Below are 144,179 nucleotides of genomic sequence, written 5' to 3' on the forward strand. Positions count from 1 at the left end.
GCGGACAGGTTGAGCAGCCTTTTCCTGATGTCCCACACCAGGCTCTTGCGTACCCGATCAGCCATGATGACCTCTTTTCCACAGCCCCTCGAGCCACTCTCGCAGTCACCAGCTCTCTGGACCCCTCTTCTCACTGACGTCCCCTTGGCTTTTGGATCACCGCATCAGCGTCCCCACGCCGTTGGTCCTCAGGATCAGGTTTTATGGATCGACTTCTCTGGGAATCAGGAGTCAATCCCGGACGAGCCCCCACAAATCTGTTACAGGCCCCGTGCGGAAGGCCAAGTATACAGATAAGACAGTTCTGCAAAAGAACAGGAAAAAGTGATGAGACAGGAGCCACCGTGTCACGTCGCACCAAATCCTCAGCAGATGTGTTTTTCAATGTTTTTTACATTGTTTTCTAATAAAGCATTAAAGTATATTTATTTTTTTTCTCTTTCTTATTCTTTTTATACAAGTGTCAGTTTTCATTTCCCCCCCCATATTATTCAAAAGAAACACAAATCTCACATTTACTCTTTTTTTCCACAAAACCATACATTTTAGCTTTCCACAAGACTCTTGTACATCTACTCACATGAGTCAAAAGGATATTTTATGCATATAACATAATTATAAATGACTGAACATTTAAGGACTAAGACCCTGATAAACATATATACCATACATATTTAACATTAATTTCTCTTGCAGCCTTGGCAGGAATTAACACAGTAATACATCAGCTGGATGTCATTATGTCTGAAACATTTGACTGAGAAAATGTATCTGATCATTATATGTTTACATAACTTAATAAACAAACACAACTTTAAAGTAAACTCAAAATAAACACTATAACATTGTAACTGGAGTCAGGTCGGATCGAATTGAACGCATTTCACAAATCACCTCGTGTTACAGCGTTCACGAAATGGCGGACAGTTTGCATATATTCAACATATTCACAACCCCGAATGTCATTACTCAAAATATCTGCGGCATGAACATATACATTTGCATTACAGATCTCGCGTGCATATTATCAAGTTGTTGTACCAATAATACCTGCAAAAGAACAGGAAAAAGTGATGAGACAGGAGCCACCGTGTCACGTCGCACCAAATCCTCAGCAGATGTGAGGGCGCAGGCGCACACAGCTCCTATGTGAGAGTCCTCCTTTCACTTTTCATAATAAAAGTCCCGTTTTTCTCACAACGACAGACTATATTCTTACACTAATCCTGTAATGATTTACTTTCAAGTCCCACATTTCTTACGATTCACATAAGTAACAATAAAACTTTTCTTAATTTATAACAACTTTACACAATATGTGCACATACTTTGGGGTGTCACATTTTCTTGTAAACTCTAATCGGTAAATGTTTCAGACTTTGCATACTATGGTTAACCAGAATCATATGTGTGGCATATTTGGTCTCTATGACCTGGTACTTTGAAGATCGAAATAATAATAATAATAATACATTTTATTTAAAGACGCCTTTCATGGCACTCAAGGACACCTTACAAAATACATAAAAAAGACATTAAACAATCAATCCAGTACAGCAACAAACATTAAATCACATACAAATGTGATTAAAATGTGATTTAATGTTAATGTTGAAATGACTGTGTACAAGATATATCGATAACAACAACAAATTAGTATTACAAGAATATTTAGTTTCTTCATCGGCTACCACCCCCCAGCGTGCACACACAATGAGCACCCTTAGAACAAGAGCAATAAATAAACCAAACTCAGAATTTGTTTCCACCGAACCGAACCCTAGGCTTGCACTACGCGCGCTACGTCGAAGTCACCGATCAGAATGACATCAAAGTACCGCGTGAACGAATAGAGAGCAGACGGCTCCATGCTTTTGAATTGCTCTCGCGGTACTTTGATGTCATAAACTGATCTGTCTGTGCAGCGCCGGTTCAAGTCGAACAAGCCTGTAGCATAGAGCAGGAAGTGAAGTTAGTTGTTGTTCTTAGAGGTTGCTCGCATGCTCATCGCACGTCGGAGAAACTGCCGTCCAGTGCCGGAGCAAGAGCGCCTATCAGCTGCAGCAACCGATATAAGTTTGTGTTCATGAATGTTGGTGAGTGCGCTGTGAACTGTAACTTACATCTGTGTCCTAAGATCTTCAGTAAAACTTGTGAAAGCATCTCCTTGTCGTGGCTCATTCCACTCGCGTTTCCATGTGTTGGCTACAGAGCAAGAACACGACAACTGGTGTCAGAAGCGGGACTGTGTTTGAAACAACGTGGATTAACCCAGAAGAATATCGGATATCGATTAAAAAAAGTGGATGCTGCAGTGGCATGCTAATGTGTTAGCGCTTCACTTGAGGCCGGAGGCGCGAGTGGGCTGACGTCATCGCGCCCGATGAGAACCGTGTTGACTCAACTACACTGAATTGCCAGAGACATTAAGAAAATCAAATGCTCCTGGAGGTCGTCTGTAAGGATGATTGACTGAAATAAAAAAGTACGACAAAACTATATGGATAAAAAGCCCTCCACCATTCTTCAATATCAGGCAGTTCACTGGTAGCCGGAGGCGCGAGTTTGCTGTCGTCCTCGCGCTCGCACCCGATGAGAACCGTGTTGACTCAACTACACTGAACTGTCAGAGACATGAAGAAAACCAAATGCTCCTGGAAGATTTTTTGTGAGAATAATTGACTGTAAAAAAAAGAAGAAGAAAAGAAGATATAGATTAAAAAAAAAAAGCTATCAAAAAAAAAGAAAGAAAAGAAAAGATTGTAAAAAAAAAGCTATCAAAAAAAAAAAAAAAGATAAAAAAAAGCTATCTAAAAAGAAAAGATAAAAAAAAAGCTATATATATATATAAAAAAAAAAAAAAGCTATCAAACAAAAAAAAAGCTATCTAAAAAGAAAAGAAAAGCTATATATAAAAAAAAAAAATAAAGCTATAAAAAAATAAAGAGAAGTATTAAAACATGTCCCAGGAAGATTTATACCAAGGAGCGATGGCAGCAGCAGCCCCTGATCCCGACCAACCTCCAGAATGGTTGAAGGCAATGCTTGAAAATCAGAGCAAGAATAATGAGCAACTGCGAACGATGATGACTCCAATATTGCACCATATTGCAAGTAGTACCCAAGCCCAGCACACATCCATGTCCACTGCACCTAGGTGGGACACCCGTGAGAGCTTGCAGCCCACTGTCAGAGATAAGCGAATGCCTTACATTGATTCACAGTTTCCCTTGGATAATCCAGAGAGGTCACGCAACATTACAAGCGGACCGTTTGCTGCTGAGCTGGACGTCATACAACAGAGAGCACGTACTTCAGGCCCCACCAGAGCTACCCCATCCATAGAGACAGGTGTTAGGCAACGAAATAGTGAGCGTGGCTCTCAGCTACTGCCACCTACCTACGCTTTTGAACAAAGACACAACATTCCTCATCATCAAGGCCAACCCGTTTCTCATGAGAGTCCCAGAGCAAAGCTCGCTATTTTTGATGGTACTGGGGACTGGGAATCGTTTCTAGTACCATTTGAACGGCAGGCCAGAAAGTTTGGATGGAGTGGAGCCCACAGGGTGGACTATTTACATGAATGCCTGAGGGGGGCAGCAATTAAGTACGTCTGTTCACTTCCTGAGCATATTCGAGAGGACTACACTCTTCTGAAAGAGCAGCTAACTCAACGTTTTGGTCAACGAGACCCCCCAACCACAATTAGGAGGAAGCTTGGAGAACTCTACCAGTTCAAAGAGTCGGCAGCAGAGTTTGCTGAAGAGGTACAACGCTTAGTCACCTTAGCCTACCCTGGTGTGGACCTCGATCTGCAAGACCAACTTGCCACAGATTTCTTCCTCAAAGGGCTTCGTAACCAAAAGGTGGCTTATGAAGTAATGAACAGAGATCCCCATTCATTAGTGGAGGCTCAAAGATTTGTAGAGGCCCACGAGCACAATTATCGAGCCACTGTGGGGCGTGATGTTGATTCAAAGAGCAGAGCCAGGCGGATTTCATGGGCAGATGATGATGTGTCCATTGAAACTCCAGCAGCCTCACGTAGGGTGCATAGTCCAAGCTACGTCACTGCAGACCAGCTAACCCTTCTCTCGCAGAAAACTGCAGCCCTAACAGAGACAGTGGAGAGGATTAGTAAGAACTATGTGACTGCTGACCAGTTTCACCTCCTGATGAAAAAGATGGAGCAGCTGCAATCAAAACTAGACAACCCTGTGGCTAAGGAGCCAAGAAAGCTGGAGGAAGCAAATCAGGAAAATAGGCGAGGGCGGTCTCCAACACAACGTGGTGCAGCACAAACCAGATCCTACTCCCCAAGTCCCAGCCGTGTTGGAACAGGTGTGTGTTATCACTGTGGGGAAGAAGGACATTTTCGCAGAGAGTGCATGAGGCTGTCAACCCTGCCACCCAACTCTGGTCAAAGTAGTAAGGATCAAAACCGCAGTACTGCTCCAAGAGACTCGGTAAGCTGGAGAAGTCAGTCCCCCACACCCCAGGTGGGACGCGCTACAAGTAGAGGCCCAAGCTTGCTCATTGATGCAACTGTGAACAGCATTCCAGTGAAAGCCGTTGTAGACACAGGAGCTGAAGCAACAGTTATCTCAGAAACCCTATATCAGCAGTTTCCCTCAAATAAGCAGATGGCTTTAACACAGACATGCCTCCATAATGCAGAATCAGGGAAAGACATGAGCGCCAAAGGTGGACTAAAAGTTAAATTCCAAATTGGTACCTGGAGTGCAGAATGGGACGTTTTTGTGGCTCCGATACGTGACTCTGTTCTTCTGGGCCTCGATCTTCTGCAAGCTGCAAATGTAACAATCCACACGAATGGCAGAGTATTAGTCGAGGAGGAGCTGGTTCCGGCTAGGATCGTTGGCGGTGATGGAACAGACTATCACGTTGCACGAGTGGTCCTGGAGACAGACACAATGTTACCTCCAGAAAGTGAATGTCTTGTCTGGGGAGAAGTTGATAATCCAAAACCTGGTGTCTGTGCTGTTTTGGAACCCTACCCGATCACAGAAACTGTGGCTTCTGGAAGTGTTGTCACAACCATGGAGCAACGGGTGATTGTCAGGCTCTGCAATCTTTCCAGCCACAAGACTACCTTACTGAAAGGAGCCTGCCTTGGTCTCTTAGTTGAAACTTATTCAGATGAGAGCTTATCAAATTATACGCTTCAAGAAGAGGACTGTAGTCTTCAAGAGCAGAGTGATGACACCGTTCATTCAGAACTGAGAAGACTGACAACTGCCACTGACTTGCCCGAGCACCTCCAAGCCCTTTATGCTGCTTCAAGCGGGACATTAAGTGAGGAACAGCAACAACGACTTGTTAAGCTCCTGCATTCGTACAGGTTTCTTTTTGCCATTTCAGATGATGACCTTGGATTCTTAACAGCTGTCACACACAAGATAAACACTGGAGCGGCTAGGCCAGTACGCCAGCCTGTAAGACGGACTCCCCTTGGGTTTCAAGGGGAAGAGGAGAAGCACCTCAAAGCTATGCTGGAAGCAGGAGTCGTTAGACCTTCCTCCTCAGAGTGGGCATCACCTGTGGTGTTAGTCCGTAAAAAGGATGGTGGTGTCCGTTGGTGTGTCGATTATCGGCGCCTAAACAGCCTGACAATTAAGGATGCTTATCCTCTCCCCAAGATTGAGGAATGTCTTGATGTTCTTGGTGGCGCTTGTGTTTTCTCTACCCTAGACCTCCAATCTGGGTACTGGCAAATTGTAGTAGATGAAATGGACAGAGCAAAGACGGCCTTCATCACTCGCTATGGCCTTTATGAATACAATCGTATGCCCTTCGGACTGTGCAATGCTCCAAGCACTTTCCAAAGGGCAATGGAGCTTGTTCTTCGAGGACTTCAGTGGGAAACCCTTCTAATTTACTTGGATGACATCATAATCCTGGGTAAAGAGGTAGACGAGAGCCTTGATCATCTTGAAGTGGTATTCCAACGCCTTGACAGTTACGGGTTGAAGCTGAAGTCATCAAAGTGTCATCTACTCAAAGATGAAGTCCTTTTTCTGGGCCATGTGGTCAGTGGTGAGGGTATACGCCCCAATCCAGCTTTGATTAAGGATGTGGAAGCTTGGAAAACCCCCACAAGTGTGCACGAGCTGAAGGCCTTCCTTGGACTGTGTAACTACTACAGGAAGTTTGTTCAGGCATTCTCTGAGTTGACCAGCCCTCTAAATGAACTCCTTCGAAAAGAAGTAAAATTCCTGTGGACTGAGGAGCACCAAAATGCCTTCACACAGCTCAAGGAAAAGTTAACTTCTGTACCAATACTTGGGTATCCTTCGGCGGAAGGGAAATATATCCTGGACACAGATGCATCAAATCACAGCATTGGAGCAGTGTTATCACAACTCCAGTGGGGAGAGGAGAGAGTTATCACCTACGCCAGTAACCACCTTACCCCAGCCCACAGGAGATACTGTGTAACGAGACGAGAGTTGCTGGCTATTGTCTGCTACACCAGCCAATTTCGACACTACCTGCTTGGCAAGAAGTTCCTTCTGCGCACTGATCACAACAGCCTGACCTGGTTGTTCCGTTTCAAACACCCTGAAGGACAGCTTGCACGATGGCTGGAAGAGCTGAGCCAGTATGATTTTGTCATTGAGCACAGGGCTGGAAAACACCATTCAAATGCTGATGCAATGTCAAGACGTGAGGGCGAGATCCACAACATGTGTAACTGTTATCAGGCAGGGAAGGATGTTTCAGATTTGCCATGTGGAGGTTGCCAACATTGCCAAAGACTCCATGACCGTTGGGAGAGGTTTGAAGAAGACGTTGATGACGTGGTGCCACTAGCAGTAAGGCGCATTGAGTGTGAAACAGAGGAACACAATGACATTTGCACAGGTGAAGAGAACAGGCCAGCTTCAGAGTTGCTTGGAGCCCCACGTGTTAATTGGTTAGAAACCATTACCAAACAACAGCTGGCTCAAGAACAAAAGGCTGATCCTGATCTTTCAATCTTGCATGAGTGGAAAGAGAGTGAAACCCTTCCCACAAAAGAGCAGGTAGCATTGAAAAGTCCAGCGGTAAGGAAATACTGGCTGTGTTGGCCGCAAGTCCAATCACATCAAGGTGTTCTCTTCTATTGTTGGGAAAGGCCTGGAGGACTCAGCCCTTCTTTGCTGCTACTAGTACCAGCTTCAATGCAAGCAGAAGTGTTGCAAGCCTGCCATAACCCACCCCAGTCTGGTCATTTGGGGGAAGGCAAGACGTTAGAGCGACTCCGTCAGAGTTTTCACTGGTATGGCATGGGTGGAGATGTACATTTGTACATACAACGGTGCCAACACTGTAACGCTTGCAAAGCTGCAGGACCTACTAAGAGAGCCAAACTTCAAAATTACCAAGCAGGGGCCCCAATGGATCGGATCCATCTCGATATACTGGGTCCATTTCCTGTGTCTAGTTCTGGAAACAAGTATGTCCTCATCATCATTGATCAATTCACTCGATGGGTGGAAGCCTTTCCGGTTGCAGACCAAGGGGCAGAAACTACATCTAGGACACTAGTTTACGAGTTCATTTCCCGGTTTGGTGCACCACTTGAATTGCACACAGACCAGGGTCGCAATTTTGAAAGTTCACTATTCAAGAATGTTTGTAGTCTCTTGCAGATCACAAAAACAAGGACGACCCCTTACCACCCTGCCTCAAATGGGCAAGTTGAGCGGTTCAACCGTACACTCCTGCAGATGATCCGCTGCTATGTGAACCAGGATCAGAAAAACTGGGATGTGCACCTTCCCCTCCTTACATCAGCGTATCGTAGCTCCCAGCATGCAGTTACCGGATTCACACCCAATAGGCTGATGCTCGGAAGGGAAGTCTACCAACCTCAAGATCTGTGGTCTGGCATAGCAGAGCAGAGGTCAGAAAGTTTGGGAGTTCCAGACTTCCTGTACAACTTAGAGAAAGGCTTAAGAGAAGCACATGACACTGCCAGAGAGCACCTTCGAACAGCTCAACAACGTCAAAAGAAGACGTATGATCTCAGGGCTCAAGAGAGGATGTATAGTGTGGGAGATCTGGTGTATATTAGGGACAGCACCAAAAAGAAGGGACAGAGTCCAAAACTCCAAGCACCGTGGAAAGGGCCCATGGTGATATCTGCCTGTCGTGGCCCTGTACTTTATGAGGTTCAGGGATTACGACACAAGAAAATCATGCATCATGATCGTCTCAAACCTTATGACTGTGAGGTGATTCCAGCATGGGTTAAGCGCCAAAGGAGCCAGATTCTGCAAAAGAGCAATGGTACCCCGGATGATCCTATCATTCAAGAACCTCAGCTTGAACCTGAACAGCTCGCAACCCAGGACAGTAGTGAAACAGATTCAGCATCTTCTGACCTGGAGCCCAAGGAAAACCTGGACAAAGGAAGAAAACGTCAGCCAACAGCTCGCCGACGAAGAAAAAAAGAAAGAAAACTTGGGTTTATGTTAGACCTAGGACAAGAAGAAACAATCAAGAGGACAAACCAAGGAAGAGAAATTCGTAAGCCTGCCAGATACAATGATTAAGAGAAAAGAGAATGACTGTTCCAGACTTCAGTTAAGTGCAAGTACTTATGGACTTTTATTTCAGAGCTAACGCCTTTGAAGACTTTTCCAGACTAAAGGTACTTACTGGTCATAATTACATGTACAATGTTTTAGTTATTGATTTGGTTCCTGTTTTTGGGCTATTGTACTGAAGGGACTCAGTACTGCTAGAGGGGGGATAGTGTTGTAACCTGGCCCTTTAAGTCCCTTAACTGCCTGCTGTGTTCTTGTAGCTTATTGGTTGTTCAGCTACGCACTCCTTAGCATAGAGCAGGAAGTGAAGTTAGTTGTTGTTCTTAGAGGTTGCTCGCATGCTCATCGCACGTCGGAGAAACTGCCGTCCAGTGCCGGAGCAAGAGCGCCTATCAGCTGCAGCAACCGATATAAGTTTGTGTTCATGAATGTTGGTGAGTGCGCTGTGAACTGTAACTTACATCTGTGTCCTAAGATCTTCAGTAAAACTTGTGAAAGCATCTCCTTGTCGTGGCTCATTCCACCCGCGTTTCCATGTGTTGGCTACAGAGCAAGAACACGACAATATTATATCGGTGCTGTCAACCTTCAGTAGGTCAGAGTCATGGAAATAATACAAAGCAAAGTTTGGAAACGACATGATTTCTGTTTAAATATCCATATAGCTGAAATACAGTATCCGTTGCCCGCCCAACTTGTACTTTCAAATGGCAGTGTGTGATTGGACAATTACCTGCAAGGTTGTTTTGAAAAGCTTGGCTCTGATTGGTCGAAATAAATGCACTGCGAAATATATACTATATGTATATGTTTTTTTTATTATTGAAGTATTAGGTTAAATTGTTATTTCCAACACCGGAACGTTGACAAATATATAAAAATTAATTTCAATACATGTATAATTCCCTTCATGTTAGGACTTGAATTTCAAGCTTTGACAAAAAAAAAATGTATATATAATACAATTAGTTTAATAATTCTTTTGATAGCTGTAATGTATTTATGAATGTGTTTTATAAAATATATTAAAATGTTAAAACGTGTTTTTCACAATATTTTTGAAAGTAGGCTGAAGCACATGCTATTACATAAATATTAAAAATATATTGCAGTAGGCCTATACATGGTTATAAACAAGGTATGTATAACCAACTAAATTATAAATAGTTTTGCTATACACACAAAGTAAACATAAAATATACTTTAGAGTAACACAAGTATGTTTTCTGTTAATACGGTACACTAAAACTTCACTAAAAGTATTCTTGTTTTTAAAAGTATTAATATTTATTACCAGTGTACTTCTAGTACATTTTTTAGAAATTTATTTAAAGTTGTAATTAGCATATTTATTAAAAGTGTAATTAAACATATATTTATTACCAATGTACTACTAGTATACTTTTTATAAATATTTTAAAAGTATGGCTGTGTTTAGCATATTTCTTAAAAGTATAATTAAGCATATATTATTTCCAATGTACTTCAAGTATATTTTTTAGGAATATACTAAAATGCAATTCAATATATTTTCAATTCACTTTAAGTATGTTGGAAATACAAATGTATTACAAACTTACTATTTGAATTTCAAATATATTTTTAATACATTTAATTCTAATAGTCTTTTTCACCTGGGTGGACACTGATATGGTTGTGGAGTTATTTCCCAGAGATTATTGCCAGAGATGGTTTTAAAGCTTCATAAGGTAAGGTATCAGAAGAGCTTAGCTGTCTGCCCCCTTTTGTGTGGCATTAGAGACATCTAGTGGTGTAAAGTTGTATTGCATTTGAGTTCTCATATTCTGTTTTTTCCTGTTTGCTTCTGACTCCAATAGCGTCTGGCTGCAGACAAGTGACGTCACTTGCACTCTCGGACTTGCACGCTCAGACACGAGCGCTTCCTCTGCAAGTGACGTCACTTGCACTCTCAGACACGAGCGCTTCCTCTGCGAGTGACGTCACTTGCACTCTCGGACTTGCACGCTCAGACACGAGCACTTCCTCTGCAAGTGACGTCACTTGCACTCTCAGACACGAGCGCTTCCGCTGCAAGTGACGTCACTTGCAATCGACGCCTGCTCTCTACGGAACGCGTGACCGCGTCAACACGCAGTGTTTGTCCGCGGCAATTTTTTACGTGTTTCTTTTGAACGCGTAGACACGCTCATTTTGGTCGTGTTAAGGTGTCATTTGTCATTTTGTTGACAGTTTTTTTTCAAATTGCTAAAACATTACAAGTGGAATTTGAGGCTCACTCAGTGAAACCATTCACTCATGCTACCCAATCTTTAGACCAAGCCTGCAAAAATACAAGGACATTATATGCTTTGCACTCAGTTTGCATTTGAAAAACAAACTATTTGCAAAACTCTAAACACATTTCTCTACATTACACACATCATTCAAAACTAACAGCTCTTGTGTTTCATTTGGGAAACACTGGCATTTAAATGCCACATTAATTTACTGATGACCTACAGCCAATAATCATGTGGGAAAACACTTGTACATAAATTGATCACTTAGAAATCAAAACTCAGTTATGAGAAAGAAAGAAATTATTTTTACTATTATTATATATTTAATTATTTTTTAATTATTTTCAAGACATTTTGGACAATTTCATGCTCCCAACTTTGTGGGAACAGTTTGTAGATGAAAAACATCAAGATGATGAGGGGCTAAGTTTTTATTTATTTTATTTATTGTAAATGTCAATTTACAGTAGGCCTACACAGTTAATGTGCAAAACAGACAAATACAAGGTACAAATAGACAATATATAAAAACACATTAGCACATTATTCACTTTGCTCTAGTGTAGTTCGACAGTTTACCTTTAATTTCATGACATCGACTGCATGTTCAAGAAACATTTGCATGTCATTCATTACAGTAAAGATGAAGCAAAAGGGTTCCAGAGCATCGATTCTGTCCTGTGGAAACTCAGCCTTCTCTAATCTCTCAATGGCTTCCGCAACGTCTTGTTCCTCCATACACACTACTTTGGGCAAATGAACAGATCCATGCAGTGCACTAGATTGATCCAAACACCACTTGCTGGCTATCTTCAAATCTGGCATCAATCGACTCTGTGAAATAACACGAAGAACAAGGGATTGCAAGTGACGCCACAGCCGGTAGCGGAGAGCAGGTGTCGACTGCAAGTGACGTCACTTGCAGCGGAAGCGCTCGTGTCTGAGCGTGCAAGTCTGAGCGTGCAAGTCTGAGAGTGCAAGTCTGCAGCCAGACCCTTCTCTCTGACTCTGGTCTACTGAGAGGTCATGCAGCAGTTACTCTTTTCTCTTTGCCTTTGGTAGTTTTTGAAGGTCTAGGTGTGTAAGTATTTCTGTAGAAAGTATATCTACTTTGCTATATTCTTTGTGTATTGTCCGTTTTAGCATAATATGTATGTTGTATTAATAGATGCTAATCGTGATTAGCATTTCTCCATAGGCAAGGCAAGGCAAGTTTATTTATATAGCACATTTCATACACAATGGCAATTCAAAGTGCTTTACATACAGAAATTAAAATAATCAAAACAAATAAGAATAATTAAAACAGTTTAGAATAAAAAATAAAATAAAGTAATACTGGTCCACCCCTATCTGAGATGGAAGAGATTGAGCCGGTTTACGGTGCCACTGGACCTCTTGCCCAGGGACGTACTCTGCTGGGGTTGTAAGGGGTATACAGTCAAAGACCCAGAACCAGATATGAAGAATGAAGACCCGGAGTCAGAATTATAAAAAATTAAAGAAAAGTTTTACTGAAGATAGTTTGCATTTTCATCAGCAGAAGTCAGCTTCAAGACTCAAACAGGAGTTCGTAGGCCGCCCCACTTACAGTTACAAAGATCACAGCAGTTATACCATTTCCAAGGTCTAAGCTACGTCATTGCTTACAGGTTGAATGATTCTCATTGGCTAAGAAACATTAAGAGCCTAAACAATTTAACACATGTGAGGAGATAGGGGTGCCTATCGCCATTAGTCAAGATAGTTGTCGTCCACTCATTAGATTTAGGTCTGTGGTGGCCTCGCAGGTTTGAGAAGGGCGCCGGGGTGTCTGGTCCGACCGTCCAGAACCTACATAGAATGTCATACGCACACACACACAAATAACAGACACTAGCAAATAACAGCTCCCATCAAGGCTGAAGAGAGTCTGAGCTCCTTATTATCAGTTAAGTATACCAAAACATAATGCTAAAACCTTCACTCGTTTGGGAGAAAAACAGATAACTGGCATTTACTCCCAAGGAAGGAAATATACTGGAAAGAATACATTTTAATACAACAATTAAAGTTCGATATAGTAACGCTCAATATAGCTTGACCATATGGCCAACGAAGGATCATATGTGTCCACGCTGCCTTTAGGACCCTCTATAAACCTTTCTACTGATCCCAGAGAAAGAGAAAGAGACAAACGGCCTTGTGGGTTACGTGGCCTTCGTGTCCTGCGTGTACTACGTGCAATCTCAAAGTAAGATTGGAATGCACCTAAAAGAAACTGGTTACTTGCATCCATGCATTTAAGAAAATATAATTTCACAAGCACAAGAATATAAAAATTATTATGTGATAATGAATATATTTGATTATTGATTTTTATAAAGGAAGTATATAACCATTCAAAATGATATATGATTATATATGTATTTGAAGAGGCAAGGGATTTTGACCAACCCTTCAGTCCCCCGTTTTAGACCAATGTGGGGTCCAATACCGCCACGTCTGGTCTAACCAGTGAGGTCACTACGGAAGGGAGGAGTGGTGACGCATGCTCCCCTGACGGGTCACACTTGTCTCTTCACCTCGTCATGGACATGCTGGATACTAAAAATTCCAGTCCCCATTAAGAGGCTCTCCCACCTTCCACTCACAACAGGACATCAATGTCATTCTTCCTCAGTTTATCAGTCAGGTTAAAATTTTATAAAACACATAACTGATTACGAAACAAGTACATATTTATTCTCTGGAAGCCAGGCTAAATAAGCAAGCACTATTGCTGTATTCCTAGCATGGGCTAGATCCACAATCACTACTCAGATCCTAAATAAAGACATTGTCTATAATCATGAATACCAGAATGCACTAGTTTTTTTTATTTTATAAAATTATGATTTCCAAATCCTTTTATTATAAACAAAGTTGGATGGTTAATCCATTATTTTCACTACCCCTTTTATAGACCCTTTAGGTTTAAAACACAATGGTTGTCTAACTAAAAATAAACAACAAACAATAAAATATTAATAATTAAGACCCATAATAATCTATGTAAGCACTTTAAGTCTTTACTGAAATCATCCTTCAGTTTACAGTCACATAGCATGTACCATTTTAATTGTATAACTTCTTATACCCTTTTTTGTTTGTTTCAAAAATAGAAATAAAATAAAACAAATTCACATCATCATTTCAGTCATTATTTTACCACTAAAATATAGGATCGTTCCCCATTCTGCTTAATAAAGCTTTTGTTCATTCCTTATCCTTATATCACTTGAATCCCTGTCAATCATACAATGTCTAACCCTAACCTTTTTCATACCATTTAAACTTAATTTGACTTCCATAAATCCTATCAGAAATTGTATTTTCATAACATACATTTTCTTCTACTATATTTCTTCCATCTTGCCCTACATGCCAGTTCCTTCTGCATCCGAGTCTCTCACCACTGTCAGCCTAGTGACACTTAAAGTTCCCTCGTTAGGGGAATCATGGTATTTTATTAATTCTTCAATACTCTTGTTTTCTTATTATTAACTTCAACTTTATTTTTCATTATAACTACTTCTCACAGTATTTGTCTCAGTTCCACTTATCTTTACAGTTTTACAGAAACCAAAATATTATGTTACTCAGACCCCAGCCCACAGCCATATAGCTGCTTTCTCTTTTTACCTTTATTAAATTGTAGTCTTCTTAGACATCTAATGTCATACATACATTTAATGGATTGAGAAATAAAACCTTTTCTTTTTAGAAGTTATATTCACTCCTCCTTTATTCGCCCTCCGGCCTTTCAATAAAAATGAGGGAGCTCACTCTGGATAATTTGGATAGTGACTTAGCCAATGTGTCACTTTGTCTCTCTGCCGTCAAGTCTATATATATATATATTTTTTTTTTCCCTACGTTTAACCTTATGTTCCCACCTAGTTGTCTATTTAAATTTAGACCCTCAGTTGAATTTAGACAAGAGTTTTACCCCAGAATGGACGGCAATCTTCTTTACAATTCCAATTTATATAAAATACTAATCCAGAGAGTAATTCAGTTCAATATCATAAATGACAAAAGCCTTCATAATTACCAATAGCAGACAGAGCTGGAAAACCACTCCAATTAAAGGTCGTCCCATGTTCTGCATTGTCTTTTCATCAGATTGACTTAGAATTATCAACTTTTTTAAAGTTGGTCATTTCACTTAACCCATCTGTAATGATAAAACACTAATTCCAGAGGTTAATGACACAATATCCTCAAAATCAGGAAAAATAATAGTACCCCAAACTAATACATACAAGACATAAAGTGCTGTCACCATCATACGCACTCATACTAGACACACATATGTTAACTGTTCATTTTCAATGTTCATTTTTCTTTATATTATTGCTAAAAGATTTAAATTTTAAATAAGATTTTAAACTTCCCATTTTCCTGTAGCTTCTACCTAATTTTACATGGTCTCTTAACCAGTTTCAAAGCATGCCTGTTCATTATTCATTAGAATTTAACGAGGTCAGCTGGGTTGTTTTGTTTCATTATCATTATTTTGCTTCAGCTTGCTCTAGCAGGCCGATGACAGAAAGACAGACACAGTTACCATCCCTTCCTCCGCTCAAGCAGTCTCTCTCACTATAAATAAATTTCTAAGACTGTAACTTATATAAAATGTAATATTAAATTCGTTACACTAATCTTTGACCATTCACCTTTGTTATCCAGACTTTTCTTAAATCAAAAGCTGTCTTCATCTTTAGCCACCACCATGTCTAACGACCTTCAAGAGTTAAAACTATGTCATAGACCTATTAGTTCAAAATCAACACATAAAAAGTTTTGCTACTGTCTCCACAACAACTAATGGGAATCACTCAATGGCCTCAGCTGGCTCCTGCTCGCCCACTCCTGTTAGCCCTTTATCTATAATCTCCATCAGGGTGTTTTCCCCTGGCATATATGCAGACGCTTGTCACAATAAAAAAAACAAGCCATACAACTAATGCGGTTTCTTCTGGCGAGTGGTAAATAGAGGAGCTTTGCTTTATTGGGGAGACATCCCGTGACTCGTCACCGCTTCATCTCCCCTTAACGGCATAAGGACGCTGCTGGCCTCACAGCTCCTGCTCAACCCTCATACCTGTCTCACATAACACACCTCCATTCAGGAGATGCCCAATGACTTTACGTGATCCACTCTGGCTTAGGTTGCCCCCTGTCTGGCCAATAGAAGGTCTTACCCGTCATAGAGATGGTCACTCGTGCCCACTGGTGACCGCTCTTTCCCATCACAGGCTGTTTGCTTCAACAGAACTCAGCTGTTTTCTAGAGCTTAGGAAAGGCACGTTCAAGAGTCACCAGAGCCATTCCGACTGCCTAATAGTGTTCACACAGGGAGACAGGTCAATAACAACAGTATTTAATCACTTAAATCCATTAACCATCTTAAAGCAGAAACCTAGCTGCTTAGATTATACTCAGTGAATTTAGATCACAACCGTACATTCAGTGTACTTCATCTGTAGCCGGAGCCATCGGTCCTGAATGGTGGAGACTAAATGAGACACAGAAGTTACTGGTCCTAAAATAAGCTAATCAAAATGTCATCTCTATCTGTATTATTATTTTAAATACTCCTTTAAAGTCATTCATTTATTTTTAAAACATCTCTGTGTCTATGATCCTTCAACTGAAACACTGTGCTTTACATATTATCACAGATACCAGCTTTTAGCTGACTCATTGAATGAGAGAGACTCTGAGACTCTATTGGATGGTACACCGCTCTCTCATATACTTCTAACATCAAACTTTTATCTAACATCTTTTAACTCTATCCCAGCTTAAGGCATCTTTGCCAGATATTACATACGGTTTCAAATAAACATATTATTTATATCTGTCTTTTGCCCACCTCAGGGAATTTAGACATTACAAATTTCCACTCAGATTGAGTCTCTGTCGCACTGGCAGTTTCAGGCACAGCACACATCAGATTTTAGATAAGCGAACTGTTTCATTACAGCCAATAACAAACTTATCTTTTGAAAGCAAAACATCAGCTCTGTTCTTTTCATGGTCAACACTAGCAGGCCTTTTTTGTTTAATCAAATGCCTCTCTATACATTTTACATTTAGCAACTGTTAATCCTATAACACTGCTTCTGCTTGTTTTATCTTAAAGAAAGAATAATAATCATTCTAGTTCTTAGTAACGTTTCAAATTTCATCTCAATTTTAGTTGTCAGGTTCTTAATTACCATGGTTTCAACACCTGACTTCAATGTTTTCTCTAGGAGTTTATCAATCTGCTATTAGGATCCACAAAATCATCCTTTTAGTTACTTTCATATATTTTGCAACTCAAATTTCTTTTTAGTCATTATCTGTAATTTTACATCAACCGGTACTTATCCATTCACGTTACAACAACCGGTGCTTTAGATCTTTCCTTTAAAAGGAATTCCTTAAGTCTTCAATCTTATGACCTTATTTTTATCTCCTGTTCTTTCTCAGACGACAACTTTAATATCGTCATTTAAACACTGATCTACTTTCAAACCCCCATTATTATCAGAAATGTGTCACGTGTTAAATGGTCCTGCTGACCACCATTAAAACACTCTCTGTCATCTGGTGAATTTGTTTCAGCCTCAACTACAGCATCACACCCTTGAAGCAGTGTGTGTCCCATTCAGGAATGCAAACAGAGCTACTGATAAGCAGTTTTCTGTATTCTTTTTACAGTCCACCAATGGTGGATTCACTCACAATAGCCAAATCATAATCTTCATCATTATTATTGGCAGAACATCCATTTTCATAAGCTGCATCGAAATGCTCAAAATATTCTAAGTTGTTTAAATTTCCAATCAGAATCAAAATCCTGACTACTATTTACTTAATAATTTCTGCAAATTTCTTTGAAGTGAGGGCTTTAGAGCACAGCTGCTTACAGCGTTTGCTTTCCTGTCTCACTATTTGTTTCAGGACTCTTCAGGTTACTGATTAAGTTATTACATTTTTCTGCCATATCTTAATCATGGTTCATTCTCACCTGAAGTTATTGCAGAAATGGAGGCGGCGATCTTTGAACAACACAGCTTGGCTTCTGCGTGATGAAACTGCAAAGTATACTCCAAAATCACAGTTACATATACTGATCCATGCCAATTTGGGTCACAACTTTTGTAATTTTTTCTCTCGGAATTGTTCCTGATGCATCCCTGGCAAACAACCCTATTATTGTTAGTATCCCTAACTGCCTGATTCACTTCACTAAGTTTGGGGATCCCCTATCTGAAATGGAAGAGATTGAGCAGGTTTACGGTGCCACTGGACCTCTAGCCCAGGGACGTGCTCTGCTGGGGTGGTGCTACACCAGTAATGCCCAGCGGGGCCCCCACAGAGCACGCTTCGCTTGCGCTGTCTGCTGCCGTTACCCTTAACGACGCTCTCAGCGACTTCTTTTACTGTCAGCAGTATAATTAACTTACTCCTTCACTCGCCTCATCGGAGTGAAGCTTCACTCGCCTCATCGGAGTGAAGCTCTCCCGCTCTCCTTCAAAATCTCCTCCAGTCAGACAGCCCTAACAATTAACAAAAGCTTACTACCTTGTTTGTTAATTTGCCAGGGGTGTCACCAAGAATAATTGCCAGCGCATCCTCCACCATAACTGTAAGGGGTATACAGTCAAAGACCCAGAACCAGATATGAAGAATGAAGACCCGGAGTCAGAATTATAAAAAAATAAAGAAAAGTTTTACTGAAGATAGTTTGCATTTTCATCAGCAGAAGTCAGCTTCAAGACTCACACAGGAGTTCGTAGGCCGCCCCACTTACAGTTACAAAGATCACAGCAGTTATACCATTTCCAAGGTCTAAGCTACGTCATTGCTTACAGGTTGAATGATTCTCATTGGCTAAGAAACATTAAGAGCCTAAACAATTTAACACATGTGAGGAGATAGGGGTGCCTATCGCCATTAGTCAAGATAGTTGTCGTCCACTCATTAGATTTAAGTCTGTGGTGGCCTCGCAGGTTAGAGAAGGGCGCCGGGGTGTCTGGTCCGAACGTCCAGAACCTACATAGAATGTCATACGCACACACACACAAATAACAGACACTAGCAAATAACAGCTCCCATCAAGGCTGAAGAGAGTCTGAGCTCCTTATTATCAGTCAAGTATACCAAAACATAATGCTAAAACCTTCACTCGTTTGGGAGAAAAACAGATCACTGGCATTTACTCCCAAGGAAGGAAATATACTGGAAAGAATACATTTTAATACAACAATTAAAGTTCGATATAGTAACGCTCAATATAGCTTGACCATATGGCCAACGAAGGATTATATGTGTCCACGCTGCCTTTAGGACCCTCTAACCTTTCTACTGATCCCAGAGAAAGAGACAAACGGCCTTGTGGGTTACGTGGCCTTCGTGTCCTGCGTGTACTACGTGCAATCTCAAAGTAAGATTGGAATGCACCTAAAAGAAACTGGTTACTTGTATCCATGCATTTAAGAAAATATAATTTCACAAGCACAAAGAATATAAAAATTATTATGTGATAATGAATATATTTGATTATTGATTTTTATAAAGGAAGTATATAACCATTCAAAATGATATATGATTATATATGTATTTGAAGAGGCAAGGGATTTTGACCAACCCTTCAGGGTGGTGCTACACCAGTAATGCCCAGCGGGGCCCCCACAGAGCACGCTTCGCGTCTGCTGCCGTTACGCTCTCAGCAACTTCTTATACTCTCAGCAGTATAACTAACTTACTCCTTCACTCGCCTCATCGGAGTAAAGACTCTCCCGCTCTCCTTCAAAATCTCTTCCAGAGATTATAGTTTTTTTTATTAAAAATAAATTAAAAATTAAAAAACAAACAAAGACAAAACCAGTACAGTAAAAACAGTTGGACGAACAGTGGCACAGTGCTCATTCAGTAAATGCATAGCTAAACAGATGTGTTTTGAGTCTGGATTTGAATGTGACTACTGTAGGAGCACATCTGATCTCCTCTGGAAGCTGGTTCCAGCTGCGGCTGGCATAATAGCTGAAAGCAGACTCTCCATGCTTAGAGTGAACCCTTGGTATTTCTAGCTGATGTGATCCTAATGATCTGAGTGATCTGTTAGGTTTATATTCAGTGAGCATATCTGCAATATATTGAGGTCCTAACCCATTGAATGATTTATATACCTGTAATAATACTTTAAAATCAATCCTAAATGTAACTGGGAGCTAGTGTAAAGATCTGAGGACTGGTGTGATATGTTCATATTTTCTGGTCCTGCTCAGAATCCTGGCAGCAGCGTTCTGTATGAGCTGCAACTGTCTTATGGTCTTTTTAGGAAGGCCAGGCCAGTGAGGAGTCCATTACAATAATCCACCCTGTTGGTGATAAAAGCATGAACAAGTTTCTCTAATATCCCTTTTTCACCAAGGCAGAGCTGGTGCTGGTTCGGAGCCAGAGCCTAGTTTCAATTCGGTTCTTTGTTTTTCCACACGCAAAGCACCAGCTCCGAACCAGGAAAAGTGGTTCTTAAGTAGCACCAAATCATTGCTGGTCTAGAACAGAGCCAAATAAGAACCGCTTGCGTCAGGGGCTGGGGGGCGGGGTTACCGTGACCAACAAGACGAATAGAAACTTGTGACCGCCATTTTTAAATCGCAGCTGGTCGAGCTAATAGCAGCTTGATTATAATATCCATCTATGTAAGTTACGGCGAGCTGCACAAACGCGTTGGATTCCGATGTATTTTTGCAAACCCATGAGCATCCATAGTAACGCAACGTCCGTTATTGTTGATGGCTTGTTCGAGATGCATCGGAGCGGCGCGGACCGATCGGAGCTGCGGGAGTGTTTGGAGATCTTATGACTCCTTGTGCTTTTGGATCGCTTTCGCAGTGCTTTGATGTCATGCGGCGATCGATCTGCGAGAAGCCGATGCATCTCGAACAAGCCTGGCGTGTTTGTGTTTGGCGCTACCGCACTAGCGTTGCTGGGCAACATGAGACGTCTGCAGTGACGTAAGATCTGGCTCTGTTGTGGCTCTCTAGCCGGTGGAAAGGCAAACCGGTTCTTAGTAAGCTTGTCAGTCGATCCAACTCCGAACCAGCTCTGGCTCTGGCTCTGAACCAGCACCCGGTTCTTGGAAACAAAGCATCTAATTCTTGCAATATTTTTCAGATGATAGTATGCTGATTTAGTTATTGCTTTGACATGACTACTGAAACTAAGGTCTGACTCTAGAGACACACCAAGATTCTTGACTTGATTTTTAGTTGTTAGACCCCTAGCGTCAAGGTATGCATTCACCTTGGAACTTCATCTTTGTTTCCAAACGCAATGACTTCAGTTTTGTCTTTGTTTAACTGAAGAAAGTTTTGGCACATCCAACTGTTTACTTCATCAATGCATTGGCACAGGGAGTCAATGGGGCTGTAGTCGTTAGGCGATAGGGCTAAGTAGAGCTGTGTGTCGTCTGCATAGCTGTGGTAAGCAATTTGGTTCTTTCTCATTATTTGGCTCATTGGGAGCATATACAGGTTGAACAGGAGTGGTGCAAGAATTGAGCCTTGAGGGACTCCGCATGTCATGGATGTCCACTCAGACTTATGGTCTCCTATACTCACATAATAACCTCTCCCTTCTATGACCTGAACCATTTTAGGACTATCCCAGAAAGCCCCACCCAGTTTTCCAGCTTGTCAACAAGTATGTCGTGATCGACAGTGTCAAAAGCAGCACTGAGGTCGAGTAGTACCAGCACTGTTAATTTCCCTGTATCAGTATTTAAAGCTGCAGTAGGGAGTTTTGAGAAAACGTTGACTTAGCCTGAAAATTTGAACAAGCACAACTTACAGGTCCCACCCCCTTGCTCTCTGCTGCGCTACAGCCCTCCCTCCAGAGCTCGTCCTCCACAGCGGAGCCTGTCGTGAATGCACAGGCTAGTAAACAGGGCCACCCATAACGGCGGATAAAAAGTTATATGGCACATTCACTAATAGGGACTAAACGTCAACAATATGCTTTACATTGACTATGGCCTGCCCATACTTTGACTACAAACTTGGTCCTCAAATCATTATGTATTTTGCAATAGCCTACATGTAACTTTATAACGTTGCACTCTTTCTATAAGTTATAAATAGCTAGTAAGATAACGTTAATATAACTGTAACTAACGTTACAGTATGTAAGTAATTATTCTAGCGATATATGATGCTAGATAAGGTGTGCTAGTACATTATTTCAGCAACATGACAAGCCAGTGAATTAGCAGGTTTCAATTGTTGCTTAGCAGAGTGCGTGACATTTTATCTACATGTTATGCGGCTAGAGTTTTGACACCGAGTCAATGGGATCTGTGTAATTCTTTCTTTTTCGCTTGTTTATCGTCATCAGTCTTTTTCCTTTTACCTCTTTGTTTTATGAGCAGGTGTCACTCGAGAATTGGCAGTTTAGGTTGTTTCTCCGTCATAAGCACAGCTGCAGCACGCCGGCAATCTTGAGTTTGGAAGACGGCTCGCGCTCCGGCGCTCGCGCTGTGCAAGAGAGGGGTGTGATCAGCGCGTACACGAGCGTGATTGACAGTGCTAAGACAATCCTCCTGGCTCTGATTGGTTGTTTCTGACCGGGAGCGTTCTTGCAAATGGCAATAGGACCACTGGGAGGAGCCAGAGGAGCTTGATTTTTACACAGATTATCTGTCTCATATTCTACTGTCAGGACATATAATGACAGTTTTAACAAATACATGTTTTCAAAAGTTACCTACAGGAGCTTTGAGCGAATATCGTTTATTATCTTTATGAGCGCTGTCTCTGTGCTGTGATGCGATCGGAAACCAGATTGAAAATTGTCAAAGAATCCATTCGAGCTTAAGAATTTGTTCAGCTGATTGAAGACAACTTTTTCAATGATCTTGCCTATGAAAGGAAGATTTGAGATCGGTCTAAAGTTGCTTAAGATGGTCTTATCCAGATTGCTCTTTTTCAGGAGGGGCTTGACAACTGCAGTTTTCAGGGAGTTTGGAAAACTCCCAGAGAGAAGTGAGGCATTTACCACTTCTAGGAGATCTGCTTCTAAGCTGTTTAACACACTTTTGAAAAAAGATGTGGGAAGTGCGTCAAGGGCGCAGGTTGATGTTTTAAGGTGCTGTACGGTTTCTTCCAAAATTGTACCTTCAATTTCTTTGAAAAACAGACATAGTAACTACTTTCTCAGGTTGTGGTCTGATCTGTCTGACCCCAGAGCAACTCAAGGATGTGCTGATCACCTTTCTGATATTATTGATTTTCTCAGAGAAGAAAGAAGCAAACTCACTGCACTTGCTGTCTGAGAGCATTTTACTGGGAATCTGGCTTGGGGGGGGTTTGTCAGTCTCTCTACAGTAGCAAAAAGAGTGCGTGTGTTTGTTTAAGTTTCTGTTTATAATATTCGAGAAGAAAGTCTGTCTAGCTTTACCTAGTTCAATTTTAAAAGCATGGATGCTGTCTTTGTGATGTTATGATGGACTACAAGTTTTGTCTTCCGCCACATGCGCTCTGCTCTTCTGCATTGTCTTTTCATATTTTGCACAGCTGTTGAGTTTCTCCAAGGTGCTTTTTGTCTACCACTATTCTTCCTGACTTTCACAGGAGCAATATCATCAATTAATAATAATAATAATAATAATACATTTTATTTATATTGCGCTTTTCTTGTACCCAAAGCGCTACAAGTACAGTACAAAAGTAAATACATTAAAAAATTAAGATACATTAACATACACCAATTAAGACACAAACACCTTCTTAAAAAAGAAGGGGTTTTAACAGTTTCTTAAAAACTCGTTAATGTTGTAGCATTCCTAACCGTCAAAGGAAGTGCATTCCACAACCTGGGGGCTGCCACAGAGAAAGCTCTTTCACCCATCGTTTTCAGTCTGCAAGAAGGCTGTTTAAGTAGAAAAGAGTGGGCGGAGCGGAGAGATCGAGAGGGCATATATGGCGTGATTAAATCACATATATATGATGGTGCAGTTCCATGTACAGCTTTATATGTTAAAATAAGAGTTTTAAAATCAATACGGGCATGTACCGGAAGCCAATGCAGGTTCCTAAGCACACCAGAGATATGCTGACGAAAAGGAGTATGTGTAAGAACACATGCAGCTGAGTTTTGTATGTGTTGCAGTCGCTTAATGGACTTTGCAGGTAGGCCAAGATAAAGGGCATTACAATAATCAAGCCTAGAGGTCACAAGTGCATGGACAAGCCTCTCAGCATCAGGTAATGAAAGAAAAGGCCTAATCCTGGCAATATTCCTTAAATGGAAGAATGCAGATTTTGAAATGCTCTTGATATGTGCTTCAAGTGTTAAGTGAGAATCAAAAATTACACCAAGGTTGCGAACTTGAGGTGATGGAGACAGTACATTATTTTCAATGTCTAAATTAATTTTTTTACCATTACAGGTAGCTGCAGGGGTACCAACTAAAAGAACCCCTGACTTAGTACCATTTAATTTAAGAGAATTGTGGTACATCCATAATTTAATTTCGTGCAGACAGTCAGAAAGGGTTGCTGATGTACCTGTGATATTAGTTTTTGTGCTAATATAAATCTGAGTATCATCAGCATAGAAGTGGAACCCCAAACCATGCCTTCTAATAATCTGCCCTAAAGGAAGCATGTAAATATTAAAAAGTATTGGGCCAAGGACAGACCCCTGAGGGACACCATGACATACCTGTCCAACGTTAGATTTATTATTTTCTAACGTGACGAACTGGGTACGATCAGTGAGGTAAGATTTAAACCACTCCAACACTGTACCGGAAATACCAAGCCAAGTCTCGAGTCTCTCAGTCAATATAGAGTGACACAGCGTATCAAATGCTGCACTCAAATCTAACAGCACCAAGATAGTAAGGGCACCAGAGTCAGCAGAGATGAGGAGATCATTCATAACTCGGACCAAGGCAGTCTCAGTACTATGTCCTGATTGAAAACCAGATTGAAAAGGTTCTAAAAGCTCATTCATGGACAAGTGAGAATGTAGTTGTGACATAACAACACGTTCCAAAACCTTCGCCAAAAAAGGAAGATTAGATATTGGCCTGTAATTAGACATATCAGACACATCACACCCAGGCTTTTTAAGAACGGGTGTGATGGAAGCAACCTTAAGGGCTTGGGGAACAAGTCCAGTAGTAAGTGTTCAGAATGAGAGGACTGATAGATGACAGACACTCCTTGAGAACATGAGTTGGAATAGGATCCAGAGTACAGGTAGTGGAACTCATCGTCATAATTAATTTGGAAATGTAATCAATGGTGACCGTTTGAAAACTAGAAAACCGGGTAAGCGGACAATTTACAGGCTGAATCTCAGGAGGTGCACACAAAGAGACAGAAGTAATAGACTGATAAATATTCTCAATTTTATCAGTAAAGAATATTAGAAACTTATTGCACTGCTGCACAGTAGAACAAATAAGTGAATTGGTAGGTTTAAGGAGTTTGTTGATTACTTTAAACATCTTGTTTGGTTTTGTAGTACCGTCGTTAATGATTTGAGAGTAATATTCGGTTCTTGCTATTTTGAGGGCATCGCTATACCGAACCAAATGCTCATCATACATAAGTTTATGAACAGTGAGCCCTGATTTTTTATATTGTCGTTCCAACTGCCTGTTCTTTGCTTTAAGACCTCTGAGCTCAATAGTAAACCAGGGTGAAGATTTCCTTCCTTGGCTCCAGCACAACCAGAGTTGATGATAAAATTAAATTATAGTGATCAACAGTATTACCTGCAGGACTCTCATTGATCATACATGAAAACTGATTAAGATCAATATTTTTAAGATTTCTAAAACTAATAACCCTCTTTTGTAGCTTTTGAAGAGGAACAGATAAGTTAAAGCTCAAGAGCTTATGATCACTGATGCACAAATCTTTGCCTTCAAGCTGATTAATATCAGCACCAGCTGTACACACTAAATCAAGTGTATGACCTTTTCTATGAGTAGAAAAGTTTACATGTTGTATCAGGTTAAAACAATCCAGAATCTCCATCAAATTAGTAGTATGATTACAACTAGGATTATCAACATGAATGTTAATTTCTCCAATAAGAATCATAGATGGACAGAGGGGATTTACAAATGCAAGTAGCTCTGTGAGTTCATCAAAGAACAGAGGGTTAGGTTTCGGTGGCCGATAGATAAACAAGATCAAAACAGGAGAAACACCACTAACTTTAAAAACAATACTCTCAAATGATAAGACAGGAGGAACAGCAATTTCAGTAACAGCGGTACTGTACACAACAGCAAGGCCACCCCCTTTACCAGTCGCTCTGGGTTTGTCAAGATATCTAAATCCCGGTGGAGTACACAAATTGAGATTTAAAAAGTCATTCTGTTGATGCCAAGTTTCTGAAATACAGAAGACATCAAGTTTTTTGTCAAGGATGATATCATAAAGTAAATCAGTCTTTTTGTTTAATGAGCGAACATTAAGGTGCGCGAACCTGATGAAATCAGGGCGTACTTTGTCAGAGTATATAGTAGACACTTGTGGATAGCATAATTTCGCAGGGCAAACACCACGAGAGATGTTTTGATTAATGTCAAAACATGTGGGACGGGAACATAAGACCTTAATATCAGTCTCTGTGATGTTAAAATTCCGCTGCGATCCCCTATGGACATATTTAGGCCGACGTAGAAGGTGAAGTGATTGTAAAGTTTCACGGACACGTATGTTGAGCAACAACTGGTGTTTCTGTGAAAGCAGTTCAGGCAGAGAGTACCTTATCATAACGTGGTCCAGGTGTTCGAGGATCCGCTCTCCACAGAGCCCAGTCAATGTTAAAATACAAATGACAGCAAGTAGTAAACGAATCCACATAGTAATGTCCAATTGAGATCAAAATGTTGTGATGAGCCGAAGATCAGACACTGCTACACAGGACACGGTTTGATCCAATCCAAAATGTCCAGGGTAGAATCCAAAGCGTTGTAATAAAACAAAACTTCTGATGCACATACAGAATCACGGAGAGCACAAAGGAGTGAAAAATCCAGGCACACCGATAGGTTACACAGACGTAGGGTAGAACAGGCACAGCAAGTGTTTTGTCCGATCCCAGTCAGGAATGTAGAAGCACGACCAAGAAACAAGGAATCCAATATATAATAATAATAAAAAAAAAATTTTTTAATAAAATAATAAAATAAAAAATACACGTAAAAACAATTAAAAGTACCAAGTGAAGAAGCGGCAACCAAACATGCCAGCGTTCTCTCCACTGGAAGTGATGTGACAATGATAATATCAATATATGACAATGTGACAATATAATATCAATTACACTTTTAACTTTTGAGTTAAAAGAATCAAGGAGAAAATCAACAGAGTCAGCAGATATGCTTGGTTTTAGAGATATGGCCTTCATAAATAGCACACTAGTGTTCTCATTTAAGCATCTCTTCTTGACAGACACAGATCTAACTTCAATGGCAGGAGAGATGAATATATCAAAGAAAATACAGAAAATACAGATATGATCAGACAGTGCTACATCCTTAATAACAATCGATGATATGTTTAAACCCTTACTGATAAGTAAATCTATAATGTGTGTCCACGATTGTGTGTGGGACCATGTACATGCTGAGTCAGATCAAAAGATTTTAAAACAGTTTTGATTTCTTTTGCCATATTGGTTTCTGCATTATCTATGTGAATGTTAAAATCTCCAGCAATGGCAAAACAGTCAAACTCTGAGGAAATTGTTGATAGCAGTTCTGTAAAGTCCTCAGCAAAGGCTGGAGAGTATTTTGGAGGCCTGTAAATAATGATAAGTAAAATACGTGGAGTAAGTAAGTAAAGTACTACACAATACCCAGATATTCAAAAGATGGGTAATTCCCAAATGATATTTGCTTACATTCATAGACAACTTTAAAAAGACCAGCTAAGCCCCCGCCTCTTTTACCCTCTCTGCAGACACTCATAAAAGTAAAGTTAGGAGGGGATGTTTCATTGAGGACTGTTGCACTGCAGCTGTCTTCTAACCAAGTTTCATTTAGAAACATAAAGTCCAGGTTGTATGTTGTTATTAAATCGTTGACTAGAAGTGATTTATTTTTAAGTGAGCGGATGTTTAAAAGTGCTAACTTAACAGTCTTACTTTTTGTCCCCACAGCAATCTTAGTTTGGCGCGTGATAGGCACCAGATTAGATGGATTTGCAGTACGGCTTTTGAAGGCCTTAGATTTTCTATCATGTAATTGAACAGCAATAGAGAAATATTAAGGCACACTGGGTTCCCGCTTGTTTTGTAAACATTAAAGAAAGTTACTGTTATCATAGCGGGGACCCGACACATATCACTGAGGGCTGGTATCAGTTGTTTTTGGTTCACCTCGAGCAGATGGAGGGTGTGAGCCCTGGCGCTGTGGCAGAGGCCGAAGAGCTCTCACAGGAGGAGGGGGAGGAGGAGGGACTGGGCCCGCAGGCTTTGGTGGTTGTGGGGCCTGCCGTTTTTTGGTTGACATCTGGGGACTTGCAGCAAAAGAGTGGGATAGTTTGGTTCCAGCATACACCAGTTTTTCCATTTTCTCTGAGAAGCACAGAAGTGGAGATGCTGGAGAGAGGGATAACATGTCTGGGGAGAGGGGCTGTTGCTCTGGTGTTATCGGAGGCTGTAATATGCTGTCCTGGTTTCCCTCGCTGTTTTCCAGAAAGTTGTCCTTGGGAGCTGAATCTTGGAGCAGTTCTAATATGTCCCGGTCTGTCTGTAGTGAGCTCTGTGGGCGGGGCTCTGCTGAGATTGTGTCCGTGAGCAGAAGTTGTTGTGGCTGCATGGTGTTCCTTGTCCTTGTTTGATTTGTCAACCACATGTCCATTCAGGTGCTGAAGTGAAGTCCTGTGGTCATTCATCCTGTGTCCAGGTGTGTGTGTGTGCTATTCAGGTTGAGTAGATTGTCGCACACTGCGGAAGGATGATTGAGGGAGAAGTCGATATTGTCCTTTAGCACTCTTGAACCAAGTTTGTTTGGGTGGAGCCCATCCTGTTGAAACAGTTGCCTCTGACTCCAGAAAAGATTGAAGTTGTCAATGAAGTTCATTCCTTTTATATTGCAGGTTTTTTGCAGCCATGTGTTGAGCCCGAGCAACCGTGAAAACCTGTTTGTTTATTTGTTATAAAAATATAAAAGCGATAGAGCGATTAAAAAATATAAAAATATAAAAGAGATAGAGCGATAGAGCAAAGCGCGGAGCAGTTAGCAAGAGCGTCCGAACAGTAGCTGAACAGGAAGTAGAACATGGACATCCATGTTTATGTTAGCTTAAATGCTCGTCTGCAAGTCTCATTATAATGGCTAATTTTTCTTATGGGATAGCTATATATGTTAGACTTGAGTTGCATATTCATGTATATGCATATATGGGCAGTTTGTAATGCCATATTATTATGTTTTCAGTTTTTTTACAGTTTAACAAAATTGGAAAGATCCTTACTAAAGGCCTCTCTCTACTCCGGTTTCCTGGGTCTTTATTTAATGGGTCTTATGTTAGCTATCTGCTACGCTAACCTGTCAAAGCAGGAGCAGAATATTAGCAATAAATAAATTACATGGCAATGGTTCATGTATTTAGGAATATTCTATATCTACTCTTCTGTTGGAAGTAAGTGTTGCTGTAATCATTCAGGTGTTCTGGAATTTTTGGTTTCACGGTAAATGTGTAACCTTAAGCCTTGTGATATTTTTTTGTAAATTTATATTTTGTTTGTAAAAATGTTTTAATATTATTTTTTGCAGTGACATTAAACAAAGGATAACAAAAGGCCGTTTTAAAGCAGTTATTACGCCCCAAGTCCAGGGGAAATCGGATAAACCTTTAAGAGGCGTAATAAATAAAGTTGGGTTGTGGTATGGAATCCCAGCAACGAATCAGTCCGGTCGATAATCAAACAAATTACACAAAATGGAGTAGAAAAAGATAATACATTTATTAAGAAATAACAAGTGAAATAAAGAGCATCTCTTCAGGGTGTCCCAAAAGCCAAAACAACAAACAAAACTAAGTAAAAAGAAAAGAGGGGAGAATAAGTAACCTAAACCAATAAGAAAAGAAAATACATTTAGCTTACCTAACTCCCTACCAAATAAACAGAGATCAAACTAGTTTCAAAATAAACAAGGCAGGACACCCCTACGCTCCAGACTTTAAAGGGATGTGTTAATACGGAGGTTCAGATGTTACCCCCTGCACTTAAACAAAGTTACATCACTAAATTTGATCATGGGCCAGAGGAGGGATTCCTGAGCTCTCAACCCGAGTACGACCGAACTAACAATGAGCTCCTCGACAAGTGCCAGCCGCGTCCTTATAAAGCCCACGCCCCGACTGGACAACCAATGGCGTTCCATCATTGGTCAACCTATTAGAAATCAGACAAACAAAACAAAAAGAGAGAAAGGAACACAGAGCAATAAAAGAAAACAATAATCTACATAAACACAGGTCGTAACACAGTGCAATGAACAAATGAAAAGCACAACGAAATGAACGAGTTGAAGTTTGCTGTGGTTTCTATAGGCCTACACGAAGTGAATGCCAGCAATCAAGTCATTAAAGAATGCACAAAACTGAAATTATTATGTACTTGTGTTTGTGCTAGAAAAATATATATAAGACATTTCATTTGTAGGAAAATATTCTACAAGTGAGCAACTCTCATTGGATGAATTCACATACTGATTTGCGGATGAACAAAATTTCTCCGTGACTTGATGCGGGTGTGTAAATGCGTCTTGCACCATATTCACTGCAGCAACTGTAGCAAAAATGTGAGCGTACAAGTGTCTTAATTTGTGATTTGTAGAATAGGATTTGTCCACCTGCAATGAAGAATTTTGAGAAGGTGTAACTGTTGTGTTGTGTTTGTAGAAGAGAAAAAAAGTCTATAAGTTTACAACTCTTAAAAGATTTCTATCTTTGACTTCAAATTTACTGATACACATGTGTGGCTATTCTCTACAACTACAAATTTCACTGTCACCGGCGTTCAGTTGTTTTGCACCAAAAATACCTTCATATTCCGATCAGTTCCTATCAATTGTTGTATGTGGGGCCTTAATTAGTGGGACACCGAAGGAAAATATATCGCTTCTCCAAGCGTTCGCACTCAGACGCATGCTGTATGCGGACGGCAGAGGAATGAGAGAGTAGGCCTTCTGATGTCTATATACTAATCTTGCCTCACTACTCTGTTAAAGGTGAATAAATTCCACGTGTCCATCATCCCATTCATTGTGTGGTCGTGTTTCCATGGTGTCCGGAGGTTACCATTTAAAGGGATAGTTCGGCCAAAAATGATATTTAAACGATGCATTACTCACCCTCAAGCCGTTCGAGATGCATATGTCAATCTTGTTTCAGACGAACACATTTTCAGTTATTTTAGAAAATGTCTTAGACCCTTCAGTGGATATAATGTGAAGCAATGGGGTCCACCTCCTTCAAGTCCCAAAATGTGCATATATCCTTCACAGAAGTAATCCATCCGGCTCCAGGGGGATAAACGAAGGCCTTATGAGGGTAATCCGTGCGGTTTTGTCGTAAAAATATACATATTTAAAACTTTATAAATAAAAATATCTGACTTCCGGCAACGATCGACGCGCGTCCACGGGTGATGGAAGTCGGCGTACGAGGTAGGACGTAGCGTCGTGACGTAGAACGAACGCGCCCGCGCAGCCAGAGAGCTATGCAGAGAGCAGAGCAAAACATCACCCGTGAACGCGCGTCGATCGTTGCCGGAAGTCAGATATTTTCATTTATAAAGTTTTAAATATGTATATTTTTACGACAAAACCGCACGGATTACCCTCATAAGGCCTTCGTTTATCCCCCTGGAGCCGGATGGATTACTTCTGTGAAGGATATATGCACATTTTGGGACTTGAAGGAGGTGGACCCCATTGCTTCACATTATATCCACTGAAGGGTCTAAGACATTTTCTAAAATAACTGAAAATGTGTTCGTCTGAAACAAGATTGACATATGCATCTCGAACGGCTTGAGGGTGAGTAATGCATGGTTTAAATATCATTTTTGGCCGAACTATCCCTTTAAAGTCTGCTACATGTGCAATGCATGTAGACTGAGTACAGTTGAGACACTTTTTGCGTTTAGATTTTTCACACAAAAATAGATACTGAAAAGAAGTGAATTTCCACATGACATCCCACAAGACATTTCAGTAGCTTGTAGAATAAGATATTATCAATCAGTATTACTCATAAGTAGTTTATATTTTCCACAATTGGCTCATAAAAATAAGGTGCTTTTTGTCTCAAGGTACAGTTGAGACAGTACATGGTACAGTTGAGACACCAATTTTTAATAATATAAAGGCAATTAACCGTTCATTGCAAATAAAATAAATAAAGACAAATAAAGATATATATCATTTTTGTACCCCTCTCTCTCTCTCTCTCTCTCTCTCTCTCTCTCTCAAATAGAGTGAGTGTGGAGGTGTACAAACCAACATTGACAAAACGATCAGGTGACTTACAACGGAGAATATGATATGGGGCTGTGGCTGTTAACGCCTTTTTTTAAACACTGAATAATCCAAACACTGATGATTGATATGGATCTATAGACACAAAATATTGAATGGAAGTTGCTCAATTTTTTTTATGTTTGGACAGACAAAGCTCGTAATTAATAAAACAAGGAAGAATAGAATAGAAAATAGATGTGGTCAAGAGATTACATCTTTATTTAAAGAAGGATCCTTCGTAGCCTTGCCTACCCCAGAATTCATTGCGCACCAGAGACGAAATTGTCAGATAACACTTTTAAATGAATTGGGACACAGCTGTTTCATGTCACGGGCCATTTCTCAATGGCTGGATCCCAAATGGCACACTTCATGTGAACTCGAGGTCTCGTGGCCTTAAATTCCGCGTTCTCGCCAAGTGTACGAGTCCGTAGGCATAGGGTGTCCCATTCGCTATTTCAGCGCTCAGAAGTGTGCTTGCGAGCACTGCCTTTGTGCCCTCGATGCGGACTTCGGCGAAGCCCACACTTTCGCACCCTCCACATGAGTTACCTACCCAGGAATCATTGCGGACCCCCAATCAGATAAATGAGGGGTGGAGTTTCGTGGCTGTTTGACTTTCGGTGGAATGATGTCACCAAGCCTGTCCCAAAATACACTCTCGCGTGGACTCAAGGCCAGTGCCCCTTAGGTCTGCACTTCCTGACGTCACCAAGTGTGAACTCGAAAGAGGTCCACAAGGCCGGAGTGTGCCATTTGGGATCCAGCCAATATGCGTTCTTGTCTGTACGTGTGTTCTTGTGGACTTGTGAAACGTCATCAGTCACTGCCCAACATGGGCGTAGCAACCGGGGGGGACGGGGGGGACACGTCGCCCCCACTTTTAGAAACAGGTGATTCTGTCCCCCGCATTTTTTTTTACTCAGCGCCAATATTTCCGCCCGTGTTCTCTGATTTGTTACTTAGACTTGAGTGAGCTAACATTCAGCCAATCACAGCGCGAAGCATCTATTGGGCGCGTCTGCCATGAGCTTCAAATCTTTTGTTGCTCTTGCGAATTTTCGTGTTTGTTTAGTCGCTTTGCTGTTTGGCCGTCTAATGCACCCCAGAAAAAAAAGCAGAGGACTACATCATTTTTTTCAAACACACACTGTTACAGTATGTCACGATGACATGAATCACACGTAAAGTTTCCTTGTTATGATTTAACCTACTGTAACGCTGTAAGACGTGTAAGACAACAGAACCCGTATGGACCTCGTCACGTCGCGCCGGATTGTGCCGAGTGTGTGTTAAATGCTCTCCTACTTGTTGCTTTGGATAAAAGCGTCTGTTAAATGAGACATAACAGATTATTTCAAACAGGCACACCGTCATAAGACGTTGATATTTGGTTAAATTTTGGTTGCGACGTTGGGTGACCAAAATTCAATGTAAATTCAACATGTCAATGTTAAATTGATGTCCAATACCGAGTATATTGATTTAGGTTTTATTGATATATTTTTATAAAATGTCTGTTGTATAAAATTACTGTAGGCTAGATGTAATCTGTTCTGTACTCATTGAACACTTTTTTTTGGTCCAACTGTTAAGAAGTAAGATAAAAGTTATTGTTCAAGTGTAGTTTAACTGAAATATTGTAAATATCATAAAATATATTTATTTCATAAAAATAAAGTAGGCCTATATATGTCCACAGTTGTCTGAAAGTCCCAAGTCCTGCAATATTTTTTTATTTCGAGTATGATTTCACAAAAATAGGTTGCTGTAAACTATCATGGCATGTTACCAAAATTGGCACTGGGGTGCTGTAAAATGCCAATTGCTATTCCATCTAGAATTTATTATTATGAACATCACCTTTCAGTCCCTCCAGAAAAACGCGATTATGCGATCGCATGATTCAATAATCAGCCAAAGTCCGCATATTTATGCGGGGGCATTTTTTCAAATACGCCGCACTTTTGCCGTATAAATTGCCGATTTCCACGCGAAATATGCGGGGCTTGAATGATTTCATAATCCCCGCATTTTTGTTGCAAAAAAAAGTCACATATATCTTAGCAGAAAGTTGAAAAATGTTGCCATGGGAACGTTATGAAGTGACGTAATTACTCGACATGAACATCATTGGGAAAAAAATGGAAAAAAAGTGGTAAAACAGGAAACATTTTTTTCATATTTTATTTATTCATTTTTACAGAAGTTGTAGCATATTCCTTTTGTAAAGCTACAGAACTTGTTTGACTCATTAATGTTTTGTAAGTTTGAGCCATGTGTTTATTAAAGGGATAGTTCGGCCAAAAATGATATTTAACACATGCATTACTCACCCTCAAGCCGTTCGAGATGCATATGTCAATCTTGTTTCAGACGAACACATTTTCAGTTATTTTAGAAAATGTCTTAGACCCTTCAGTGGATATAATGTGAAGCAATGGGGTCCACCTCCTTCAAGTCCCAAAATGTGCATACATCCTTCACAGAAGTAATCCATCCGGCTCCAGGGGGATAAACGAAGGCCTTCTGAGGGTAATCCGTGAAATAAATGAAAATATCTGACTTCCGGCAACGATCGACGCGCGTTCACGGGTGATGGAAGTCGGCGTACGAGGTATGACGTAGCGTAGGAACCGGCGTGACGTAGAACGAATGCGCCTGCGCAGCCAGAGTGCAGAGCAAAACAAAACTACACTCAGTTCACCCGTGAACGCGCGTCGATCGTTGCCGGAAGTCAGATATTTTCATTTATAAAGTTTTAAATATGTATATTTTTACGACAAAACCGCACGGATTACCCTCAGAAGGCCTTCGTTTATCCCCCTGGAGCCGGATGGATTACTTTTGTGAAGGATGTATGCACATTTTGGGACTTGAAGGAGGTGGACCCCATTGCTTCACATTATATCCACTGAAGGGTCTAAGACATTTTCTAAAATAACTGAAAATGTGTTCGTCTGAAACAAGATTGACATATGCATCTCGAACGGCTTGAGGGTGAGTAATGCATGTGTTAAATATCATTTTTGGCCGAACTATCCCTTTAAGGTCTGAAATAAAACAAGATTAAATATTCCAGCACTTTCTGTGATGTAGTATGTTTGCTTATCATAGGAAGTAATAAGAAATAGCTCTTTACATTAAGGTAGTAGCCTAGTGAGAACAGGGTGTTGGGGAATCACTTTTTCTCTCTTTTTCATCAAACCGAAGTTTTTGCAAGTTCCCGCAATTTCATCACATAAAATTGCAAATATCCTGCATATTCCATCGCCGCATAATCAAGGATTTTTGCCCGCAACAATCACAAAAAAACTCCGCATTTTTCTGGAAGGACTGACCTTTGGGTCACATCACCACACCATTTTGTCCCCCCCACTTTTATAATGGCTGCTACGCCCCTGCTGCCCAAGTACTGTTCCAATTCAAAGTTCAGATCTAGCCGAGTCCAGTTAAAATCCCCGGATGTGCTCTTGTTCTGCCCCTTTTACAGAGGATGCATCGAGAGGTGACTTGTGCGGACTTTTGACAGCCAGGTATCCCAGAATGCATCTCGCAGCAACCAGCAAGCGTCAATAGCAGAGGAGAAAACCCGCGTATTTAAAAAATACTACTATTATTGTGTCACGAAATGAAGTGTATTTGTTTGTTACAGAATGTAGTTGTTTAAAGCTCAACTCTGTGGTTCATTTATAAAGATAGCGCCTATTTTAAAATTTGTGTTTCATATTTTCAAAATGAAAACAAAAAGAGTTTTATATTTCGTGTTGTTATAAATATATGCAGTAGTGAAGATAATCAATGTACGCATTGCCTGAACCACATTTGTGTGGCCGTTAATATGTTTAAGATTTTTTAAATGAAAATTAAAAGAGGCAGTGTTCTATAACATATTTTGTTTTATTGTTGCCTAAAATATACATAACGAGATAACCAGAGTAGCCAGAGCGAGCTGAGGGACGCTATCAAGTATGCCGCTTTTCCATTTGCAGAATTAACGGACTTGCGTCCTCGGAAGTTCGTTGGTAGCCGCACTACCAAGGACGCAAGTCCGAAGTTTGCGGCCACAGTCATGTCCCTGTCTTGTCATGTGATTCCCTGTTCGTGTGATCCTGCCATGTATCTTGTCTTGTCATTGGTTAATTGTCTTGATTATGTTCACAGGTGTCCCTTGTCTTGTCATTTAGCCTTGCGTATTTAAAGTAGCCGTGTAATAAGTTGGATAATGTACATTCAGCCGGAATCTCAGAATAAACACCTTAGGTTTGATGCAAGACCAACCGGCTGGATGTACATTATCCCTTAATTAAAGGTGCAGTGTGTAGATTTTAGCGGCATCTAGCGGTTCGGTAGCGAGTTGCACTAAGGCAGGGGTCGGGAACCTTTTTTGACCAAAGAGCCATTTTTTCATTTTTGGTTAATGCATTTTTCCAAAAGAGCCACAGTAAAATAATTATATAATATTATTATTAAAGACGTGCTTTTTATCAATAATTTCAACAGCATTAGGCTAAAAACAAACAAATATTTAGCAAAGTTTCAATATTAATTGTGAAAGGCTTTCACTGTGAGGTTGAGTTATCAACTGATGAGCATAAATCCTCTCTGTCTGCCTGAGAGAGAGAGAGAGAGAGAGAGAGAGAGAGAGAGAGAGAGAGAGAGAGAGAGAGAGAGAGAGAGAGAGAGAGAGAGAGAGAGAGAGAGAGAGAGAGAGAGAGAGAGAGAGAGAGAGAGAGAGAGAGAGAGAGAGAGAGAGAGAGAGAGAGAGAGAGAGAGAGAGAGAGAACTTACATTTACTGTGTTTACGTGAATACTCGACTTGCCATTTTTATATATTTCTGTATTTATTTGGCCGTTTCGGTGCGCGACCGAAGACAAAGGCTATGCTTTTCTGTGTTGCGCGCGCACACAGCATCCTGCCAGTAATTCCGTTCTCTTTCGCGACTTATCGCACTTTTAATATTTCTTTTCAATATAAAGCACATACTTCTCTTTTTTTCATTCCTTCAATTTTTGATAGTAATAACTTAAAACAGAATCGTCAACTGAAATCTGCGTGGATTATCAAAAATACGACCCATTTGTCATAAAGGGTCTCAGCGGCAAAAGTGAAAGTATTAAAGTTTATGCTGATTTTCGCCATTATGCCTACCTTAAACAAGCTGCAGCTGCTTGAATCCCAATGCAGGAGCTGTAGGTTATCACAGAGACAAGTTGATTGCTCTGATGACTCGTAAAACTTTTGCCGGTACAACATGAATATACTTATTATCATAAACGTTTAACTAACTTCAGTAGACTGTGCTACAGGGGAATTGTAACTGGCAGATTTTTCTGCAGAGAGCCGATCTCTATTGATGTGTCTTTTTTTTTGTTTCGCTCGTTTGTTGGTAAAGGGTGAGAGACCTCGCGAGCCACATGATTTTTGCCAAAGAGCCAGGTATGGCTCGCGAGCCATAGGTTCCCGACCGCTGCACTAAGGGCTCAGCCCACTGCTCACCCCTCCCTTTCGAAGAAACTACGGTTGTAAAAACGGGACAAACATATCGTCGTCTGAGACATCAGAGAATAGCCAGAGTAAGCCAAGTTTCTGTACCACAGTCCATTCTAAACCACATCATGGATAAAGTTTACAAAGCCATAGTCAGGTGAGGATCAAGGGTCTTAATATATAGTATAATAATAGTAATCAGCTGATTGTCTCACAAATGTAACCAGCACATTTCTCCCCATGCACATAGCAAACCCATAATACAGCGAGGGAGAAGAACCACATGAAACCATCCAACTACATATTTTTTCTAACAGGGTAGTAAAAGTTTAGCTGGCTAATATGAGCTGTTATGCTGTAGGACTGTGGCTGAGCTGGTTAAAGCGTAAAGCCTTGTTTAAGCTCGACGCGTCCGCATGAGCGCAAAGGTGCGCGCGGCAAAAATGGCATGATTGTAACAGCGTGCGCGCCTCCGCATCCCCTAGACACCATTTACTACACACAAATTAATAAATAATAATGAATACAAATATTTAGTGATGCACCGATGTGAAAATTGTGGCCGATACCGATAACCGATATTAATATTGCTGTTATGGCCGATACAGATATTTACCGATGTCGATATCTCTGTATAGAAAACACATAGCGAGGATTAGGGCTGCCCGATATTGGTAAAAAATGACATTGATTGCGATATTTTATTTTTCTGCCATATATATAGCGATATAAAAACAATTTCACCAGATGACTTGAATAGCTCTATTTGGAAAGAATGGATCATTCTAGAATGACTGGGGTGGTTTTGTCATGGAGTAAATCCGCATAGAAACTAATATTAATAGAAGTTAGTACTTAGAAGTTAATATTAATAGTAGTTAACTAGACTTTAATAGTGACGAAACGCACTCTGTAGCGCCGCTTGTTCGCTGTCGGCTACGGTAGAAACATGACGTCACAATATGTCGACCTTCATAGAAGGGGGTGCCCGCGGTTATGTAGATATAAATGTCTCACTCTAAGGCAGGGTTGCCCAACCCTGCTCCTGCTGATCGACTGTCCTGCACAGTTCATCTCCAACCCAAATCAAATTTTCAAGTGATCCTGAAGACCTTAATTGGTTGCTTCAGGTGTGTTTGATTAGGGTTGGAGATAAACTGTGCAGGACAGTCGATCGGCAGGAGCAGGGTTGGGCACCCCTGTTCTAAGGTAATAAAAACATTACGGTTTATTAAGTAAGTTCTTTATACACCACTGAAAACATAGTTATGGATGTCATATTGCATTTCTGTTAATAGATACTCAAAATGATTACACATTGCACCTCTAAGTCCCATCAATGTCAATCCTCCTTTTGACAAGTTTGAACAATCATCCATTTGTTCTTATAAAAAACAATCTTTATTAATTTCTTAACACTGTTCCTCCTTAATAAAAGAATTTAAAAAAATCCCAAATATGTAAACAGACTGAAATTAGTGCGTTGCTTGCAGGAAGGCAACATTTACAAGCAAACCATTGATAAGAAAGGCTCATTTGCACGAAAAAAACAGTTAGAAACTCATATGAAGCCCCAGTCCAAGTGTCAGTAGTCTCAATACTTGCCAGTTTGCCATGGTCCAACTAGGAAACAAAATACTTCTGAAGGTTTTGATCCATTATTCTCCATGGTGATCATTATTAAAATTCAACAAATGTAATTGTTTTTAATAAAATCACCATAAATTGACGGCAGTAAAACAAATACCACCATAATTTGGGGGGATGAAAAAAACTTCAATTTGGTCTGTGGAAATAAAATCAAGTCACACATCCATTCTTTTAAATATAAACTGTCATTCAAGTTTTTTTATGAAAAGTTTATGAAACCGAAGACGCTTTAAGGCACCAAGAATAATTACAATATATTAAATGCAAATTTGCAGGAAGAACAAAATTATAAGAATTCTATAGTTTCTTATGCACATTAATCAGAGTTATAGGTCATTGAGATTGTAAATTACAAATTAAAGAGTGAACAAGTGATCTAACGTGGTAGTTTTAACATATCAGTGCAAACTTAGCACATGATAGCGACCCTGACCACTCACAAACACACTAGTAGCATTAGTATCTATCAATCAATATTATTACTGTTCCATTTCGTAAAAAAAAAAAAAAAAAAAAGCCATCTATAGTGCTAATCCCAGTGCTTCTACACACAGTTTCTCATCACAAGATGATGTTATTAAAAGAGTTAAGTGGGCAATATACCCACAATCTTATAAACGCTCACTATTACAATTTTACAGTGCATCCTGGGTGGCTCTTCCTAAAATGAAGGACAAGAGTGAATCTCATGAAACCCGTCCTCATGAACCTCAAGAAACACAAAACAAGGGGAAAATATTGTATCGTAATTATCATATTAGTAGTATAGTCTTCATTTTTAATTTAAGTACTTTTATTACAATATTTGTTTAATGTAATATGGCTAAAACATATTAATGAAAATGATCATTTGTGTTAATTCTCATTGAAAAAAAAAACTTGTTAATGGGGAAAAAAGTGCTTAATTGAGAAGAAAATATTTTACAATACAACCCTACAGAGATTCACCCACAAAGACCAATGTAGACAGACTGTGTCAAATAATTATTTTCTCTATGGCTTTGTGGTCTGTGAAGCATGCTGATTCACCCTTAAGTGTTCTGTACAAAATGGAATTGTACAAATCTATTGTTCAGAAATCTATAATAATAAAGATATCAGTCAAAATACTAGTATAACTATTAATTGCAATTTTTTTTGCAGTGAAGTTGAGTGATGCTACTTTAAATGCCAGGCCACTGCTAACGAAATCATTAATGAATCGCAAAACAACTGACAAAAAAATATAATATCAAAAATCTGTTAATTATAAAAATATATATTTTATAATATATATATATATATAAATTGTATGTATATAATATCATGTAAAGTATATTTGTAGTACAGATCAAGTATTTACTATACTGAATTGAACTTATGTAATGATAATACGATTCTTCCACATTACGGTAATGGGAATTGTGGGGTGAAAGTGCTTAATTGTACTGAAAATAATATTACTAAAAATGGGTGAAATATAATTTCTTATTTTAGGGACGAAATATGAAGCAGATTTTTTTCATGACATTCACCAAGATTTTTTTTTTTTTTTTTTAAATAGCACATAAATCCAATCTCTGATCTCCATAACAGAGTTTATTGCTTATTGACCGCACTGCTCTTCTGTCAAAGTTCACCTCTGAGTCGGGTGTGCAGATCCTCCTGGTCGATTTTGCCCGTCTGCTGGAACCAGCGGTGGTGGGCGAGCAGGGCCAGATTACGGCCCGAAATGGCGCTCATCTCCATGGCACTGGCCGCCCACTCCACGGCGTTGAGGTAGTAGAGGCGCTCGTGGAGGATGAAGGGAGGCGTCCTGCGGTGCGGCGGGCTGTAGGAGGGGTACGCGAGCCAACGCTTCTCCGACACAGAGTCCCAGGACAGGAAGATTTGCTGCAGATGCCGCTGAGAAAGAGGCTGGGACGAGAAGATCTTCCAAACTTTGCTTTGGCTGGCAGGGCTTGGGCTGTAGCCCTTGGGAATCTTCACCGGGCTCAGAGAGCTCAGGCTCAGGATGTCGGCGGCTTTGTTATCCAGCGTGAGGACATCGGATACGAAGAAGTCTTCCGGCTTGTCTGTGGTGCCCAGAAAGGACACATTGAGCAGGCCGTGGACCAGCGTGGCCACCGTTTGGTGGTAACGGCCGGGGAAGTGGGATGGAATGGGTGGAGAAAAGCCTGAGAAGTTGATCTCAGACATGCCCTGGTGGAGAGGTGTGGCGACTACAACTATGTCGTACATGGAGTGGGCGGCACCAGACTCACCAACGTAGTTCACCTCATAGAAATTTGTGACTGAACCTGAAAGGCAACAAAAAAAAAAAGGGTAAATATGATTAGACTGTAGAGACACATTACCATTCAAAAGATTTCAACTTTTTTTTTGTCTCTTATGCTCAACAATGCTGAATATATATATGATCAAAAATACAGTAGCAGTAATACTAAGAAATATTATCACAATATGTTTTAAAGTAATGTCACACGATTCTTTAGAAATCATTCTAATATTCTGATTTGATGCTCAAGAAACATTTCTTATAGTCAATATTGAAAACAATTGTGTACATTTTTTTTCGGATTCTTTGATCAATAGAAAGTGCAAAAGAACAGCATTTATCTGAAATAGAATCTTTTGAAACATTACAAATGTCTTTACTGTCACTTTAGGTCAGTTTAATGTATCCTTGCTAAATAAATGTGTTAATTTCTTTGGAAAAAAAAATCGTACTGACCCCAAACGGTAGTGTACATAGTATATAAAAAGATTTACTATAAGGTTCATAGTGGACTGTACCAATTTTGGATGGTCTCATCTTTATGGAGATGGCAGTCACACGAGCTGGAACAAGCTCAGCTTTGCTGTGGTACAAAAGCCCGGAACAAACCAACTTATTCCCTCCATCCACTGCCCACAAACCTGACTCGGCTCCTGCTAGTGCAACAGCGCCTACAAAAGGAATACGCCGTATTCACACACTTATGTATGTATTAAATCAGTGTTTCCCAAATAAATGCTTTTGCTGTAGGACCAGATTACACATTAGACAACAAGATTATACATCAGATTACACAGATATCAAGTGTTGACCCAAAGCAACAACACATTTGTGGTACAAAACTAAAAATGCAAACTTTGCTGTTACACAATTACAGCACATGGTCTCTATGGCATTAGAGAATATGACAAATAATAGTGTGTACATGATTAAGAAAAGGCAAAAAAATCAGTTTTTTTTTTTTTTAAATGTATGCTTTGGTTTTTTACATTTTTAAATGTATGTCGGTTTCAAACTTTAGGAAAAAAGTAAAAATTAATAAAAGGATAAATATAATGACTAAAAATGTCATGTGGTATAACCAAATAATAACATATTTTCCTTACACTGCGAATACTTGTGAGTGTACACACCTTAATCATTATTTTCAGAAAAGTTTGAAATACATTTTTCAATGTAAAAAGTATATTTTTATTAGAAATATAATGAATCATAAATTTGTAAATCTCGTTAAGTTTTTGCGGAGTCGCACCACATGACATTCTTTAACCTGAACTAACTTGTCATAAAAAGGTCAAATTATCTGATATTTTAAGAGATAAACTGACCTTGACAAACAGTCATGATATGATTTCCTTGCATATTTGCACACTGGTTGCACCAGATGATTTTGATTTGGTTCAAACATTCCGAGTATTATAAATATTTTAAGGCAGCGGCTATTTAAACGGTTTTAAATAGCAATAGATTTCTATTTACACACAAAAAATAAATTGTGTTATATCCCCATTTGTTATTAATGCTGAAAGGTCACAAACATCCTTTATAGTATAAACATACCTGCAAATCCATTGATTCGGACACTTTGGCCGTAGTTGACTCGTGTGATGGGCGCTACCATGTCATTGAGAAAGACCTGAGAGAAGCCCTCGGCCAGCATGGCCTCCTCCAGCGTCTGATTGACCAGAGTGAGGAAACCGTCTCCACCCATGGCATGCAGCAGCTTCTCCACGCTGGAGAACGAGTAGCCAAACTGCTGGTACTGATATATCCTACACAGAGGACAGAAAGCGACAATAAAAGGAACTTAAGAACTTACTGGTCATAATCATTCTATACCTCGCTAGATAAATAAAGGCAACAAGACAGACAAACCTCATAAACTTATCCAGTATGCCCTCCACCCACATATTCATTCGAACAAATTGGAATCCATATCTCCAAAGCATGCGTATGAAATTCACGATGAACCAGTCGCTCTCTTCAAAGGTCAGCTCCTTCCCGTCAAATATCGCCAGTTTAGAAGATACATCAGCACGAGGTGACATACCTGATCAAAGAAAAGGACATAAGATAGGGCTTTTCACACTTAACCCGGGTTGTCGTCGCTCTAAACCCTGCTTTTAACCCCAGGTAAAGGTTCACACTTGTAATTTAAAAGCAACAGACAGCGAATCACATGCCTCAAATGTCTGTGCTTTGGACAGTCACGGAAACACTGCATGTTGTATAAACAGCCGTTTCAGTGTCAAATGGTAGCAGGAAATGTGTCAGTTGGTGTAAAGAAGGTTTTGATTCGTAATACTCGATAGCACAGTCGGCAATGTATAAAATTAGATTTTATATAAACCGATGCTGTGCTCGTCCAATCAGTGACACTTTGAGCAGCGTGAAGCAAGATAACCCAGAAAACCCAGTTTACTCTGGGCTTACAATGACCAAGGGTAAATTATTTCAAGTGTGAAAAGCCCTGAAGTGACACACTTTAGTTTTCCAGATTAAACTGAAAATATCCAGTTGTTTCGTAGAAGAACATCATAAGATTTCTTTAAACAGAAAGATCTTGAGGGAAGTGGACACTGACCGAGTCTGTCCAGAATGTACTTCATGTGCAGGTTAAGGGGGTGAATAATGGATCCCCCCGTCTCATACTCGTATCCTCCAATGTTCTCAGTGGCCAGACGCCCTCCGACAGTTCCCGGCTCGAATAATTCGATCTTCACTCCCGGCCCAAACTCTTGTCTTAAGAAGAACGCTGCTGCCGTGCCTCCAATACCACCCCCGATTATTGCTGAAGAAGAAACGAACTCTTAATCCATCAGATCCCACCAAACACTCCCATTAACCCTATAAAGTCTACAGTCTCATATCTCATACATGCATTTCTAAAGCCTATAAATTAACAACATGAGAAAAACTTTGCTGAAAAACCTGTTGTACACAATTTACTACATGCATTTTCATTTACATGCACTATTCAGAATTCAAATGATTTTAGCAAGTTAAAGGCATTTTAGTGTAATTGTCTTTTTGCTGTGAAATCTTTTTTTTTTTTAAAGATCAAGTAAAAAGAATAATTTTATATTGCTATTAATATTTCAAGATGAACACTTACTGGACTGAAGCAACTGAGGTTTATTTGATTATCCATACGTATTTTCTTAGAAAAATCACATTAAAATGTGAGTATCAAATATGATACATCAGGCTTTTGAAGAACGTGTATTAATATATCTCTCAATCATCATTGTTTTGCATTGCATTATGTTTTCGCCCCACAAAACAATTGAATTATGTAAATATCATCTTACTAAGACATCATTATAAGATATATAGAGTGAAAACTAAAATGTATGTGCATTTTATGCAAGTAGTCTGCTATACTGGTTTTACAAGCTATATACATTTTGGCCATATAAATAACATATGCACAAAATAGCAGAATTTTGCTCAGTTTGGACTGAATTTCTGAATAAAACAGGTGTTTTTCTCCTCCTCAAGTGTGACCTCAATATTTCTCACTATATCATCCTATATGAGCTATAAAAGCCTGGTATATCAAATATGATACAAACTCTAAAAACACATATGCAAACTTTTTGTCTTTAGATTTAGGCTAAAGGTTCAATAAACTGTTCCATTTAAAAATGGAGTTTTCTGACGTATTTCATTGTAGGTCTTTAAAGGGTTAAAAAGACTTATACTAAAATAAATGAATGATGTGAATTTGACCATACCGATTTTCTTGGGTGGCTCCCTGACTTCAGGAGCAGAGGCAAAACCCCTGCGTCCTACTTGACAAAGCCCAATGAAGAGGAGAGCCTTCACCGACAGGTGTCTCAGAGCCATTCTGGGGATTTAGTGTTCCACAAATAATAACATCTGAAAAAGAAATGGCAAGAAAATAGGTAAACAAGGCATTTACATGAAATCTTAAGGAGAGCTGTCAATCAATACATATATGAAAACAATAACTATCTAATAACTTAGATAATTTGTAAAGAAATGTTTTACTAGTTAATTGAAAAAGTAATCTGATTACGTACCTCGCGTTACTTTTAATGCGTTACCCCCAACACTGAGAAACAGTAAAATATTTCATTCTCGTTCTTTTCGTTTCGTCCATTTTTAAGGAATCATTGAACTTTTTTTACAGTCTATGATTGACACACGCGCCTTTAAGACTATTTTCACCTGTGAAATCGCGAGAATCTTGCGTTCAGGTCAGTCGCGTTGAACTCCGTCAGTTCTTGAACACAATTGGGTAACGTTAAGCCCAATTTACTATTTTGACAGTCTGCTAATAATGTAAGCTGCAATAAAAATGTAAATCTTTAATCAATAGCATTGATAAAAACTGCTGTAAGTTAGACAGAGAGGACAAAGTACAGTTAAGTATAATCGATTCAAAACAAATTAGTTAAAGAAGTTAAACTACTTAAAACGTTCATGCCGACATTGTCATGCATGTTACGTCCAAGTTTACACAACTGTCAAAACACCATACATCTCACCTCTGTAAATCTCGCTTTGAAAAGTTAAAATAATAAAGTGCGTGAAATCCAGCAGCTGCAGATTTGTCCTTTGAAAAAAGAAGTACGGAACCGGATAGGACCAGGGATAGGACGCACCATGGCGGAAGTGGCGTGTTTCTAGTGACAGCATGCTTGGTTGTAGTAGGAGGTGACCTTACTGTAGTATTATTGAAGCATTTTGGTTTCAGTTCAAACAGATGCATTTGTAAGGATTCAGTAATGGTTTCCAGGAGTTGTTAGTAAAACGTGCCTGTTGTGATTCATGGCTTTATAGAGTCGCTGGTTAAAGAAGAACTGAAGCAGTGGATGTGAGATCGGGAATGGCAGAGGCTCAGCAGGCGCGCGTGCAGAAGGCAGTGGAGGACATGGTTCAGAGTCTCGAGAGAGAGCACATCCGGAAGATGCAGGTGAGGAGGAGGAGGATGAGGAGGAGGATGACCTTCAGATTCTCTGTGAGACATGAAATCAGAAGTAACTGATCTGACGGATAAGAGGCTGATACGAGAACACTGTTGCTCCTTGTGGCTCAACATTCATTTCAGGGGGTTTTTATGCTATGAATAGGAATGAGTTATTCATTGTTCAGCAATATTGTTAAATATTATTCCAATTTAATATAACCGTTTTCTATTTTATTTGATTATATTTTACTGTAAGCAGCCATTTCCAGTATCATTACTCAGTGTCACATGATCCTTCAGAAATCATTCTAATATGATGTTTTGATGCTCAAGAAACATTTATTATAATTATCAATGTTGAAAACAGTTTTTGCTGTTTAATATTTTTGGGGAAACCATAATGCATTTTTTTCAGGATTCTTTGATCAATCTTTACTGCCACTTTTGATTAGTTTAATGCTTCACTGCTGAATAAAGATATTAATATCTTTCTTTCTTTTTTTAATCATATATTTTCACACATTAAAAGTTTGGGGTCAGTAAGATGGTTTTGTAATTATTATTATTATTAAAGAAATGAAAGCGGTGCCATCACAGGTTATTTGAGCTTGTACAGCACTTTGGTCAGTCCTGTGGCTGTTTTAAACGTGCTTTATAAATATAAGAACTGAACTGAACACAGGAATAAATAAACAATTATTTTAAATCAAAATAATATTTCACAATATTTCAGTTGAATGTATTTTTGATTAAATAAATACAGCCTTGGTGAGCATAAGAGACTTCTCATATTATGAAAAAAATCATACCAACCCCAAACTTTTTAACAAAAAAAGTTGTTAACTTTTTTTAATAGTCAATTACATAATTATATACATGTACATTATTTATATACAATGGATTATACAAAAAATATATATAATGTTATTAATTATAATTTACATTTTTATGTAATATTCAAAAAAATCATTCAGTATTTTTTGTTACATTTGGTTTCTGTTAATATGAAGTAATAAAACTGCATATAACTAATTTGATACAAGACTGTTTTGAGATGTTTAAGCATAGTTTGTCATTGATTCTGTTTTTTTCATTCCCTCCTGATTTTATATAGTGATTAGAAGTCTTTTAATATCTGAAATATAGTCTTTGACCACTTATTAGTCAGAGGTTGATGAAGGGAACGGCTGCTAACACTGAAATGTGCTCTCAGGGCCGCATGTTCCACTGCAGTGCCGAGTGTTGTGAGCGTCCCGGCGAGTCCATGAACCAGGTGCACCAGTGTATTGAGCGCTGCCACACACCGCTGGCTAAAGCTCAGGGACTGGTCACTAGTGAGCTCGAGCAGTTTCAGGTCAGTCGCTCTGTGAGATCATTTACTCTTAATCTTCCTGCTGGAAGAGCGTGATGAGGAAGAACTCTTGATTCACCCACAGGATCGTCTCTCGAGGTGTACGATGCACTGTAACGATAAAGCCAAGGACCTGTTTGACTCCGGGGCGAAGGAGCCTGCTGTGCGGGCGCTGATGGACAGCTGTGTGAGCAGCTGTGTGGACGAGCACCTGAACCTGCTGCCCAGTGTGACCCGCAGACTGAAGGACAGCTTGAACTCAATACCTCAGTGAAGATCAGGCTGTAGGAAATCATCCTCGTGAACTCACCGGTTTACTGGGAAGATTTGCTTTTCGATTTGTGAGTGTTGATTACTGTCTGTATTGTTTGTGGCTTTTGTACAGGCAATAAATGTGACGAAATCCACTTGCTGTCTGTTGAATGTGTCCCAGGGAAACAGAAAAAAAAAAAAAAATTGATGAAAGAATTGTTGTATTGTTGAATTATTTTTCATTATAATTAAAAATATTTGTAGTAAATGTTTATTATAATTAAATTCAAGGCGTTGTGTTTTATATAACATGCATAAATATGTATGTATGTATATATATATATATATATACATACATAGCATGCTACTATATATGTAGCATACATTGTTGTTATATATATATTTGTGTATATAATTTATATTAATAAATAACACTTTTGAATTGAATTTTTTAATTATGAAAATAAGATGTGTATTATTCACACACACACACACACACATATATAAACTTAAGCAGATATAATGTATATATTTTATTTATATGTATGTTATATATAAACTTAAGCAGATATAATGTATATATTTTATTTATATGTATGTTATATAAAATATAAGTTTTTGTTTTTAATTATACTCTTAAAATAAATGTAAAACAAATATTTTTAATTATAATCAAATACTTCACAAAATGGTAGTATTAATCATTCTAAATATATATATTTTATTATAATTAAAAATAACTTTTTTTACAACATACATAAAATATTTACAATATATATATATATATAAATAGTTATAAAATCTTTATATATAGCTATAAAGCGTATATATATATACACATTTATAAAATTACACATCTTTGTGCTATTAACTGTTGTAAATTAAGTGTATAATAATTAAAATCATTGAAAATGTTCTAGGCCAGATTTATTACTGCACAGAAGTGAGAATGAGATGGTTTTCATACTGGATAAAAAGTGAACAATTTCTTCTGTCAGTGCTGTTTTAATGTACATCTTAGAAGAATTATCATATGATGCTTTGGTCCAACAATATTTACATTTAACCAAAAACACACTGTGTATAAACTTTCATTGGACACTTGTGGAAGTCACTTGAAATGCCCTGCTGGTAAACCAACACATGCCTGTTCAACCTTCACTGATCCTACATCGGCATGCATTGACAAAAACAACAACTTCTATCATGTTAGCACCAATTTCAAACGGTTGTAACAGTACAGAACCAATATTCAGTCCTTTTTCTCCTTTTGTTTTGTAACGAAAAAAATGTGGGGATGCCTGACCAATTAACAACCAGCCTAACAATAACAATGAGAAATGTTTAAATATAGGACAACTTCCAACAAATAATTTACAAACAGAATCAAATGGGCAGAAAGTGAAGAACAGGATCAAGAGCACTCACTCTTAGCTCTGATACTGACATAGTAAATTATTTAAAAGGCACCTGACTATTTACAAATTAAGGATACAAATAAAATGAAATAATATACATGAGGCCAACAGAACATAAATAATAAAAAGGGTCTGGATTACAGGCTGGACTGGTTTATGTGGTGTTGGGTCACGACACACTGCGTGCGCTGCTGCTCTCTGGCTCTGGTGTGTCGCCTCTCCTCTCACTGGACGGAGAAGTGTAGAGGAAGTTACAGCACACATACAGAGGGAAAGACAAGAGCCGGCTGTCCAGGTTCATCACCACATATTCCTGTCAATGTGACACAGAAGTGCTTCGGTCAAGTCAAGTAACTGGAAACAAAATGATTTTATATTTGACATTATGATGACAGAATACCTGGTCCTTTTCAAGGGTAACAAGCTGGTAGCCAGTTGACCGGCTGCAAACCACTTTCCCACTGCTATCAAAGGAAGCAAGGCGCAATCTGAAAAATAAAGAAATAATAATAATCAAATTGTTAAAGGGGTCATATAATGGTACATGCACTTTTACAAGTTGATTGTACTGAAATGTGTGTTGGCAGTGTCTGTACACAACCATCATAAAATTATAAAAATCCATCCAGTGTTTTTGTTTTAATCTCCTTATATGTTTTCCCCTGCCTCAAATTGAGCCGTTCGATTTTGTGACGTCACACGCTCGGAAGCCCCTCCCACGATTGTTGATTGACAGCAGCGTTTCAACACAGACCCGACCTCGCTTGTGAGCGAGCTGTCAATCATAGTCCGCGCGGACCGGCGCGGTCATTGTTGATATGCTGGAGCACTGTCTATGAGCAGAATGGCGTCTAAGCGATTGGTGTTCTGTTCTTGGGTGCAATAACGAACACAGCAGTAATTTTAATGTTCCTAAATCCGAACCGCTGAAGACGCAGTGGCTGAGTTTGTTTTCGAAGGGAATATTCCCCACGAGCAACGTCATTGCTCTCATGTTTGCGCGAATCATTTCTCAGCAGACTGCTTTATAAACGAGGGTCAGTATAAAGCTGGTTTTGCTAAGAAGCTGCTCATGAATAAAGGATCGGTACCAGATATTCGTGTTCCTGCTGAACCTCTAGAACAACTGAAGTGAGTGTAACGTTTTATTAAACTTTATAATAATATTTATATTAATCTTTGCAAATCGCTTGCACGCTTCACGATGAATGTGTCGGTTTACACTCAGGGTACATTACGGCATGTTTTCTATGTACAACGTTCTCAATATAATTCATAATCCCACGTTTATACTGAACAACGCGTTATGGTTATTGTGTTATCGAGTTACAAATGGTGTATGCACAAAAATGGCATTATATGACCCCTTTTAATACTAAACTAAAAATTATGTTTGATATTTCTAAAAATGTATTATAATTTATTTAAATATTAAATTTAATTAAATAATTTTCTAAGTAACTGAAATTATGAATTATATAATATTAATTTGAAAAAAATGCTTGCTTAAATACCATATTAAAAACTGATTTAAAAATACATTTAATATTTTTTACTATTATTTAATATATAATTTATTATTAAATGAGTTACTAAATAATTAATTAATTATAAAGTAATTGAAATTATAAGCATATACATATATTCATTTTTAATAACATTAATTATTTTCTATAAATTTACGTTTTCTAGTAGCCTGGTTAAAACCAGACCATTCTCATTTTGTAACTTAGTTATGGTCTGGCAAAGCGTCATAGACAAATCATTTCCAGAGGGGCGTCACCAACGGACGTCGCGGATAGACCTAAAACCAATCAGAGCGATGAAGGAGATGACGTATGCAGAGCGGCGGAGAAACATCTCAGAGTGTTGTTCTTTGCTCGGTTTTTAACAAAAAGAAAACGTTCAAATCGCTTAAAACAGACGCGATAGCTGATTCGAACGAGTGATGTTCGACGGCGGCATCCATCTTTGTAATGTAGGCTACAAAATCTGCTTCAAAATCCCAGCGCTGTCGTCTTCGTGTAAAGCCCGCCCCAACGTTTCTGATTGGTGCCTCGATTTCGACGGATTGGAAATGAGCTTGAATGAGCTCTTTGCCAGACTAACCTTTAGAGCAAATCTAAATTTGCCAGAAGTTGTCTGGGTTTTCCCAGGCTAGTTTTCTAGATAAATAGACAATTTTATTACTAAGAAACAATGTCCATATATGCACAGTATGTACAAACATATACACATTTTACAAGCAAACATAATTATTATTTGTAGTTTAGACAGTCTGTAGGAAGATGTATAAGATAAATTGCTATATTATAATACTCATTCCTTCATAATGTAATGCAATGTAATATAATAAGAGAAAAATAACCAGGGGCCGTATTCACAAAGAATTTTAAGGCTAAAAGTAGCTCCTAACTGGCGAATTTAGGAGCAACTCCTAAAAATAATGGGCGTGTCACTCCTGAATTTAGGACTCCTAATTTTTTTCACTAAGAGTAATTCACGAAGCATTTTAGCCCTAAAAGTAGCACCTAAGTCTGGGACAGCTTAAAAGAAGTCGAGAGGACTCCTAACTCACTAAGACCTATTCACAAAGGATCGTAGCGCACACCAGCGCCTCTCGCAGTCGCCCGGGGTCCGCGACACAAGCGGGAATGCTGCATTGATCTGCAAACAAATCATCTCCCATTCTCACGCTTAGTTTTGCTTGATATCCCAGTGCCGAATTTCACTTTTATTATGTTTTTTTTTTTTTTTTCAGCACCAACTGAGCCAGCAGCAGTAACTGATCCTGTGTCCAGTTGGGCTTTCTTTTACGTTTTGGCGACTTCATAATCCACTGTCATTCAACTATTACATTACTTCAATAAGAGCAACATTTCCTTGCTTTAAGTAGTCTATTTAGGCTAATAGGATGTCAATTAACCAAGCAAGTGTTAATGCAAGTGTTGTTTTTCATTATTAGGCAAGTGGAGGTCATTAGGGTATTAGGCTACCTTGATTTAATTTATTTTAATTCACGACTTTTCTCTCTCTCTGCCTTTTTAGAATTACACTTCACTGGGGCCTGCACAAACATGTCATTATATATGCATTTCGATGACATTACTATTATTATTTTGTGTAGGACACAGACATATTTAGATGTCGTAATTCCATGATTTGTTGCGTCTGTGTTATGCTCCGCATGATGGCCCTGTCATCTAACAACCAATCACCGTGATCATTGCGAGGAAGCTCGTGCCTGAGAAGTGACGTCATCCATAGCAACGAAGACTCACTCTTAGTTTAGGAGTTGTCATTTTTCCTTACTAAGAGTAGGTCTGAAAGGCGCTGTGAATAACTTTTAAGAGAAAACTCCTAGCTAAAATATTTTAGTGCGATTTAGGAGTACTCCTAGTGGTAAGATAAAATTCTTTGTGAATACGGCCCCAGATGTGTAACAGCTCACCGGTACGCAAGGTGGCGTCGTGGCTGTAAGCTGACAGCGCCCCCACATGGCTGGCTGAGGGTGTTTCTCTTAAAGATTATGAAGCGATTTGTGTAAGTCACCAGCAGGTCAAAACCATAATTGAACCCCGTCCATCGCCAACAGTACTGTAGAGACAACAAAAATACATACATGTTATTCAAAACAAAAATATGCAATATATTGTATAGCAAGAGTTCAACTCACATCTCCATCTTTGGTCAGTTTTCGTCCACAGCGCATGCTGTTCAGCTCAAACTCCTCTTTATTGGCCTCTTGTGGTCTGTAACGATCACATTCACTCATTTGCAATTCAAACCACATGTTTAATGTGTAGCAGTGCAGGTGTCGGACGTTCTCTCACCCGTTATCATTATCATGTTCTGTCCTCAGCATGGCGAACCACTGCTGTTTGTACACGCTGCTCAGCCACTCTGATACACACACAAGAGGAAGTTGGGTTAATATATATATGCACCTCGGATAACAATGGACCGTTTCAGGACAAGATGATGCATGCTGAACAGAAAAATAGCAAAAGCTTTCTCAAAGATATTTAATCTGACTGGATTCATGCAAGTTCTGGAAGTCACGAGTGCAGCAGGAGAGTCACCGGGCGGTAGGATGTTGTCCCGTTCCAGCATGCGGGCGGAGGCCAGGTCATTAATGATGTACTGGAGGCGGATGAGTCGGAAAACGGGCACGAAGGGCATCCCGTCATCTGAGTTCAGAAAGGGCTCCTGCTCTCCAGCCTCTGTGTACGAGTGTGGCAGTCAGAGGAAGATTACAGAAATGTGTGTAAGCGCTTGTATGCGGGGAACGTACCACTTCTTCTTTTACACAGCCAGGCATCTGCATCGAGCAGAAGCTGTTTGATAGGACCATCCCAGGATGGATTAAGCTGCAAGAACATCCACTGAAAAAAAGTTTCAAATAATAATAATAAGCTGTGATGTCATTTCAGTGCACAGCTAAAAACACAGACTTAACCCTAAAGAGCCTGACATTCATTCTTTAAACGTTTGGAAACATTACAATGTTTTTGAAAGTAGTCTCTTTACTCACCAAGGTTGCATTAATTTGCTCAAAAATACAGTAAGAACAGCAATATTGTGAAATATTATTACAATTTAAAAAAATATGTTTTCTATTTAAATTTATTTTAAAATTAATTTATTCCTGTGATGCAAAGCTGAATTTTCAGCATCATTCTAATATGCTCCAGAATTTTTATTATTATTATTATCATCAATGTAGTCAGTTGATAATCTGATAATCAGTTATGTAAAAAAAAAAAAAAAAGTCAGGATCCTTTGATGAATTTTGTATTTTAATCAAATAAATGCAGCCCCGCTGAGGGATTATATATATATAAAAATAAACCCTGTAAAGCCTGACTAATATATACTAATATAATCCCTCAAATACGTGTTGCATCATATTTTAAACCCAAATGTTCTATAATAAATGTATGAAATATTAAGAAAGCACAAGTTGCTTAAATCCACTAAACATTGTTTAGAAATCTCAGTAACAGTATAAAGTGTATTCTTTTTTTTTCTCCTTATATTGTTGTTCTTTTGTTACTTATTATTTCCTCACAATCATCAAAAATATATTTAAAGCTGCAGTCCGTAGCTTTTCCTCTTTGTCGCCATCTCTCTGTTCGAAATCTGTAACTGCAGTGATTCGCGGAATTATCATCTTTACGTGGGTTGTAAATCGGCATGAAACAGCGCGGATGAACACAGTGCTTTGAGGCGAGTGCTGCTGTCAGTCACCGCGCTGTGTGGATACTGTCATACAGAATCACAGATTCACTTTTTGAAAGTTTGACCAACATAAGAATTTTCATAAGAAAATGTCTTCTGAACAAGTAAGTAACATCCATTTTTGTTCTGACCAACTAAGGGGGAAAAAGCATTCGACATGATAAGCTTCGTTAGATTTAATCAACGCGATTTACAGCAACCGTGCAAATTATAGCCTACTTTGTTCTCAAATTGTTCATGTTAACAACATCAGCATTGCGTGACTAATGTTAAATTTAATGTGTTTTATGGTTACCTGTGTAGTTCAGAATTCATATTCTCCATAATAGCAAAACGAGAAAGGCACAACAAAGGAAACTCCATAACTGTGTGAATTAAGAAAACGTACTGTTACACGATTGAACTATTGAAATCTCTTACTTGTTCAGCAGAAAAAAGCCGTCTCTTCTTCCGTTTTGAACCCCTTTAAAACACGGAGTTCACGCACTTTTCAAAAGCCCCGCCGATGTTTAAATCCTTGTGTTCGCATGAGACGGTTTCTTTCTCTTTCTCTAGCCACCTTAAATCCGAAGTACGAAGTCTTTTGGGTTTTATAACTGCTGAATCTCCAGTTGACACTGATGATTGTTGTTTGGATCTTTCTGGATCCGCCATAAGTTGAATTATGTAAAGTGCTGCGAGAAAAGCCTATACATCTAAACATCTCGTCACGCGCAGTATAGCCGGCTAGCCGAAACTCCTTTATGTGTACGGATGTGACGTAATGACGCAAAGACATGCTCGAATTTCCCGCGGAAACCCACCAGTACCACTGGAATTAGAATCATTATTACAAGCTAACCGTTTTGAATCTAGCTATGGCAAGCAGATAGTTTTGACCACTGGCAGAATAAGTTTTTTTTAATATAATCATTTTGGATTATTTTTAACTTAAAAAAAGCTACGGACTGCAGCTTTAAATGTATTAAATGTCCATCTACTTCCTGAAGCATCTTTACACCACCAGGGGGCAGAAGACATGTGATCATATCCCACATCACCTACCTTTTTCAGTGCTGTGTAGACATCCATCTCCACTTGCATTACGAACAGATCGGAAGACTGAATAAGTTGTTCCATAATCTCCACCCTACACACACATACTAAATGAGACCAAAGATTTATAAAAACTAAACCTTCAGATGCATATAGTAAGACTGTACCCGAGCTCCTTCATGAGGTCCACGTTCTGATGCGTCATGAGGTTATTGAGGAGCCACTCTAAACACCTGCAATGCACATGCAACATGCTCATTATGCCACAAGAGTGTTGGAGAACAATGAAGGGAATCAAACAAGACTACTGACTTCTTCATGACGGAGTCCAAGCCGTACATGGTGGCCGAGTTATAATAGCTGCACACGGTCTTCACATTCACGTTCTCCTTCATGGTCTCTCCACACTGCTGGATTAACCCATCCTGGGAAAGACAAAAAGCATATTATGAAGGATGACACTAGAAAGACAACCTGCACCAGTGATTAAAAAGTGTAGTTGCTGGCTATAGGGGTGTTGCTATCTGGTTGCTAAGGTGTTGCTGGGAGAGTGGTTCTGATTGGCTGTGTATTTGTCGCTTTCTGCAGCAGTGAGGATTTTTTCTGCTTGTCTTGTCATTCCAGTAGTTCGGATTTGTATCGCCCTGTTAACGTTTGCACTTGTTAAAAACACAAGAATTATATTATAAAAATAAACTATTATACATTTTTCACGTGACAGGCTGAATCTGCATTACAGAGAAATCGCATATCTTTACGGACCAGACACTGTTTTTAAACCTAGACCTACTTACCAACTGAAGCATACAAGCAGCGGCGAGAATATTGACAACCCGACTTGGTTTGATCAACACGTCATCCCTGTAGAGTGACCCGAAAACCACTTGCAGGGCTACAGATGGAGAAGAAAACAAGGTCAGGAATCCGGATATGAATGTTTGGTGTCCACAATACAAATACAACAACTTAAATGTGTTCATTGCATCAAGGTGGTGTAAAATCCTCACCTTCAGTGTCAATATTTTGGTCTGGGATCTCAAGCTCAATAACCATCATGTTAGACTCCTTCCAGGATCCACTGAACATGCTGGAGAAATAGCCAGACTGTTTCCAAACAGGAAAATGAAAGGGGGAAGAAAACATTTAAATCAAAAGCGAAATGAGTAGTCTGTCATTAGGAGAGCTGAACAGCTGGACCAACCTGACACAGGTATATTTTATGCAGGTTCCACTCCTGCCCCAGGGCTCGGATCTGGATGTCACTGTTTTCTCCATTCAGGAACAGTGTCTGGTAGATGTACTTAGAGGTGCTTTTCAACTTCTTCCTGTCCGCAACGAATGCAGACAAAAACAAAAATTAGACATCTATTAAATACAACCAAACACTAATTAATGTGACAATGCAGGTTATCAACTGTCACATTTATATTTTTTTAAAAGAAAGAAATTTACTTAGACTCAGCAAGGATGCATTAAATTGATCAAAAGTGACAGTTAAGACATTTATATCTCAAATACAGTCAAACCCAAATTTTATTCAGACGCCTTCAACATTTCTAACCTTATCAGTTTAGTCACTATAGATTAGAAAAACTTAAGAAAATATGAGATATTTCACTGGTTTTGGCCATCCTTCTGTTAGACTGTCCCACACATTACTTATGTTGAATAGCTGTCAGCTGTTACATTTACCGGTAAGTACACAATTAGATAATACCAATTTAGGTCAACCAATTACCAAGCAATGCTTCATTTTGTTCAGTCTATGGTGTAAAAAAAGGTCGCATTAGCAAATAAAGAAAAAAACACTCAAGAAAACATGGCCAGGTCAAGTGTCTAAATCATTTTTGGTCCCAAATTTTAATACATTTTACTGGTACTCCACTGTATGAAGAATATTTTAGTATAAAATGTCACGGTTTACTTTATTTTGCTATACTCACTTGAACTAGAGTGTTTTTTAAATTGTAACAATATTTCACTGCATTGTGATCAAATAAATGCAGGATTGTGAGCATAAGAGACTTCTTTCAAAAACAAAAACTTCTAACTGACCGACCCCAAACTTTTGAGCGGCAGCGGTGTGTGTATTCTGACCTGCGTGGCGTGTCCAGCTGGCTGTCCTCTTCCTCCGGCTCGCTGTCACACTCACAGCGTGAGCTGCGTTTCCTCTTCCTGCACTCACAGCTGTGTCTGTTTCCAGCGCACTGCCTCTCCAGGGCCTCCTCCGGGCCCCGGGCCGACGACTGGAACCGGCTCCCGAGTGAACCCATGATTATTTAGCCTACAGAAAAACACTATTCATTTAGTCATGTACCTAAACTGCTTCACAACACCACTGACGCGTCATGACAACTGTACAACCAATGCATTAACTTGGTACCACCTGCAAAAAGTCTAACAAATAATTCAATTTAAGCACTGTATGGATGCCAGGGCGTGAGGCCAGGTGACAGTTGGTGAGTGAGATCACTTCCCACTGCTTAATTTACTTAGCTAGCAATATCTAAAGTTATTTTGCCTAAATAATGTTATTTCATTTTGCAGTGGTTTCATTTAGGTCCTGTGAAGCTCCAGTCAGATGGTTTAGTACAGAAACAGTGAAGTTATGCTGTCAGTGTTATTATTTCAACACCAAGAACTTATTATTTTTTCCATAAGCTGTATATTAAAGTCGTGTGTATGTTAAGAAGTAAGAACAATAAATCTGGCCTCTTGTAAACACTCACCACACGCTTCTGCCTCTCAAAACACTGGACACTCCCTGGAATCTGCTCATCAAGCGCTGCGCAAATGCATTATTAGGCGTGTTATGAACGCATATTATGGCTGTTAATGACTGTACATCCAAATCGGCTGTTAAATGTCTAATGAACTAGGCAGCCGTTTGAAACAACAGCAGACTGCTAAATAACACACAGAGCTATGTGTCTCTGCTCCACGTCACGGCTGTGTGTGCTGATCCTCGGGCGCTGCTGCCCCTGCTGTCGCGGAGACGCTGCAACTCTTCTTGCAGACTGAAAAACAACTATTTTTGTTATGTAAACGTTGATTTTTTAAAGAAAATAAAAAAGACAGACTGTTTATGTTCTTCTAATCTATGTCATAAAAGCTATATTATTTTACTGCAGTCTTTTTTAGTGTAATTCTATGTTGTGTTGACATTTTGTTTATCTACGTTTTATTATTTAGCGTTCATTTCAGTGGTTATCTAGTTGTCTCTCTGCCTTGTATTATAAATGTGCAATAATCATAAAACGATAAATGTTTTGAATTAATTATTTATATAAATCAATTAAACTATTTGAAACGCTGCTGCGTTAAATTTTTAAGTAAAATCAACTTGGATGTTTAAGTCATTTCAATTTAAATTACATAAACATTACTTTTAAAATTGTTTTAAAAAAAGCTTAACTTATTTTGATGAGTTAAAGCAATGTAAAAACATTTTGTCATAACTTATTGATCATGTAATTCTCACAGTGCACTTTACACTTCACAATGTCTCATTTGTTAACATTATTAGTTAATGTATAAACTAACATGAATAAACTATAAGCAATATATTTTTAAAACTTTTATTAATCTTTGTTAAAAATACAGTAATTGTTTTGCTCGTTACTTAACATTGCATTAACTAATGTTAACAGACACACATTTTTATTTAAAAAATGTATTAGTAAATGTTGAAATTAACATTAACTGAGATTAATAAATGTTGTAAGCATTGTTCATTCTTTGTTCATGTTAACTACTGTAGTTAACTAATCTTGACCTGATCTTAATTAATTAAACCTTACGTAAACTTTAAAACATTGAGGTTTTTCTGTATTTTAAGACATATGCAGGGACATGCTTCCCAGTTCACTTCAACAACAAGAATGATTGGTATTCAGCTGAGATAATTTAATTTACTCCTAAATAGAAATGTAAAAAAAACAAACAAACAAAACCCAACCACTGACCGGTTTTGACCATAGAGGTTTTGACCACTAGACCTCGTTTCCACTTCCCCCTTTGATGGGCGGGACTTAGGACGGAACCAGCCAATGAGCGTCGAGACATCTACGCAGTCGCCTACCTTTCATTTGTACCTTTCTGCGGATAGCCAAGCTTTCAGGGTGCTGTGTGTCTGTTTGACACGTACCTCACCCTGGTGTGTGGAAGTCTACCCATGTATCGGATGTGAAAGGATTTCGGGCGGTTCAAGACCGACAGACCTTTTGTAACGTTCAGTGCAGACTGGTTTCATAACCTGCAACATGGAGCCAGGGGCGAGTGACGCGGCAGCAGGTAAATACTGTATTACTACAGTAAAAGTGGCCTAAAGAGATTGAAATGGATATTACTATATCAGACAACTTTGCATAACATTAGCTTTAGTATGCATCTGATTATATAAGGTGTACGTATCGTATGAATAAGTGCATTAAAAGTGAAAATGTAGATATCATTTGATTTATCTAGTTTGAGTCGAAACCAATGCAAGTAACGTTACTGTTTTGTACGTAGCCTATGAAGTGTACTTTGTAAAATTGTTAGATTTATTCAGTTAACTTTGTCTCGGATGTTTCTCCTAAAATTCTTTCTGTGAAGTACCTGATAGACACAAATATTAATATACATATTTGTGTACAAAGCTGTAAACTTAATGTGGACAGCAGATCTCTCTCAGGTTATTTAATCTAGAATCAACAAGAAATATTTGAGTTCATACAGAAATCATACTGACATCTCTGACCTGTCATTGAAAACTAAAACTGGCAACATTGAGACATTTTTTTAGATCTCTTCTGAAACTGTAGGTGTGATGTGAATCAGTATCATAATGTTTTTATTTTTCTCAGGAGAAAAATCTGAGATACTGGCTGAATTAAAAAGCTAAATCTCCATTCATTCACTCTCAGTTTAATCTCATCGCTGATTGGGAGAAACAACTGAGATATTATTGAGATTCCCTTTGTCACTTTAGCAGGTGCTCGATACGTTGAACCCTCCAAAGCGAAGAAAAAGAGCAGTGAGGAGAACGAACAGGCAACTTCGTCCCCGTCTGAGCAGGCCAGCACCATGAAGCGTCTCTTTGGCTTTGAGAAAGAAGACGTGTCATCATGGCATCGGCTGGTGTGTCTCCTCAATCGCCCCACTGACCCGGCCTCATTGGGCATTTTCCGTTTCTTATTTGGTGAGTCTTCATTTGTGCATGAAGTATGTGATTTTACAGCATCCATGATTTTAAATTGTGGTGCAGGTGTTGATGTGTGCGGTGTTTCCTCAGGTATGCTGATGGCGCTGGACATCACCCAGGAGCGAGGCCTGAGTCATCTGGACTTTAAGTATTTAGACGGGGCACCGGTGTGCCGCTTCCCCCTCTTCAACTTCCTGAAGCCCCTTCCCATGGACTGGATGTTCTTTGTGTATTTTGTTATGCTCCTTGGTGAGTTCCTCGAAAAACTCTTTGTGAAATGCAACAGTGACTGCCCACTTTTCTAGTGGCCTTGCTTCTGGAACCACCTTTCATTTTCTCCATAGGCATTTCTAAAAAAAAAATAGTGTTTTGACTTTGAACCAAACCAACCTGCTATGAGATGTATTGCTTTGAGGACTTATATTAATTATAATTAAAATATTTTTTATATTGTTTTATAAAAATTAAATATAAATATATCAATTATATTTATATTGTTAAAATGTATAAAGTCATTATTATTATAATTAAAATATATTAATTATTAAAGGGATTCACTATACTGGACCAGTATTAAGATAGTTTTTAAATTTATTTCTGTCACTCAATATTTGTTTGTACATCTATATTTTTACATTTAGATTACTTTTTATGTCATTATAAATATAAATTGTAAAAATATATATTATATTTATTATTAAAAATGATATAGTATTCATATTCATATTATTATTAATTATATTATTAAAATATATTAATTATTAAATATTTTTTTAAAAATTGTAGGGATTTACAATATACTGGTTCTTGGCCGATATTAAGAGAGTTTTACATTTATTTTGTACATTTGTTTGTACATGTCTCTTTTTTTACATTTAGATGACTTTTTCTGTCATTTAACACACTGAAAGTTAATCTTTAAAAAACATAATAAAAAACAAATGAAATAACTCGAAATAGTTTAATAACACTGTTAAATATAATCTTTAAAATTATGTTTCATACTGTACATTGTAATGCCTAAATTTTGATGCCTAAATTGTGTTGTAGAATTCAACATTAGTATTTTATTTTTAATTTATTTAGACAAAATAATATAGAACTGTATTGTTGGCCATTTATCAGTTATCCAGCCATTGCTAAAAATAATTATCGACGTATTGGTATCTGCCAGAATGGTATTTTTATTTCCAGAACCCATTGTGTCATTTTGACTGATGTGAACTCAGCACTTCTATAAGAAGACACTAGACTGATCATCCACTTGTGTGTGTTTTGCAGGCGCTGTTGGTATCATGCTCGGCCTTTTTTATCGCCTTGCCTGTCTGATGTTTATATCTACTTACTGGTACGTTTTCTTCCTGGACAAAACGACCTGGAACAATCACTCTTATCTGTACGGACTCATCGGCTTCCAGCTCACGCTCATGGACGCCAACAGATACTGGTAAGCTTACACTTCCTGTACAGTGGTCCCCAAAAACTTTTGGACACTTAGCTCACACTTAAAAATAAGCATTGGACAACAAAACATTAATCCAAGAGTAATTTATTTTAAAATAAAACAAGCAAAACATTGTTTTAATGCAGGTCATTAGATGGACTCCGAAACCCCAGGAAGAGGAACGCCCATGTACCGCTGTGGAACTACACTTTGCTGAGAACTCAGGTCAGCTGATGTATCTAGATGTGGCCTGAAATATCATCCCTGTGTTGAAGGACATTATCTGCATAGACAAAGTTATGATGCGATAGTAAATGTGCATTGCCTTTGACAGATTTTCATTGTGTACTTCATCGCTGGGGTCAAGAAACTAGATGCTGATTGGGTGGAAGGGTACTCGATGAAATACTTGGCACACCATTGGTTATTTGACCCTTTCAAGTGAGTATATTAGCCTCCAATTACACCCGCCTCAGCATGACACATTGTTGTAATGGATCAGGATCATGGCTATGTTCACACTGCAAGCCTTAGTGCTCAATTCTGATTTATTGCTCAGATCTGATTTTTTGTTTGGCTGTTCACATTTTTTTTTTTTTAAATGTGTCCGATATCAGATTCGAGGTTGAACTGATCGCAGTCCCGAACTGACCCTTTTTGCGCAAAAGAACAATAACAACACGTAAACACAGAGGTTACTGAAGTCAGCTTTTACACATCGAAGTCACACATAAGCGGAAAAAATAGGCAAATTTTGCCTGCAGTCACTCTGAACGTAGCCATATTTTGTCTAGGCCTGTCATGATTATTGATAAATCGTCAGATAAAATTTCAGTGACATTTTGACATGCAAATGACCCGGGTCAGAACCCGGAAGACTAATTCGCCGCTGGTACACATGGGTTCACAAGTTTTTCAATTTATGAGTAAAATAAAGCCTGTGGTAAACATAACTTGATACGTGACGTTTTGTTCTACAACGTACGCTGCACACACTCACAACCCAAACGTTCTTCTCAAAAATAGTCATGACTGCTTCAAAATTTGCATTTTCAAGTTATGTTTATCACAGGCTTTATTTTACTCATAAATTGAAAAACTTCATTATAAAACCCCATGGGAAAATCTCGAAGGAACCAGCGGAGAATTAGTCTTCCGGGTTCTGACGTCATTCTATTGATAATCGCTATTATTTCTAAGACAGTTAAATTCATGATGATGACAGACCTAATTTTGTCTTTTTCAGAATGATCTTGCCTGTTGAATTGGTCAGTCTGATGGTGGTCCATGGCGGGGGTCTGATCTTAGACCTCACAGCTGGCTATCTGCTTTTCTTCGATGCCACCCGTCCTGTCGCTATCTTCTTTGTCAGCTATTTCCACTGCATGAATTCCCAGCTCTTTAGCATAGGTAAAAAAAAAATGACGCTAAAGGACTAGTTTACTCAAAAGATTTGAGATTTTGAACACTTTATGATGTTTATTTGTATCCTCAGGAATGTTTGCTTACACCATGTTGGCCACAAGCCCTCTCTTTTGCTACCCTGACTGGCCTAGACGCTTTTTTGGCCGTTTCCCAGAGTTCCTCTGGCCTGTACTGCCCCTCATCTCTCCTGCCCCGAGTCCCAGCTCCTCCTGCGTGTACCCAAATCCACCCAGTGTGCCTAGAGAACAAGATGAGACCCACTCGGCTCCCAGACCCACCACACCGAGCTTCAAGCACAAGTTTAGAGCCTTCTTCGCCATCCTTTACATCACAGAGCAGCTCTTCTTGCCATACTCGCACTTCATCACGCAGGTGATTTTAAACTGCACTATGTTGTTTAGAATAGATGCAGTTTGATCTAGAAGGTTCATTGCGCTTTCACAATCAATGTAAACACAGATAGCGAACAAAAGCAAATATCTGCACAAACCTTTGGAAGAGGAATCACATGCCTTACTTGCGCTTCACTTCAAAGGCCCTGTTTACACCTGGTATTATGATGCGTTTTGGTCGATCGGTTCACAAGCAGGGCGACGCAAAACACAGGTGGTCTAAAACATTTTGAGCTCGTCCACTTTTGACCACTTCCAGAGGTAGTCGAAAACACATTAGACCGGATTGCTTTCGTGGTGTAAAACGCTCACGTGGTCGAATGTGTACGAACAGCCACAAAAGACGCCTACTCTCCGCCTACTGACTTAATGCGTAAACATTATGGGAAGCGCTCTAGCCAGACGGGATTAAAACTTTGTCGGCTGAAGACCCAAGTTTGGTTTAAAGACGAAAAACATACCAAGCACAATGTTCTCTCACCATTCCTGATTTCTAACACACACTCACAATGTCAGCGTGGTCTTGCGGCTGTCAGAGCAGAAACAAAAGCTGATGCTCTCCGTATGTTCTTCTGTTGTCTCCAGGTACGTTCATGTGTAAATTGCGCAAGCTTATTTTGTTCATTAGATGGAAAGATCTGAAAAAACCCATACATTTATAGGGTTTATAGTTATAGGGTTACGGCGGTAAGTTCGGAAATAGGCCGGGTAGAGAGAAACGAGCGTTGCAGTTGTTCTTGCATTCTGATTAAAAGTTCAGAAACGGAGACTCCCTTGACTGTCCTTCTTCAGACGTTACAGTAGGCTACTCTCTCTGTATTCAAAGTGCAAACCGAGACCAGAGCCACAAATACACAGTCCAGAGATAGGTTTGATATTAGGAGACAGACTATTGTATGTATGCAGCCTAATTTACGCGCATTATCAGGAAGCTCGTGTTTTACTTTCACTTTAAAATTCGCGATCGCACCTACTATGTAAAGGGAGCAGCGGTGCTGAGTGCGCATTCTACAAGATAAGACATTAGCAGACGCTTAAGCTCTGTTGCACAACGAATCATCGTCACACGATCAGTGAACTGTGCAACTCGTGTTTGATGAGCAGAGCAGCCGTAAACAAGTTTACAATGGTTTTTATTCTCATAAAAACAGCGAGACAGCTTTTCACTCGGCGAGAAATCTCGTTACATTTCGCAAGATCTGGTCACACCCCTATTATCAGCATAATTTCACTGCTGTCACTTTAAGACCTTACGCACGGATCCATTATACTGTTTCACAAGCGTTTTCTTTCTCAACTGTTTACGTTCTCTTGAAACATAACTAACTGTTTAGCTGAATACTTGTCAAGACCGGCATTTTGACATTATTTTGTGTGTATTTGACTGTTTAAGCGCAATACGCAGCGAAAAATAACTCCATTTAGTACGAAGAGGCAGCTTTATGTGAGCGCACTTTGGGTGTGAGAGCAAAAAAAGCAGCTGGTATCGTATATTCTGTGGAAAATGAGTATCAGAAGCATTTCAGATATTTCAGTATCAAGATGTATAAAAAAAATTTGAAGTACATTATACTTAGTTTAATATTTCAGATGCCTTTTTAAAAGACTACAATTAAAAAATGTATATACAAAATGTATGCTAGTAGAAAGTGACTGTGTTTTCACGCCACTGCTGAAATCCACCTGCATTTGGCCTGTTTTAATGTCAAACCCTGTATAAGAATTATACAGAAAAAATATAAGATTTCCAAATGTTAAACATTTAATCTCTGGGCCATACAGGGCTATAATAACTGGACAAATGGACTGTATGGCTACTCATGGGACATGATGGTTCACTCTCGCTCACATCAGCATGTCAAGATCACCTACAGAGATGGCGAAACAGGCGAGGTTGGATATCTGAACCCTGGAGTGAGTCAAAACTATTTTACAGGAATGTTCCAGGTTAAACAGATTAAGCTCTATTAGTTATCATTTCAAAACATACCCGTTTGTGGAAATTTTTGTTTTTACATGTTTCATTAGCTTGCAATGCAAGTATATGGAAAGAAAAGTGATTCTAAATTCATTTCCTGTGATAATGGACAACATGCTACAGATACCACCAATAGAGCTTGACTTGTTTTTAGCCCACAATATTCCTTATTTTAACAATACAACAACTGGAGTTATTTAAATTGCACCACTACATTGTTACGCTTTTATACGCTTATCTTCTCATGTCATTCCAATATGGCGCAGGTTTTCACTCAGAGCCGGAGATGGAAAGACCATGGAGACATGTTGAAGCAGTACGCGACTTGCCTCAGTGAAAATCTGCCACGCTTCAATATCTCAGACCCAGAGATCTACTTTGACATTTGGGTGTCCATCAATGACCGTTTCCAACAGAGGTTAGTCGTGTTTAATTTACATTGCTAGATGTTCTTTGATTCATACAGACAAAATGATAGTCCAATGCTTCTGACATCAAAGTTAAAAGCCTTTATTTCAATATGGTTCTGCTTCTATCCAATAGGATTTTTGACCCACGCATTGACATCGTAAAAGCCGATTGGTCGCCTTTCCGCCCCAATCCATGGCTCATGCCACTTCTCGTTGACTTATCACCATGGAGAACCAAATTTGAGGAGATTGAGGGGTCTTTGGACAACCAGACTGAGGTGGTATTCATTGCTGACTTCCCAGGTATGTATCTCTAACTGAATTCTTTTTTTTTTTTTACTGGAATACTTTTGCTTTATTTGCACACACAGGTGCTCAGTTATTATTAATGTGACATCCACAGGCCTTTTTCTTGAAAACTTTGTGAGCGAGGATCTTGGGAACACCAGTGTTCAGGTCCTGGAGGGTCTAGTGAAGGTTGAAATAGTGGACGAAAAGAAGAACTACAGTTTGCAACCAGGAGAAAAGATGCAGGTACAATTCTCCTATCCTGTATTATGAAACTCTGAACTCTTTGTTCTAGTGTAACATTTTAAACTCTTGCTGTTATTAATGTTAGTATCTATATTGATAAATTTCATTATTGTGTATTAAGATACCAGCTGGCGCGTACCATAAGGTTTACACTGTGTCAGAAGGGCCATCCTGTTACATGTACATTTATGTAAATACTACTGAGGCGGAGCTTCAGAAGAACTTCTCCAAGCTTTCTGAACTTCAGGAGAAAGTGCGCAATGGAACAGGTAAGTCACACTTTGGTTAAATGGGAAAAATATGATTTTAAAACTACTACAAATTCCTTCAGATTAAATGAATTCTTTGTTGTTTACCAATAATTTTTACATGTCAAATAGTTCATTTATTCTCTTTAACATATTTACTTTGATTTGTACATAATCATATTTATTTGCCAATGCAACATTGCAAACTGGGTTCACACAAACAATGTGAATTCAAATTAATTCAGTGTAAAACAAAGCCAAGCCACAAAAAAATAGCAACAACATCTTTATTTACAATATGAACAGAGCTTATTTCTACACTACTATAGTATTTAACATTGTGAGTTACCTTTAATTTTTATATTGTCAGTTTTAATTGTAATTTATTTTAGTATTTTGTTTTTGCCATTTTTATTGGTTTGTTTTTTTATATTTCTATTCAGATACATTTTTTCAGTTTCAGTTTGTCATTTTAGTACTTAAACTTATTTCAGTCAGTTGCCAAGGCAATATTTCTAATTTTCATTTTTTATACATTTTATCAATTAACAAAAACTATTTTTCAATATTTTTCTTCTTTTCGTCCACTATTTCAACCTTCACTAGACCCTCCAGGACCTGAAACGTGATTACGTGATTTTGATTATGAAAAGTAAACAATCTAAAGCCTGGCTCACACTACAGGAGTTTTAGGCCGATTTATGCCCGTTTATGCCCCTCCCGAGAATCGGAGAAAAAATCTTGTCGAGGACCTCGATCGGTTCCGATGTTCGGCACAGATTATCTGGTAATGTGAGGCATTCACAGATCGAATCTTGCACCTCCCGATCTGCTCTTACACAAATCGGGCTCGCCCCGATCATATCAAACATGTTTGATATTTATCGGGATGAGCAAGATTGTGATTACGTCAGTACTGTCACAATAGCCAATAAGTAGGGCTGTCATGGTGAAGGAATTTCCATTGAGGTAATTTTGAGTGACTCATCAGCGCGATGCGCGCATTATCTCCATTTATCCATTTATTGCTAAATAAATAAGCCCAATACAGTATAATAAATAATAATAAAATACTAAATGCATAATAAAGGCATCTGAAATAATAAACTAAGTAGCCTACAATCTAGTGTTGTCAAAAATATAGATTTTTCGATATCGATCCTGAACCATCTGCAACTCTTCCGTCTTCCGCAGGATGCACGCGATCTTCAGTAGTGAACGCAGCCAGAGAGAAATGCACATTTCATACGGATTACATAAGCAGAGAGCAGTCTGTTGTCTGTTTTCTTTCGTTTTGAATTGTTCTGTTTAAAAGTAGACATGTCTGTGAGGCAAGTCTATCTTATAGGCCTATGCTGAGTTTCGGTTCATTTATGAAGTATCGCCGACGCCTCCGTTTCGTGATTATCTATCGTCTGCTATATTTACTTCTTATTTATAAAAATCCAGGCAATTGGTTGATGAAACATTGTTTAAAATTAAGATACAATTAATACAAAACGAAATTCGATTTAAAGAAAGGTTTTGTGCTTTCTGTTTGATGTCTTTGTGAAAGATTTAAAGCATATTTTAAAGTCGCTTAGAGCGGTCATGTTCGTAACATTGTTTTTTCCTCAAATGCCAACACGAAAAATAAAATAATATGAATATTTTATGTTCTGTGGAGACTGAGAGCCCTTTCTTCATCCGGTGGGTAGTAGCTACTGTAGGCTATTACTTTGGTTTGCACAGTGTAATTCACAGAATTAGGCCTAGGCCTACACAAAAATATTTTCATTATAAAATATTTATATTCATTATAAAGTTATATTCATTCAAAGATAGGTTAAATGAAACAAGCTGTTAATTATTTTAATTTTAACTTTGAGCTCCACTTTACAATGCTCAGCTGAGCAGCAATGGGCATTGAGCAACGCTGCTGATGCTTTACCTTATAGAGATCTATGGCATTGATTCATTGTATTGAACAGAGCTGACGCCATTCATTAGAAATATCCTTATTAAAAGGATGATTTTTTTTTAAAGATTTCGCTTTCCTTGGTCACACGGCAACCTTTTCACGAATATGACTTGATATGAAGGACAGATATTTTGTTTACATCCACCTTTCCGCTTCCGATCTGTTGCGTGAGATCACGTGAGGCGCTTTCTCTGGCACGAATCTTAATAACATTGTGTAGTGTGTGATGCGCCACGATTTTCAAATCTTGTAGTGTGAGCATGTTTAAGATTTGAGGTAAGAAAATCTGCAAAGATTCTCCTTAAGTGTGAGCTGCAACCAGATTTCAAAATCGGTTAGGATTTTAAAACTCCTGTAGTGTGAGTGAGGCTTAAGTAAGATAGGCTACATCATAAGATGCGCAATGTCGGGAGACATGGTGTGGGTCAGACATGATTTTCAGCCACTTCTTCTTTAAGTTCTGTACAAAGCCTTCCTTTAAAGTCAACTTAGTTTTGTAAAAATTTAATAAATAAGCAAACCAAGACCCTCGGCTGTGGAATGGATTGAGGTCAAAACTAACACTGGTTTGATGATCATTTTACGAGTCCCGATTTGAGCCCAATGATTGGACACCATTATATTGTCGACAGAGTGGAGATTTATCTTAATAAATATGCGCTGTAGCAAAAACAATAGGCTAAGATAAATAAAAAAAAACAAGTGTTTTCTGATTATTCCTCCGTCTGTATTGAGCAGCGAGCAGATCCTCCTTTATCTCATGACTCAGGCAATCGCCTCGTTCACATAGGCCGAATGTTTTTGTTGTGTGTAGCCTGTGTTTGTGTAAGCGAAGTCGTGTGCATTTAGTTTATATTCTGTAGGACCTACACTATCTATTTAAATACAGAATTTGTAGGCTATTTGCAGCCTCTTTTTTTCAGTTTGCAGAATGAACAAAAAAAAAATCCAAAAACATGCTTGCACATTTTTATTTTCGTGTATTTTTTATAAATGAACAAAATCTTCACATTCAGTGTTTTGACCCTAATGTAATTTGTCTTACAGAATGGCCACTTTTTTTGTGCACAGATAAATCATATTTCATAATAAATATAAGAATTGTCCATTTTGATTTCATGGTGGCTTTAACAATAGCATGACTGGTCTAGATCAAAAGCTCCCTTTAGTACAACATCTTTAAACATATAAGGGGCTGAAAGAAGCCCTTTCATTTTTTTTTTGTTGTGTAGCTACGCTGAAGAAGCACACATGACAACTTGTTGCTGTTTGTAGAAACAGAGCCTTTGCCTCCTGAGATGCAGCCGCTCATCACCGGTCTCGACGACCAGGACTCGGACAACAGCGTGATCGACCCTGTAGTGCGAATCTTCCTCAAACGACAGAAGCGCATGCAGGAGGTGAAAAAGCGTCGGGAAGCTTCTGTGGTCGAGAGGTTCCAGAGATTTGCCTCAAAGAAATACTACTCGATCAGACGAGGGTATGTAGGCGTATTAAAGGGAGATATTAAGTGCCTTGCGACAGTATGAATGAATTATTTTGGTTCATCTCTTAAGGATCCTGATGACAGCCATCGCTTTGCGTAACCTGGCTGTAGGTTTGCCACCGCTAGAGCAACTGACAAGAGAGGTGGCCTACGCCAACCTGAAGGAGCCTGAGAGCGAGACCAATCAGGACGAGCGTCTTAAAGACGAGGTGGGCCACGGAGAGCTGTGAGAGAACACTGTTACTGAGCTGCTGGCTGATCCTGCAGAAAATCAACAAATGCTTTAGTAAGTCAGTATTTTTGGAACATTCCACGATCAGGTTATTGTTTAGTTTTTTAATCATACACTTAAGCCCAAAAATGTAAATCTTTTACACACCCCTCATGTCATTCTAGACCCGTATAACTATGTTAGATTTTAAGATTTGTGAAGAAGTCCTGAAATGTTGTCCTGTTCTTAACATGGTCCTGTCATATGGCTTCAAAAGACCTGGAATGCACTGTAGCGCACAAGTGGTAAAAGACTATTTTACAGTACATTTTTCAGTTTTTGGGAGTTTGACAATGTCTTTCTTTATTCAACTTTCATTTTATGGAGAGAGAGAAAAGCAGCTGGAACATTCTTAAAAATGTCTCTTTTTGTGTCCCATGGATGTCATACAGGTTTGGAACAATGATGGACAGAATTTATAATCTTTAGTTGAACTATTTTTTTCATTCCCTTTTACTGGTTACTGAAATGTACGTAATGATGACACTAAGATTAACTTTTTTCTTTTTTTTTATAGTCAGAAAAAAAACTTTTAAAAGCTATTCATTTTCTATTACTTTTTCAGTATTAAAATAAATCTAAATGGAACTTGGCCTTTTGTGAGAATGTTTGAAGTGCAGTTTTTCTTTACCTTTAAACCAAATAAAAGCTTTTATCTTACAATTCACTCATCTGTGCTTAAGGGATCCTGCTATGTTTCGTCTCATCACAGGATTTATGCACACATTACATCAAATGCATTTTCAATTGGACAAATCTGGGCTGTAAAAAGTGCCAAACATGGACGCCGGGTACCGAATTATCTTTGATGCATAAGTTTCATTATGCTAAATGCTGTTATTAAACGCCTGGGTGGCCTAAAAAAACATGAACTCAACCTTTATATGCACACTGTGATTGTGGGATTGAGAATACAAGAAAGCTGTTCAGATCTGAATTTGTATGTCAGTTTTTTAATAAAAAAAAGTGCAACACTACCCCAATGTGTCATTATAACATGCTTGAGTGGTGACAAAGTATTTAGTTAATGAATAAATGTGTTCTGTTTTATTGCTATCAGTTTTAAAATGATATTAAGTTACAACTGATCTTTTCACCCTTGTTAAAGTGCAAGAGACAATCCGAAGTGTCAACAAATACACACATAATGGAATGGCACATCGTCCACACACAGAATTAAGACATCTAAATGAAAACACTTCAATTCTGTAAAACTGCTTGAAATGGTACATAAATCCATTCTTATCGTTGTCATCTTTATAACATTTAAACAGCTATGACTCGTAACCACTCAAACCGAATGGTCATCACCAATACTACTTCCATCAGTAGTGTGTAAGCTTTTAAAACTATTGTTTTAAACAGTGAAGTTCCTTAAAAATATTAGACTAACATTGGTCCAGACTAAACTGCATTTACAAAGAGGTTAACCCGCTGAAAAGGATTTACTTGGCTCCAGGTTAGCAAAGCTAACATGCATGGTAACTTAAGTTTGACTTTTAACAACTTTTTCACAGTTTTGGGCAGTAACATGATATAAGATATTAGGTGTGTTCGACAACGCTGTGCAGACAACAACGCGATAAGAGAGAAGACGTCTCCGTATGCTTTTGAATCGCTCTCGCGGTACTTTGTCACACACCGATCAGTCAAGTCCAACACACCTATATATACACACTGGCTTGGTCCACCCATTACTTCCCTTTTTGCTAATTATAAGCCAAGGCTGTTAATCGAAAATTGCCACATCAAAAACAAACTAAGTAAATACCGTCCATACAACAATTCAATAACAAATGAAAAGGTTTCAAGGCTCTTCAAAACAACTTCCTTATTTGATAAGTCACCTCATCTAGAGAAACATGCAGTCAGTGGATGAGAAAATCCGTCTGACCTCATATATGACACGAGGAGAGATGTGCAAATACTTGCCGAGGTACTTCTCATATTAAATGAAACCTTGATTCGGCAGTCGATATGAATGTTCACTAAAACTAAATATCAATTCCTGCATTTGCAGAACCCAAAAACAAACAACAAAATTCGATGGAGTGTTGAAACCAAACCACACTCTTCAAGGCTGTAATGAGTGAGTCTGTTAAACTGGTTCTGCGTGGTTTAGTGTTGGTAATATGAATCCCTTTTTATCCGGGAACTCGATGTGATGTCGTCCGTAGTGCTGAGATCTACCTTGGCTGGAAGTCTGGATAAAATATTCCACGTAACACACCTTCGATAACCATATTTGAAAACGTATCTGCAAAACAATTGAAAAGCATGTATCTGTAAAATAATACATATGCAGTATTAAATACACTACAGGATTGTTTTGGTTTTTGCAGGATGTCTTTTAGTAAAATACTATTTATTGCAACAAGACTCTGAAGCTGTAACTACACGGTGACAAATGAACAGTAATTAGACTGATTGAAGTCTCAGCTCAGTTCAGATATAATCATGTGGTTAAGTGAGCGAATGAGTCATCCGAGTCAGTTATATTTCATAATATTCCTGTTTTTACTGTATTTTGATCATTTAAATGCAGAATTGATGAACATGCATTTAATATTTATCTATACTAAATACCTAATGTTATATCATTTTTGTATTTATTTTTATATCTATTTATTTATAAAATCTGTTGCCATATGTTTAATAATATATTTTTTTATCTGTCACTCCCAGACGGCAGAAGGAAACATGAATGCACATGCATTCTTTTGCCCGTTAAAAAACGAAAGCTGAAGGATAGACATGTACCGTTGGTGACAGGCAGCAGATAGGGATCCCTCAGGAAGAGAAGTGCTGGCTGATGTGTCAGTTTACTGCAGTGTTTGTAGAGGAAAGGTCAGAGATCGAGAGAGAGAGAGAGAGAGAGAGAGAGAGAGAGAGAGAGAGAGAGAGAGAGAGAGACAGAATGACTCACAATCTAGTTCGGTTTCTGATGACAGTGTTAAAAAACAAGGCGGACTGTGAAATTTATCACGTGGTTGGTGTCATTTCCCAGCTAGCGCAATAACTTCTCATAAAACACTTTTATAACAGCACGTCACATATCAAAATGGCTCTGAAAGGTTGGATTTTTACATTCTGTGCTTCTTTCAGATGTAAATATTGCATACCTTGATTCCTCCGATTCCGTTTCAAATGATCTAAACAGAAAAAAGACAGTCACTTTAACACACATGTACATTGTACAAAGATCTTTTTTGTAATTACTATATTGAAAAATCTTTGTTTGTCCAAAGGTCTGCTTTCTAAGGCCTTTACTTCAAACTAAATTACACGCTATAAAGCCTTACCCACAACTCTCAGTTTTTGGCAGTGACGGGAAATGGCGAATATTGAGGAAATCCAAGAATATCTTTGGAAGAACCTCATTTTCCATGATTATAGTCTACACATGCACACACACAGAAAAAAACAAACAAATCAAATGGTTATTCCAGAATACGGGAAAGGGGCTGTTTGTCTGTGACTGTGTGATTTATCAATACCTGGAGGTAAAGCTCTAGTCCCAGTCTCCTCTGCTCAAGAACCTTAGGCACCCAGTTCCTCACATGCTTCGAAGGGATTTCTGGAGGTTTAATGCTCTTTTTAAGCTATTAAATAAAAAAAAACATGTTACACACTGTCCAGAAGGAGTCTCTAGAGTTTACACACAGGGCAGGGATGTTTTTCAAGTGGAATTTCTGCATTTTGCCAAAACACTTGACACTTGACGTCAACTATCCTCTTTCCTCAATGTACACAATCATACAGTCTTGATGTACTCTAGTAGCACACAATAAATACTCAACATTATTTCTGACCACATACATACAGTAAATAAGAAGTGATGATCTGAGAAATTCTGCTGAAAACTTACAGATGTTTTCCTATGAACTATTTCAGCAACACTGCTTTTTCACATACATGCTGTTATTTAATCATAATAGTATATTATTATTGGCTTTTTGGAATCACCCTGGGACAATTTGTGTGCAGTTATTTACAGTCAAAATATAGTTCATGTTTTAGATTCTATGAATTAACATTTTACAGCATATCTAATAAGGTTAAGGAAACCCATTTTTAAATTAAAAATGATCCTGTTCATTCCATTTCTAAATAGATTCTGACGTTGATGAGACATGCTCATTCTGCTGTGTATTAGAATAAACAGCCGGCTATTTATTCTTTGATTGTAACATCACAAATAAATTCTGGTTTGATTTAAACTCTTTCATTTTAGCCCTATAGATGATAATCGCTCATTTGTTTTCAAAGATATTATTTGTTATCATAAAAACCATGCAATATGTTTCATAAAAAAAAAAAAAAGCCTAATTCTCCTTTGTGCCTTGAAATCAATTCTCTAATTTCACCCCCAGACTTATACGCAATAACTAAACTACTAGCCTAGATTTGTTTAGCCTTATGAGGGTTTATTAAAAGATTTCACTTAATTGTGATATTATGATTTCTTCTATATGTGTTTTCCACCATGTAATTATTTATTTTCATGCTAACTTTAATTCATAGATGTACAATTGTTCTCTGGTAATTCGTGTTCATGATACATTAACTAATGTTAATCAATTAAAGTGTTACGAATTTATTAAAGTATACATACAAATGAATAATAATTACTTACATTCATGAATTTAGCAGATGCTTTTATCCAAAGCAACATACAAGTGAGTCCAAATTAAAGGGAGAGTTCACCCCAAAAAAATCATTCTGTCATCATTTAATTTCTTCGGATCCACGTTTTTAGTTTTTTTTTACCACCTAATACATTATGTATCCACCATTACGTATTCTACTGCAGTGTGATAAAGAATATTGTTAGCAGTTTTATGCGTGCTTACCATTTTATGCAGGGCGTGAAATTCACTGTAGCGTTTCTCAACAGTGTGCTGTCTACCACACATGAGCACCTCGATCTTAAAAACCTGGCGAGACAAAATGCTTTTCTATCATTTCCTTCGAATATAATACAGTCTAATTGAGTGAGCTGAGATGGCTCATAAATATCAGGATGACTTCACTTTAAATACAGGCTATATCAAAACCTAGACATCATTTCCAGGCATCATAGGAGCGGTTGGAGTGTTCAAACGCGCCCAAACCTGCTCCATTTAGTCAGCGCAAAAGGCTTTGAGACACTGCCAAAGAGTCTACGTCTTCACTGAGTTCAAGAGTAACATTTATTATCGTAAATTGGAATGAAAGCATGTTCACGCCAGCTGGTTGGTCTTGAAAGTAACAGTTAGCCGCTGTTTAACTCACCGTGTAGCCCTTCTCCATGTTACTGCCCTCCGATCGAAAAGACGGGATTGACACTTCTAAAGGATGCATGATCCAACGAGATATATCAGCAATTATGTGGCACACCAGATCAAGTAATTGCCAGAGTCTTTGGTGGGCCCTTCAGAGTAATTTTACTGGTTGTCGAGTTCACTGGACGCCTGACATGAATTGAAAATATTCCACGCACTTCTTCTCCATCGCACGCACTGGTTCAGCGGTCGGTGTCGGTCTGCACATGTGATGCTGCCACCTGTCGTTCGGACAGAGAATAGATCATAACACTGCAGCGATGAGCGCGCGTGTTTTCCCCATGGTTTTTCCGGTCGGAAACTGCGAAAAGGTCGGATAAGGTAGCTAGTTGGGATATGAGTAAGACGGTTGCTGCTGTTATGTAGCCTATGTATTGTAATAAATGCATTTGGGGTTCCGGTTATCTCATTTTGTAGTTTCAATTAAACGTATTATGACTTGACTACCAATTGTCAACATCATCCATTCAGCTCGGTTACCAAAGTTACTGTAAGAAAAATTATCAAAAGGACCTAAATTATGTCTTTAGGTTTGTATGTCAGGTTTCCGTTCTGTTCTGTGGACTGTTTATCTGCTTTTCTGCTTCCTGTGCTCTTTATGTTCCCTAGGTTACTGATTATGCCCTAGTTTTGTCATGGGCTTTGTCCCAATCGCCCCCTGTACCTTTGAATATGGCACTATTTGAAGGGACAGCCATTTGTAATAGTGTCTGAAACCATAGCGGACATTATCAAGTACACTCATTCAATCCCACAATGCACTGCAATAACCAGTGTACAACCAATGTACGCTGGGCTGAATCCGAAATCGCATACTCTCTTGAGTAGTACTTATTTTGAAAACTAAATAAGTATGTTCTGATGGCACACTCCGGCCTTGTGGACCTCCTTCGACCTCCACTTGGTGACGTCAGGAAGTGCAGACCTAAGGGCCGCTGGCCTCGTGTCCATGAGGGCACGCGAGAGTATATTTTGGGACAGGCTTGGTGACATCATTCCACCGAAAGTCAAACAGCCACGAAAGTCCTCCCCTCATTTATCTGATTGGGGGTTCGCAATGATTCCTGGGTAGGTAACTCGTGTGGAGGGTGCGAAAGTGCGGGCTTCACCGAAGTGAAGGACACAAGGGCATCGAGGGCACAAAGACACGGAACGAGCGGTTTGTGTGAGAAAACGAACAGTATTTATATCGTTTTTACCTCTTGTAACCACAGCCACGTCCAAGTGATCTGAGGGCGCGGGCGCTTCGGTCTGTGCGTTGCAAGAGGTAAAAACGATATAAATACTGTTCGTTATCTCACACAAACCGCTCGTTTCGTGTCTTAGGCCATCAATGTGTACTTACATTTACGAGTCATTAAATCATGTTTAATTTGGACTTCTCTGTGCATGCTCTTTGAGGTGGTGACCATAGACCTGCATTATATGACTGACAGACAAGAACGGTTTGACCTAAAAATATCAAAATTGAAACTACTGCGGAAACAAAGACACCTACATCTTGGATGCTCTTGAGGTAAGCTAAAACATATCAAAAATTCATTTCAAAGTGAACTATCCCTTTAAAGCTGCTGTGAGGGTGTTTCTAATACAGTGGCTGTGAAGTAAGTTAACATCTTTTATCTCTTCTGACTGCCGTTATCAATCTCGCTCTATTTTTTCCCCTCTTTTTGAAAGTTGTGAAAACACTATTGTGGAGTTTTTCTTTTGCTATTTGAGCAAATGGGAACACAAAAAAATGTATCTAATGTATTCTCTCATTCACCACTATAGAATTGTATATGACGACTTCCGCTTCTGAGAAACCCGGAAATGTGAAAATGGTCATTTCCCGTGTCTGACCAGAAGATGTCGCCCGCAGCTGAATCATCCATCCATCCATGTTCCAAACCGCTGCTCCAGCGTAATATCATACAGGTATACATTCCTTTTTAACTGATTATTAAATTGTTTAAGGTTTATACATGGTTTCCATGACAGAGATCAAGATAAATATTTTCATTACTACTGGAGCTGCCAGTTTGCTAAGTTCTAAATGATTATTAAACAGCAACAAACTATGCAAAAGCGGCAGCCCTTCCGTTTTCATTCACTCTTTCAAGTGTACTATATAGTGGACCAATGTAGGGAATAGTGAATGAGGGTATAGGGTGCGATTTCAAACACAGCCCTAGTTTGGCATGGTCATTGATTGTTTTGTTCACCTGTTTCTTGTTCAGTTTGTTTTCTCCTGTGTATTTAAGCCCTCAGTTTAGTTCTACTCACTGTCCAGTGTTGTCTTTGTGTTTAAGCCAAAGCTGTTGTTTGTCTACTCCTGCCATTTGGATTATATCATTTGTTTTTGGTTTATTATTAAAGTTAGATGGCTATGATTATATCCACCATCTCCTCTTCCTAGGCCTGACAGGTCGTGACAAAATATACATTTTTAGAAAAATAAATAAATCACACAAAACTGTATTCAGACACAACCCATAATGTAACAAAAATAACACAACAGCACACTCACCCCCGCTTTCAGACGAGGCTTAAGCTAGTTCAAGACTAAAATGCATGTTTGAGCTGTTTTAACTGAAAACGACATGCACTGAGATATCAAAAAAAAAAAAAAAAATTGTCTCAAGATGCACACTAATGTTTTTTTCTAAAGGCACGTTTATAAAAGCTACTTAAATGTCCTAATTGAACTAAAGCCTAATCCTGGTTTAATCTAAGCCCTGTTTGTGAAACCAGGCCATAATATTTATTTTAACCACCTGTGGCCAAACATTATTTTATGAAATTTAAGCATCATTTGTTAATTATCATAATGTGAGAATACCAAGTCAGAATACAAATAAGACAAATTCACTTAATGAGGCTGAGTGTGAAGTTTATTCAAGTAATTTTCATTTCATACATAAAATGTGTTGCAGTAATATGAGTATCTGTATATAAATATCTACTTAGAATACACAACTAAAGCATCCCTCTAGCACACACACAAAAAAGCACGTTTCAGGTAAAAAAAAACCCAGCAACAACAGTGTGGATCAACATCTGAAGGTTTCATTTTTATATTTGATCAGTCTGAGAGAATGATGCTTAATGATTTGGGGAATGTGTGGTATCAAACTGTGGCGGATTCTGGAAAAATAACCAACGTTTTATCCAGTTTTTAGGAGGAATCCAGCACAGACCCTGGACAGCATCCAGCACAGACCCTGGACACTTATAAAAACATTGTTTTTGCTTAATAAATTCAAAGCAACAAAACAAAAAACAAAAAAAATTAATGATGCAATTCACTTTAAAACTGTATTTATGCCTCAGGTTTTTATATTGTATGGCATAGTCAACACTAAAATGCCCTGCTGATTATTGGCTCTCACAAACAGGAAAGTGCCCCATGACCGCCGTCCATTTATCTGTTCACTTTGTCGCAGGTTTTTATCATCAAAATTCATTTCTGATGATCATTTCCTATTCCTTGGTATTATTTTGTAGATTCTTAATACCTGAAATAAACCAAAAACATGAATACGTGACATTTAACTAGATGCAGTTGCCCTATTCATTCAAAATACTTAAGGTATACTCACTGCGAAATATGACATCCTGAAACATAAGCGTAGTTTCCGGTGTAACGTACATCACAGCGCACAATATTGTTACTGTAGTCCGACTCTGGCACCTGGTAACTGGGATTTACACTAACCTAAACCAGAAAGGGAAAAAAAGGCTGGAACTCAGGAACAAGATATTTCTTGAATACAATAACTCTTAATTTGATTAAGGCCATAAACCTTGAGGATGTAGTTTCCAGGTTTCACATCGGTAATATCTATCCATTGGCAGTCGATGTCGGCATTGTAAGTGTCGTAACACCCTGGACTCAGACCCTGGACCAACAACAACAGTATACTTTCAGCACACAGACATGTAAAATGGTAAAGGTATGTTATTTGGGTTGCACTTTATTTTACAGTACGCGGTACTAGGTAAATATAGTTTAATATAGGCAATATAAGGTAACTATATGAGTTACGGTTAGGTTTAAGGGTTGGTTCAGGGTTAGTGCATAGTTATTATACAGTTATTGTAATCACTATAATAAGTACATAGTATGTACATGTGGAACAGGACTGTAAAATAAAGTGCTACCGCTATTTGATGTACCTTGAAGTATAATGGAAAAACCAAGATATGATATTTATACAGCATCATGGTATTTTACAAAGTACCATGGTGTTACCATATCATGCCATCACTGGACCCTATAGTAAGGTTAAAGAATCGAAAAACGACCTGAAACTGAAGTTGCGATAGTCTTTTCTTCTCTATTATGATGTATATCTGATATTTGATTTCATGGTGACTATAATGTATTAGGTGTGTTTGCGACATAAACACTTACAAATGGCAGTCAGAATAATTACACATTGACTTGTATTCTTTATAAACACGGTGATCCCAGAGTGCATTGTAAATCCATCCAAGATGGTGGACAATGCAGTAAACATATGAACATATCTACTTAAAATGTCTTCAGTGCTAAAAAGTCTCACAAAATTTTTTATCTTAACAAAAATGGGATATTTTACCAAATATTTGTGTTTTATCTATTGTTTATGTTTATTGGAGGAGTGTTGTTAGCTTAGCAACATGCTAACCCCAAAGTCTTTTGAAATCAATTGTGAGTGAGTCTGCTGTGCTTTCCATGAGAATAACTATTTTTATAATTTATAGAGTTACTACCAAAACTGAGTGCTCCAAATCCATCACATATGAGGTTTCACTTCAGTCATAGAAATATAATATATACATAAATAATTACTTTAAAGTTACCATGATATCAAAATGGACAATTCTTATTTTTCATCGAATATTGCAGTATTTATTATAAACGATGTATTCGTGCACATCATTATTTTTCATGTGCCTCGTAATCTTTAATCAAAATATCTTCCCCTCCCTCTTGCATCTCATCTCTTCTCTTCTCTGATGATGTGTTTACTGGCGTGAGGGCGGAGCAACCTATCACTCACTTGAGATCGACCAATAGCAAACCACAACCATCCAATCAATTCCAGGTGGACAAAATCAAGTCCCGCCCCACTTTTTTTCTTGTTCCAGAAACTGAATATATGTCATGAAGAAAAGACTATCGCAACTTTCGTTTCATGCCGACTTTAATAAATGAGTGTGACCTGAGTGTGGGAGGTGCAGGCGAATCGTCGGTAGTAGCCGTAGTCACAGGACGTGTCCTCGAGACAGAAACTGGCCTTGTGTCCCTCTGCTACTCTTCTCTGAGAAGAGGCGTCCAGCAAGTCATAATGGCTGAACTCGTCCATGCTGTGGTAGTGCCTATAGAGACAGCAAAATATATCAGGTTATCATCATGCATGACTTTCAACTGGTGCATTTCAAATTTTTCCCTGCCTCTGGGAATCGCATTGATAAGTGGGCTAGTTAATCGACTTAGAATTCCTGCCATTCATTTTCAACGCTTTAATCCTATTGATGAATTAACCTTAACACTGGGGCATGTATCAGATTTTCAGGCAGAGAGGAATGTCATGTGGAGCTTTTCCAGATGGACTTCATGGCCAATGTGTGAGCAGGAATTTACACCACGCCAGAATCTGCTTAGTTCACCTCAAATAGTTCCAGTGGAGCCAGTGAAATTGTTAAAAGGACAGTTCACATGATTTACTTTTACTTTTTCATGATGTTTTTTCTTTTTCAAAAAGAACATTTTAGGACAGTGTTTCATGCGTTTTTCCATGCAATTACAATAAATGGGGACTTTAGAGCTTCAAAAATGCAGCAAAAGCACCATAAAAGCTTCTTAAGCCATTCAATAGCTTTATGAGGAACACACTGAGACGTAGAACACACTGAGATGTAATCTATTCCCTCCAGTAAGCTGTTCATTTGAGAATCACTGCTACCAGATCATTAGCTAATGTTTCCATCCATCTATTTGTATGCAAATTTTCTGAGCCAAAGTCCGTCATCAAAATAATGCTTTGGTATATTGACCTCCCAGAAGCATATCAAACGATTGCGTTCCCAAACACCAGGCATCCCAACACAAAATAACATAACAGCATTTGTTGCGTTTCATCTTCGTTCTCCGAGACGAAAGTCATTTATGATGTATAAAAGAGCTTTGCTTCCTCGATTGCAGTAACTTCTATTTTTATTACAGATAAATTGAAAAGTTCCCAGGAAGAAACAATTTTGTTCTCTTGAACACATGGGATGAAATGGTGCTTTATTCGCAAATGTTTTATGCGACATTCCAGTTTTGCGTAGCTGGCCTATAAACAGGTCCTAAAACGAACTTTTTGCCATACCTACCAATTGCCGGTGACTTAGGAAAATGTACCGGCCATAAATTGTTTTTTTACCGGCCATGAAACCAAAATTTTGGTTATGACAAAATTCACAATTCTCTATTACAATTTCGATAGGCTACCACAGCTAAAACTACTAGCCTAAGCCGAACTAATATAAATTCAAAACATTATTAAAGACAAGTAAACAGAATTAAATATAAGAACAAATAATCAAATTAATCGCAATAGCACAAATAAATACAGTAGAACAAATATATAAATGAAATAAACAGTGCTTTTCAGGGTCTAACAGTAGTGTTCGGGTACAGAAATTATGATTAATCAAATGTAAAATAACACTGCATAATCTTTACTGAATAAATTAAAAAGATGAAAATCCTTATTAAAGTGACAAAAGTTATTGAGTCAAGAGCAGTGAGTTGTTTGAGTTGTCCTTTGTTGTGTGATTAACAATAAAATCACAGACAGCAGCAGTTTTATTAAGGGGGTCGCACAACGGACGAGAAGCGCAGCGCCGCGTCGCGCAGCGCCAGGTCTTTAAAATTCGAACACATTATTCTCTATGAGTGTACACACACCGGCGGCGCCATTCGGCGTCTGTCCGCGGCGCCCAGCTACGGCTCAGGACCTTGTTCAAAACCCTGCCGCGCCACAGAGCGCCATTTGCATAGTTTTATATTAAATTTGCATTTATTTGTCTCAAATCGTCGTTAATGTACATGGCTTCACCCTGTGCTGTTTTCACTCGGGTTAGCTAAACGCTAGCTAAATAAATACTATTGTATTATGTGACATAGTTGCCTAGACAACGGATAACGTTACAACAAAATAACAGACTCAACGTGATAGACACTTTTACTTGATTAACGTTCAAACATCAGCTATTATTCAATGAACATAAAAAAATAAATAATAAATCAAGATAAAACACACATCGTGCAGCTCTTCTACCAGGAGTTGATTCAAAATTGTGCTCGCGCGATTAGAATGTGCGCGTCCGGTGTGCGATACCTGGAGTTGTCCTAGACGTGGCGCGACGCGGCGCTGCGCTTCTCGTCCGGTGTGCGACCCACTTTAGGCTGCTGTCACTTTAAGAGCTAATGCCAGGATCGAATATAGTGTAACGCATGCGTTTTATTTCTCAACTGTTTACGTTCACTTAAGACATAACCGACTACTAGGATACTTGCCAAGACAGGAATTTGAGTTGTTGTTGACAATTTTGTGTGATTTTGTCCGTTCAAGAGCAAGAAGGAAAGAGAGCTTAATTCAGGATTCCCGCGCTGTCTGAGGCTTTCTGGGAGAGAATGTCCGTTTCGGATGTGCGACGAATTGTGTTCCCTTTTGCGTCTTCTTGCACTTGAATATTTAAATTGGCAATGCTTACACTTTCGTGACAATGCAGTGCTGGCTTCGGATTGAAACATTAATAATTCAGATTTGTGAACAAATCTTTCAGACTGTTTTTGTGAACTGGATTACACAGTGATTTGTGAACTGAATCAATGATTCATTGAATTGATCCAACTCAAAAGAACAATGAATTCAGAAATCAGCCATTGGCACACAAATGGTATCAAGACTAATTTATGGTGTTTTGCATCATATTTGCAGCTTGAAAGCTCCAGTCGCTTCATTGTAATTGTATGGAATAAAGCAACCTGTACATTCTTCAAAATCGTTCTTTTTATGTTCCACAGAATCAGGGTTTGACTGAGTAAAAGATTCAAAATGGTCAAACAGGCAAGAAAAGCAGAAAACGATCATATTATGACATGCAAATAATAAATGCAAATCAGCCCACAGACTTTACGCCCCATTTATGCGCAAGACCTAAAGTCATTGTATACACTGGAGCTTGTCCAAATGTACGCCGTAGTTGGTGGTGAGACACGGCTTACATCAGGATGAAACTATGCAGTGAGCTATTACTGACTCAACTGAAGTATAAGCAGCAATACCGGGCCTCTGCTGAGTGTTTTCATTTAGACAAGAACACAGACCCTTTTCCTTGTAAAAACAGCACCACCAGCACTAGATTGAGATATCCCTCAGATAAAACACTCAAACCATTATAAAGGCGCAAATGAGCTTCACAATCTTGCTTTTCCCCAAAGAATTGAGTTCACTGGATCATGTGTTCTCCCTTTAGAGTTCTTAATAGTGGTCTGTGATGCATTACTTAAAGGAGTAGTTCACTTTCAAATGAAAACTACCCCATGATTTACCCTCAAGCCATTAGGTGTACGGTATATGACATTCTTCTTTCAGACGAATACAATCAAAGTTATATTAATAACTGTCCTGGCTCTTCCAAGCTTGATAATGGCAGTGGATGAAAACCTTACAGATTGAAGCTCAAAACTAGACATTTATTAATATAACTCTGATTGTATTCGTCTGAAAGAAGAATGTCATGTACACCTAGGATGGCTTGAGGGTGAGTAAATCATGGGGTATAGTTTTCATTTGAAAGAGACACAAGTGAGAAAAGTGCAGAAAATGCTGCAAACGGTTGGAGCCGTCAGAATCAGACTTACTGATGGCAGCTGTGCCATTCCCAGGTGTAGCGCGGCCTGCTGGGAAGAAAGTCGGAGGTACCTTGGTTCTTGACTCGCTGCGGGAACCTCAGCAACATGCGCGTGTCGTAGTCTCTCACGCTGGACCTGTATGCAGAGCTGCTCAACAAAAACAGCCCAGCGGTTACAGAATATCAGACATTCCTTGAGTTTCTCATATTGTCCTACAGCTTTCAGAATGTGTTTCTTGGCCCCGTGGCCACATTTCAAGTGCACATGGAACAACTACAGATGCACGTCTCCAAAGAAACACTCCTTTTACTGGACTAGACTATTCTTGTGTGACCCGGTAATGTGTTTCGCAGTCAAGCATGGGATCATTTTTCCATGTAAACAGCTTTATGTGAAGTCTGTTCGTAGAGTTTCTCACTTCCCATCGTGGCAGGACTTTCGTTTCTTTTTTTTTCTTCCCTCTCACAGAGCTGGTTTGAGTTATAGGACGATCCTACCACATGGGTTTTAAATAGGTTCTCATGACTCATCTGTTACACTCGGAGGAATGCGAGTGTACTAACTCTCCTTCTCTTACGTTCTTCTGTTTTATATCAGTAATAATACCTGGCCAAGCAGTTTTCCTCAGCGGCGCATCTGAGATTGTACATTGGAACCCTCTGCACGTAGGCGGACGCTTGGATGTAGTATGGGTCTCCCACGAGATCAGGCAAACCTATGAAACACTGAAATGTTTTATTAAAAGATACAAGAATATGCACAGAACTATAAAAATAACAGCTTAAACCAGCCTGGCCCAAAAACCCACTAAACCCAATGCAAATAGACCAGCAGACCACCATAGCCTGTTTTTTTGCTGCAAAGATGTCATTATTTTAAACTGACAGTTTTAATTAAATTAAAAACGCGTAATTACAATTAAAATACAAGAGGTGGATCCGATGGCGTCATGCTTTCTTTTCTGTTTTTGAGAGAGCACCAGTGATAGTCCTGCCTCACTTGGTGCCAAGACTTCTAAACACTTTTTGAACTTCATAGTTTTTAATATAGCTCCAGTGATAGGGTTATCATTTTAGATTTTACAGTAGATGGTGGACATTATGAAGTTTCCGACCTGATTTGACTGACCAAAATTAGACATTGGAATGGGTGATTTTTTTTGCCATAGCATTGCAGATCCAAACAAGGTACATTTGATCAATAAGTTATGACAACATATGTTTTTACATTGCTTTAACTCATCAAAATAAGTAAAGCAATTTTCAACTTTTTTTTTTTTACGTTAGACCTATACAAGATTCAAATTGAATTTACTTAAACATCAAGTTGATTTGAATAGATGGATGGATGGATGGATGGATGGATGCATAGATAGATAGATAGATAGATAGATAGATAGATAGATAGATAGATAGATAGATAGATAGATAGATAGATAGATAGATAGATAGATAGATAGATAGATAGATAGATAGATAGATAGATAGATAGATAGATAGATCTGTCCTTACCGTGCTGGAAGTATCTTGTGCCATATCCCGGGCGCTGTTCAGGACGGGGTCTCTCGTACGTGTCATAAGAGTTATAATACGGGTTGTCCGGGTCAGTAGACTTGTATGGGTTGTAAGGATCATCTCCGACCATCACTTCATCGTCCCGCGCGGTTCTGTCGGTGCCGTTAACCGATGTTTGCAGCTGATCCGTGTGATTCCTGCGCCCGTGCGATCCTCTGGCGCGCGCTCCATCGCCACTTGATAACCAGCGCGAGGCGCCACCGCGCGCACTGATACCTGAAGGCAAACGCGCGGAGCCGCGGCTCTGAGGGGCTCGTGAAGGGGAAGATGAAGAAGCTGAGCCGTCGGTTCTCGTAGCCGCATCATCGTTGCGCACGATGGCTATCGGCCTGGCTTCCGTCTGCTCTTTCTTTCCGTCTCGTTTTAACGGTGGCTGATACTCAGAGCCTTGACTTAATATACTAAAGAGTTTGCCGTTGTGCTGCCATTGTATGGTTTGTCTGAGAGCTGCCGCACCAGTGTTGCCCTGACGCTGAGAATGACCCGTTTGTACAATGCAACTTAATAAACACAAATGCGCAAAGGCGTAAATGAAGGTGTCAATTAAACTCGTACTCATTTTTATTTAATTGGATTCTCCAGTTCTTCTGCTTGTCGATGTTCCAGTAACTGAATTGGGGGAACAAGAAACTGGGCTAAGTTGTGCTCTTTCATAAGCTTATTTGAAAATAATAATAATGAAAATAATAAATAAAATAAAATAAAATAAAATGAGACTTACATAACGGAAAGGTGAGATCTCAGTGCGACCTCCTATTGCTCTGCATTTGGACTAACTGATGCGCAAGTGTAAGAGGGAGGAGGAGCTGATTTTTAAAGTTTCTTGTTATACAAGCTTCGGTAACGGTTCTTATGAAAGCTGCAAAACGTGAGATTCAACATGTTCAAAAATAAGACGAAAACATGCAAAGAATTTTTTTTCTTACGTCAGTGGAAAAATATTTATTACAATTTTCCTCGGTGCAATACATCCCCAAACTTATGCTCACATAAAATTAATTTGAAAGATGTTCGCGATAATAAAAAAGGAAACACCTTTTAAAAATCTATGTAAAAACACGTGCCATGTGGTTTTTTTATATAGGCCTATTGCCTATGCCAAAAAATGATATAGCCTACCGATTTTTAAAAAACAAAACAATACTTTACTTGCTCCTTGAATACACATCATATTTTTTCAAAGTTAAAATCATTATTAGGCTACATTATTAGTGTGGTTACTCCATTTGACTTAAAAACGCATTTTTATTAAAACAAAAATCTAAATATTTTTAATGACCCTGATACAGTCAGTCTAAATTATCCCTATTTGTTTAAGGTTTTGTTGTCATATTGCTTTATTTATTTTATAAATAAATAAATGGCCTACATAAATAAATAAATACATAAATAAATAAATCCAAACTTACACCAAAATATGTTTAAAGACTTTTTAATTTAAATTTTTAGTTACGTTCATTTCCGACTTTTTTGAAAACAGTCCAGATGAAAAAAAGGAGAAGAGTTTTCAAATAATTCCTTCTAAACATTATTAACAAAAGATGTTTGAGGAAAGATTTGATTTTTATGTTGTGTTGAGACAAATCCCTATCAGTCTGACTTTTGGATGAACCTTTAAGAGGCACTTCAGAAATAGAATTCTTGGCACAAATGTCTCCACATGTCATTGTTCTCATAGAATACGGGCCTGCAAAGTATATTTACACTATGTTGTCTGTTCGGGAAGTTGTTGCTCAAAATAAAATCCTCCTATCACTTTCACGAAATCCTTTGATACTTTCTGCCACTTCTCTGAAAAGTGAAAGCAAAGTCATGTGTGGGGCCTTCACAGGTTTACGAGGTGCTACTTTAAACATCACATGTGCTTGTAGTTACAATAGGAGCTCCATGTCTTGTTGGAAACTGTTCTACGTTTGTCACATGATGCACTGTTTATAACATTCGATCATAAACGCACCTGGGCCACCCAGACCTCAACATGGATCCACTCTTTCCTTCAACTGCTCTCATCTGACCCAACTACTGCCTTCTACTTTCCCATGAGCAATGCATCCTATGGCTTGCATGATTGCAAGTTAGAAGAACTTAATCAATGGTCTTGAAATTCTGTGTCTAGCCTCTTAAACCACTCATGACAAACCACAAGGACCAACATTGCAGAGCTTCCCAAATTCATTTTCCCTCTCTTTTCAGTGGACCAGCAGAGAAAATCATTTAAATTTAAGGGTTCGTTGAACGTGGATAATACATTACATAGATGATATTTCATTGTGTCCTTTGCTCCGAACCCAAAGATTATCTGAGTCAATGTAAATGAAAGCTCTGGCAGATTATATTCATCATCCACGAGTGCAGTCAACTTCCATAATACGGACACTAGAGGGCACATTTTAACTTAACAACAGTCTGGTACTCTTCCTTACAGACATGCTAAAGATTGGCTTAAAGCAGTAATAGAGGATTATATGATATATTGTATCCTCAGTTCTGTGAATGTATTTAGAGCAACTTGGAGATGCCCAACTTAGTTAAAATCAAGTTAAAATAATGCATATGAAGAAAATCACAGCATACCTTTAAGAAATAAGGTAGGGAATGATGTGCTATGCAAACAGGCTCAGATTGTCTGCCTAAAATATGGTGACTATATTCACAATATAGTTTGGCCTGGTGTAAAATAATTACCACGTAAAAAAAATGACATTAAATTAATCAAGATATTTAATATTAATATATACACTCACCGGCCACTTTATTAGGTACCCCATGCTAGTAACGGGTTGGACCCCCTTTTGCCTTCAGAACTGCCTCAATTCTTCGTGGCATAGATTCAACAAGGTGCTGGAAGCATTCCTCAGGGAGTTTGGTCCATATTGACATGATGGCATCACACAGTTGCCGCAGATTTGTCGGCTGCACATCCATGATGCGAATCTCCCGTTCCACCACATCCCAAAGATGCTCTATTGGGTTGAGATCTGGTGACTGTGGAGGCCATTTTAGTACAGTGAACTCATTGTCATGTTCAAGAAACCAATTTGAAATGATTAGAGCTTTGTGACATGGTGGAAGTAGCCATCAGAGGATGGGTACATGGTGGCCATAAAGGGATGGACATGGTCAGAAACAATGCTCAGGTAGGATGTGGCATTTAAACGATGCCCAATTGGCACTAAGGGGCCTAAAGTGTGCCAGGAAAACATCCCCCACACCATTACACCACCACCACCAGCCTGCACAGTGGTAACAAGGCATGATGGTTCCATGTTCTCATTCTGTTTACGCCAAATTCTGACTCTAACATCTGAATGTCTCAACAGAAATCGAGACTCATCAGACCAGGCAACATTTTTCCAGTCTTCAACTGTTCAATTTTGGTGAGCTCTTGCAAATTGTAGCCTCTTTTTCCTATTTGTAGTGGAGATGAGTGGTACCCGGTGGAGTCTTCTGCTGTTGTAGCCCATCCGCCTCAAGGTTGTGCGTGTTGTGGCTTCACAAATGCTTTGCTGCATACCTCGGTTGTAACGAGTGGTTATTTCAGTCACTGTTGCCCTTCTATCAGCTCGAACCAGTCTGGCCATTCTCCTCTGACCTCTGGCATCAACAAGGCATTTCCGCCCACAGAACTGCCGCTCACTGGATGTTTTTTCTTTTTCAGACCATTCTCTGTAAACCCTAGAGATGGTTGTGCGTGAACATCCCAGTAGATTAGCAGTTTCTGAAATACTCAGACCAGCCCTTCTGGCACCAACAATCATGCCACGTTCAAAGTCACTCAAATCAACTTTCTTCCCCATACTGATGCTCGGTTTGAACTGCAGGAGATTGTCTTGACCATGTCTACATGCCTAAATGCACTGAGTTGCCGCCATGTGATTGGCTGCTTAGAAATTAAGTGTTAACGAGCAGTTGGACAGGTGTACCTAATAAAGTGGCCGGTGAGTGTATATATTTTATTTTGAACAAACTAAAAAAATAAAACATCTTTCTATGCAAAGTAACCTGCGCAGTTATTTATAGGTGAACTGGTGATTCATGCCACAGCTGGAATGCTGCATCGACCAATCAGCATCCAGGAATCTGTTTTATAGTCTGCAGCATGTTATGTGTTAAAGTGCCATGCAATATGTTATCCACTTGTGTCATCAAAGTATCCATCAATCAGTTGAGTGTTAAGAACTGTATCAGTTAAACGTTTGATTTATTATAATGATAGGGAAAATCTATGACACGCACATGTATGTGAACTAAAAAATCGGCCATACATATAAACATTATGACCTCCCTGAACCGCTTGCGTAAGCTGAGACGTGCCAGCAAGGCTAATTTTGCACAAAAGTGGACGTCTGCCCAAAATTTCTTGGAGGTGCGCGAGTCTTAACAGTTTGAAAACGCTGCATTTGGTTCAAGAGGCTATGACAAGAATAAAATGAATGTAAAGTAGGCTACATGACAATAACACTTTAAAATGGCAACATATTATAAAACAAACCCTAAATTCCTGTCCTCCTCCAAGATCTGCTGGCGCATTCAAAGAGATAAATAAAAGTGTTTTTCTTCACAAGGACTCAGATGGGGTATTCAGAGAATGAAGCTCTAAATGTCTGCTCATGTTCCAGAAAGCCAGATTCAAACGTTTTAATAAAGCCTTGCGTTCCAGTGTATAGCCGTCTGCCATGTTTTTGAGAAAGAAAAATAGAAAACACTTTGTACTCGTCGTCTCAGAGCCACATGAGCAGAACCAGCTGTATTGGGTCTCTTTTTGTTTTTCGTACATCACCCGGTACGTTCAGCGCCTGGACTTCCCTTTCCTCTGGCAGCGGTCGCTCCTGCTTTCCTCAGACAGTAGAACCACATATGAAAGTAATTAACCTAGTTCCTCTGTCCACGTTGCTTGCTTTCTCTTCAATTGATAGGCTATGCAGTCTGGTGAAAACACAAAGACTGTCTAAAAGTGTTGGTCACATGGAAATGAGGTAAAACGCAATGTGAATCATATATCTGTCAGGCGCTGAACACGCAGGTGGGGTCACATTAGAGAAATTTCACAGATAAAAAAAGGGCTATTATCAATATTAGACCTACAGCGGCACATGAATCATCGCTCATACAGAGGTCACTTTCTGTTGGTCAACGCGGATAATTCGTGACCAACTTGAATACGAGCGAAATCTGCTTGGAAAACATTTTCGCCCTGAGCGATGGTTAATGTCAACCTACTTTTTAATGCCTATAGCCTACAGGAGCAACACATCTACAATATGTTTGAATCAGGTCAACAATAAAATATAGAAAAAAATATAGTTGGTTTCCAAAAAATAACCAAACGGGAGCCAAATAAGCTACTAGTTTATACGACAAAGATGTAGGCTACTTAAAACAGAAAAGATTTTCCTTTGCATTTGTCGTGTACAGGCGACAAAATTGTCAAAACGAACCCTGTTCACACGGATCCGCTAAAACGACTATAAACGCTGTGTTATTCATGCCAGGCCAGTAGATGGCGATGTCATTTTGTAAAGAAACACTATTATACGCATGTGCATGATGGCACCGTTTTCACAAATTCCTGTTTTTTGTAGTTTACACGAAGAAGTTAAAAGTATCGTTTTCAAAAACGTGCACTTTGAAACCCGTTTTCGTTGAAAACGGTGTCGAGTAAACGGACCCTAACATTCTTCTAAGCAGCTAGTTTGCAAAAGGCCTACATTTGAACTGACATAAGGGTCGTTTTCACGACACAGTTTTCAACTACAAATGGAAAACTTTTTATGCGTTTTGGCCGTTCATACATGACAACAGAGTTTTTGGGGACTGAAAACGCAACCTTTTAAAAGCTAGATAAAAAAACAAAAACGTTATCATATCCGTGTAAACAACAAAAACGTGAATTTTTGAAAATGGTGACGGCATGCACATGCCTATTAAGGCCCCGTTTACACGAGAACGATTCCGAGTGAAAACGTAAAAATATTTTTTCGGATGTGCCTTTCGTTTACACGGCAACGGCGTTTTGGGGACTTAAAAACGCAAAAAAGGGAAACCCCCTCCAGAGTGGAAATCTTAAAAACGCTCCACCGTCGCGTTCCCGTCTAAACGGTAGAAACGCAAATCTGCTCACGGTGGCTCTCGTCGCGTACGCGTTTACGTCACAGGCATGCGCCAGTACAGGAAAATAACACCCAACATGTCAGATTATTTCCATACGTCGGACCTTCAAGTTGCCCTAGCAGCTCTGAAAAACATACAAGAGTCTTTTCAACAGTTGTACAAAATATTCTAAGATATTGGTGTTGTTGTGTGGCAGTGCTTCACATTGCCACCTAGCTGCCTGGAGTGCATACTACATCGAATTTCACACACTTTTGCGTCACCATATGCACGCGGATTTCCCAACCATAACGCTCGTCTAAACGCAGAATAAAAAGTGATAACGCAACGCCACTTTTGCGTTTTCTCTTTAGATCGTTTCCGTGTAAACATAGCCTAAGTGTTCAGTATATAGGCGCGCAGTGTTTCCTTACAAAGTGACGTCGCCATCTACTGGCCTGGTATAAATAATACAGCGGGGTTTCGTCATTTTCGCAGATCCGTGTGAAAAGGGATCCGATCGTTTTGAAAACATTGTTAATATCTGTATGCGAAAATCCCATTAATCGATTTCCTATCTTTCCTAACAGTAGGGGAACGTTCTGTACTTTGAAATTAGCACATGAGCAGACTTCATTAACTCACTAAATTACGAGAAAATCTTTTTTTTTAATCTAACATTAGACTGCCAATAAATTCCTATAATAAAACCTTTTTAAATAACTTAAATCGTAAATGATCTAATATAACACATCTATACTATTTGTAGACTATCCAAATAAAGTTGTAACTCGACACAGTTTGAAAAAACACGCAAAAACAGCAGGTTTCCATTACTCAGAAGCAAGGAGCAAAGCCTTAACTGCTATACTACGTGGCACTCGGCACGTGTAGGCTGGACTGGGAGAGAATTCATCCAGAGTGAATAAGGGGAGGAGTCCCTCTCTCCTTTAGAATAGGGAACATCTTCCCATCTCTTTTCTAAACATTTCTGTCATGCCCTTTCGTCCATTTTTGAATTCCCTCATTATAAATCCCACTGAATAGCGGCTGTTAATGAGTAGGAGTAAACCACAATGTTATCATTGGTGGTGACAAAAGAAGAATTCAAAGTTATCCCAGACCTTCGGCTAAACATTTCCACAGAAATACTTCTGGTTTTGAAGTCGGGCCTTACACCCCCGCCCCTGCCCCATCCTAATAGGGTGATAATGTAAGTTGTTTGATTGAAAGCAGCAGAAGAAAATAGTGTTTAGTCTGCTGCTAATAATACAAATATGGACAATGGGGACAAAAATATATTGTGAAAGTACATATGATTAGCTAAATAATATAGGCCAGGAACCTATTTTCACAAAACATTTAAAGCAATTGTATTTTCCAAAGCAATATTCAAATGTAGCCTATTATCTAAAGGGATAAAAGTCTCCTGAAAATGAACACATACAGGCCCAATATAAATATCAAAATTCAGCTGAAAAGAACTGTCTTTTAATCGGTATAGAATCATTATATTACTATAAAAGTTAAAAGTACTTTTTTCAGATGACCTCGTCCTCGTCATGATGCATGTTTAATTAATAAAACAATTTAATTTAATTTAAAACAATTCATTTATATGTTTAAATAATAATGCAAAAAAGATATATTGAAAATTGCTGCTTTTCCATCACACTAAAAATATTGCTCCATTGAGTGTTCTATACAAAAAATTAAAAACATAGTAATAATTGCATAGTGACTGTTCACAGTATACATAATATACTGCATGGTATTCCGTCAGTCACTTTTCACTACAGGATGTGGTGCTAGCTCCACCTGTTGGCAAAGATCTGTAGCACTTCAGTTCGTAGCATCTTGTTGATGTTCAATTTTTAAATCACTGACTTTTGAAAACATCTTATATTTGAACATATCTTAAATCCCTTTCTTTGTACTTAACTTCTGCGAACAAATTAATTTATTCCCTCCGAATCAATTTAGTCTTCTAACATTTTAGGGATCATACAGGAGTGTTCAGAAACACAAATTACAGAAAAGGCCTAGTATTTTGACAGAAAATACAGTTTTTGACAGTAAAAATATCTTCTTCTTTTTATGCAACTGGGCCATTTAGCTCATTCTTATTGTCTACAAATACCATATGTAACCCTAAATCTATTGGCCCGGTTTCACAGATCGGTCTTAAATTAAGCCAGGATTAGGCCTTAGTTCAATTAGACAAAACAATGGCACTGATGTAGGCTATTTTAAGATATGTCAGTGCAAGTCGCTTTCCGTTAAAACAGCTCAAATGCATTTTAGTCTGGGTCTCTAGCTTAAACCTTGTCTGTAAATACCAGGGATTATCTTGTTAGCTAGTTAGGCCTATACTAGGCTAGTTATGCTGACCCATTCACTAAAATAGTCATACCAATCCAATGACAAGAATATTTGATCTGAACTGTGTAGTTAAGTATCTTATAATTTTATATTATAATAATGTTTATTTGCAACAAATACGCCTGTGTAAAACACCCTTAATGCACAAGGACTGCACAGCCCCAAAACATATTCATAACCGCAGTAAAGCAGAGCTTTGAGAGACTTCATGTCAAGCAACACTAAGTGCTTGAGAAAACAATGCTGTAGATGTAATAAGAATTCGTGCATCAGTCAGTTAAGAAAAAAAGCGCAGCGAAGCGAACTAGTTCGCTATACCGACTCCTTCCTCCTCTTTAGAGTCCCATTCAACTCTGCGTATCTCCTTCTGTCCTGCAGTCCAGGGAGATGATGATGCAGTGTGATCTTATTTGATTGCTGAAGCATCTTGTCCAGCTAAAGTCAGGACCTCGGCCACAAGGAACTCCAACATCCCGGTGAAAAACACTGCGCCCTCCTCTTCGACCTCTTCGGTCTGCGCGGGCTTTCCGTCGCTGAATGTTTTCTAAGTGCTCGACGGGAAACACGAGACCTGCACGTCCAGACACCAGATGACTACAGTGGCGCGCTTCCTTTTCTTCTTCATCGTCAGGGAAACAGTCTTTAACCAAAAACACAGTTTGCATAAGTCATTTGGACATATTAATTTAGTTTCATTACGTGTTTTGTAGACTTCTTACTTTACTTCCATAAATACATGTTGGCAGGGGCGTTGCTAGACCCATTTTACTGGGGCACGTGCCCCAGTATAAATCTGCTGTGCCCCAGTAAATCTGAAGTTTGAGTTTAACAATTTATTTTATTTGTCAGTGTATTTAATAGAAATTATATTATAGGGTAATAGAAATGATCTATTTGCAACGCAGTAATAAACCAATCAATGCTTGTAAAAGCAACACAGTTTAACCGAAACCGAAGCTGACCCACGCGACAGAAATCCGCGCGCGTCTGTGTTTCCTAGCAACAGCAGCGCGCACACATCTGAGCACACCGAAGTCCGGTGTTGGCACGCGAGGTAGGCTATGAAAACATGACGAAACAAAAGTTTCTAAATAATACAAATAATCTTAAAAGTAAAATTGAGTCAGAGTCAAGTGATTGACCGTTTTGCCAAAATGAAGCATAGGCGGTAGCCGTAGCCTACAGTTTAATGCTCGACAAATAAATCAACTTAGTTTGGACTTGGCTGGGGAACCTTGTTTTCTTTTAGAATATACATGCTCTTTATTTTATATAGTATATATTAACTCTTTATTGATTTATTGAAATGTTAATTGTAAATTTTTGAAAAATATAAAGGCTAATTATTCATTATTAACGTTGTGTAATGTAGAAGAATGCAAATGTGCAAGAAAGTTTTCTCTCCGTTTTCTATTTTCTAAAGTTTTCTATTTTCATACAGTGTTGCCTTCTATGGCACAAAGAAAAAAGAAATTCGTGTAACATGATTTTAAAGCTATTGTTATCCAATTTGTTGGCATTCAAACACCTTAAAATGCACATATGTAGGTCCGAGAAATCCAAATTTTCTCGGGGGAGCATGCCCCCGAACCCCCCTAAGTTACTCTACCCAGCATGGTGTTTTTGAAACAAACACATTTAATTTACCTATCGGTAAGCCCCGCCCTCCTTAGTTACGCTTGCTATCTCAGACAAACAATGGGGGACCTGTGCCCCAGTAGAGCCTAATGTCTAGCAACGCCCCTGCATGTTGGTCTTTGGACGGATCTTGCTGCCCTCCGCAGGACAGGAACCTAAGGTGGGACATTCTAAAACGCTTAACGTGAAAAACGCTTAACGTGGCTTACTGTAGACAGTGATATTAAAAGACCAAACTCAGTACACATCATATTAATAAACCATACTATGTATAAAAAAATCAGATGAGCCCAGAATATGAACGCAACGTGTTTAATTACACATTAAGCACTTTCTTCCCATAGAAAACCGTAAGAAAACGCTTAATGTTGCTTACTGTACTAAGACAGTGATATTTAAAGACCAAACTCAGTACACATCATAGTATGGTTTATTAATATGATGTGTACTGAGTTTGGTCTTTTAATATCACTGTAGAACTAGCCTATTGAGATACAGCCTTGGTCAGAAGCTAAAAGTAAATTATTTGTAATTTTAACTAGCGCTGTTTCTGTGCTATGATGCGGTCTGAATCCTGACTGAAAGTTTTCATAGATATCATTTTCTTGCAAGAAAGAGCACAATTGAGCTGACAACTTTTTTTTAGTATTTTAGACATAAATGGAAGATTTGAAATGGGTCTGTAATTTGCTAGGTTATTTGGATCTAATTGTGGTAGGTACTAATTGTAATATTCTTGGAACATGACCTATATTGAGAAGAGGTAATGAGAAGAATAATATTCCACTACAGGTAACACTTCTTTCAGTAGTTTAGTGGGTATTGGATCTAGTAAACATGTTGTTGGTTTAGATGCAATGATAAGTTTATTTAGCTCTTCCTGTCCTATAGTTGTAAAGCGGTGTAGTTGTTCTTGAGGGGCGATAATTGAGGCTGAATCATAAGACACCATAAAAGATTGTACATTTACAATTGTGTTTCTGATGCTTTCTATTTTCTCAGTGAAGAAATTCATAAAATCATTACTACTACACTGTAACGGAATATTTTGCTCAGGTGATGTCTGTTTATTTGTTAGTCTAGCTACGGTGTTAAATAAAAACCTTGGATTATTTTGGTTATTTTCTATTAGTTTGCGGAGATGCTCAGCCCTGGCTGCTTTTAGAGCCTTTTTATAACGTGACACACTGTCTTTCCACGCGATTCTAAAGACCTCTAAATTAGTTTGTTTCCATTTACCCTCTAAGTTACGAGTTTCTCTCTTGAAAACATGCGTAGCACTGTTGTACCATGGTGCTTTAGTTTTCTCTCTAACCTTTGTTAATCTAATTAGTGCAACAATTTCTAATGCACTAGAGAAAATGGTGCTCAAACTGCTAGTCATTTCCTCTAGTTCATCTAATTGTTTGGGTTCACTGAGCAGCTGAGATAGATCAGGTAAGTTATTTGAGAATCTATCTGTGGTGGTTGGAAGGATTGTTCTGCCTGGTCGATAACGTGGCACAACAGACAAATTTCACCAGTATGTAGTATGCAAGTTACCATGTAATGATCAGTGACATCATCACTTTGTGGTATAATATGTATATCGGTTGGATTGGTTCCATATGATATAATTAAATCTAGTGTATGATTTAGACGATGAGTGGGACCACTGACGTTTTGCTTGACCCTAAAGGAGTTTAATAAATCTGTAAACGCAGTCCCTAACGCATCATTTGTGTTATCTACGTGTATGTTAAAATCTCCAACAATTATTTGCTTTATCGACATTGACCAATAGATCTGAGAGAAAGTCTGCAAACTCTTTTAGGAAATCAGCATAGGGCCCTGGAGGTCTATATAAAGTAGCCAAGGCTAGAGATAATAGGGATTTCTTTCTTACATCTAAGAGCGTAACATGTAGCACAAGTACTTCAAACGAATTAAACCTGTGACCTGTTTTCTGAGTAACATTAAGAATATCTCTATAGATTGTTGCAACACCGCCGCCACGACTGATCAGACGGGGCTCATGCTTATAACAGTATCCTGGCGGGGTAGACTCATTTAGACCGAAATACTCGTTTGGTTTAAGCCAGGTTTCAGTAAGGCAAAGTACATCGAAACTATTATCTGTGACCATTTCATTTACAATAACCGCCTTAGGTGTGAAATGATCTCATGTTTAGAAGACCTAGCTTTCGAAATTGTTTTTGTTCACTGATATTGAGATTTTCTGGTTTAATTACAATTAGATTTTTCCTAGATCCTACAGTAGATTTATTGTTTGGCCTCACTAAACGAGGAATAGACAAAGTTTCTATATAATGTTCTACACTACTTATGATATCAATTAAGTTGGGACAGCAAGGACTGTGATTTGGACTTTGACTTACTAGTCATATGGCGTGTAACGTCTTGGAGATGTTGTCCGACAGAACAGCCGCTCCGATTCTGCTGGGGTGCAGGCCATCAGCACGGTAGAGCCTAGGTCGCTCCCAGAACAGATTCCAATTATTTACAAAGAGCAGTTTCTGTTCATTAGACCGTCCTTCGGATGAGACGTTAAACCGAGGTCCTGACTCTCTGTGGTCATTAAAAATCCCAGGATGTCTTTCGAAAGAGTAGGGGTGTAACCCCGGCATCCTGGCCAAATTTGCCCAGTGGCCTCTGTCCATCATGGCCTCCTAATCATCCCCATGTATACTGATTGGCTTAATCACTCTGTCTCCTCTCCACCAGTAAGCTGGTGTGTGGTGGGCGTTCTGGCGCACTATGGCTGCCGTCGCATCATCCAGGTGGATGCTGCACATTGGTGGTGGTTGAGGAGATTCCCCCTTCCATGTGAAGCGCTTTGAGTGACTAGAAAAGCGCTATATAAATGTAATGAATTATTATTATTATTACACCATGACATTAACCATTCATTTAGTGCAAATAATCTACTGAACCTTTCCTGTCCTTGTCGGTACGTGGGAAGTGGTCCAGACACGATGATCGTTGCTTCAGGCGCTGTGCTGCGTACCGTCTCGATCAGGCTCCTGTAGTCCTTCTTCAGAACCTCTGTCTGCCGCAGCCTGATGTCGTTCACTCCCGCGTGCAGCACAACAGCTCCGACGCGCTCGTCACCGTTCAGGATCTCGGGAACCTGTGCAGCGACATCTAGAACACGAGCACCAGGAAAGCAGTGAGTGCGCACCTTACCTTTACCTGAGGTAGCGCGGACATGCCGGACGATGGAACTGCCGATGATCACGGCGTCGTCGCGTTCCGACTCTGGAAGAGGGGAGAAGCGGTTTTCTCGAAGACCGGGAGGGGCGGAGAGGTTCTTGCTTTGGTGCTGGCTCGTGTCTTCCGCTGTGGGATCATCCAGGGTCCGTGGTGTTGTGTCGGTGCCGGAGTGAATGAAGCCAGGGATGATCGCGTCCTGGGTGCTTGGGTCCTGTGCAGAGAAACACACGGAGTCAAAAAGTTACTAACCACTGACTTGTGAGCATCGGCGCGTGATGTTTCAAGCGCTGATCGCTGATCTCGCAGCTCGCCTTGTCTCTCTAGTAGATCACGGATCTGCTTCTCCACGGACTCTAGCTCTAACTGCACCGAATGCAGCTCAAATGTGTCCTCACCTGCACTCAGAGATAACGTTAGACAAACATCCGATAAATTCGCCATAATAACAGATGAACAGTAAATTAGTAGTGATACTACCAATATCACTACTAATTTAGGACTGAAATCCTGGATAGAACCCGTATCCTTTCAGTGATACGGGTGTAAATAAGACGATCGATAGGCGAGAGGCCACGCGTGCAATGCTAGCGGGCTTAAGGCTAGTAGCGGAGATTCGGAAAGTTGGATATAAGCAGCGATAACAAAGCAATCCAATTGTTTTTTATAAGGAATAGTATCGAAGATATGTTCACATGCTGTAAAAATAGAAAATGCTTGTTTATAAATGAGTGTAAAGAAGAAAATCAAGGATTATGAATCAATTCGACGGAGCTCCAAACACAAACCACAAACACAGATTCGTCATCTGATTGGTTGAATTCTACAGGATTTCCGGGAGACTTGTGTGTCGCGTTCCTTAACGGTGTGCCCTGGACCCCCTTATCAAAGACACAAGCCACTGTCAACTGTCACAATGAGCGCTTATCAGGATCAGCTAAATGCTGGATTTTCAAAAGTATGTGAAGAATGTAAAGTTTGCTGCATAGACTTTAAAATACATCCAAGAGTTTTACACTGTTGTAGGGACATCGACTTTACAATTTCACGCCCCTAAACATGACGCAGAACAAGTTGAACTGTGATTGGTTGTTTACATGTCAGTCAGGCAGCCACTGGTCGGTCCTTGGCCAGTGAAAGCTGCTATGGAGTCCAGACATTCTGCCGTCAGTCTGAAGGTCTGGCTATGCGAGACTTTTGGCTGCGTCTGAAAACTAAAAAATGCTGCCTTCGGAGGATACATTCCAAGGTATGAAGGCATCAAAGTACGTCTGAATCTAATGTTAGCTTCCCTTCTTGTTTCCTGAGATACCCTCATCTGATCGATTTTTGAAGGCAACATTGATGTATCCTTCACTGATATCCCACAGTATTGTGCTTTCCATACTGTGACAGCTGAGCTAAAAAAATATACATGCCGTCTGAAAGTTTTGGTGGTCAGTTTTTGTGTAATTGTATGTTTTTGGCTACTTTTTCCACTTTTGATGTAATTTTTAGTGAGAAATTACTATAGTAGTAATTAAATATTCCCTTAGTTATCACCAAATTTATCTCTATTTTACTGTAGATCTGTTATGCTGCCTCAGAAGTCTATCCAAAATCAGTTTTGTGAGGTGCCTTCATGTGCAAACGCTGCCTGCAAAGCCCTCTGACTTTATGAATTGGTCATTGAATCATTGACTCACCTGATTCGTTCAGTGAAGTTATTTAATTCCAATTTACTTTTATCTGACTCCATTTTATCACAACCTCGAATTTAGGTTAGAGTGCCAATTGATTATTCAATTGGTCATTCTTTTACGCAGATCACAAACTCGTCAGTCTGATCATTAATCAGAGGTTATGGCTAATGCCATTTAATAGGCTGCCTATGCTTGCCATTATTTAAATAGCAGTTCCACTTAGCCCCCTACAGTTGCCTATATAACAATTTAATTAAAGCTCAAACAATAATCAGAGGTTATGGCAAGTAGCCTACTATGAAATAATTCATTGACAGCTATTTAATTAACACTTTGAAGTCCCAGAAATATAGGAAAGACATCGTTAAATTAGTCGATGTGACTACAGTGGTTAAACCTTAATTTTATGAAGCAACGAGAATACTTTTTGTGTGCCAAAAACCCCTAAATAACGACGTTATTCAACAATTTCTTCTCTTCCGTATCAGTCTCTGACTCGCGTTCACGTGAGCACCACGACACATGCCTGTGGAAAGCGGGGATCCTCTGTTATGCAAGATACACGTGTCATCTCATTGTCTGAATTATCCAAACTTTCAAGATATGGCTTCACAATATCACAATCGATGCAGCACACACTCTCCTGTTCAGTAGGCATCGCTTGACACTGATGACATCTACACCACCAGCTCTCCGTTGTTCTCTGTCTTTCAGAAGCTTGTGGCTGTGGTTGTGTTGCAGCCTCTTTTATCTCTTTTAGTTCATTCTCTGTATATTCTGGTTCGAATAAGTAAGGTTGTGCAAAAAAATGCAATTCATCCTCTGTGTCGAAATCTGCAGACATAGTTATGAACTGTTTTATGTTGAGCGTGCGTCTTCCTCTGCTTGTAAACATATGTCAGAACGCCAGCTCCTGTATCATAACCACACACGCATGCTCACGGAAGAGAAGAAATTGTTGAATAAAGTCGTTATTTCGTTTTTTTTGGCGCACAAAAAGTATTCTCGTTGCAGGTTGAATCACATGGACTAATTTAACGATGTCTTTCATACCTTTCTGGGCCTTTAAAGTGTTAATTAAATAACTGTCAAAGAAGCCCTCCTTGAGCCATCGGATTTCATCAAAAATATGTTAATTTGTGCTCCGAAGATGATAGAAGGTCTTACGGGTTTGGAAGGACATGAGGGTGAGTAATTACTGACAGAATTTTCATTTTTGGGTGAACTATCCCTTTAATAATATAACTATATAACAACTCGAAAAAAGCTGAAACAGTAACCAGAGGTTATGGCTAATAATGCTTGCTATTATTTTAATATTATTTGTATCTAGCCCCCTGTAGTGAATGCGACTGCATAACAACTTAACTAAAGTTGACTAGTCAGAAATCTAGAATCCCACCTGATGTGCCCCATGCTCCATTTAATCTGAGATCTTAACCCTGCATGCAGATTTGCGGTAAAAATGGATATACAACATAGCCTAATCTACTAGAGTTAATCATTTTAGAGTAAAGGTCCTTGCAGAATGAGTCTTAAATTAAAATATTACGCGAATACACGTAGGTATTATGCACATTAAAAAATAAATACGACCTCACATTGTACCAATTACGTTTACACACTGCCTCCGAAACTTTCGTCCGTCATAAAAAAATTCAGATCGGATTAGATTTTCTGCGTTTTTCGCATCCGTACCAAGCATTTTGAGAGGTGTTTTGACAATTCAGAGCCACCGAATAACACCGACCAAGACAGTGAGACATGAACTTACAATAATAATAATAATCAAGTCCCCAGACCTGGGTAGTTTACACCATTTGAGGACAGAAAGTAATTTGCATGAAAGACCTTGGCAGAGGATACACCCTTCTCTGTTAAGCAAGATATCTCTAAACTCTTTAAAACTTTATTACCTTTTGGTTTACTTCAGTGGGAATGAGACCATTGTACCAGTCGCACTGAGACATATATAGTGTTGTATAATAATTGTTCACATTAAAGGTGGGGTAAGCGATATTTGAAAAACGCTGTTTGGAAGTTAGTCGGACCAACATACGAACAAAAAACAACAAACGTTTGTAGCCAATCAGCATTAGGGGACGTATGATGTGGAGGAGAGATAACAAGCAAGAGGGAGATTTGAAGGAAAAGACTGCAGAAATCACAGGCGTAACTATCGGTAAGCAGGGTACGCGGTTGCTTACGGGCCCGGACCAATCAAGGTGACTGGAAGTTATTGATTGACAGCCGGGGGCGGGGCCCCCTATCGCAATTTACTACTTTTAGTCTGATCGCATTTTAATTTTTTCGCAAATTTATTTGAATAAATAATGACAACAACATATTTTACTGATCATTAAATACATGTTTGAAACGAACAATGATGGACTTTGGTGTAATTTGTTTCGAATTGGAACTGGGGTATCCCCGGGTGAACATGCGTATTGCGAGCAAAACAGTAAAAAAACTAAAACTTTGAACTTGAGATAGATATGGAGTCGGCAAATTTTCAAACACAAAAGTGGCTTTCAAAAGCGCAAACGAAAAGAGGAATTTGACTAATTAATTAATAAATTAGCAAAAATAGGAAGCTTCTTTAAAAAGGAGGGAGAGATCGAGATTGAGATGGAGCAAGAGAGTGAAGCGACTTGCCATACTGTCAATTGAGAATGCCCGTGCACGCCATCTGGATCTTAAGGATTTAATCGGCAACTTCCCACAGAGGAAAGCCCGGAAAATGCCGCTATAATGTAAGTGAGCATCTTTTTTTATGTATTTGGACATAGGCCTATGTGTGTGTAGTCATAGCAGTGAGTAACAATGTGTCATGGTGCGCCGTCACCAGCAGTGTTTTTTTATTTTTATGTTGGAGTCACCAGTTTTTGGGGGTTTTTTGGTATGCGTAGGCTACTCCTGATTTTGTCAGTCATCTCTTCTCTTATATACTGCCTGTGTCTCTATGATTCTATCCTGTCCTATTCATGTTAGCCTACTCGTGGACATTGCGTCATCACGTGCTGTAGTAGGGGGGCCCGCCTTGATAATCCTGCATAAGGGCCCGGTGTTGGCTCGTTACGCCACTGGCAGAAATAGAGATTCTTTTGTATCTCAGTGGCGCAGTGGCGAAAAGCTCAGAAGAAATCACTGGAAACTGGATCGGGGTCTGAGGCCGACTCGGAGAAGGGCATATAGGATTGGACTGTGAGTTTTGGAGGCGGAGCAATGAAGAGAGGGGTGTGTTTGTTTGGGTAGATTTCAAATATCAAAAATGTCCAACAGCGTTTTTGAAATATCGCTTACCCCACCTTTAAACCATATAGATTTTTGGGTGAATTTCAGATGGTTTCAGCATGTGGAGAGAAGAGATGGGGGAGAGGGGGTGAAGGGAAAGAAATGTATTAAGACAATATTGAGGTGACTGATTATGATTGAAAATGTTAATTTCCAGAAAGGTCCTTTGTTTTCTCAGTGAGTATAGCCCTTTCTGGGACAAGTCTTACATAAAAACAGTCAATTCGTATAATCAACTTATTGCTTATTGAACTGTTGTATAAAATAAATATCACATTTGTAATTGTGTTGATATTTGAGAAAATAGCACTCTTGCTCATGTAATAGCCAATTGCTTAACTGTATTATGTTATAAACACAAAATAACTCATACAAGGGCAATTCATACCTCAAATTTTGGGGGCATTTTTTATTAATTTGTGGCGGCATTTCCGACCTTGCACAATGTTATTTTGTCAACACCAGACAAGCGTGCTTGTTAGCTTAATGGATGGCTATTGCGTAAGTTAGGCTGGCCGTATTGAGATGTTTTGATAGTGGTTTAATTTAGCAATGACAAACAGTGCCGAAGTTTAGGACAAACATGATCGTTATCTCGCTGTCACCAGGACATGTCCGGGACCGGGAGACATGGATGCTGCTCCGCAGAGCACTGTGGTGGCTGTCACAAGGGATGAGAGTAGGAGGGAATTGTGTGGTCTCACAGAATTATTAAGAATACGTTGTTGGGAACACACTTATTTGTGAATTGGTGCCATGTGCCAAATTAAAACAAAAACAAACAAAAAAGTCTTGAAAAAAGTGCACTTATCAGAGGCCAAAAGGGCCAGTGCTATCTGTGCACGTGCCTAATATTTTCCCTTTTGGTTGTGTATTCACACTCACAATTTAGAAAGTAGAACAAGCCCAATAATTAATTCATATATGAAGGTTTTTATTTTATTTTTTTATTTCACTTTGCTAAAAGCATGCACATAAATAACTGTCACAGAATGAACTACATAATATTTTTGTTGCAATCTGACAACAAAACTAAAAACAACATTTATCATCATACAGTGCATTAGCGGTTATGTCAATGTTCCTAAATTATGAATCGTTTAGCTTTAATAAACAATTCAAAATTCAAACATTATAACTGAACCCTTCATTTTGCATAGCTAACATAGTCATAGTTATCTTATTAATAAAAACCAACAGAAATGACTACTTTAGAAATCACAGTAAGAAAGAAATCAGTGTTTTAAAAGACAATGTAAAAGTAGCAGTTTATAGGCTTTTTTTCTGGTTATTCTTATCCGCAGGATATGTGCATTTGTACGCAACTGCATTTATAATAAATAAAAACAACAGCTACATAAAAGGAAAATAGTACTGCATTAAAAGTAATAGTCTCAAACAGGGAAGAGAATATGGCCAGAGAAATAGCTGGAACTGCCAATACCATTAGCACCCCGAGAAACCTCTATCCACACACGGTCTCCTATCTGTAGGTTCAGTATCACCTTCCCTTCAGCTAATGATCGCGTATTAAGGTTGATTGTTTCAGCATTTAGCTGTACAGCATTATTTTTCTTTAAGGTCACAGTGCCCAAAGTCTGAGTTCCTATGCATGAGAACTGAAATTCATATACACCAGAAATCTGGCAGAAGAACAGCCCTGATTTTTTGTTATAATGGTTCTGTCCATTGTAAAGGACCCGACTGAACACAATCACTTTAGCAGAGGCAGGAAGGGTGATGCCAACAAAAGCAAAGAAGGCAGAATGTTGTCCTGTAGTATTAATGGGGGGTCCTGGGGGTCCTGGAGGTCCAGATGGGCCTGCTACACCTCGTGGACCTGGGAAAATTAAATATTAGAGAAACTCTAAAAAATCTTTAAGTGATATTGATAACATATTGAATATCTTTTTTTATTTGTGTTAGTTTTAATTTTGGCTCTGACGATTTGCTCAGTTATCTGGCTTAAAAATGAAAACAATGACCAAGGTTGGTTGCTTCGTTGAAGAAATATTTCGATTTAGATATTTAATGATTTAAATATTTCGGTTTGATCTATGACTTGCTTACCAGGTTCCCCTGGAGGTCCTCTGGGTCCCAGAGGTCCTTGGAAGGTCTCTGTATCTGAGGGTTAATGCATAGATGTTATATGTTTTTACTATACAGATATGGCAACAGTACACACATCCTTCACTCAAGTAGAAGTTTTTTTTTTCTCAATTTAAAGAAAATAAGTATGGGCTCTGATATGTACTTAGGTAAAAAGTAACCATTACTACTAACTGTTTTAGTGTCACTCTGGTAACTGGACCTCGCATCATATTAATACATTAATGCAATATAACTTACATTTAAAATGTTGTTAGCTATAGTATCCAGGCTGAAAAAACACCATATAGAACAGGGCCGGACTGGGACAAAATTTCAGGCTGGGAAATCACACTCAACCAGGCCATCCCATACACCGACAACTAATTATGAAACCATGAACCCTATTTTTTGTATGATGATAGAAATGGGGTGCTACTGCTAACAGTTGTTAGCAGTTTAATGCTTAACTAAGCAAACAAAGACAAAACCACAATAGCATATTAACTGATGAAACTGAACTGCACTTGAAGTCCTGAACAGATCAGTAGTTTTGCTTCTCCATTCTCAGGTCTCTCGCATTGATTACTCTGGTCGAAAGAAACCTTTTGGCGTTGGTGCGGAGCCAAATCATAGCGTTTGCCAGTCAAGACTAGCCGATTCATGATTTATTAGAGATGCCACCAAATAGAGATTAAAACTAAAGTAACGAGCCTGGTTTGAAAATATTAGTAGAAAGTACATATATTTGTGTAAAATTGTAAGGAGTGAAAGAAAAAGGTTGTCAGAAAAATAAATAGTAAAGTAAAGTACTGATACCAGAAAAATCTACTTAAGTACAGTAACAAAGTATTTGTACTTCGTTACTTCCCTACAATAAATCTCAGTTTAAAATGCAAAAGAGGCCCCTGACCCAAGCAAAATTCCTTGAAGCATGCAAAAGGTAGAAAGAAGGACTAAACAGCTTACAAAGGTTTGGTGCAGTTCATGTGCAGTCATAAAACATTGCTTGACAGTTGTGACATCCAAATGTATTAATTTATGTCACTGCACCAGTCCAGTGTAAAGCAAAGAAGAAACTACTCAAGCTGTGTCCGGTTTACATGTTTTGCAGTGAATTAATTGCCATTTAAGCTCAATAATAAATCTTGTGCACAACATCAACACTCGCTCTTTGTTCTTGCAATTAAGAGAAAACAAACACTTGTCTAACCTAATTTCCAATGTCTGAAATGTTGATGCCACTGTCACCTGGAAGGCCATATACCAAATCACAGGTTAACCAAACCATGCTGACCATGCAATCAGATTATAAAATGTCTTCAAAACCTGATATGTGCCTATAGAGCTTGTAAATGCTTAATTTCTCTACAAGCATATAGAAGAGGTAGTAAGAAGCTTAGGCAGAAATTTGCAGTCAGAGGAAGACATTTGATGTATGAGCACATAAGCATTTAAGACCTCTAATACTATGGTGCCTTACCAGTTTCAATCCAAGGGTTGAGGTCTAAGGCAGGGATATCCCCACAGTTAACAAAATTGGCTGAACTGGTGAAGCGGAAAGGATCTCTGGGAACTCTGCCGATTCCAGTGTTGTCACAGATGATGCGGGCCAGCGACACAGAGGCCAGTGATGCTTTTTGTTTGGTGGTAAACACTCCTTTGTTCTCCCACCAAAACCTGAACACACCGTGACACCTGATGTTAACACCACTCAAACACATACTTGTCGTATGGACTAAATCAGGGATGTCCAATCTTGCTCCGGAGGGCCAGTGTCCTGCAGAGTTTAGCTCCAACCTGCCACAGTGCATTCACCTGGAAGTTTCCTGAAGACCTTGATTAGTGGGTTCAGTTGTTTTTAATCAGGGTTGGAGGAGGATAGTGGCCCTCCAGGAGAGGGATTGGACACCACTGGACTAAATACACAGAAATCTTTACCTGTCACCCTCGCGAATGTGCTGGAACTGTCTAGAGATAAGGCAGGCAAAAAGAGAACCAACGCGACCACCAGGAACAAAAGGCTCAGCAACACCTCCCAACCAAATGTCAATGTTCTCAGGGGTGTCGTAAAGCTCAATCAGCCTGTGAGCCAATTCAGTGTTGTTCATCACCACAGCCAATTCTTGCTCATTCTGAGGTGCAGACAGTCCACAGAACCGACGCCATGCATTATAACCTTATGAGGAACAACAGATGGATACCCGGTAAGTCTTCTCTCAAAAACACATGTAGTGATAATGCAGCATGAAGCTGAGTGGGCTTCACATGGTTCAGATTAAAGGGTTCCAAGACTTGGTGTGCATGTGTACGAGTCCAGAATATTTACCTGGTAATGCATGGTCACGGCCTCTTTGCATATCAAGGGCGGCCAAGTCAAAAGCAATGCGGACTGTAAATGCAAACAGTCTCTCTCTAAGAGCATCCACCATCATGTGGTCCTGCGTATTCAGTTTTGCTGGCTGACCAATCAATCCACGGAGTAGAGGATCTATGCCCCCTAAGCAAAAAGCAAAGCAGAAATAAAGATGGAAAGAAGACAGATTTAGGTCTCTGTAGGTATGCTGTAACAAGCCTCACAAACTCACCCTCGAATATCACCCTCCACGGCGAGAAGAAAGCCTCGAAGAGGGGAATGCCTGGAAATTGAGGATGGTTTTGGTAATTTTCATCAAGACGAAATATGATGGGTTGGATGGCCAGGTGGGCAAAACGGAAAGCTGCAGTGGCAAAGACGTTTGCAATGGTAGGGTCCACATTTTCATTGTAACCTGGATATTGCCCAAGGTGTTTATTGTTAGCCTCAGGTCCCACAATTATCGGCACATATTCCTTAATCACCAAGATCTAAAAGAGAAAGGAGAGGTTGATCATGCATATATGTTGTACTCCGTATTTAACTGCGTGTGCTTGTGCTAATGCTTTTCATTGAGTGTCTTTACCTGGTTGTAGGCACCCACAATTTTTCTTGCCTCTTGATAGAGGGTTTCACTACTCCAGGTAGGATTGAGCACATGGAGGGCACGAGCCAATCTATTGTGCTCTCTCAAGAAAAGTGCGTGTAATGAGGTAAGACCAATATTCTCATCAATACGAACATCCCCTACACACATCAAGAGTTTAATAGCATTTGCAACATGGAGTTGTGCAAATACTAGGGGTGTAACGATACACGTATTCGTATTCAACCGTTCGGTATGCATTTTTATACCGAACGGTTCGTTGGACCATTTTTCCTGCCGACCAAAATTTTGTTATTTCAAATGTAGGCGCGTTGCGCGTGGCAAGCACGCTCATAATGTAAGAGAAGCTGGCGTGACCACAACATTGCCCTACATCAAATGGCAAAGTAATGTAAGCGGAACGAAACTGAGCTACTCGTTATTGCGTGGTTGACGGACCGTTTATCAGTTTGGACCAATGCAGCGCGAGCCGATCTTAATCAAGCAGCACTGTTATTACACAGCTAAGTCAGTAAAGAAAAAATTTGAATTCGCCACTGAAATAATAACATCGCTGCGAGATCTAGTGAGAAACTACAAAGTAAGATCTAGTGAGATCAAACAGCGCTGACGTAGAAACCAGGAAGAAACATTGTGCCATGAATGAACTATTCAGTGTCCACAGATCAGCAACATTCACCATGGATTTACTGTAGTAACACTAACTGTACCATGCAAGTTTGGCAGGAATAGTAGGCTATAATGCTTTCAAGTAACATTACGTCGGTTTATTTTGACATTATGAATACAATTGCTGCCCTCAAATGTTAATCTGAAATAAATTGACTACTACAATATTACATTTCATTTTGTCCAACGAGCTGTTTTGTTTTATATGCTCCTAAGAAAAGTCAAGTATAGCTCCATCATTGCTCAAAGTAAAAAAAATATCATACTTTATGATGTTAGTTTTAATAAAAATATAATTAAAAAATTAAATCAAGGAAATTTCTCTGGCATTTCTTTCTTTTTGCTGTATCGTATCGAACCGAACCGTGAATTTTGTGAACCGTTACACCCCTAGCAAATACCATACATTTTAAATGCTGGATTTACCAATAACGACTATGTCTGATAATTGCATATGAAGGCATAAGATTTTCTAAGAATTAAAAAGTTACTGACCTGCAATGAAGCAAGGCACCTCTGTTAGGGTGGTGTCATTGAGGGTTTTCCTACGCGTGGCACAGAGGTTACTTTGAAAATTGGTAAAGGGCAGGTGCTCTCGTCCATTATCCTGGAACTGATCGTTGACACGTAGAAGACCACCATCATTAGTCAGGTCTCGCAGTTCCTTTGCTAGCCCATCCTCTGCTCCGTAAACCTGTCCAGCATCTAGGAAAGCTGTACGAGCATTGATCTGTTCCCGAACTTTGGGGACCCTACCAAAGATCATGGCTGTTTTCCCAGAACCACAGACCGGTGATGAACGGAAGAAAGGGAGACAGGAGTCAGGAAGCAGGCGTTGATCTCCTGGAGGAGCCTGTGTTTTGACAATAAGTATAGCATGAATTATATCTATTATACAACAACCAGAGTGGGACAATATTTGACAGAAGGACAATCTTTGACTGACTGGAATTGGGAAGCAGGGTTCAGAGCGCTCACAGCTCTCATCACAGTTGAGGCCACTGCTAAAGGACCTAATGCTTGGTGAGGTTGGCGCTAAAGTCAGATCGTGGTCAATCCATTGCCCAAAAGTGGTAAGCATGGAGGTAAAGTCAAGATCACTCTCTACGTCAGCATCTGCAGTGCTTAGAATACGATTGGAAACCAGCCTGGCCTGAAATCAATAAGGTAGACAGAAATCAGACATTGTTAATTTATTGATGGGCTACTTGTTTGTCAAGTAGACTTCACTAAACTATTCATAATCATCTCTATCATACCATGGGCAGCGCTGCACCATTAAACAATTTGTTGGGATCCCACCCTTTGGCCTGGGAGATGTCATCCTCATAGACAGCAGGCAACCAGCTGGCAAAAGGGGTGTTGGATGCACCAAGAAGTGGGTTATTCCTGGGAATGATACATTTAGTTGCTTAGCGAGGCAAACACTAAGTCTTTGATTAAGACTACTCTGAAAAAGGAGGGCAAAACAGACCTGTTGTTGCAGACATTGTTGGCAGTTCGATACTTGTTTATGTTGGGTATGGTCCTACAAGAAGGGGGCCGGGCATGAGCAGCACAGCCTGTCAGACGTGTAATCGTGTCAAGCTCGTCTTGAGTGAGCAGATCTAGGGGAAAACACATAATGACAGTTTATAGCAAGGAACATCAGTCAGTGATGGATCTTTTCTGAGCTATGCTAGTTTGGTAAAAAAAATGTTGTCCTCATACCTGTAGCATTGATGGCCCTCTTGTGTATATGATGGGCTTTCTCACTGATCAGCCTGAGCGTTTGCCCCATGTAGTCTGCGGCTCTCACAGCCTCTCGTGTTTTTCGAGCTGGCTGTTTCAGCAGACGTAGCTTGTCGGAAGGCTTGATGACATCTCCGCGCACCCTTGCTAAACTCCTGGAAGTGGGGATATTTATAAAAAATAAAATAGATCAATGACTGATGATGGCACAGGAATATTGAGCAATATTCTTAAAATTTGACTCACTCATCACGAGAATACTTGTAAGCAGCGTCTACTATTTTCTTTGCCTCCTCAATTGAATCCAGAATGAAACGTCTCCCTGGACTCTCTTGTTCTGCTAAAAAAGAAAATGTTATTACATGATGATAATGACTAATTTTAGTGAAACCTGTCATTTATTTATTTATTTTGGAGGGTAGATGAATTGACTTCACTTATTACACACAACTGGTATTAATACAATTCTTTGTTTTCTACAAAATTGAGCAATTGTAACAATGTTGCTGAAATTAACTAATCACACAATGACAATACAGTTACAACAAGCTTTAATATAACACGCAGGGAAACTCAGAAGAATAAGGGTACACAGCTACTGGTAGAACATGAACAGACAAAAGAACAGACATAAACTCAGTGTATAAATGCATGAGGCAAACAAAAGAGTGTGATCAGGTTCACAGCTGAACAAGATAGCTAACAGCCAGGATGGAGGGGGCACCCCAGGGCGGAGTCGAAGACAGGAGGAGGCATGGTGGAGATGACTTGATGGAATGTGACACCCTGAGGACGACCGACGAAGATGCATTCACTGAAGATGGAGACACTGGTGGAGCCGATGAACAGACAAGCCTACGCAAGACCGATGGCACCGGAGAGGGCGTGGTGGAGCCAGCTAACCAGAGAACAGAGGCAGAGCCGGTTGGACCGAGGACGATGGTAGAGCCGTGGGAGGGCGAAACCAGACGAAGGTGCAGGCAGGACGATATCTGACCAAGGCGGAGCCTGATGGATGAGGGAGTCCGGTGGAGCTGTATGGCCGATGGTTTCTGGTGGAGCCGAGGGAGGGAGGAGTCAGGGTGGAACCAAAGCCAGTGGATCCTCTAGGCTTGGTGGAACTGGTGGCCTAAAGACACTTGGCAGATCCTGTAAGAGGGAGATGTAGAAGGGCAGAAGGACACTAGCGGAGGCGGGGCTGAGGAACAGGTTTGAGGAGGTGGGAGAGGGAGGCTGGGCAGGTATTCTGTAGAGACAGGGGGTGCTGGAAAGACATGGAATACTGGAGATACTGGGGGACTGGGAATAAGTTCTCCAAAAAGTCCATTAAATCCTCCTCAAAAATGTCCTTAAGTTCCTCCAATAATGAGGCCATAAACATCTCATCCACAGCTGTGGGGTTGTGGGCGGGGTTTTCCTCCCAGTTCTCGAGCTCCACAAGCACTCCCTTCGCACCGGGCCGGTCTCCATGGTCTGTGGTGGGCACATGCAACATCTCCGTCAAATCGCTTGTAGGTGAAGGATGGCTGGTCTCTAGCAGTGCTGGAGTGGGGCTAGTGGCAATGTCATCCTCCGCGGGGCAGATGGTGAATGGTGAGTTGTTGTTTACCAGCACCCACTGCACGAATGCGGAAATCCTCACGAGGACCACTCCCTGAGAGGTGTGCCCAGGACCGCTCCCTGAGACTGGAGAAGTAGAACACACAGAGTGAGCAGTCGAGATGGGGCACGTCAGCTCCAAAGAAATCCCTGGTGTGTTACTCCAGGGAGCGGTCCTTCTGCTCCAGGCACAATAACTGGACAGCGGGAAAGTACATGGTGATGGAGAGAAAACGTCTCGGTTACATATGGTAACCCTCGTTCCCTGAGGGAGGGAACGGAGACGTAGGTCATAACTGACCAATAGGAATCTCGCTAGAGAGGCCGATTTACTTCGAGTGAAACTAAAACAAGCCAATGCACATTGGTGTGCAATCATTTGCATCAGCTGTGCAGCCTCACAGCACGGGTATTTAACAAACAGCTGTTGCGATTGCACACTCGTTTTTTGCTGAGGAGCCAAGCCTGAAAAAGCAGATATGGCGACGGGACCTACGTCTCCGTTCCCTCCCTCTGGGAACGAGGGTTACCATATGTAACCGAGACGTTCCCTGTCGGTCAGTCACTACAACGTAGGTCATAACTGACCAATAGGAATCCCTACCAAAGCGCCACAGCCGCTGCACCCCATCCAGCGCCCCATGCAAGCCTCTACACCTTCTTAGGAGGAGGCTTATACAGAGTGAGTCTGACACTGTTGTTCCGTGATAACCCATACAGTGAGATATTGGATAACACTGGGAAAGCGTGCCCTTTCTATTTAGGAAGGAGAACGCTGCGAAGCCACTTCTTCAAAGAGTTATGTGAAAAATACATATGGACTAACCCGAAGGTTGTACTGCATATGAATAATGGGAGACTTAGCCCAAGGGAAAGACACAGGCTTCCGATAGGAGCAGCCGTGGAAAACATACACATATGGGATCCACGTAGGGTCACACATATGGAACCCAGCCCAGATCCGGTTCTCAAGGATTCGGCGGATAAAGGCCTGGCGCCGGACGCTCCACCATGTCCGGGCCGAGGGGTTTTGGAGGACTCAACAGGTTTTACTCTGGAGTATTAAGGTTGCACAGTAGGGTGCAGCAAGCCAACAGAGCTGGGCCTCTCGGTGCTTCTACCCGTCTAGGGTGAGAACACGAGAGGAGACCGGCTCTACACATAGGCTATAATATCTAGTGAACGTGTTAGGTGTCGCCCAGCCCGCAGCTCTACAGATATCTGTTAGCGAGGAGCCACGTGCCAGCACCCAGGAGGATGCAACGCCTCTCGTGGAGTGTGCATGCAACCTGAGCGGGCAGGGCACGCCTTCTGCTTGGTAAGCCAAGGCGATGGCATCCACTATCCAGTGGTCCATCCTCTGCTTGGAGACAGCCTTTCCCCTCAGCTGGCCTCCGTAACAGACAAAGAGCTGGTCTGAGGTCCTGACGCTTTGAGTTCTGTTCACGTACATACGCAGAGCAAAGCCAGGGCTGGGTCTGCCTCCTCCAACGGCAGCGCTTGGAGGTTCACTACCTGGTTTTTGAAGGGAGTGGTAGGAACCTTGGGCACATAGCCAGGCCGGGGTCTTAGTACCACATGGTTGTCACCCGGCCCGAACTCTAGGCACGATTCGTCGACCGAAAATGCGTGCAGGTCTCCTACCCTCTTGACAGAGGCCAGTGCAACCAGTAGCAAAGTCTTCATGGAAAGAAGCTTTAAGTCTACTGATTGCAGAGGCTCAAAGGGAACATCCTGAAGTGCTCGAAGCACCAGGGAAAGGTCCCAAGAGGGTATGGAGGGGGGTCGAGGAGGATTTAATCGTCTCGCCCTCAAAGAATCCTGACGACCAGGTCGTGCTTCCCCACTGTTTTTGCCATCTATGTGGTCGTGATAAGCTGAAATAGCGGCAGCATGTACTTTGAGGGTGGAGGGAGACAGCCTTCGCTCCAACCCTTGCTGCAAGAAGGAAAGCACAGACCCTATCGAACATCTTCGGGGGTCTTCTCGGCGAGAAGAACACCACTCGACGAACAGGTTCCACTTCAGGGCGTAAACACGTCTCATGGACGGCACCCGTGCTGAAGTGATGGTGTTAAGTACCTCAGGGGGTAAGTCACCTAGAACCACCTAGAAGTTGTATTCATAAAAATAAATCACGAGAACATGAACTTCATCACTGCATTTGCAGGAATTGTAAAATCTTTTTTCTTATTAACTCATAGCCTAACGCAATATTTATAGCTTATATGAACTGTGATCACGCACAACGAAAAAACACGCAATAATTAAATCCCCCTCCCAGTAGCTACCATGGATAGTGCCACTCGGCTTGACATGTCAAAACACTTATTTATGAATGGCAAAATTAAATGGCACAACGTAGTGTCAACTTAAACATAAATAGGCTATAGTGTAGGCCTCATCATACTAGGAAAACAGTCTTTTTCTGCTTTCCTGTGGGAAAATCCGCAGCTTTCCAGTGGGTGGTCCATTTCGGATTTTATTGTTCTATCGCACTGACAGTTCACATTATTACATCGCTTTACTTAGTTTAGGCTAGCCTACTTCTATCAGTCTGCTGAACCATGGATTGATTGCAAAGTTAAACCATCACAGTAGAAACAGTTGTACTGCTGTTAAAGTAACAACGTTAACGTTACATCGTGATGCTGAGCTACAGTGAAATGATAGAAAAGACAGATGCATTATCTGTGTCAAGATGCATTATCTGCTTGTTACAGTATAGTGTCCTTGTCACTATCCTGGGGCATTAGGACCCATGCAGACCACAGGGTGAGCACCCTGCTGGCCTCATTCAGAAACCAAGGAGATTAATGAGAACTCAAATAGGCAGACAAATGGGGAAAATAATGAACAGAAACAGATCATGAACATGACAGCAATGTGTAGTAAGGGATATATAATATATATATATATATATATACATGAAATTGACTCTCCAGAAGACGGATGTCAAACCAGGTATAGCTTAAATGACTAAAGAGCACAAGACTGAATTTAATGCACCAAAAACATTTTAACACAGGTGTTTTGATATAATTTGATTCTATATTGTTAATCATTAGCTGTTTGATTTTTGATGGCATGATTGGTAAACTTACCACCCATTGAAAGGGCACAACAGCACCCCACCACAAAAAGAAAATTGGGAAGATGCATCTCTAAAACACAAATTGAGACATTTAGAGTGAATATAAATAGATATTGTGTTTATGAAAATTGCACTGTTTTGTGTATTTCAACAAATTTTTAAGATAAATTCCTCTACATTTAAGAGAAATATGACAAATTAACTTAAAAAAAAATACTTAAATAACTTTTTTAAAACTATTTTAAAGTATTTTTTCTATAAAAAATGCTATTTTATACTGTGTAGACATTTTCTATTTTTAAATACAACGTATTGTTTTAAAATTGTACATATTTTACATTTTAAGAAAAAATAATAATACTTACAATTCATTCTGAAAGAAAAAAAATCAGTCTAGAATAAGAAGTGTCTATTAAATGTAACAATTATTTACTCTAAAATCTTTGCATTTGCAATCAGCATCACAGAGTTTCATGATACTACTATTTTTTTTAAATTCCAATTAAATTGATAAATAAGTACTTAAAGAGAATTTGTGCATTTCTCACCTGGTGACAGGTCTCAGGCTCTCTGGTTCTGGACTCAAGGCTCAGAGTGTGTTGTACTGACTGGATGGAGCAGCCGTCCTTTATACCGTCCCTCATCCTCACTCCGTTAAGCATCACTGAGGGAGTCGTAGGCGGGGCAACTGGTTTACTTCCTTCTTCCTTTTCACACCAAGTGCATTTACCATATGTGGAGTTTGATTTATTTATATATTTATTTGAGTCTAACACTTATTTACTCTTCATTGCTCTACGTTACAGGAAGATAAATATTTCTGTACTTAGCTTCTTAATACTGACATAAAATATTTAGATGGATAGTGTACCCCAAAAAGGAAAGTTCTGTCATTATTTACTCACCCTCATGTCATTCCAAACCTGTATGCCTTTCTTCTGTGGAACATAAAAGAAGATATTTTGACAGATGCCTTAGTGTTTTTTTTCCAATGAAGTTTAATAGGATCCTATGTTGTTTAGTTCCCAATGTTCTTCAAAATATCTTCGTTTGTGTTCAGCAGAAGAAAGAAAGTCATACAGGGGCCGTATTCACAAAATATTTTATCTTACCACTAAGAGCTCTATAAGTAAAAGTTCTGAGGTAATAGTCTCCTATTAAAAGCCATTCACAAAGCGGCTGAGACCAACTTTTACTAAGGAACAGAGAGAAGTCTAAAGCTAAGAGAAAGGGTGGGGTTGACCTTGTTGCTATGGATGACGTCAACATGCCTACAAACTATGCCCACTGTGATTGGCTGATGGAGAAGGGGTCAGTGATTTAATCATAGTAATATTGTAGAAGGAGGTATTATGTTGGCATATTCAAATAAAGCTTTGCTTTTTTTTTTTTATGTTGCCATATCAAATAAAGGTTTTAAAATAAAAATGTTGTCATATTCAAATAAAGATTTTAAAATGTAGGATACATTAATCCAGATTTGAAAATGGTGTTTTCGTTTCAAAACGCTCTCCGTCCACACTAGCTTTTTTAAGCATTTTCCAAAAGTTTCTTATCCACACCGAAAAGTTGGAAAACAAGTACACCAGGGCCCGTATTTAAAATACTTCTCAGAAATGCTTTTAAGAATAGTCTTAAGCTTTGACTTAAGTGTCAAAAAAGCCAATAGCACCTCATTGCAGTACACGAGATCCAGGGGGCGGGGTTGGATCCAGATCTAAGGGGTGGAGATGGGTAGGATTAGGGGTGGGGTTAGGGATCAGGGGGTGGATATGGGTAGGATTAGGGGTGGGTTTAGGGATCAGGGGGTGGAGATGGGTAGGATTAGGGGTGGGGTTAGGGATCAGAGGGTGGAGATGGGTAGGATTAGGGGTGGGGTTAGGGATCAGAGGGTGGAGATGGGTAGGATTAGGGGTGGGGTTAGGGATCAGAGGGTGGAGATGGGTAGGTTTAGGGGTGGGTTTAGGGATCAGGGGGTGGATATGGGTAGGATTAGGGGTGGGTTTAGGGATCAGGGGGTGGATATGGGTAGGATAAGGGGTGGGTTTAGGGATCAGAGGGTGGAGATGGGTAGGTTTAGGGGTGGGTTTAGGGATCAGGGGGTGGATATGGGTAGGATTAGGGGTGGGTTTAGGGATCAGGGGGTGGATATGGGTATGATTAGGGGTGGGTTTAGGGATCAGGGGGTGGATATGGGTAGGATTAGGGGTGGGTTTAGGGATCAGGGGGTGGATATGGGTATGATTAGGGGTGGGTTTAGGGATCAGAGGGTGGAGATGGGTAGGTTTAGGTATATGTAAGGCGGGAGGAGTTGGATCTGGATCTAAGGGGTGGATATGGTTAGGATTAGGGGTAGGTTTAGGGATCAGGGGGTGGAGATGGGTAGGATTAGGGATTAGAGGGCGGCGATGGGTAGGTTTATGTATATGTCAGGTGGATTTCATGTTCTGCAGTGAGGACCATCTCAAAAAAGCAGGGAAGCCCGCAGTGGCTTGATTTAGCTGCATGGTTTGAAGATCAGTTGAAAGTCAATGAACATACAGTAGTGGCTAAAAGTGATGTCCGGCATAGGAAAATTGACATATTCACTCTTTATTCAAATAGTATTAAAATGTGTTAAAGATTCTGTAAGCATATTGTGTAGTTGTGATTGGAGTCAATTGTTTTATTTGTGAAAACACAGTTAAATATATGCCAAAATTGTGTCGGTACAATTTTGACAGGGCTGTCACAATGAAATTATGAACACATGAAAAAACAAGAGAGGACCAGTTGAATATTAATAACTGTTGTATAAATGTTGTAATCATTTTTTCCCCCCTGTGTGCTTTTTTGTTTTTCTAAAACCTATAGCTGTAGTATGCTTTTTTTGTCACTTAATATTCAATGATATTATTTATCTGCCTGCATTGACACCATTGTCTGAGTACTAAACTGAGCTGGACGATGTCATCATTGTTTTCTCCAGAGCTGCTGTAAATGAACTAAATTAATAACTAATGATTTTTACAACAGAAATGAATCAACACTGAACTTAATTGAGCTGGACTATGACTATTTTTCTTCTAGAGCTGCTATACAGCCAAAAACAAACTTTGTTGCATTCTTTTCATGTATTCACTATAAAGCAGCTTTGAAACAATCTGTATTGTAAAATGCGCTATAAAAATGGTGACTTGATTTGAAAAAAAAAAAAAAATTGTCAGAGGGTTCTGTCAAATACCTTCACTAAGTTTAGTATTTTGTTCTTCCCTCATATTTTTAAATATTTAAAATATATAAATATAAAAATATTTTCCCATAATTTGATGGTTTAAGCAAACTTATAGGGTCATTTAAAAAGAAAAGAAAAAAACTCTGCACATCATTTCTTGCCACTATACTGTGTATCTGGTGTGGTCAGTGCCACAATTGTGCTGTTAAGACCCTGCTTACATTGCATTTTTCCAGTCGCCAAAAATGTAATTATTACTTTTATTTCTGCAGTTAAAGCATTGATTTTTAGAGTGGTTATTACATTTCTTAAAGGCCAGTTACTAAAAAAAATACCTTGATGATCAAGCTTTTATCGTTTGATCAACTCTGTCATCATTTAACTCCAATACATTATATGTGTGTTGGAAAGTGTGTGTTCTCCTCCTCTCTGCTGGCATCTTGTTACTCCTAACCAGGTTAGGATACCTCTCCAGCACTCTTACATAATTTAGAAGCTGAGCCCTAGTCTTAACACTTAGGAATCTTTATCAATCACACTTATTCTTAAGTTTAGGAATAAGATTAAAATTATGCCGTTCTTAGAATTTTGACACACTTAAGACTAAAATTTTACTCTGAGTGGCTTTATACATACGTGTCCTGGTCCTTCTCTCGGAAAACACTCAGTTCACCTTACTGCGCATGCTAAACCCTAACAGCTCACTGGGATGATAGACGGAACAGACATAATAAAGTTATCACGCAATTCTTCTGGCAAATGATCTTTCCATTCACTGATGCTTCCAGGTAACACTCACTCACTATTATATGTTTGGTCTAAAACGCAGAGGTGACAAAGTACACAACTTTTATTACTTGAGTGAAAGTACAGATTCTACTGGTCAAATATTACTCCATTACAAGTGAAAGTTGTAAAGACAGATTTTTGCTTTAGTAAAAGTACAGTTTTATTATTGTTGCACTGTTGTATGTAATATTTACAATAGGCAACTTTATGTCTATCTGTGGAATAAAGAGCTTTTAGAATGTTACAAATTAAACAACTGAATTGACAAAAAAGACAGCCATAACAATCTTAATTTTTACTACCTCACCTTCCTAACCCCCACAGTAAAATTAAAATTTTCCACGATTCTGAATGCCAATTAAACAACATTGTAATTTACTGGAGGTTCTGACAACATTAAATGCTGCAGTCTATTTAAAAGTGTTTAACTGATTTGAATTAATTATGTTTGATTTATGTTTGAATGATTCAATGACTCTTGTTTCATTACTGGATGAATCAGTATTTTTTAATGAATCTCTTGAATGAATGATAGTCACCGAAATGTAATCGGTAAAATCATTTTTGTCAAATAAACTTTCAAAAGGTGTTTATCAGTGTTTATATGTGAACTGTAAACTTTTATCCTCGTATTTCTGTGATAATTTGAACATTTGTAACGCAGAAAGAAATACCCCTAAAAAACACCTAAACCCAACAGTCTACTAAAACTCAGTCCATGCAGGCTCTAATGAAATTCCTAATCAGCAATCTGGACATCATCTTCCTGACAGAAATATAGCTCGACAGTAATCATAACTTTGTCCTAAATGAAATATCTCCACCAAATTTGAGATATTTCAGTGTCCCTAGACTTAATAAGAAGGGTGGAAGAGTTGCCTGCCTGTTCCGCAATACTTTGTGCTGTCAACATATTTCTCTGGTGGATTTTGAAACATTTCAATACCTTGCAGCGCATCTGAAGAGTGAACATTCTGTTATTTTATCAGTTCTCTCTCATCCTCCTATAACAAAGGCTTTCTTGATGATCTTGGAGAACTGCTTTCTAGGATTTTAACTGACTTTGAATATAATCACTGGTGATTTTAATATCCGTATGGATGTAATTTCTGATTCATCGACTGTTCATTTTTTAGTTATACTAAACTAGTTTGGCCTTATGCAGCATGTAGCTGGCCCCCCACACACACACACACTCGATCTGGGAATCCCATGTGACTTAACCGTCAGCCATCCACATATTGTAGATGTTGCCATATCTGACCATTATTGTGTCTTTTTTGAGATTTCAGTATGTTCCAAAACTGTGAGTGATAAGAAAACTGTCAATAAGCATTATCTCACTGCTGATTCTGCCACAACCTTCATGGAGCCCATGTCATCCAAGGCTTGAAATTGCGACCATTTTGGTCGAATAAGCTCCCGAAATTTAATCTGTGTGACCTCAACATATATTTGGGAGCATTTGTGCGAGTACACATAGGCTAATTCTTGTGGTTTTCATTTTTCTACAAAACGTTAGCTAATTACTGCACAGTGTGTGCCTGCCGTGAGCTGAAACAGTAGTTGTGTCCCAAAACAGGGGCTGCATCCTTTGAAGGATGTGTCCTTCATAGGACGGACTGAGACTTGTTAAATGGGTGCGGTATAGCCGATTAGCCAAATTCCAAGGCTCCTTCGAAGGCTCCTTTGAATGCAGCCTACAAATGTGACCTTCGTTTCCCGTGAAATGAAAGATAGATGGACCCTTCGTGGCCTTGCCTACCACAGAATTCATTTTGCACCGGTGACAACAGTTTTATTTTAGAGAAATTGGCAGATTACACTTTTAAATGTAAGCATTGAGCTTCAATTAACTCGAATAATCTTATGTATCTACTGACACAAATACAATAAAAATACAATAAAGGTTCAGATGTTGACTTATACATTGTTACCAACATTCGATTTAATATAGGTTTTCTCTTTATTATGTACATAAATGGACCAAAGTGAACATTTATAGATAGGTTTTTAACCCTGTTTTGATTTTAAGCAGTTGAATATAACTTTAAAAAGTCCAGTACAAACGTTACTTATTCATCAACGTCAGCTATCACAGTTGGTAAGAACAGATTGTCCCATTGAACAACTCATGGGACGCAGCACTAGTTAGCAACAATTTGACAATAAATGTCGTTAGTTTCATTTTCCAAATAACCAGTGGTGGAATGGAATGAAATACATTTACTCTGTATTTAAGTATAAGTTTAAAGTACTTTAGATTTTATTCAAGTCCTCTTCATCTCAGAGGAAAATATCGTACTATGAAATATTACTTTTTACAAGTTGATATTAGATTTTTGATTTTGATATTAGATTTTGTTTTAAAAAATATGAACACTATATAATAGAAACACTAAAAATGTGGTCTTATAGATCAGGAATAGTCTAAAATGTGGTCTTATAGATCAGGGATAGGCAATGTGCTGCAGAGTTAAGCTCTACAGTCATAGAACGGTTTTGCATGTTAAAATATTCAGAGCTGGGTAGTAACTAATTGCATGTAATCTGGATTATATAATCAGATTCCAAAAATCTACTGGTACTTGTAATTTGATTATATTAGGTTTAAAAAAAAACTCATATTCAGACTTTTATAAGATGTCTATTAATTTGCATACTTTATATTTTTTCGTTTTTTTTTTTTTCGTTTTTTTTTTTTTTACCTCCAAGGACGTGACCTTCACCATGCCTACTTTGGCCGAGTTTTTGGCACCGGTAAATAAATACTCATTTTCGGCCCTCATTTGACTAAACTCAACTGTCTGCTCCTTGCTCCCTAAAACAAAACGAAATATTAGAACAAGTTTGGCCTCAGACCAACTAACAAATGAAGCTGTTCAGTGGTAATGCAGGGGTAAAGTTCACATTTTTAGGCAAGAAAGACCCCTGGCTTCACTGGTTTCAGTAGCTATTTGATTTCGAGCCCTGCCATCTCTCCACTGGTGCTATGCTAGACTGGTTCAGATCCTACTTAAGCAACAGGGAATACTTTGTTACAATGGGCATCTGCACCTCTAGGCATTACATCATTTCTTGTGGGCTTCCTCAAGGCTCAATTTTGTGTCCTCTATTATTTAACCTATACATGCTTCCTTTTGCTGGTGTAATTAATCAATACAGTATTTCATTTCAGACACTCAACTTTCTTTCACTTGCACCAGATGCCCACAATTCAATTTCCACCCTACTGGACTGCATAGAGAGCATAAAATTGTGGACGCCACAGAACTTTCAACAGCTAAACAAAGATAAGACAGAGGCACTTGTTATCGGTAATGATGCACAGAGAACATCTATTGCTCCACATAGACTCTCTATCACTAAAAGCCAGTAATCAGGCCAAGAACTTAGGAATAATGTTTGACAGTGACCTCAGTTTTAAAAAAAAACATATTAGCAATGTAACTAAAACAGCATATTATCACATCAGAAACATCTCCAAAGTATGTGACATTCTTTCCATTCAGACAGTGAAAAACCTGATCATGCATTTGTTACGTCTAGACTTGACTACTGCAATAGCGTTTTTGCTGGTTTACCAAAAAGCTCTATTAAACGCTTACAAAGAGTTCAGAATGCAGCTGCACGAATGCTAACTCGCTCTAAAATTAGAAATCATATTACTCAGATCACTTCACCGGCTGCCTGTATCATTCAGAATTGAATTCAAGATCCTCTTATTAGTTTTTAAATGTCTTCATGGAACTGCCCCAATACCTTTCTAATTTGTTGAATAGATATACTCCAGCAAGATCGCTCCAAACATCAAATAGTAATTTGTTGGTTGTGCCAAAAACACGGCTAAAAATGGGTGGGTCTGCCTTAAGTCATTTTGAAACTATTGAAATAAAGTGTAACCGAAATATTCATTGGAAGTATGGGAGTTATATAGTGACAAAAATGCCAAACAAAATAAAACTATATTTTATCTGCTTCAAAAGTCAATTTCAGCAATGGACATTCTCTCAAACAACTTATACTGAAAGAGTTTAAATGTATAATGGACACTTGTGGCTGCTTTTCTTTCATTATCCACTACAGTTCATCCATAATAATATTAATAATAATAATGTTAGTTCCATTAAAAAATCATAATATTTCATAGACAATTTATATTGTCCACAAAGCTAATTTGAAGCATTTAAGCACAATACTTTTAGAGAAAAAGTTGGTAACACTTTACAATACGGGTGCACTAATATGCATTAATTCATGTTTAACTAATGCATAGATAATCATGAGTTAATGTATGATTCATGAAGAACTAAACCATTAATTAATGATTACTGCATCAGCAACTAATAAAGAGTCTATATGATTAATAGATTAAGTAATACATGAATTGCTATTAATTCAATGTGTCATTGTGTATTAATTCCTTAATAACATGTTTTATTAACTAATAGTGTAAATTAATGTGTTAATTACCACAATTAGTCAAAGCTATGCACTTCAACTTCCAGTTGTCTGCTTTAATTAATCATTAGCTAATGATTTGCAAAGGTATCATTATGTTATGACTTTACTTGAGGCACATCATTATTAACTAGTCATTTAGTAATAGTAGTAATTTACACATGAATTTGCACTAACAATGAAGTAATTAATCATGTATTAATGCATATTAGTGTACCTTTATTATCTCGAAGTTGAAATACAAGGCTTTGGCTCATTCTGGTAATTAACATATTAATTAACACTATTAGTTAAAAAAAATGAGTTATTAGGGAATTAATTCACAATTACATATTTAATTAATAACAATTCATGTATGAACTAATACATTAACCATACAGACTCTTAATTAGTTCCTAATGTGGTAATCATTAATTAATAGCTTAGATAATCATTAGTTACACATTAATTCAGTATTATCTGTGCATTAGTTAAGCATGAATTAATGCTTATTAATGCACCCGTATTGTAAAGTGTTACCAAAAAGTTTTTAAGATCACGGGTGTTGTGCCGTTTGCTTAAACCAGCTAAAGATGTCAAATTAAATCAGAGTTGATACAGACTGTTTGTGAACTCAACTTGTGTCTTAACTCGTCTTACTGCTAAACGTAAGGACTTCACCCGTATTACACTTGATACACGGAATCTCCCCTTTGCTTAGAATTAAACATAGGCTATACTTTGGGAATTACATAGAAACCTATTTAACTGTCATAAACAATATGACATACAAAGTGCCACCAACACACAAGTGATAACCTCAGAGTCAGAACATTAACTTTTTTCCCCCAATGTTAAAATTCCTCTTACATTTCCATTTTAACCTGAAAGCATAATGATTTTAAACATCTTTTAAGTATCTTAAATGTAAACGTAATGTGAACACAGTGAGAATATGTATGCATAACATCTTGCATGCTATTTCCTCAACAAGATCACTCAATAATAAAGTCTTTAAATCTGCCAGTCTGATTTGTCTCTGAAGTCTCATTTGTGGAGCCACCACACCACCTAGTGTTTTACTCTGGGTAGGCATTTTGTCAGAAATTATTGTTTTCTCTGTTACTTATTTGACTGGTTCTGTCTCTGCTGTGAATTGCTGTTCAACTGGACTGTCATTTACATTCTCACTGAAGAATTTATTCACAAATGTCATGTTCCTGTTATAATGTGTTCACCCTAAATCTTCAATGGTCACAGAATTTCCCTTTTTGGATACAACAGTGTATGGAACTTGGCTGAATGTGGTTGTCAGTTTTGTCTGTCTTTCTATGGCGACAAATCAATGACTAAAATAAACGAGCACAGAACTGATGCTGGCACGCGCGGTAAATGACTTCCGCGAGAGGATAACAGGGCTGCGTTCAGCCCCGACAAAACGTTGCACAACGTTTTTTAAACAGAAACGGTGATGCGTTGAAGACACTGTTCTGATGACGCAAGAGTTGCAACTATGGCAGCTGAGAAGGCCATTCTTTCTGTTCTTTGTGAAGAATTTTCGGAGCCTGATGAAGTCGGTAAAAATATGACAGTTTAATACTACAAAATATGCCCGATGTTACAGTTACTGCACTTGCCGCCCAGAACACAAGAGAGCATCCCAGTCGAGTGAAGGGATTTGTGGAAACTGAAATGGAAGCACACATCTTACCTAATTCAGACCCCCACGATGGTGGTTTGCGTAAAGCTTGGTTTTACCTTTTTACTCAGCATCATGATCTCCTGGTCATTTCGCTGCATGGTAAAATTGGGTAAAGTCCGCAGGACTCTTCCCAGTAGTATTGTGATCAATAACTCTGTAGGTGGCCACATATCTGCAGAGCTATTTTTTCCACTCTAGGCCTTCCGCCTAACAATCCAAATGCGTTTCAGTATAGACGCATTCTGCCTCTCCACCATGCCATTTGCCTGTGCCCACTTTGGTGTAGTCTTTACATGCTGAATACCATTTGTCTAAAAGAATTGTTGGAATAGTGTAGACAAACTGTGGACCACAATCTGATCTGAGGGTGCACGGCAGACCATGATGACTTAAAACTTCCTCCAAACAGTCAATGATTTTATCAGCTATGGTAGACTTGTGTATGGCATACTCATAATAGCGGCTGTAATAATCCACTATCACTAGTATGGACTCTCCTGTCAGGTTAATCACCTGATTGAGGACCTGACATTCCTCTCTGCATCCTTATCCATGGCAGACCATCACACTTTAATTCGAAGGTTATGTTTGGTGCCTACCATGCTCAAATGTGCTTCATAATTAAAGCTCTCTCTCAGAGTGACTGTGGTAATACAATGTGTGTACGTACCCCTTCAAACTAATTGTCCAATCACACTTAACACATTGTCAATGTGGACATATGACTTGCATTCATCAAAATAACCAGTTTGTATGGCCTGTCGGACCTTCCTTAAAGGGTTAGTTCACCAAAAAATTTAAATTCTGTCATTAATTACTCACCCTTATGTCGTTCCAAACCCGTAAGACCTTTGTTCATCTTCGGAACACAAATTACAATACTTTTGATGAAATCCGATGGCTCAGGGGGGCTGTGTTTACAAGCAGAGGCACACTCGGATCATCAGTGCCAAGGGATACTAACAGGAGAGTGTGTGCTGCATTGATTGTGATATTGTCATGCCATATCTTGAAAGTTTTTTGTTTTTCTATAAGAAATTGTTGAATTAAGTCGTTAGTTAGTTTTTTTCCCGCACAAAAAGTATTCTCATTGCTTCATAAAATTAAGGTTAACTAGCCTACTGTAGTCACATGGACTATTTTAACAATGTTTTTCCTACCTTTCTGGGCCTTCAAAGTGTTTAATAAATAGCTGTCAATGGAGCCCCCCCGAGCCATCGGATTTCATCAAAAATATCTTAATTTGTGTTCCGAAGATGAATGAAGGTCTTTCGGGTGTGGAACGACATTAAAATGTTTGGGTGAACTAACCCTTTAACTCATCATCTACTCCTAATACTTCTTCCACAGTTCTTGTTGTGAGTGCGCTTGGATTAGCATTCACAGCCACGAATCTCACAAACTCCTCATCTCCATGCTTATTTGTCTGTTTTCCCATCTTTCCACAGACAAGTTGTGAAAGCGGGTCTGCTATGTTTTGCTTGGCGGGGATGTGGACTACACGAAAATCACACTCTTGTAGTCTTAACACCCACCTTTTGATGTGAGCACATGGTTTTGACCGCAGCCCATTGATAGTTTCAAGTGGCTTATGGTCCGTGACAAGGTCAAACTTTTGCCCAAATGTGTATGGTCTACATGGCTATACTAAGGACAATACAAGGTACACTGTAAAAAATAAAATCGTAAAAAAACGGTCAATGACTGGCAGCTACGGCTGCCAAACAAAAACCGTAAAAATAAAGTAAAATATCCTAATTTAAATTGAGTGCAAAAAAACTTTTCCAAACTTTGTCCTTAAATGTTTTACAGAAAAACACTGTTGTTTTACAGTTATTTCCTGAATTATTATGATCAAACACCTTCACTGTGAAAAAAAGGTCAAATGACTGTCAGCAATGGCTGCCATACAAAAAACATAAAATGAATGTAAAATATCCTAATTTAAATAATAAATACTATAGCAGAAATCTTAATTAAGCTTTTTAACAGAAACACAGTTATTTCACATATATATATTTACTGAATTTTTACTAAAAACATATTCACTGTAAAAAGTAAATATCTTGCTATAAACTACATGCATGATTTACTGTGATTATACGTCATCAGCAACTACACAGTTACTGTCGGTTAAATAAAGCAACACACAGCATTTCATCAGTGTTACTCTGCTCATCCTGGACTGAAGCTCAGGCTCTACTCTTCAACACAATGGTGACAGACACAAAACACACCATACAGAAACACTTTACATCCCAACAGAACATTAAACACTAACAGATCTCTCAAGATCTCAGCATCTTCACTTATTACAATCCTTCTTTCATACTAACATTCTTATTGAGAAATAACAGAGGTTTAGAAGTTGATATTTTATTGAAAATAATAAAGTTTGATGTCACCATGATAGAGGTCAGTGTTGGCTTTAGTTGGGCTCTTGACCCTTCATATATTAACATTAGTTTTTCTCTTAACTGTGCATGTCTTTGATGCATATTTGTTATTGTAGGGAATTGAGAAAAACTCAGATCAAATGATGTTGGTCACTTAACCCTCTGGGGACCAGAGTGTTTTTGGGGCCCTTGGGATGTTTTGACATGCACTGACATTTGTGCTTTTTTCAGTTATTTATAAACATGTTAATGGCAAAGGTGTAAATTCACTCTATATAGCACAAACTTGGCTACCATGATGAGTGAGCAACATGTATGTACATGTTTGTATTTTTAATAGAATAATGTTTATGCGTGGTTATTGAAAAAAATAAAAATGAAAGTTGCTGAAATAAGACCACAAAACACATATTGATTATTTCTTCACAAGACTTTTGAAAATTGTATCACATAGCCTAGAATATTTGCTCCAAAACTATGTGAGAATCATCCTGACTACTCATTCAGATAAGTCAATAAAGTCTTTTACATTTTTAATGACGTGTTTTGTTTGAGAAAGCTTTATGCGAGGAGGCGTGGTCTCTCATTAATATGTGTGGAATTTCACACCTGAGAAAGACAAAGACCCTCCCATAATGGCCCTATTAGGTGCTATCAGGCCATATCATTACAGGAGCCTTGCACAAAGAATGAGGAGATTTAAAAAAGAATGGCTTTTAGATTGTTTGGATTTATATAAGGAAAATACAGGGTGCATAAGTCTGGACACTTCTATCACACACCCTTCACCGTATAGACATGGTTTTATTTCAGTTCAAAGTTCAAAGTTAGAGTTGGAAACATCTTGAAAAGAAAATTGTCTTTCTCCATAAATGTCTTAGTTTAATCATACATATTTCAAAGTTGAGGATTCATTATTTTGATAGCTTGAACAAACACTAAAACATCTTAGTTGATTAGTTTATTGACAAAACATACTATATATTTAACATATGAGCAGAAACTCCTAAAAAAAGCTTATTTGATGTCTATTTTAGAGTAAAAACTTTATCCAAAACGAGTCAACGAAATGTTATTTAGTCTGTAACAGTGCGTATCTGTGCGTTCATTCATTCATTCATTCACACACACACACACACACACACACACACACACACACACACACACACAAACATGATTCACATTTAACAGTACGCTATTTTTCCGTTTACAGACACTACGTTATTCTATATCGCGATTAGAACAAAGCACTTGCAAAAAACACTTACTTCTCAGCTGAATCTGTTCATCCTCGCAGTGAAAATAAACCCAGTGGTAAATGTCCCAGGATTGTTCCTCATATAGCCGCGCAAGACGACAGTAGATTAATCTGACTAAAAAATAATGTGTGTTTTCAGAGTTTATGGGCGTTCACGCGTCTCAATGTGTTGCTTCACATATTTGCGTTTGAATAGCGCGTGCTCTCCGTGGGCGTGTCACATTACCAGGGATAATCAGCTGAGAGAACGATAATGAGACGGGCTGACACGTCTCTCTTTTTATATAGATAACATAAACGGAGAATATTAATTTTAGTTTTGAATCGGATCATTTAAAAGTACAAACTCAAACGATTTAAAAGATATATTGCTTATGGCTGGGTGAATAGTATAAGCTGAGTTGTGTTGAAGATTAGAGACGTGCTCCAGAAAAAAAGTTCACGGTGACTGAGAGGCAGAACGCACACCCTGTTTATTTTCTTTATTTTACAAAAGCACAATATTTTATTTCGATTGTATGTGGGCACATAAAAAAGTAGACATTTAACAGATTATTTTCTCATATTTCTTAACTCTATATGAACAGAAATGATGGTAGTACTTTAAGTCTATTTTTCTGCTATGTGAAAAAAAACGAGCAAAACGCGCCCGCGCGTTTCTGGTCCCCAGAGGGTTAATAGTGATAATATTCATCAAGCAGTTGTCTGCTGTATTGATACCACCTGATTGGTATGACTTTTTAATGGCTGATTAAGTTGTAAAATGTTAATTGTTAATTTAGAATGGCAGTATTACCATAGAAGATCTACAGTGCTGTGATATAAGATTTTATGAAGTCATTATGCAAAAAATGTTTTGACAGGATCATACAGACTCACTCAGACATCAAGAATTAGCGTGTGAATCTCAACAATGGTGACAATGAAAAAAAAATCTTACCTATTATAAAGTCACAAAAAGGCTTTGTTGATTGTCACCATTGTTGAGATTCATATGTGTATTCTTGGTGTCTCTATACTCCTAACAAAATAAACCAACTCAAAAAAAATGTATGTAGAATATATAATTTTTTTTTAAATTTGAGATTGCAATAATACTGATCCCACAATATTTCAACAAATCATGTGAAAAAAGTATGATAATAATTGCCTTTGTATAACACTAAAGTCCATCTATATATTATGTATTCACAGCTAATAGAGATTTGACTGTCATATCAGTGAATCAGATCATCATATAATGACTATAAAATCATCAATAAATGACCAAAATCATCTTATATTTTCTCTTGCAATTATTGCCATAATAAATGTGCATCAAAACACAGTTAAAGCAGCCAGAGAAAAAATAATGTTGAAACTCAAGAGTCATGAGCCCAACTAAAGCAAACACTGATCACAATCATGGTGACATCACATTTCTATTAAAGTTTTTTACACTTTATTTAAATTAGGAGATTTTGCTTTAATTATATGTTTTTTGTTTGGCAGCCGTAGCTGCCAGTCATTTGACCCTTTTTTTACGATTTTTTTACAATGAAGGTATATGATCATATTAATGCAGGAAATACCTGTGAAATAACAGTGTTTTTTTGTTTTATTTGAATTAGAAGATTTTACTTTAATTTTATGGTTTTTGTTTGGCAGCCATAGCTGCCAGTCATTTGACCCTTTTTTTTTACGATTTTTTTTTTCACTGAAGGTATATGAATGTTATTTTACAGGTATATCCTGAATTATCACAGTGTTTTTCAGTTTATTTAATTTAGGATTTTTTACTTTAATGTTACAGTTTTTTGGGGGCTGCCAGTCATTTGACCGTTTTATCATTTAACTGTTTTGTTACTGTTTAATTACAGATTATATTTGTAATTTTACATAAATTTTTATGTAATTTAAGAAAACAGAAAAAATACTGTATGAAAAATACAATCAATTTCCTGTATAAAAAATGTGAATTACTGCAATTTGTCATTAATGTCACAATACCTAAAATAACAGCTGAATTTTTATTTTACAGATATTATTTGTAATTTTACAGTGTTTTGAGTACAATTTAAAATGAAAGAAAATGATCGTCAAAAAATCACAGTTATTTTCTGTAAAATTAGGATTTTTTTTTCAGTGTAGGAAGGCATCAAGGTACGTCTGAATCCAAAATTAGCTTCACTTCCCTTCTCCTGAGATCCCTTCATCTGATCGATTTTTGAAGGCAGCATAGATGTATCCTTCGCTGATATCCCACAATCCTGTGCTTTCCATACTGTAACAGTTTAGCTAAAAAATAATAAAGATGGCATCTGAAAGTTGTGGTTAGTGGTCAGTTTGTGTGTAAATGTAAATTGTCGACTAATGTTTTCCACTTTTGATGTCATTTCTAATGAGAAACTATTGTAGTAATTAAATATTCGCTTATTTATCACCAAATCTCTCTCTATTTTGATGTAGATCATTAAACCGTTATGCTACCTCAGAAGTAGGGATGTCAATTTACACAAATCCTCATGATCGACCGTTGTTTAAATTAACGATCAATTAATCGATTAATCGTTAGCCTTAATACTGCAATATGTGTCTGCTGCAGTGGCACATAGACAGCAGCTTGACAGGGTGTGCAAATGCTGCTCAAAACGTCATGTTCCTCACCAAATGAATGAAAAGGGTTTTAGCCTAATTAAAGGGCTCGTAGGATTGTAAAATGAGTCGATGTGATTGATCATTTAATTAAATTATTTATTAAAATAGTGTTCTCATTATGATGTTATGTAATATGACAGACCCAATCAGATTAGGCCCTGTCCCAAATGGCACACTTCATGCGGACTTTCGGTCTCGTGGACTTAAATTGCGTGTGCTCGCCGAGTCTACGAGTCCGTAGGCCGTCCCATTTAGCATTTTAACGCTCTGAGGTGTGCTCAGCAGCGCCCCCTTTGTACCCTTGAAGCGGTCTTCCGCGAAGCCCGCATAGATGCAGGCTCCACGCACTTTAACTACCCAGGAATCCTTGCGAAAGGCCAATCAGACAACGGATGGGAGGAGATTTCGCTCACGGACAGTTGTTAACATTGCTGAGAAGAAAGAAATGATTTAAGTGTAATTATCATTACGGTTTTTATGACAAGTTTATACAAACATTATGATCATCGACCAGTGGTTGATGTCTCAAACATAGGCTGATAATAGCGAGCTGAATAATACGATCGCATTATGATTCATTAAATAAATAGAACAGAATGCCAGGGCTTTACTGAGTCATATGTAAACACAACAACAATAGGCAGCATATTTCCCCGAACCTGTAGCTCCTGTCCATAACAACAATCAGACCGTCTTCCTGTTTCCGGCGTGACGATTGAGTCTGTCCCAAAAATACCTCTCAATGCCCCCTCGCGGACTCGCGCTAAGGGCCCTAGGTCTGCACTACATGACGTCACCGAAGTGTGGACTCTGAGGAAGTCCACAAGTCCGGAGTGTGCCATTTGGGACAGGGCTCTTAGTCATGCATTGCTGTTTGAGCTGTGCGTGCTGAAGCTGAAGATGATCACCGGTGCCCTTTATACCGCTGTAATTCTTAACCAAATGCAATGCTATGAGATAAATCACAGCGTGGACCCCCGCGGTGAGAATTCACATACTGAAGAGCCAACTTTGCTTCTGCCAGTCCTGTTGTCGGTTCGTGTTCCCGTACCCAGGTTCGGCTGTCATAAGGAAGCACGCGAAGCAGCTGCTCCAAGATGATATTCTCCCCGATCTCCTCCTTAGTGTGAAGATCAGGTCTCACCCAGCGGCAGTAAAGGGTCCTCAGACGGTTTCCATTGGGGTCTCTCCTGCGAGAATTGTGGATGCCCGGAATCGCTGTCGGTAGGTCTCTGGCGAGATATTGAATTTCTCCAAGAGAGCCTTCTTCAGGCCAGCATACACTCCTGCTTGCTCCTCATCCATTGCCAAGTACGCCTCCAAAGGTCAGTAATGAACCAGACAATAGCTCCACTCTTCCTCGTGCCATCCTCAAGTCTTGGCCAGGCATTCGAAGCGTCGAAGATAACTCTCGATGTCCTCCCCCTTTTGGTAGGCAGGTATCCTCGGCGGTTCACTTATTATCCTCGGCTGGCTTGGAGCTTGACTTACTTAGGTGTCTGTGTGGCGAGCGGTTGCGGTTGCAGTCGGTTTCGGAAGATCCATTCGCAAGCTCTCGACATCACTAGGTGTCTCAGAAGTTCTAGCAGACTGCAGAATCACATCTTGTAGCCCCCAGAGTTCTAGCACATGCCACTCCTCCCGTTTCTCTTGTGCATCAAGGAAGAGACGCATCAGGCTCACCATTCCCTCATTGGATGTTGAATCCCATCCCACCGCTGCGACTAAACGTCACAAAGTGCCCCCTGGAGATCCGCTTTGGAAAGCGTGAGGGTTCGTTTGTGATATATATATATAAAAAAAAGGATGGCTCTACTCACAACGGCACTGTCGTGCAAGGTGTCATTTTTTATATACAAGATATATACAAAAGTCCACGACTGACGGTGTGAAGATATATACAATGTAATGTTCAAAACCCCAAAATATAGTGTCAAAGAAACAAACTGGAAAATAAAGATGAAAAAATATATAAACAAAATATACACAAAGTGTATCTTCAGTAAATTCGCTCTGGGAGTTTGCTCACAGCACCACAGTTGCATGCTCGCTGTTGACTTGGTTAACAAGTCCTAAATTTGAGTCTGGCCTCCAGACTCAAATTTATAGGCCAGACCCTGCCCCTTCTATGGGCATACCATTTCTTTGGTAATTAAAATCATTATTATTCATCAAACTTCACATATACAATAAACACAGGTTCCAACACAAATCCTCATATAAACATAATAAGACGCAACAAAACACAATAGGGTGGATGACATGACATGTAATTCTACCTGTCCATGATGCCATATACTAATAAAAATGGGTATATGTTAAAAATATATACCTTTATGTTTTTCCTCTGACAAGATATTATTACAGCATACCAAAGCTGTAGTTGGTGTATAAAGACCTCTACTTCAAACTTTTATCTAAACATCAAAATTGTCATATGGTGTGACTGTCCGGGCTATGTGTGACCTTACTAATATGAAAATATATCTCAGCAAAGTATAAATAATTGATAGATTTACAGTTTAAGTAACAGAATTAGGCATGTTTAATGGACACAGAAAGTGTTGATGTCTGTGCATGACTTTAAAGCAAGTTCTGGCCAAATACATTTTGTCCGTAAAATGGGCGTCATATGGTGTGGCACTGCAATCTATATTTTGAACGGGCAATAATTCGGACATCATTATGATGAAGAGGTCCACAATCAACCAGAAATTTGCAGTGTCGTCTCTGGAGTGGTTTAGAAGGTTAAGAGGTGGGTTCTGACTTTTTAATTTTTAATTAAAAAGCTCTGTATCTAATGGTCAATGTTTTGTGTCTTATGGTGTGACATTATTTACATATAAATTAAACAATTTTTTACAAATTATACTTATTAATAAAAATCATTGCTGCCATGTGGCAATTAACATGCTAAGTATAAGCTAGATGTTTTTAGTTAACCAAGAGATAAGCTTAACTGAACAAAACGTCATATGGTGTGACACTCTCATATGGTGTGACCGTTTTTCCATATGTCACACCATATGATACATTTGTCACACAATATTACATACATATTTTTTTAATGATAAATAAATAAATATTGAAAACATATTTCATGAATTTAATGGTGAACATTAAATTACACATACAATTAATGTATTCCTTTTTGATTTTATACTTAATTTAACCATGCATGCCATGCTTTGCTTATTAAAAGATGCAATTTTTTGTCTGTGTCAGGCAGAAATGTCAAGTAAAAAGAGGACACAAAAATATAGGAAAAGACTCAATGCTGACCATGCAAGGAGATAGGAGGTCCCGAGGGAAAGGAGGAAAAAGTAAAGAGATCAGGCCAGTTCTCACAGAACAGACCTTCTATAGGGATTGGAATCTGATCTAAATTATTAACTGTCCTGAGAATTGCAAATTCAGATTTGTGTCAGATTTGATATCCGATTGGATACGATATCTTGATCTTTTACAGTGAAGGTTGGTATTTGTTTTTCTTATCCAGAACCTATCACCAGTGGGGTTCTACAAGGGTCCATTTTGGGCCCTGTCTTGTTTTCATTATATATGCTTCCCTTGGGAATGATTTTGTTTTTAAATATGGTATTTCTTACCATCTATTTGATTTTAAGACCTAATTGTAATGTTACTCCGTAGGTTTCTGGTTTTTCGTAGGTTGTTTTTGTTTGTTTTTATTATTTATTATTGCTTCATATACTTGGGATGTACAGCACTTTGGAGTTACTGTGTAGCCTGTAAAGTGCTCTATAAAAAAATAATATAAAAAAATATACAATGTGTGGCCTGTGTCGTCTTCTGTAATATCTGCATTGGTTTCTATGGGTATACGCCAAAAACAACAACAGCAATGGGGAGGGGTTTGCAATAGAGATGTTTTTTTTTGTCTTGTATACAACATGAAAGTAGCTGTGTTTTTATTACCCTTCAAATTGAGCAAATTGAAATTGCGAATTGAAAATACGGCCAATGGAAACACGTCAATTTTGCAAAAACTCCTATTGCAAAAAATAACTATATTCATAGCCTTCTAGAATTTTAGAAGGTCTAAAACACTTGTTCACACTGTCAGTCTAAATCCGATCACCTCAGTATTGTCTTAATTTACATCTCATTCCCTTCACCCTTCTTTCGCGATATTCCCTCTTCCCCACAATATTTTTTTACACTTGAAAGTCGATTTACATCTTTACAAATCTTGTGCAAAACAATTTTATTTACGCTTGCAATCTTATGTACACTTTCACAAATCTTACCCTGCGCATGCGATTCTTTATGGCATCATATTACCTTCATTGAGGTCATTTAAATACCAAAATCATACAGAAAATTATGGGGTTCTGCTGGGCCCCCTGTGTCATCAACGGTTGCAAGAAACACACAATGAAGATTAAGATCAGGTATAACTTCTTTAAATACAAATTTTGCAAAACGAAGATGAGCAAGCGAAACGTGACCGGACACCCCCCACCATTTAGAAAGTAGAACAAGCCCGATAACGAATTGATATGTAAAGGTTTTTTTCTTTATTTTGTTTATTCTTCACTAAAAGCATACACATAAATAACTGCCACAGAATGGAATATTTTCACTGAAATCTGACAACAAAAACAAAAACAAAATTTATCAACATACAGTGCATTTAGCGGTTACGTCAATGTTCCTAAATTATGAATCGTTTAGCTTTAAACAATTCAAAATTCAAACACTAAGTATAACCGAACCCTTAATTTTGCATAGCTAACATAGTCATAACTTATTAATAAAAAGACAACAACAGAAACAACTATTTTAGAGATCACAGTAAGAAAGAAAACTGTTTTTTAAAAGACGGTGGAAAAGTAGCAGATTTACAATTTGCATTTTATAGGCTTTTATTTGGTTATTCTTATTTGCTGGATATGTACATTTGTTGCACTGCATTTATAATAAATAAAAACAACAGGCACATACAAGGAAAATTGTAATGCATTATCAGTAATAGTCTCAAACAGGGAAGAGAATATGGCCAGAGAAATAGCTAGAACTGCCAATACCATTAGCACCCCGAGAAACCTCTATCGACACACGGTCTCCTATCTGTAGGTTCAGTATCACCTTCCCTTCAGCTAATGATCGCGTATTAATGTTGATTGTTTCAGCAGTTAGCTGTACAGCATTATTTTTCTTTAAGGTCACAGTGCCCAAAGTCCGGGTTCCTATGCATGAGAACTGAAATTCATATACACCAGAAATCTGGCAGAGGAACAGCCCAGATTTTTGGTTATAATGGTTCTGTCCATTGTAAAGGACCCGACTGAACACAATCACTTTAGCAGAGGCAGGAAGGGTGGTGCCAACAAAGGCAAAGAAGGCAGAATTTTGTCCTGTAGTATTAATGGGGGGTCCTGGGGGTCCTGGAGGTCCAGATGGGCCTGCTACACCTCGTTGACCTGGGAAAAATATTAGAGAAAACGATAAAAAAAATCTCAGCTCTGTTGGTTAGTTCTGTTACAGTATATGGCTTAAAAATGAAAAAAAATGAGTGAGGTTGGCGGCTTTGTTGAAGGAATATTTTGATTTAGATAGTTTGATCTATGGCTTGCTTACCAGGTTCCCCTGGAGGTCCTCTGGGTCCCGGAGGTCCTTGAAAGGTCTCTGTATCTGAGCGTTAATGCATAGATGTTATATGTTTGTACTATAAGCCAAACTGTTTGCATTAAAGTAAAATAAATCACAGTTTAAAATGCAAAAGAGGCCCCTGACCCAAGCCAAATTCCTTGAAGCATGCAAAAGGTAGAAAGGACTAAACAGCTTACAAAGGTTTGGTGCAGTTCATGTGCAGTCATAAAACATTGCTTGACAGTTGTGACATCCAAATGTATTAATTTATGTCACTGCACCAGTCCAGTGTAAAGCAAAGAAGAAACTACTCAAGCTGTGTCCAGTTTAGAGATTTTGCAGTGAATTAATTGCCATTTAAGCTAATAAATCATGTGCACAACGTCATCACACGCTCTTTTTCTTGCAATTAGAAGAAAAAGAACACATTTGTTCTAACCTCATTTCCGATGTCTGATATGCTGATGCCACCATCACCTGGAAGGCCAAATACCAAATCACAGGTGAACCAAACCATGGTGACCATGCAAACAGATTATAAAATGTCTTAAATACCTGGTATGTGCCTATACTACCATAAATTAGGTACTCTACAAGCACATAGTAGAGAGGTAGTAAAAAGCTTAGGCAGAAATTTGCAGTCAGAGGAAGAAGATTGATGTATGACCACATAGCACATAAGCATTTAAGAGCTCTAATACTATGGTGCCTTACCAGTTTCAATCCAAGGGTTGAGGTCTAAGGCAGGGATATCCCCGCAGTTTATGAAATTGGCTGAACTGGTGAAGCGGAAAGGATCTCTGGGAACTCTGCCGATTCCAGTGTTGTCACAGATGATGCGGGCCAGCGACACAGAGGCCAGGGATGCCTTTTGTTTGGTGGTAAACACTCCTTTGTTCTCCCACCATAACCTGAACACAACGTGACACCTGATGTTAACACCTCCTAAACACATTCTAGTCTCATTGACTAAATCAGGGATGTCCAATCTTGCTCCGGAGGGCCAGTGTCCTGCATAGTTTAGCTCCAACCTGCCACAGCGCATTCACCTTGAAGTTTCCTGAAGACCTTGATTAGCAGGTTCAAGTGTGTTTAATTAGGGTTGGATGAGGATAGTGGCCCTCCAGGAGAGGGATTGGACACCACTGGACTAAATACACAGAAATCTTTACCTGTCACCCTCGCGAATATGCTGGAACTGTCTAGAGATAAGGCAGGCAAAAAGAGAACCAACGCGACCACCAGGAACAAAAGGCTCAGCAACACCTCCCAACCAAATGTCAATGTTCTCAGGGGTGCCGTAAAGCTCAATCAGCCTGTGAGCCAATTCAGTGTTGTTCATCACCACAGCCAATTCTTGCTCATTCTGAGGTGCCGACAGTCCACAGAACCGACGCCATGCATTATAACCTTATGAGGAACAACAGATGGATACCCGGTAAGTCTTTTCTCAAAACACATGCAGTGATAATGCAGCATGAAGCTGAGTTGGCTTCACATGGTTCAGATTAAAGGGTTCCAAGACTTGGTGTGCATGTGTACGAGTCCAGAATATTTACCTGGTATAGCGTGGTCACGGCTTCTTTGCATATTGATGGCGGCCAAGTCCAAAGCAATGTGGGCTGTAAAGGCAAACAGTCTCTCTCTAAGAGCATCCACCATCATGTGGTCCTGCGTATTCAGTTTTGCTGGCCGACCAATCAATCCACGGAGCAGAGGATCGATGCCCCCTAAGCAAAAAGCAAAGCAGAATAAAGTAAGATTGAAAGAAGATTAGGACTCTGTAGGTATGCTGCAACAAGCCTCAAAAACTCACCCTCGAATATCACCCTCCACGGCGAGAAGAAGGCCTCATAGAGGGGCACACTTGGAAATTGAGGATGGTTCTGGTAATTTTCATCAAGACGAGATATAATGGGTTGGATGGCCAGGTGGGCAAAACGGAAAGCTGCAGTGGCAAAGACATTTGCAATGGTAGGGTCCACATTTTCATTGTAACCTGGATATGGTCCAAGGTGACTATTATAAGCATCAGGGCCCACAATTATCGGCAAGTATTCCTTAATCACCAAGATCTAAAAGAGAAAGGAGAGGTTAAATATATGAATATATGTTGTACTCCGCATTTAACTGCGTGTGCTTGTGTTAATGCACTTTTCATTAAGATTTCATTTCAATTTCATTTACCTGGTTGTAGGCACCCACAATTTTTCTTGTCTCTTGATAGAGGGTTTCACTACTCCAGGTAGGATTTTGCACATGGAGGGCACGAGCCAATCTATTGTGCTCTCTCACAAAAAGTGCGTGTAATGAGGTAAGACCAATATTCTCATCAACACGAACATCCCCTACACACATCAAGAGTTCATTAGCATTTGCCACATGGAGTTGTGCGAATACCATACATTTTAGATGATGGATTTACCAATGAAAACTTTGCCCGATACTTGCAAATGAAGGCATAAGATTTTCTAAGAATGAAAAAGTTACTGACCTGCAATGAAGCAAGGCACCTCTGTTAGGGTGGTGTCATTGAGGGTTTTGCCACGCGTGGCACACATGTTACTTTTTACACTGGTAAAGGGCAGGTGCTCTCGTCCATTGTCCTGGAACTGATCGTTGACACGTAGAAGACCACCATCATTAGTCAGGTCTCGCAGTTCCTTTGCTAGCCCATCCTCTGCTCCGTAAACCTGTCCAGCATCTAGGAAAGCTGTTAGAGCGTTGATCTGTTCCCGAACTTTGGGGACCCCACCAAAGATGTAGGCAGTGTTCCCAGAACCACAGGCTGGTGATGAACGGAAGACAGGGAGACAGGACGCAGGACGCAGGCGTTGATCTCCTGGAGGAGCCTGTGTTTTGACAATAAATATAGCATGAAAGATAGTTTTTTATAAAATATCAATAGTGGGACAATATCTGAGAGAAGGACAATCTTTGACTGACCGGAATTGGGAAGCAGGGTTCAGAGCGCTCACAGCTCTCATCACAGTTGAGGCCACTGCTGAAGGACCTAATGCTTGGTGAGCTGGGCGTAAAAGTCAGATCGTGGTCAACCCATTGTCCAAAGATGGTAAGCATGAAGGTAAAGTCACGATCACTCTCGACGTCAGCATCTGCAGTGCTTAGAATACGATTGGAAACCAGTCTGACCTGGAATCAATGAGGTAGACAGAAATCAGACATGGTTAACTGGTTGGTGGCCTACTTTATTGTCAAGTAGACTTCAGTAAACTATTCATAATCATCTCCATCATACCAGGGGCAGCGCTGCACCATTGTGCAATCTGTTGGGATCCCACCCTTTGGCCTGGGAGATGCCATCCTCATAGACAGCAGGCAACCAACGGGCAAAAGGGGTGTTGGATGCACCAAGAAGTGGGTTCCTCCTGTGAATGATACATTTAGTTGTTTAGCAAGGCAAACACTGTCTTTAATTAAGACTACTCTGAATAAGGAGGGCAAGACAGACCTGTTGTTGCAGACATTGTTGGCAGTTCGATACTTGTTCATGAGGGGTGTGGTTCTACAAGAAGGGGGCTGGACTTGAGCAGCACAGCCTGTCAGACGTGTAATCGTGTTAAGCTCGTCTTGAGTGAGCAGATCTAGGGGAAAACACATAATGACAGTTTATAGCAAGGAACATCGGTCAGTGATGGATCTTTTCTGAGCTTTGCTAGTTTGGTAAAAATTTGTGTCCTCATACCTGTAGCATTGATGGACCTCTTGTGTACATGATGGGCTTTCTCACTGATCAGTCTGAGCGTTTGCCCCATGTAGTCTGCGGCTCTCACAGCCTCTCGTGTCTTTCGAGCTGGCTGTTTCAGCAGACGTAGCTTGTCGGAAGGCTTGATGACATCTCCGCGCACCCTTGCTAAACTCCTGGAAGTGGGGAGATTTATTAAAATAAAATAGATCAATGACTGATGATGGCACAGGAATATTGAGCAATATTCTTAAAATTTGACTCACTCATCACGAGAATACTTGTAAGCAGCGTCTACTATTTGCTTTGCTTCCTCAATTGAATCTAGAATGAAACGTCTCCCGGGACTGTCTTCTTCTGCTAAAAAAGAAAAGGCTAATACATCATGATATGGTCCTAGAAAGGCTTATGATGACTAATTTTAGTAAAAGCTGCAATTTATCTATTTACTTTACTTTACAGAATGCAGCAATGTGAAGTAAGGAAGTGATATATGTAGTCATGAAATTGAATCTCCAGAAGACGAATGTCACACAATAGCTCAAATGACTAAATAGACTATTTCTTGCTCCAGAATTTTTTTTAACACAGCTGTTTTGATATGATTTGATTCTATGTTGTTAATTAGATTTTTGATGGCATGATTAGTAAAACTTACCACCCATTGAAAGGGCACAACAGCACCCCAACAAAAAAAGAAAAGTGGGAAGATGCATCTCTGAAACACAAATTGAGACATTTAGAGAGTAAACATAACTAGATTTTATGTTTATGAAAGTTGCACCGTTTTATGTATTTCAACAATTTTTGAAGATGAATTCCTCTACATTTAAGTGAAAAAT

The 144,179-nt window shown here is 39.0% G+C and overlaps 8 protein-coding genes across 15 annotated transcripts in view; 2 read left to right on the plus strand and 6 right to left on the minus strand.

Annotated features, from left to right (window-relative positions):
• Positions 1-41,097: 41,097 nt before the first annotated feature.
• On the minus strand, positions 41,098-46,407 carry pcyox1 (prenylcysteine oxidase 1). The gene is made up of 7 exons (XM_056253299.1): positions 46,318-46,407; positions 45,541-45,685; positions 44,388-44,594; positions 43,679-43,853; positions 43,364-43,575; positions 42,322-42,474; positions 41,098-41,825 (listed from the first exon to the last, which is right to left on the minus strand). Exons 2-7 carry the CDS (start codon positions 45,650-45,652, stop codon positions 41,155-41,157), a joined length of 1,530 nt encoding a protein of 509 aa, XP_056109274.1. The 5' UTR covers positions 45,653-45,685; positions 46,318-46,407; the 3' UTR covers positions 41,098-41,154.
• A 34-nt stretch (positions 46,408-46,441) lies between these two features.
• On the plus strand, positions 46,442-48,495 carry fam136a (family with sequence similarity 136 member A). The gene is made up of 3 exons (XM_056253315.1): positions 46,442-46,745; positions 47,953-48,093; positions 48,176-48,495. Exons 1-3 carry the CDS (start codon positions 46,659-46,661, stop codon positions 48,362-48,364), a joined length of 417 nt encoding a protein of 138 aa, XP_056109290.1. The 5' UTR covers positions 46,442-46,658; the 3' UTR covers positions 48,365-48,495.
• Positions 48,496-49,610: 1,115 nt separating this feature from the next.
• gmcl1 (germ cell-less, spermatogenesis associated) lies at positions 49,611-59,007 on the minus strand. The gene is made up of 15 exons (XM_056253300.1): positions 58,766-59,007; positions 58,134-58,320; positions 57,238-57,361; positions 57,044-57,140; positions 56,831-56,928; positions 56,349-56,461; positions 56,204-56,269; positions 56,046-56,130; positions 54,055-54,145; positions 53,843-53,983; positions 53,594-53,663; positions 53,437-53,512; positions 53,212-53,357; positions 50,161-50,248; positions 49,611-50,073 (listed from the first exon to the last, which is right to left on the minus strand). Exons 2-15 carry the CDS (start codon positions 58,307-58,309, stop codon positions 49,930-49,932), a joined length of 1,515 nt encoding a protein of 504 aa, XP_056109275.1. The 5' UTR covers positions 58,310-58,320; positions 58,766-59,007; the 3' UTR covers positions 49,611-49,929.
• A 1,152-nt stretch (positions 59,008-60,159) lies between these two features.
• On the plus strand, positions 60,160-71,483 carry ggcx (gamma-glutamyl carboxylase). 2 transcript variants are annotated; one of them, XM_056253317.1, is made up of 15 exons: positions 60,160-60,329; positions 61,009-61,218; positions 61,312-61,470; positions 62,503-62,668; positions 62,812-62,890; positions 63,000-63,106; positions 63,912-64,075; positions 64,161-64,462; positions 66,265-66,396; positions 66,727-66,878; positions 67,004-67,173; positions 67,274-67,404; positions 67,526-67,673; positions 70,888-71,092; positions 71,169-71,483. In XM_056253317.1, exons 1-15 carry the CDS (start codon positions 60,299-60,301, stop codon positions 71,326-71,328), a joined length of 2,316 nt encoding a protein of 771 aa, XP_056109292.1. In that variant the 5' UTR covers positions 60,160-60,298; the 3' UTR covers positions 71,329-71,483. The 2 variants fall into 2 exon arrangements, with proteins under 2 accessions (XP_056109292.1, XP_056109294.1); XM_056253319.1 differs by having other exon boundaries at positions 61,012-61,218.
• A 1,465-nt stretch (positions 71,484-72,948) lies between these two features.
• snx24 (sorting nexin 24) lies at positions 72,949-76,879 on the minus strand. The gene is made up of 7 exons (XM_056253320.1): positions 76,644-76,879; positions 76,223-76,306; positions 74,867-74,971; positions 74,672-74,766; positions 74,492-74,521; positions 74,130-74,194; positions 72,949-73,626 (listed from the first exon to the last, which is right to left on the minus strand). The coding sequence occupies exons 1-7, from the start codon at positions 76,710-76,712 to the stop codon at positions 73,556-73,558; spliced, it is 519 nt and encodes a 172-aa protein (XP_056109295.1). The 5' UTR covers positions 76,713-76,879; the 3' UTR covers positions 72,949-73,555.
• A 3,114-nt stretch (positions 76,880-79,993) lies between these two features.
• Positions 79,994-87,945, minus strand: loxa (lysyl oxidase a). Of its 3 annotated transcripts, XM_056253321.1 has the most exons (8): positions 87,864-87,945; positions 87,080-87,751; positions 86,175-86,283; positions 85,578-85,715; positions 81,883-82,039; positions 80,479-80,574; positions 80,275-80,390; positions 79,994-80,190 (listed from the first exon to the last, which is right to left on the minus strand). In XM_056253321.1, the coding sequence occupies exons 2-8, from the start codon at positions 87,699-87,701 to the stop codon at positions 80,184-80,186; spliced, it is 1,245 nt and encodes a 414-aa protein (XP_056109296.1). In that variant the 5' UTR covers positions 87,702-87,751; positions 87,864-87,945; the 3' UTR covers positions 79,994-80,183. The 3 variants fall into 3 exon arrangements, with proteins under 3 accessions (XP_056109296.1, XP_056109297.1, XP_056109298.1); XM_056253322.1 differs by lacking the exon at positions 87,864-87,945 and having other exon boundaries at positions 87,080-87,796; XM_056253323.1 differs by lacking the exon at positions 87,864-87,945 and having other exon boundaries at positions 86,175-86,293; positions 87,080-87,118.
• Positions 87,946-107,137: 19,192 nt separating this feature from the next.
• LOC130087112 (eosinophil peroxidase-like) lies at positions 107,138-118,204 on the minus strand. The gene is given in 16 exon segments (XM_056253330.1): positions 107,138-107,278; positions 107,509-107,562; positions 108,740-108,777; positions 109,010-109,206; positions 109,468-109,705; positions 109,856-110,026; positions 110,115-110,373; positions 110,469-110,629; positions 111,654-112,011; positions 112,105-112,311; positions 112,418-112,547; positions 112,633-112,765; positions 112,869-113,044; positions 113,136-113,229; positions 117,593-117,652; positions 118,131-118,204. Coding segments are annotated over 15 exon segments (2,289 nt in total). The 5' UTR covers positions 117,651-117,652; positions 118,131-118,204; the 3' UTR covers positions 107,138-107,263.
• A 20,339-nt stretch (positions 118,205-138,543) lies between these two features.
• The window catches only part of LOC130087110 (eosinophil peroxidase-like), a 6,029-nt gene continuing 393 nt past the window's right edge, over positions 138,544-144,179 (minus strand). The window contains exons 2-16 of one of the 5 annotated variants that reach the window (XM_056253329.1): positions 143,996-144,055; positions 143,604-143,697; positions 143,338-143,513; positions 143,104-143,236; positions 142,891-143,020; positions 142,578-142,784; positions 142,126-142,483; positions 141,819-141,979; positions 141,448-141,706; positions 141,191-141,361; positions 140,804-141,041; positions 140,346-140,542; positions 140,071-140,108; positions 139,620-139,667; positions 139,324-139,462 (exon numbers count right to left, since the gene is read on the minus strand). In XM_056253329.1, coding sequence (XP_056109304.1) covers positions 139,448-139,462; positions 139,620-139,667; positions 140,071-140,108; positions 140,346-140,542; positions 140,804-141,041; positions 141,191-141,361; positions 141,448-141,706; positions 141,819-141,979; positions 142,126-142,483; positions 142,578-142,784; positions 142,891-143,020; positions 143,104-143,236; positions 143,338-143,513; positions 143,604-143,697; positions 143,996-144,053 — 2,283 coding nt within the window. In that variant the 5' untranslated portion in view covers positions 144,054-144,055 and the 3' untranslated portion in view covers positions 139,324-139,447. Of the gene's footprint in view, positions 139,463-139,619; positions 139,674-140,070; positions 140,109-140,345; positions 140,543-140,803; positions 141,042-141,190; positions 141,362-141,447; positions 141,707-141,818; positions 141,980-142,125; positions 142,484-142,577; positions 142,785-142,890; positions 143,021-143,103; positions 143,237-143,337; positions 143,514-143,603; positions 143,698-143,995; positions 144,056-144,179 lie in introns of all 5 variants that reach the window. The other 4 variants (XM_056253328.1, XM_056253325.1, XM_056253326.1 and 1 more) reach the window with 4 other exon arrangements.

Source organism: Rhinichthys klamathensis, unplaced genomic scaffold (assembly GCF_029890125.1).
Source record: "Rhinichthys klamathensis goyatoka isolate OS25496 unplaced genomic scaffold, OSU_Roscu_1.1 h1tg000104l_1, whole genome shotgun sequence".
Lineage (NCBI taxonomy): Eukaryota > Metazoa > Chordata > Actinopteri > Cypriniformes > Leuciscidae > Rhinichthys > Rhinichthys klamathensis.

Coding starts and splice junctions, on each gene's coding strand:
- pcyox1 (XM_056253299.1), bottom strand. CDS start 45,652: ATGGCTCTGAGACACCTGTCGGTGAAGGCTCTCCTCTTCATTGGGCTT. Junction 44,595..45,540: donor GGAGCCACCCAAGAAAATCG/GTATGGTCAAAT, acceptor TTTCTTCTTCAG/CAATAATCGGGGGTGGTATT. Junction 43,576..43,678: donor ATACTGGATAAGTTTATGAG/GTTTGTCTGTCT, acceptor TCCTCTGTGTAG/GATATATCAGTACCAGCAGT.
- gmcl1 (XM_056253300.1), bottom strand. CDS start 58,309: ATGGGTTCACTCGGGAGCCGGTTCCAGTCGTCGGCCCGGGGCCCGGAG. Junction 53,664..53,842: donor GGACAACATCCTACCGCCCG/GTGACTCTCCTG, acceptor TGTGTGTATCAG/AGTGGCTGAGCAGCGTGTAC. Junction 50,249..53,211: donor CGACGCCACCTTGCGTACCG/GTGAGCTGTTAC, acceptor TTTATTTTTCAG/ATTGCGCCTTGCTTCCTTTG.
- ggcx (XM_056253317.1), top strand. CDS start 60,299: ATGGAGCCAGGGGCGAGTGACGCGGCAGCAG. Junction 64,076..64,160: donor TTCCCAGCTCTTTAGCATAG/GTAAAAAAAAAA, acceptor TTGTATCCTCAG/GAATGTTTGCTTACACCATG. Junction 67,174..67,273: donor ATTCATTGCTGACTTCCCAG/GTATGTATCTCT, acceptor TGACATCCACAG/GCCTTTTTCTTGAAAACTTT.
- fam136a (XM_056253315.1), top strand. CDS start 46,659: ATGGCAGAGGCTCAGCAGGCGCGCGTGCAGAAGGCAGTGGAGGACATG. Junction 46,746..47,952: donor AGCACATCCGGAAGATGCAG/GTGAGGAGGAGG, acceptor ATGTGCTCTCAG/GGCCGCATGTTCCACTGCAG. Junction 48,094..48,175: donor GTGAGCTCGAGCAGTTTCAG/GTCAGTCGCTCT, acceptor ATTCACCCACAG/GATCGTCTCTCGAGGTGTAC.
- loxa (XM_056253321.1), bottom strand. CDS start 87,701: ATGAGTACGAGTTTAATTGACACCTTCATTTACGCCTTTGCGCATTTG. Junction 86,284..87,079: donor CACAAGATACTTCCAGCACG/GTAAGGACAGAT, acceptor AGTGTTTCATAG/GTTTGCCTGATCTCGTGGGA. Junction 82,040..85,577: donor GAATGGCACAGCTGCCATCA/GTAAGTCTGATT, acceptor CTGTCTCTATAG/GCACTACCACAGCATGGACG.
- snx24 (XM_056253320.1), bottom strand. CDS start 76,712: ATGCATCCTTTAGAAGTGTCAATCCCGTCTTTTCGATCGGAGGGCAGT. Junction 76,307..76,643: donor ACATGGAGAAGGGCTACACG/GTGAGTTAAACA, acceptor TTGTCTCGCCAG/GTTTTTAAGATCGAGGTGCT. Junction 73,627..74,129: donor TCTGCTGCCTGTCACCAACG/GTACATGTCTAT, acceptor ATTGTTTTGCAG/ATACGTTTTCAAATATGGTT.